At 47.9% G+C, this 126,400-nt stretch overlaps 6 protein-coding genes across 10 annotated transcripts; 2 read left to right on the plus strand and 4 right to left on the minus strand.

Annotated features, from left to right (window-relative positions):
- Positions 1-47,573: 47,573 nt before the first annotated feature.
- On the minus strand, positions 47,574-59,523 carry mvk (mevalonate kinase). The gene is made up of 10 exons (XM_061260934.1): positions 59,196-59,523; positions 58,893-59,040; positions 58,599-58,746; positions 56,463-56,618; positions 54,734-54,837; positions 54,114-54,159; positions 53,363-53,453; positions 52,417-52,533; positions 51,152-51,305; positions 47,574-48,748 (listed from the first exon to the last, which is right to left on the minus strand). Exons 1-10 carry the CDS (start codon positions 59,271-59,273, stop codon positions 48,600-48,602), a joined length of 1,191 nt encoding a protein of 396 aa, XP_061116918.1. The 5' UTR covers positions 59,274-59,523; the 3' UTR covers positions 47,574-48,599.
- A 145-nt stretch (positions 59,524-59,668) lies between these two features.
- mmab (metabolism of cobalamin associated B) lies at positions 59,669-63,670 on the plus strand. Its single transcript, XM_061261320.1, has 9 exons — positions 59,669-59,853; positions 60,320-60,384; positions 60,540-60,633; positions 60,711-60,768; positions 60,907-60,979; positions 61,154-61,251; positions 62,427-62,491; positions 62,586-62,645; positions 63,114-63,670. The coding sequence occupies exons 1-9, from the start codon at positions 59,741-59,743 to the stop codon at positions 63,196-63,198; spliced, it is 711 nt and encodes a 236-aa protein (XP_061117304.1). The 5' UTR covers positions 59,669-59,740; the 3' UTR covers positions 63,199-63,670.
- A 1,206-nt stretch (positions 63,671-64,876) lies between these two features.
- Positions 64,877-73,134, minus strand: aldh3b2 (aldehyde dehydrogenase 3 family, member B2). Its single transcript, XM_061261022.1, has 10 exons — positions 72,968-73,134; positions 71,910-72,105; positions 71,485-71,595; positions 69,908-70,028; positions 69,299-69,384; positions 68,145-68,226; positions 66,984-67,373; positions 65,841-66,007; positions 65,182-65,281; positions 64,877-65,075 (listed from the first exon to the last, which is right to left on the minus strand). Exons 1-10 carry the CDS (start codon positions 73,018-73,020, stop codon positions 64,882-64,884), a joined length of 1,500 nt encoding a protein of 499 aa, XP_061117006.1. The 5' UTR covers positions 73,021-73,134; the 3' UTR covers positions 64,877-64,881.
- A 1,104-nt stretch (positions 73,135-74,238) lies between these two features.
- Positions 74,239-95,873, minus strand: ube3b (ubiquitin protein ligase E3B). 3 transcript variants are annotated; one of them, XM_061259742.1, is made up of 28 exons: positions 95,855-95,873; positions 94,518-94,656; positions 94,073-94,242; positions 93,281-93,398; positions 92,955-93,014; positions 92,744-92,848; positions 92,175-92,271; positions 91,945-92,027; positions 91,746-91,828; positions 91,144-91,249; positions 90,670-90,790; positions 90,123-90,300; positions 89,348-89,514; positions 88,161-88,328; positions 87,685-87,856; positions 86,719-86,837; positions 86,036-86,150; positions 85,639-85,738; positions 84,772-84,891; positions 84,427-84,603; positions 84,186-84,296; positions 83,436-83,573; positions 83,274-83,339; positions 83,110-83,168; positions 79,924-80,106; positions 79,539-79,650; positions 78,122-78,214; positions 74,239-77,802 (listed from the first exon to the last, which is right to left on the minus strand). In XM_061259742.1, the coding sequence occupies exons 3-28, from the start codon at positions 94,231-94,233 to the stop codon at positions 77,611-77,613; spliced, it is 3,204 nt and encodes a 1,067-aa protein (XP_061115726.1). In that variant the 5' UTR covers positions 94,234-94,242; positions 94,518-94,656; positions 95,855-95,873; the 3' UTR covers positions 74,239-77,610. The 3 variants fall into 3 exon arrangements, with proteins under 3 accessions (XP_061115726.1, XP_061115725.1, XP_061115724.1); XM_061259741.1 differs by lacking the exon at positions 95,855-95,873 and adding an exon at positions 95,573-95,693; XM_061259740.1 differs by lacking the exon at positions 95,855-95,873 and adding an exon at positions 95,407-95,464.
- On the plus strand, positions 95,573-104,695 carry kctd10 (potassium channel tetramerization domain containing 10). Of its 3 annotated transcripts, none has more exons than XM_061259743.1 (8): positions 95,573-95,646; positions 95,944-96,027; positions 97,198-97,411; positions 99,042-99,211; positions 100,157-100,243; positions 100,338-100,390; positions 101,297-101,492; positions 102,111-104,695. In XM_061259743.1, the coding sequence occupies exons 2-8, from the start codon at positions 96,025-96,027 to the stop codon at positions 102,327-102,329; spliced, it is 942 nt and encodes a 313-aa protein (XP_061115727.1). In that variant the 5' UTR covers positions 95,573-95,646; positions 95,944-96,024; the 3' UTR covers positions 102,330-104,695. The 3 variants fall into 3 exon arrangements, with proteins under 3 accessions (XP_061115727.1, XP_061115728.1, XP_061115729.1); XM_061259744.1 differs by lacking the exon at positions 95,573-95,646 and having other exon boundaries at positions 95,883-96,027; positions 102,111-102,314; positions 102,356-104,695; XM_061259745.1 differs by lacking the exons at positions 95,573-95,646; positions 95,944-96,027 and adding an exon at positions 96,214-96,386.
- A 286-nt stretch (positions 104,696-104,981) lies between these two features.
- Positions 104,982-121,496, minus strand: myo1ha (myosin IHa). Its single transcript, XM_061260353.1, has 31 exons — positions 121,365-121,496; positions 120,394-120,509; positions 119,705-119,903; positions 119,324-119,404; positions 118,844-119,023; positions 117,664-117,762; positions 117,238-117,351; positions 117,072-117,143; positions 116,862-116,981; positions 116,333-116,400; positions 115,725-115,830; positions 114,979-115,059; positions 114,756-114,847; positions 114,263-114,357; positions 113,793-113,839; positions 113,476-113,556; positions 112,881-112,986; positions 112,662-112,779; positions 111,343-111,456; positions 110,518-110,594; positions 110,350-110,418; positions 109,023-109,107; positions 108,713-108,872; positions 108,274-108,357; positions 107,796-107,889; positions 107,632-107,687; positions 107,113-107,248; positions 106,529-106,599; positions 106,074-106,171; positions 105,631-105,730; positions 104,982-105,294 (listed from the first exon to the last, which is right to left on the minus strand). The coding sequence occupies exons 1-31, from the start codon at positions 121,488-121,490 to the stop codon at positions 105,268-105,270; spliced, it is 3,072 nt and encodes a 1,023-aa protein (XP_061116337.1). The 5' UTR covers positions 121,491-121,496; the 3' UTR covers positions 104,982-105,267.
- Between the last annotated feature and the right edge of the window lie 4,904 nt (positions 121,497-126,400).

Consider the following 126,400-nt stretch of genomic DNA (forward strand, 5'->3'; position numbering starts at 1 on the left):
GGTGAAAACATACAAAATATCAAAATGGGCCTTGTCTGGTTGTGGATATAGAGGGGGGGGGGGGGTACTTTTTTTTGAAGGAATGTCAAAAAAATAAATCAAAGAAGGGAGGAAAAAAAATTCAAGTGCCGCTTTCAGTTGAATATCAATTTCGAGTACCAAAAAAAAAAAAAACCTTCAGCTCAATTCCACAAAGGCGTGAAGATCCCGCCTTTTCATATGTTTATTGGGTCTCTCAGCCCGGGCGAAGGTTCCCCGTAAATCACTTGCCATTCCGCCATCCGAAAAATAGGTGAAAGAATCGATAGGACTCTATGGATCGGTTTAACGGACAGCTCAGGTCCTCCGAGGGGAGCCTCGGTCTCCCATTGGGCGCAAGGGGGCGGTGATTCATTTCCACTTCATAACCCCGCCGCCAAAACAAAGACACGTCCCCCCTGACTCAGCCGGGTCCCGGGGACCTGGGCCACTGGAGGTCCGTGCAACTCAGGCCCCACTTTTAAATATGAACCGGGATGGAATAGGCGTAATTGAATCGGGCTGGGTTTCGTGGATGAGGTTTCCCTCATCCCGTGGAAACTGTGTTCCTCTTCTCTCCCCAGGGCGGCCTGTAGCGTAGAGGTTAAGGTATGGGTGGGGCAGCCTGTAGCGTAGTGGTTAAGATAAATGGCTGGGACAGGCAAGGTCGGTGGTTCTAATCCCGGTCTAGCCACAATAAGATCCGCACAGCCGTCGGGCCCTTGAGCAAGGCCCTTAACCCTGCATTGCTCCAGGGGGAGGATTGCCTCCCGCTTAGTCTAATCAACTGTATGTCGACCTGGATAAGAGCGTCTGCCAAATGCCAATAATGTAATAATGTAACAATGTAATGTCCCCACACCCCCCTACTCTCCCCACCCCGGCTGAATACAGGAGTCCCAGGAGCCTGGTGTACCAAACGGGGACGTTGCATTGTGGGCTTAACTACATTACAGAGTGACCATAACGGTCATGTGTTGCACAGAAGAAGATAGAAAAAAATATTGAGGGCCAGGGCCCTGGTCAGAGCCAAAGCGTCAACAAAGGACGAGCTGCTACATCAGGGCTCTTAGCCCTGCTTCGCCTTCATTTCCCAGAATCCTCCAGGTTTTATGACTACAGAAAGGAGCACGGGAACATGGGGAAAAGTGCAATGGTTTACAAGAACAGCCGCACATTTTGGAGCTGGAGCTGAGCTCATTGTAGACGGGTTTGTGGTTTTCATATTGTTGAGTCACACAGCAACGCACTGGGCTGTGTTGAGTCCCACAGCACACCTGGGCGACATTGGCTCAGGTGGTAAGAGCAGTCGTCTGGCAGACGGAGGGTCGCCGGTTCGATCCCGCCCTGGGCGTGTCGAAGTGTCCCAGAGCAAGACACCTAACCCCCCCGAGCTGGTTGGTGCCTCGCATGGCAGCCAATTGCTGTTAAGTGTGTGTATGAATGGATGAATGGATGAATGAGAAGCAACAATTGTACAGCGCTTTCGAAAAAGGCGCTATATGAATGCCAACCATTTACCTGGAAGTGTTTGCGGTACCTGAACACTGGCAGGACAGCCCGTGAGCAGCACTCTTTCCTAGCAGCAGGCTGCGTGTTTCTCTGAAGCGATGATCTAGCCGCGGCGTACGGCAGGCTTTCCAGTGATATTTTTGCTCGTCTTACTCCCAGGTTTGCACCTGTAGACGTAGGTGCTGAAACAGATTAAAACCGCAGCGATAGCAGAGAAACAGCTCCACCGCGCTTCACGTGTTACGGGTAACAGCAACGGCAACTGAGGGGAGCCCTCTGCATTTGGTTAATTGATTGTTAGGAAACAAAGCAGACGGAAGCGTCTTTATTTATAAACTGCGAAAGCGTACCTCCAAATACACTGGTGCTAGCACCGTTTTAATGCCTCAATACGAATACACAAGTAATGTTTGATATACACTCACTGAGCACTTTATTAGGAACATTTTTACTTTATTATACCTACTTTTTCATGCGATTATCTAGTCAGCCAATTATGTGGCAGCAGTGCAGTGCATGCAATCATGTAGATACGGGTCAGGAGTTTCAGTTAATGTTCACATCAGAATGGGGAAAAATGGGATCTAAGTGACTTTGATGGTGGAATGATTGTTGGTGGCAGACAGGGTTGTTTGAGTATCTCTGAAACTGCTGATCTCCTGGGATTTTCACACACTAGAGTCTCTAGAGTTTGCAAAGTATGGTGCAAAAAAACCAAAAATAAATCCAGTGAGCAGCAGTTCTGCAGACAGAAATGCCTTGTTAATGAGAGACATCAGAGGAGAATGGCCAGATTGGTCAAAGCAGACAGGAAGGTGACAGTAACAGTGGTATGCAGAAGAGCATCTCTGAACACACAACACAAAGTGGATAGGCTACAGCAGTAGAAGTAAAGAAAATAAGTCTAATAAATACCTAAATAAAGTTGTCACTGAGAGCACAAGTAATCGCTCAATCAAGTGATTATGTAATCACGTTATGCAGACCTGAATGTTTTGAGGGCTCTTGTGATCTGAAACACAAAGCACCCTTAAGTGTGCCTGACCCCTCTGTGCGCACGGTTGACCTCCGCGACCTTGTCCAGCTGACGCCGTTCCCCGTTCTCCTGCGCTCCCCTGGCCCCTGTTTGCCCCCGAACAGCCACGCGGGGCGCAGGGTGACACCCGGATAAACGGCCCCTCGGTCCCCCTGAATAGCCACGCATCACCCAGATTAATGTCCTCTCCCCGGGGGGCGCGGTGCTGCTGAGCACAGCGCCGTCTCTCTGCGCTCCACGACACGGTGAACCGCGCCTCCGACGCGCTGCGAGAAGAACCGCGGAGCGACCGGACCGACGCAGAACCGCGGAGCGACCGGACCGACGCAGAGCCGCGGAGCAACCGGACCGACACAGAACCGCGGAGCCACCGGACCGACGCAGAACCGCGGAGCGACCGGACCGACGCAGAACCGCGGAGCCACCGGACCGACGCAGAACCGCGGAGCGACCGGACCGACGCAGAACCGCGGAGCGACCGGACCGACGCAGAACCGCGGAGCGACCGGACCGACGCAGAACCGCGGAGCCACCGGACCGACGCAGAACCGCGGAGCGACCGGACCGACGCAGAACCGCGGAGCGACCGGACCGACGCAGAACCGCGGAGCGACCGGACAGACACAGAACCGCGGAGCGACCGGACCGACACAGAACCGCGGAGCGACCGGACCGACGCAGAACCGCGGAGCGACCGGGCCGACGCAGAACCGCGCAGGAGGACACGCAAAAGGGTCGCACCCGAGTCACACTTCTGACCCCTCCCCCAGACGGGGAAGTGTGATCTGAGGCACGACCTTCCTTTCCCTTTTTCTCTTTCTTTTTGGCCCCCTCTTTGTCCTCCTCCCGTCGTTAAATATTCATGTGGGGAGGAGGTGGTGGTGGTGGAGGGGGGGGGGGCCGCTGGCAGACAGTCTTACTCAGGGCCCATTGCTTTTATTTCATTACTATCTACCAGCCCTGGGTCTGTGGGAAGGGCCCTCCCGCTCCCATTGATTGCTGTTGGCTGTGGAGACACTGAGACCACATTCACACTAGATTAGCATGGGGCGGATCAATAGGCCCCAGCACGGGAGGGGGGTGGCTACTGGAGAGGCATTCATCAAGTGGACGGGAGGGCAAAGTCAGCGTCCTACCCACAACCGCCGGGCAGACCATGAGCCCAGAGAGCCTTCCCACAATCCCCTCTGTTTTCATCATTCTCACTCTGGTGTTGTGACTCTGCCAGTTGTGATTCGTCGGTGGGGTAAATAACAGCGCCGGAACGGCAAAGTCAGGATCAGCGACCAGTTGAGCACACCGACTGCGTGACTTCAGTTCAGACTCCGGGAACTAGCAAAAAGAAAGTAAAGATTTGTCTCTAGATATAGCACAGATTACATGTAGTAACACGCACGCACGCAAACACACAAACACAACCACTGGCATGCATCACTTTAATCTGCTTTGACACAGTTATTACGTATGCGCAGATGCCGAGTGAAAAACAAGTGGTGAAGTCTGAGTGAAGACGTTCCAAAACACAAACACAAACACAAACACAAACACAAACACAAACACAAACACAAACACGAACACAAACACAAACACGAACACAAACACGAACACAAACACAAACACGAACACAAACACAAACACGAACACAAACACAAACAGGAACTGCACTCTGGGACGGCGGGGCCGGCATTTGTTTAGGAAACTCCTACGTCCTGTCGTCTCTCGTCTGCGGCGATTTGAATATCAGCGGCCGATCGAGAAAGCCCATCAGACAAGTCATTTGCAAGCACTTCCTGTGGCCCTGGGTGGATTGATAAGCCCATCTTGTAGGTAAATACGTGTGGCTGAGCGCTGCCCACACACCCGGATCCTGGTGAGCAGTACTCAAATAAGGCTCAACTCAAAGGGCCAATCAGCAACCCAGTGCCGGTCGCCGTGGCACCCAGGGGAGAGAGCCAGCTGTGCTGCTTACGTTTAAGTTCTCTACGTCAAAAAATATATATAAAGTGCAAATTTGAAAGTACCAAACCACACAGTAAATCCACTGTTCTGCCGCGAGCCGGGCCCTGAGGTCACTTTTAAACTGCGCCGCTGGTCCCGGGAGACGGTCCTCACAAAGACAAAGCAGAAACTCTTTTCTTTCTCTTCTCCCTTCTTCATTCTTTCTTCTTCTTCTTCTTCTTCTTCTCTCCTGTTCCGTTTGCTTTGTGTATTGCAGTAAGGGGCGGTTGTGTTTAGGTCGGTTTAAGGTCGGCCGAACGCTCTGTGTAATTAAGGAGGTTTGAGTTGGTGTGTAATGGATTCCCGAGGCCTGCGTTCTCCAGGTACGCGGGACAGAGGCCCCTGTTCGGCTGAGCAGGGACAGGAACTATAATGAGATGAAATCTTGGGAGAGGAGATTCATTTTCAGCTGAATTAAATGTCACGGCAAATTATTCAAAGCCCAATTTATACTTTAATGTAGATGCACAAAAAAAAGGAAGCCCACTTATTTTGCATTATGGAATAATTTGCATATTTTATCTGGGTCTAATTAGAGGAGTGTAATGGGCTCTTTTGATCAGGGGATATGTGCAAAAAATGTCTTTTTAAAAACCCCGGCATTTATTCAATTCAGCCGAAAATATCACAATGATACTTGCAGCTTTTATTTCCTTTTGTGTTTTTTTTTAAATCCGAGTTTACCATTTGGAAATAATGACTATTCAAAGAGGAGTACCTTTGATATTGCAATCAGCACATTTCTTATTTACATACAGAGCGGGAATTAAATATATTTTCTCTTTGCTCTCAGTCACTCATTGGAATACATTCCATGTATGTCTGAATTAAAATGAACTCTGCATACATTTTTAATAAGTAGTAATATTCTCGTATGCAAATGTACTCCACTGAAAATAAGTCATGCTTAAATAAACAACATTAAAAAAAAAAAAAAACGTATTTTGCATTCTAACTGTCACACAGGACCATTGAGCTATTGTTCCCTCAGAACAGAATCAAAGGGAACCGTTGAAAAACACAGTTTAAATGAACTAACAGCTTTGAACAGGAAAGACTTCTGTTCCCGAATGCAACAGAGGAGTGAATAACAGAAACCCTACACACAGGTCAGGCCCTGAGGGCATCGGCTCCTATGGAGAAATCTTCTCACCCCCAACGTCGTGACAAACGCGCAATGGTCAAATCCCATTTTATTCTTGGTTTGAAAAGTTTTTCTTCCACAATTATGTTACAATTTTATTGTATTTGTATATTTTTTACATTGCCTCTGTATGACCTTACTTAACTGTTACTCTTACTATCTGTACATTCCACTATCTTTGTGTCTGTGCTTTGTGTCTTTTTTTGTGCATAGCCTACTGTCTGGAAAAATGATGAATAAATAGTTATTTTTATACCTCTTCCAATTAATTACGATTAAGGAAGAAAGGGCAACCTCTGAAAATAATCTCTAAAGATAACAAGGGCCTGTGCTGGATTAGATTGAGAGAGATAACCTACCTCTAAATCTATACTGAAATACATTGCAATTGGCGGGCGCTTTTATCCAAAGCAATGTGCAGCCGAAGGTCATTGGAACGAACACAAACACAATTCTGCCGTCAAGTCGACAAATATCCATGCATTGCGCCTGATGGTTTTGATATAGAAAATGTAAATGTAGCTTTGCTTAAAGAGAAAGGAGTTACAATGCCCTTCGATTTCATGCCACCTCAACAATACGTACAAGGCCCAACTGGCGTTGCACACCCTGATGAGTTAAATCAATTAGCTCACAGAGCAAATCTGATCTGCGCATTTGGGATTAGAGAATGACTGACAATCTGGAATCCCTGGGGTGGGGTGGGGGTTGCTGGAACAATCAGAAGGAAACTAAAAAAGAGACTTGCACATTTCAGGTCCTGTCGTAGTGAAGTTGTGTGAAGATATATGGTAAGGTATATGGAAGTCATGCTTCTCATTCACCCATTCATACACACACTCACACACCGACGGCGATTGGCTGCCATGCAAGGCGCCGACCAGCTCGTCAGGAGCATTTAGGGGTTAGGTGTCTTGCTCAGGGCCACTTCGACACAGCCAGGGCGGGATCGAACCGACAACCCTCCGACTGCCAGATGACTGCTCTTACTGCCTGAGCCAATGTCGCCCAATATACCATTCAAAACTGAGTTTGGTGAAAATAAGAGTATTTCCCTCAAGAGAGGGTAGAAAAGAGTGCTCTCTGAATACCTGATTAGCAAAAAACACACTGTGCACCTGGCCCATTAGCAGGCTGTTTTAAGGTTGTAAACATACTGTGCACCTGGTACATTAGCAGGCTGTTTTAAGGTTGTAAACATACTGTGCACCTGGCCCATTAGCAGGCTGTTTTAAGGTTGTAAACATACTGTGCACCTGGTCCATTAGCAGGCTGTTTTAAGGGTGTAAACATACTGTGCACCTGGTCCATTAGCAGGCTGTTTTAATAGCAGAAACACGCTGTGCACCTGGCCCATTAGCAGGCTGTTTTAATAGCAGAAACACACTGTGCACCTAGCCCATTAGCAGGCTGTTTTAAGGTTGTAAACATACTGTGCACCTGGTCCATTAGCAGGCTGTTTTAAGGGTGTAAACATACTGTGCACCTGGTCCATTAGCAGGCTGTTTTAATAGCAGAAACACACTGTGCACCTGGCCCATTAGCAGGCTGTTTTAATAGCAGAAACACACTGTGCACCTAGCCCATTAGCAGGCTGTTTTAAGGTTGTAAACATACTGTGCACCTGGTCCATTAGCAGGCTGTTTTAAGGTTGTAAACATACTGTGCACCTGGTCCATTAGCAGGCTGTTTTAAGGTTGTAAACATACTGTGCACCTGGTCCATTAGCAGGCTGTTTTAAGGGAGTAAACATACTGTGCACCTGGTACATTAGCAGGCTGTTTTAAGGTTGTAAACATACTGTGCACCTGGTACATTAGCAGGCTGTTTTAAGGTTGTAAACATACTGTGCACCTGGTCCATTAGCAGGCTGTTTTAAGGGTGTAAACATACTGTGCACCTGGTCCATTAGCAGGCTGTTTTAATAGCAGAAACACACTGTGCACCTGGCCCATTAGCAGGCTGTTTTAATAGCAGAAACACACTGTGCACCTAGCCCATTAGCAGGCTGTTTTAAGGTTGTAAACATACTGTGCACCTGGTCCATTAGCAGGCTGTTTTAAGGTTGTAAACATACTGTGCACCTGGTCCATTAGCAGGCTGTTTTAAGGTTGTAAACATACTGTGCACCTGGTCCATTAGCAGGCTGTTTTAAGGGAGTAAACATACTGTGCACCTGGTACATTAGCAGGCTGTTTTAAGGTTGTAAACATACTGTGCACCTGGTACATTAGCAGGCTGTTTTAAGGTTGTAAACATACTGTGCACCTGGTCCATTAGCAGGCTGTTTTAAGGGTGTAAACATACTGTGCACCTGGTCCATTAGCAGGCTGTTTTAATAGCAGAAACACACTGTGCACCTGGCCCATTAGCAGGCTGTTTTAATAGCAGAAACACACTGTGCACCTAGCCCATTAGCAGGCTGTTTTAAGGTTGTAAACATACTGTGCACCTGGTCCATTAGCAGGCTGTTTTAAGGTTGTAAACATACTGTGCACCTGGTCCATTAGCAGGCTGTTTTAAGGTTGTAAACATACTGTGCACCTGGTCCATTAGCAGGCTGTTTTAAGGGAGTAAACATACTGTGCACCTGGTCCATTAGCAGGCTGTTTTAATAGCAGAAACACACTGTGCACCTAGCCCATTAGCAGGCTGTTTTAATAGCAGAAACACACTGTGCACCTGGCCCAATAGCAGGCTGTTTTAAGGGTGTAAACACACTGTGCACCTGGTCCATTAGCAGGCTGTTTTAAGGGTGTAAACATACTGTGCACCTGGTCCATTAGCAGGCTGTTTTAATAGCAGAAACACACTGTGCACCTGGTCCATTAGCAGGCTGTTTTAATAGCAGAAACACACTGTGCACCTGGCCCATTAGCAGGCTGTTTTAAGGGTGTAAACTGAGGTTGACTCGATGGTTTCGATTATAAAGAGATGCAGCAAGTATCAGCAAGACAGCGGTTCTCAGTTCAAAACCCAAAAACGAAGTTGGAGCCAGTACCCGTGTTCACTCCATGGTATCACCAGCTCAACACGGACGGCAGCATAGCGTCCGTTTCTAGGACACGCACCCCGTGGCCACAGACAGGATGCACAGCTTTGGTCTAAATGTCAGGCTATTCCTGTGTTCACATCGCATTCAAACAACCCCTGATGGATGTGACACAAATCCGGAAAGAACCTGGCATCGAGGGTCACAGATGAGAGGGCTGATCCCAGACAAGGCAGGATACTCTCCTCTCAGGCCAGAGAAAGGGTGACTAAAACAGAACCACCCTGAGCCCCATTTATCTACATTACTTTTCCATTAAAATGGCTTCCTTGAAATAATGTCATTTGACACAAAAACCAAGGCTTACACTGCGAATTCTCTAATACATAATCCTTGGTCACAGTCCAACCACTCTGATATACAGCTATTTTATATGGATTAAACCATGTGAAAAGTCTGTTTTTACTTTGCGTGAATATTAAAAAAAAAGGTTTCATCAGGCGATAAAACTAACAAGTCTTAACAAATGATTTCCATTTCATCAACTTCAGATATATTTTTGCCAGCGCTAGTTTGCCAACTCCTTTTATAATCAGCAGTCACTCAAGAGTGTGAAGTGCTTTTATATAGAGCATTCTCACTTGTGGAAACAGTCGATAACCTTCATAAACGCTCTGAAATCAGGGCCACCCTTTGCCTACACAGACTAAAGAAAGACTGTGTTTCTCCGGATGATACTACAAACGCTGTTAGCATTTCCTGCAGAGCGAAAGGGTTTTTTATGCGGTGCAACTTAAAATGAATTAGGAGCGCCTGAACAACAGATTTGTGATTCTTTCCCCCATTAAAGTCCCATCTAGATGAACAATGTTACACGGACCAGCTTCCTAGCAGAGTGCAAACAAACAAACAAAACCCTTCCTGAAGGAGAACACTACAGCAACTCCATCTATTCATTAACTATGGGTCGCAGCAAAGCAAGTGAGATATACACACATTTAAATAGTACACACATACACAAGAATATCATTGTAATTCAGCACTAAAGCAAACAAGCAGTAATGGCAGAGAGGGTAAATTCACTGCATTTTAGAAAATGGCTTCTCTTCTCCAGATTCCATTGAAGTAAATATATGTAATGTACCGTATATAACAGCAAATTATTCCATGGCTCATTATTAAATGATGTGTGTCACGAGTTAAATAAGTGTGCATTCTTGTGAAATTATAGCAGGATGACAAACAATTAATATATTTTATGACAGGATAGCCAATAAGCAGCTAACAAGCTAAAAAGCAACTGTCATTGGGGCGACATTGGCTCAGGCGGTAAGAGCAGTCGTCTGGCAGCCGGAGGGATAGCCTCCCTGGGTGTGTCGTAGTGTCCCTGAGCAAGACACCTAACCCCAAATGCTCCTGATGAGCTGGATGGTGCCTTGCATGGCAGCCAATTGCCACTGGTGCGTGAGTGTGTGCGAATGGGTCAATGAGAAACATCAGTCGTACAGCTCTTTGGATAAAGGCGCTATATAAATGGCAAAGAAAAAATAGCTGGTGAACATGCTTTCAGAAATGGAGGTAATGGAAGTATGTAAAAGTGAAAAAATAAACTACCTTGGCATCAGGTAATTATGTAGCTAAAACTAAAGATATTAGCTTGCCGAGTCTGACGGTATAGCATAAACTCCTATACATCACTCTGGATATGAATGTCTAAATAGTAATGCACTGTAAAAAGAAAAAAAAGCCTAAATAATCACAATGCTAATTTCTTGCTTTGGAATCATATGACACCTCTGTCTTGCCCAGTTGGGCATACTGTCATCTTCCGCTCCCAGTGATGAATAATCAGGTAAAACAGCTACAGTACCTGTCTGACCAAACAAACTATCACAAAATGGACACTAAATAACAGACCCGGGGTTATGGAAGATGAAATGATAACCGATGCAATGGAAAGCCTGTAGGTTTTGTGCGAGTCTGCAAAGTAATTGGAGTGCGTAATGACCTTCTTGACACAGCCGAGAAGAATGTATCCTTGTTTCCTCAGCAACATGGGCTTTTTATGCTAATGTGTGCTTGTCTGGACCCCGGAACCTTCCCCGACGCCGCAGACAACAGAGCTCGGAGACCGGCGACGGGAGAATTAAGCAGACGCTTGTTAAAATGTGACATGACAGAGCCGCGGCAGAGCGTTCGCAGTGTGAATGACCTCAACGCGCCCGGCTGCGGGACAAACCGAATGCATCAGCGGCACACAAACAGCGGCCGGTCAGACGCACTCAATCAATGGGGGTCGACTCTCTTCCGGCGAGGCGAAAAAGGACAATGATTCGTGTGGGAGGATGAAACCGGCGGTGAGGAGCTGAGAGGGAAAGCAGCCGAAAGAACGACGACTCGGACGAAGAGAGAGAGAGGCAGAGACGATTAGAGCTGACTGCCCTCGGCGAGGTGTAAGAAAACTAAATCCACGCTCACCCGTTCCACATGCCCCTCCTGAAACTCAAGACTTTTTGTAGCGTGTGAAAGTGAAATGTTTACAGACTAATGACAGTTAACCCGCCTCTAAACGGTGGAGCGCACAGAGCAGGCGGACGGCGTTACTGACGTCACAACTCTCCCGACACGACACGGGGCGTGCTGCTACATTCTGAGGCCGGACCCCATTAACCCGCGGCCGTGCTCTGTCGTAATTAGAGACGCTCGCTCGTGTAATTCCATTTAGATTACTCTGTTCCCACTGTACACCTGGCATACTGTACAACTAATTTGCATTAAGATGATCTTGCGCTTCATGTATTTTAATGAATTATTGAGGACAGGATTATTGTGTTTCTACCGATATGGACCAACCCGGATAGCCACATGCCCATGTTTTTTTAATTTTATTTTATTTTATTAAAATAGATCATTGCATTTCTATACTGCTTTTTTACATTGATGAGGGGGAAACTCGCCTCTGATGTGTAGCACCCACCTGTGAAATAAAAGTAAACAAACTGTTATTCAATATTCTATTCTATTGTATTCTATTCTAATCTATTCCATTCTATTCTATTCTATTCTATTCTATTCTGTGAGAGGCTGAGCCCTGAATGGGCCCGTTCGCTCGGACAGGCTGTGCGTTTTTAAACCCGTCCTCTGAGTGCTGCAGAATCGCTCTGTGCGTCCTGCGAACTGCCGTCTCCGGGGGGGGGGGGCACGGTGAAGTGCGCACGGGGAGCCCCCTGTCCGGGCGGATGTCGTCCGCGGCTCTGTCGTCGCTCGGGATGAGAGGCGACAGGTTATTCCTGGCCGTGCCGGGCGTGCGGAGCCGCGGTGCGGAGGGAGTCGATGCCCCCCTGCCCTCCGCCCGCCGGAGGAGAGCGCCCCGGTATCGACGCGTGAGGTGAGCATAAACAGAACCGACTGGCACATCAACACTCATTACTCCCCGTCCTGCCCCTGCGGGCCGGCCTACCTCACATCCGATGGGCCGCCAGTCGGGCCTTTATAAAGAACAGTCAATCTCCCACTGCCGTGTCCCGCTTTGATAAAGAACAGTCAATCTCCCTCTGCCATGTCCGGCTTTGATAAAGAACAGTCAATCTCCCTCTGCTCTCTGCTCCAAAAGAAAAGGAGAAAGACAGGTAAAGAGAGGGAAGGAGAAAGAGAGAGAGAGAGTGAGAGAGAGAGAGAGAGAGGGGGGGGGGGGGGGAACACACTAAATAAAGACCAGTTATAATCCAATTTTATGTGTTCTATATGTAAATGTACATTTCTTCTGTATGTTTATTGTAGTTATCTGTTAGGTTTGTTATGCTTGTTTTGTCAGTCAATGCTTTGGCAAACTAAGCGTAACCTTAGTTGTCATGCCAGTAAAGCTTATTTGGATTTGAGATAGATAGATAGATAGATACACAGAGAGAGAAAAACAGCAGAATATAGAAAAATGGAGGGGGGGGGGGTGGGGGGAGACATTTAAATGCTTTATTCAAACAAGGTCCTCCTAAACAGAACAGGCTACTGGTCAAACCGAGTTTTCATAACGTGTGAAAAGGAGAAATCATCTCACGATCACAAATCTCCGTTATTTTAAAATCGTCCCCGCATCTCCGCAGGAGGACCGGGGCGGCGGGAAGGGGGCGGGGCCGGCGGTATTAGAATGCCAGGCCTCCCCCGTCAGCGAACGGCACGCCGTGATTTAATGGCTGATTCTAATCACATGACAACAAAGGCCAGGCCAGCAGCGGCTATTTCAACGCATCATTCCTCACCCGATAAGAGTCAGATTAATGCATCTAATGCCACAGCCTCATACAACCAAGCAGCCAAACTTTATCATCCGCTCCTGTGCGGCTCTGAGGGACACTGATAAAACAGAGAGAGAGAGAGAGAGGGGAGAGAGAGAGAGGGGAGAGTGGAGGAGAGAGAGAGAGGGGAGAGAGGGAGCGAGAGAGAGAGGGGGGCAGAGAGAGGGAGAGGGAGGGAGAGAGGGAGAGAGAGAGAGGGAGGGAGAGAGTGAGGAAGGGAGAGAAAGGGAGGGAGAGAGAGCAAGAGAGAGATAGTGTGTGAGAGAGAGGGGAGAGAATGAGATGAGGGGAGGGAAAGTGAGAGAGAGGGAGAATTGAGAAAGTGTGGGAGAGAGAGAGAGGGTGGGGAGAAAGAGTAAGAGAGAGGGAGAAGCGAAGAAGAGAGAGATACATCTTGGAAGCAGAAAAGCCATGGAAGTGAAAAATGTGCCCTGCCACAGCGCCCCCTATGGACGCCCTTCCACTCTGCGACTGATGGGTCTGTCAGGACCCACAGGCCAGACTGCACCCCCAGCCCTGGCTCAGAGCCCTTCAAACAGATGGCTGGAACCTGAGTAAAGTTTGACCTAAATGGCGAGTGAAATCAGAAGGGTGGTCTGGGCTGGGCTGGGTTGGGTTGGTCTGGGCTGAGCTGGGTTGGGTTGGGTTGGGTTTGGGTTGGTCTGGGCTGAGCTGGGCTGAGTTGGGTTGGGCTGGGTTGGGTTTGGGGTGAGCTGGGTTGGGTTGGGCTGAGCTGAGCTGGGTTGGATTGGGTTGGGCTGAGCTGAGCTGGGTTGGGTTGGGTTGGGTTGGTCTGGGCTGGGCTGAGCTGGGTTGGGTTGGGTTGGGCTGAGCTGGGTTGGATTGGGTTGGGTTGGTCTGGGCTGGGCTGAGCTGGGTTGGGTTGGGTTGGGCTGAGCAGAGCTGAGCTGTGCTGGGTTGGGTTGGGTTTGGTTTGGTTTGGGTCGGGTTGGGTTGGGTTGTGTTACCCACAGCCTGGCCAGCACGTTTGGGAGAGATGAGCTTCTGAGCCGCATCGCAAGGTTTACAAGAAAATAAAAGGAATAAATCAGCGTTATGCCATCATCGGGATGCACAATCATGCACCGCCATTCTGCGCGTTTTTCAGCTTTAATAACTCATTAGGCATTCCCGGCACACCCAGTTCAACACCTCTCTCCCTCTCCCTCTCCCACACGCACACACGCGCACGCACGCTGTCATACGCAAACACCATCAAGTCAGGACTGATCAATTATCCAGCAGCGGTGTCACGGCAACGGAGTCACAGCTGTTTCCGCTGTTTATTTCAGTTTTTTATAACGCGACCGAAACGCACAGCCACGGTGCGGGGAAAACGGACGCCCACAGGAGCAAACCACACTGCACCAGGCTAGGGAAGGAGACTCACAGGAGCAAACAACACTGTACCAGGCTGGAGAAGGAGACCCACAGGAGCAAACCACACTGCACCAGGCTAGGGAAGGAGACTCACAGGAGCAAACCACACTGTACCAGGCTGGAGAAGGAGACTCACAGGAGCAAACCACACTGTACCAGGCTGGAGAAGGAGACTCACTGGAGCAAACCACACTGTACCAGGCTGGAGAAGGAGACTCACTGGAGCAAACCACACTGTACCAGGCTGGAGAAGGAGACTCACAGGAGCAAACAACATTGTACCAGGCTGGAGAAGGAGACTCACAGGAGCAAACAACACTGTACCAGGCTGGAGAAGGAGACTCACAGGAGCAAACAACACTGTACCAGGCTGGAGAAGGAGACTCACAGGAGCAAACAACACTGTACCAGGCTAGAGAAGGAGAGCCAGCTCCACAGGAGCAATCCACACTGTACCAGGCTGGAGAAGGAGACTCACTAGAGCTGTAGAAGCAGCAGAAGAGGACATAATCATCTCCGACACACACTCTGTCATTGTGCATTAAGCGCGTCTGGGTGCTAAGTATAGTTTTTTGGAAAGAGCTGCCACTTTGGGAATCTAATCGTGTGTAAGCTGTGGGCTACTCTCTAGGAAGGAAGTCCGTGAACACAATCCATCCCGAACGCATCTCCTGCCTCTGACTTTCATATCACTGAAGGGTTACGGTTTGCACGGTTTACTTTCACGTTTCCTACCCGGGAGATGGGAGAAGGCGGCTTTGTCACAGAAGACACAGGGGCGGAGCTAAGGTTTTCATTTTTATTGGTTCCAACAAGTAAATTATTGACAGCCTGTTTACCCATTATGGCATTTATGAAACATGACTCTCCTATCACTAGTGGACAGGGGTCAACCTTCATAAAAATACACAATGACCTGTAATAACTATGAACAGTATGTGAAAAGGGTTAACTGTGTAAGCTGCATTTCATAAGGACAGCTGGTAAGTACAAAAAAAAGAAATTATGCATTCAACCACATTTCATAAAAAAAAAAAGTTTGGAATATTATTAGTTTACTAGTTGTAACCATGCGTAACCGCTTCTGAAAAATGTGTACGCCTGGCTTTGCCCTTGAGCTTAATGTTGAGGGTGTGAAAATCCCAGCCGCAGCAAAACAGAAACAAGGCCGAAGTATGCGGAAGACACTTCCTCCCGCCCCCCCGCGCCCCCCCCGCGCGAGAGGGGGTGTGACAGCCGTGAGGAACGGTCCTGGCGGATTTGGGGGGGGGGGGGGGGTCAGGGGCGGAAACCCCGGCCGATTACACGCGGAGGCCTGAGCGGTCGTGCGGCCTGGAGCGCCTGCATTGTGCGGCTCTGAATACCAGTGCTGCTGAGGACACAAAACCGCGACACTTACACCCCCCGCAGCGACACCCCCCCCCCCCCCCCCGGCTCCCTGCCCTGCCCTACTGCTCACAGCCCTCTCCCCGACCCACCCCCCCCTCCCCCCGGCTCCCTGCCCTGCCCTACTGCTCACAGCCCTCTCCCCGCCCCCGCCCTCTTTCACACTGCCCCCATTTCACACCGCTGACGAAGGAAGAGTCCATTCCTTCACATGAAACACCGGCCTGCTCCTCACAGAGCCAGGAGAGGGGTGGGGGTCGGGCCTGTCACAGGACGTCCCGGGCGTATTGTCCTGCCCACAGCTGGTGTGAGACACTCAACAGGGGGGGGGGCAGGGGGGGGAGGGAGTGGCCCCAACGTGGGGGGACGGGGGGGGGAGGCCCCCTCATTCAGAGGTGACTGCACAAACGTTATGCCGTCACTCCAATGTGGACCGCGGTGCCGGGGCCATGAGAGGCCTCCATTCAGCAGAGTTCAGGGGGTGGGAAGGGCGGAGAGATGGAGACCGGACTGTGAAAGAGCCCCCCACAGGACCGCCCCCCCCCCCCCGGTCCCCACGGGCCCCCACGGGCCCCGCAGCTGAATGCTAACGATGTAAATTGAAATTAATGATTGACCCGGGGACTCCAGAGCTTAACAAAACCCAACAAAGGGAGAGAGGGCGAGCAGCACGGGCCTGGCCTTGCTCGTGACGGGGTTCGGGTTTTGTTCCCCCCGTCAGTGTGCTGCATCTATGATTAACTCTGCGATGGGGACCGCGATCCCCCCCCCCCTGTATGAGCACCGTAAAAGAATCTTTTCACATAACTCTAATCAGTAACCCGCGCGGTCGGCAAATCTGCGGCCGGCCGATACGACGGGCGGAATAAGCGATCTTATCGCACCCGGAGAATGAAGACACATTTTCTGCATCAGCTGATTAATTCATTCCACCCATCGCATTCCACCACGTGTACGGACCGCGCATCTCATTACAACGACGCCGAAGTCGAGCACAAAGGACTTCGGAAATAAACGTAATAAACGTTTGTCGCTATTGCCAATTCATTGTAATCCTGGGGGAAAAACAGGAAGTTCACAGTAAAATGTTAAATGTCAGTTCAACTTTAACAGACTTTATATGAGTCTACTGGCATTGACATAGTCCTCATGTTGAGAGACGACAACAGACTCCAAATGCAGATGGCACTCCTAGAATCAGGTCTAGAGTACTTTCTCGCTGTTTTATGCATGAACTAACGATGAAACTTAACACACCTGAGCAGCCAATTGTCCAGTTACTTTTGGACCCCTAAAATTTGGTGGCACTATGTATGAAAAGGGCTGTAATTCCTACACAGTTCACCAAATATGGATATTAAAAAAAAACCTCGTTGTTATTGGTTTGTTTCAACTGTGTTTTTGCCGGAGTACAAACATTAAAAATGTGTCACAGTCCAAATACTTACGGACTGCAGAGTAGATGCTGTGAGAGTTGACTGAAACACTGAACATCTGACTGTGTGTGTAATATTCACGGCTGCTGGTGGGGGAAGATGCCTTTGGAAGAGCAAACGGGAGGGCGGTGGGGGCTGGGAGCTGAGAGGGGGGGTGAGTTTGGGGCCTGCTGTTTATGAACCCCCCCCTGACCGAGTCTGCCACACAGCGGGCTCAGTTTAATTATTCTCCGACCAGCGGCAGAACTAACCGGGGCCCCTCTCCAGGAAGCGCACATCAATCCTTCTCCTCGAGGTCACTCATTGTCTCCTAATGGCCGTTTGCACATCCGCTAAAGCCGCTAAAGCCGCTGAAGCCGCTAACGGGGTTTAAGAGCGGTGCCGCGCAGAGACGCCGGCCTTCTCGTGACACTGCGCCGGGGCTCAGAGCTCAGCCACCGCTGGGGATGAAGCTCTGTACCTTCTCCCCCGCGCCTGACGTCACGGTCATTCCCCCGCGCCTGACGTCACGGTCATTCTCCCGCCCATGACGTCACGGTCATTCTCCCTGTGCCTGACGTCATGGTCATTCTCCCCCGCCTGACGTCACGGTCATTCTCCCTGTGCCTGACGTCATGGTCATTCTCCCGCCCATGACGTCACGGTCATTCTCCCTGTGCCTGACGTCATGGTCATTCTCCCCCGCCTGACGTCACGGTCATTCTCCCTGTGCCTGACGTCATGGTCATTCTCCCCCGCCTGACGTCACGGTCATTCTCCCTGTGCCTGACGTCATGGTCATTCTCCCCCGCCTGACGTCACGGTCATTCTCCCTGTGCCTGACGTCATGGTCATTCTCCCGCCCATGACGTCACGGTCATTCTCCCTGTGCCTGACGTCATGGTCATTCTCCCGCCCATGACGTCACGGTCATTCTCCCCCGCCTGACGTAACTGTCCTTCTCCCACGCCTGACGCCACGGTCGCCCTCCTGTCCTGTCCGGCTGCCATTTTGATGCTCCGTTGGGCGTGATCTTTTTGGATCTCGGCGAATCTGTTTCGGTCCCTGGGGTGATGTGTATGTGTCAAAAGGGCCTTTCCTGGCGTAAGATCATCACCTCTCATCCAATGTACAAACAACAGCATCCTAGAGCTTTTTCTTCGATGGCAGTTCCTTTGATTGGCAGATTTGTTTCTTTATTTATTCATTTTAAAGCCAGATAGGCCCTGAAACCTCATGCAAGCTAGGAGTGAGTCATGTCTAAGAGGTCATATCTGAAGGCTGCAATCACAGCAAGAACGTGAAACTAATTTAATTTTACACCACGGGTTCACTGGAGGTTTTTGGGAGACTGCCTGAACCTCAGATTTTTTCTTTCCATCTCTCACTCGATCCTTCTTCCTCTCTACCTCCCTCTCTCGCTCCTGTGCCCACCTCCGTCTCACGATGTCTCTCGTTGCCACGCAGCAGTCAGCCCTGAAAGAAAACCACAACTATCTCTCATACCTTTGTGACCTCTAACTGAAGACAAAACAAGAACTGGGCTTTTAATGTTGTGTGTTCTTTCTCCTACTTAATAACTTACGTTATGTTTTTCCGCAGAAAAAGAGACCGTTTCGTTCCGAAATTTATGAAAACATTAGTATGTTTAAGAATCCACACACGTTTTGTGTCAGAAAGTACCTTACACACATGCACTGTGTGAGGGTATGGTGTAACGCACTTATCCACAGCACCAGACGATGCGCCGGGTTGGATTTCAACCGCTCCTTCAGAGGAAGCTTAAGAAGTGGGTCACTATCGCAAGCCCTCTCACATGTGGTTGACTGTTTCAAGTGGTTATTGATTTTCTGACCAGAGCAATGAATATATTAATATCCGCATTAGTCTGCCATCTGACATCAGGGAAGGAAAATCCAATTGGACGCTAAAGTGAAGGCCCGAGGAGAAAGCAGAGCATCAAAGCAAAATGTCAAAAGTGCACCATTTCAAGTTTACATGTCCTCTTTAATCTTAATTATGTGAATACAAATATAGACAGATTTCAGTACATAACATAGATCTCCGCCAGTAACAAAAATCAGCTGTAGGCCTACACAAGGCATGCATGAACACACGCTACCATAAATGTGTCCTTTCATCGTTCAATTTCAATTAAATCCGTGAAAGACAAGACGGAAAAAAATCAACTCGCATTGGTTTAAAAATACAACAAAGAATACAACAACAGAAAAAAAAAAAGATGGTGGTTTAATCCAGGGGTGTCAGTTTAGCAAAGACAACAGGGATACTCGGAAGAAGTACTCCGGAAAAATACACAAAAAAGCAGAACAAAGCAAGACAGAGAAAGGGAGGGGGAAACCAGGATTTGAAATCTATATTAAAACTGTAAATACCTTTTCAAGATTAGCAATGGACAGAATGTGTTGACAGCGACAGGACTATTTATTGTGTGAAATAAAAACCGTCACTATCTTGTTCATGGACTCAGCTCAGCAAATTTCGAACAGCAAAAGCTTTGACGTGAAATAACTACGGCGTAAATATCAGCTACGTACAGCATATCTGAAAAGCTTGCGAAGGCTTTCCTTGAGGATTGTCTCTTTAATGAGTTGATAGAAAACAAATCAGGATTAAGAATTACATAGCGGTATCCCAGCCGTTGCTATCGCGAGTTCAAAATTTATTTTCTGGCAGGCAGTTTTACGCGTAGTGAAGTGTATTTGCGGTTATGGTGCGGGGATTGTTTACATTTGGCGCTTTCGCCTGTTCATGCAAATCCTATTGTTTGTTTGTTTAAAGCTATTTTTCCAGTTTCATAATTCAGTAAAAAAAATAAAAAAATCCATGTCACGGAAACATCCAAATTTAAATTTAATGCTTCCTTACATCTTCATTTTCGACTGCTGTGCTCATTGTGATATCATTTCATTTCTCCTTTTATGTCTTGCGTTTGTAATCACGTTGCCTTTCAGTAACGTTCCTCTCTTGTGTGTCTGCCTGGCTCAATCCCCACAGAAATAAGACGTTTACTTTCCCAGAGACAGTGGAATGAGGGTAAAACCCTCCATTTACTACAGTGCATTACAATGTGTTGGAATAGGCCACTCCAGGTGCCACCATAATTTTGTCCACCTAAAACAGTGCATTATCATCAGGGCATTTATAACTGTTGCAGCACTGGTCTCTGGGGCGACGTTGGCTCAGGTGGTAAGAGCAGTCCTCTGACAGTCGGAGGGTTGCTGCTTCGATCCCGCTCAGGGTGTCAACGTGTCCCTGAGCAAGACACCAAATTACATTACTGCCATTTGGCAGACGCTCTTATGAACAATAACAACCCTCCCCTGGAGCAATGCAGGGTTAAGGGCCTTGCTCAAGGGCCCAACGGCTGTGCGGATCTTATTGTGGCTACACCGGGATTAGAACCACCAACCTTGCGCTATATAAATGCCAACCCTTTACCATTGGAAGGAAGTAATTCTTCCCATATTCCTCAGGATGTCCTGGAACTAAACAGTCCCCGCTCTCCCTCCCCAGCCCCGAACCCCCAGCCCCCCGTCCGCCCCTGGGAGAGGTCGAGGCTCAGCTGGAAACCTGTCACTTGTCAGAAAGACTTTTTTTTTTTTTCCAAAAGTGCAACTCTCCAGGGAACCGTCGACTGCGACTCAACCTGCAAACTCGTGTCCCTAAACACCCCCTTCTCTACTCCGATATCCGCCCCCATCCTCTCCCCTTGGCAACAGAGCAGCCCCCCCCGGGGTGAAAGGTCTCTGTTGACAACATCTATTTCAATAATCCTCTGCACATCCACGCTGCTCCTCTGGCCTTCAGTATCAAGGCAGCCCAGGCTTTCTGAGCGGGGTCGTTCTGCGGGTCTCTGCGCGGCACGTATCTCACAGAGGGGACCCCCCCTGACCCCCCCCCCCCCCCCCCCGCAGGGCCACTAGCCGCAGCTGGTGCAGTCGTACAGGTGAACCGTGTGGGTCTTTCAGGAGCCAAGGTCAAACTCACAACCCCTCTCCCGGGGCCTCAAATGAGCCTCATGAATCAAACATTCATCCATCACGCCTCTCCCCCCGTGAAGCACACAGTCATCCGCGCATTAGACCGCCGCTGTGCTCGGAGCACTGTGTGGGGCGACCCCTCCAACCCCGCCCGCCGCCCCCCCCAACCCCCCCCCCACCCACACGACCAGGAATCAGTCACCGCCCGGTCCCGACGCATCGCCCCCGCCGAAGAGAGACGTTTTTCAGTGTTTGTTTTCCTAATGAACGGCCCGGCCCAGAGTGCAGCGGTAAAATGGACTGTGTACACAGCCTCTTTCTCCGACGCCACCAATCTTCATCGTCCCGACAGAGGGGTGAAATATGTGACTGTCCGCGGGCGTAAATTAGGCCGCGCGGCCCCTGTGCGGTTAGGCGTGACGGTGCCGGACACTGCACTAACTCAGCCCCCCCCCCCCCCCCCCCCCACCGCAACCCCCCCACGCCATAAATCACCGTCCGCGGGAAATAAATCGCCGGTGGTCAGCGGCCGCACCAGCTGGCACGGCCGTCACCTGAGCGGCGGGGGGGGCCCGCGGCCTGGCCGCGCTGACGGAACCAACCGGAAATCAAGAAAAATGAACCTCAGAGAAGCACCCCCCCACCCCCACTCGCCTCACTCCCAGCTGCCCGCTCTGTACGGCTCCACCATCCGTCTCCTCCGCCCCGCTCCCTCTTCAGAGAGCGACCGCCGTTCTTCCCGCTCAGATCAGAGGTTCAGCGTTCATTACGGCGCCCCTGGGCGCGGCCGGGCCCCCCCCCCCCCGGGCGGAGAGGCGCAGGCGGTGTTTAAGTTTTATTGTTGAGCGGGGAGTTTGAGCGGGCGCTAGCACGGTGGCGGCGGTGTCGTGCGCGGGCGAGATAAGGGGAAGGTAACACAATTCCCGCGGAGGTGTGTGAATACGACAGGAGCGAGACGGAACCTTCGCGAAGCTCGGAAGGAGCGCGGCTGCCGGCAGCCACCAATCACGGGCCGGCTCCGCTTCCCCGCTCCTCCGCGCGCCACACAAAGCCACGTCCTCTCCAGCGCTCGTGCGCACACGCCAGCCGAGTCGCGGGGTAATGAATCGGCCGCGGGTTCTGTCTGCGTTCATACGCCGTTCACCGGAAAATAAGTCGGTGAATAGATCTTTCTCTTTTTTTTTTTTCCTTTTCTCGATACTGCTGAGTTGCTCTGAGGGCCACTTAAACGCTGACCACGGCGTTTTCCGGGAAAACATTGTGGGCGGCAGCTTTTGGTGCACTTGTCGGGGGGAAAAAACGGAACGAAATTACATTAATAGACCAAAAGAGGACTGGCACAGAGACAACAGGAGAAGGAAAAGAAAAAAAAAAACAAACCTAATTTTTTTTGGCAGGGTTATTCCCCAGGAGCGGAAGGCCATCATCAAAATGGAAGCCTTATCTCCTACCTTGACTGGGCTAACTCCTCAGGGGTCTGAAGAGAATTTGGGCAGAATAACCTCCACAGGCAGAGGCCGGCAGACAATCAGAGGAGCCAAGCGGGGAGTAAACAGAGGAAGGAGCCGGAACGTTAAAGAACCCGCGCAGCTGCGACCAGGGCTATTGTGGAACCGGAGGAACAGTTATTCCCAGTGATAGACAAGGGCAATTATCTGCAATCCCCCAGCAGTTTTAACCTAATTTCATTACTGCAGCGCAAGTCCTCCAGAGCACCTAGTCTATCAATGTCTCGCAGAAAGGATTAGCTGGCACTTTCCTCTTCTTCAAATGAATTTTAGCTGTCGTGCCCTTGATGAATGGGACGGAGGAAGAGGAGGCAGACGCTAGGCCTGGCTTTGGGGCAAGTGGAGGGGCAGTTAGAGGGAAGAGGGGGCATTTTGGGTGGTGGGAGGGTGAGTTGGGGGTGGCGGAGCGAATGATTGGTTCCTCACTGCAGACTCAAAACCCACCTTTTCAAACTCTATCTTAGTCCTCCCTCCTGATTTCCCCTGCCCCTCCTTTCTGATATCCCTATCCTTGTCTAACCCCCCCCCAAAAAAAAAAAAAAAAAAATGCACTTCTGATGACAACTATGTTTAGAACAGCATTTCCTGTGTATTTTGCTAGTTTCTGGATGTGATGCTCTGACTTATGGTAGAACCTATGCACTTGTAAGTCGCTTTGGATTAAAAGCGTCTGCCAAATGACTAAAATGTAATGTAAAATGTCACTCTTAACCTTGAGGACCATTCAGCGTCGCCACAGTAACCGAGTCACTTCTTCTTCGCTGGTTTCTGGAGGCACAGCAACACTTCCCGACCCTGACACCAGGTCCACAGGCAGACGGAGCCGCAGCGCCGGGTTTTCACAGGGTGTCCGATTCAATCACGGCTCCTCACAGGCGCCCAGTCCGGCGCTGTTGGACCCGTTGACCACAGCGTTCAGAGAGTGTGAAATAACGCGCTAAACACAGCAATACCCATGGGCTAGCCCTGAACACAGTGATACCCTAACCCTAACCCTGAACACAGTGATACCCTAACCCTAACCCTGAACACAGTGATACCCTAACCCTGCACACAGAGATACCCTAACCCTGAACACAGAGATACCCTAACCCTGAACACAGTGATACCCTAACCCTGCACACAGAGATACCCTAACCCTAACCCTGAACACAGTGATACCCTAACCCTGCACACAGTGATACCCTAACCCTGCACACAGTGATACCCTAACCCTAACCCTGAACACAGTGATACCCTAACCCTAACCCTGAACACAGTGATACCCTAACCCTGCACACAGTGATACCCTAACCCTGAACACAGAGATACCCTAACCCTAACCCTGAACACAGTGATACCCTAACCCTGCACACAGTGATACCCTAACCCTGAACACAGAGATACCCTAACCCTGAACACAGTGATACCCTAACCCTGAACACAGAGATACCCCAACCCTGAACACAGAGATACCCTAACCCTGAACAGTGATACCCTAACCCTGAACACAGAGATACCCTAACCCTAACCCTGAACACAGTGATACCCTAACCCTGAACACAGAGATACCCTAACCCTGAACACAGAGATACCCTAACCCCGGACACAGTGATACCCTAACCCTGAACACAGAGATACTCTAACCCTTTTGCTAAATACAACAACAAAAAATGTGCCAATGAGGAAAGCCAATTTGAGCAATTTCAAGATTTGCTATGGTGGTAAGACAATTTCACTTATCAAGCCAACAGTGACTTAAAACAAGCAAATATTTTCCAGTCTTTTTAAGTCTCATTGCAGGACTAAAACACTGGTTAAGACAGAGGTTTTTGGCAGAGCGGCTTGCTTCGTTGTCACTGTAAAGAAAGAGGAACCTGAGAGCTGAGTGAAACGCTGCAGGACTACGGTGGGTGGGGGGGTGGGTGGGAGGTTTTTATATCAAATTAATTACATTTGTGGCTCACAGTAACGGTAAAGCAGCCGGAATTTGATCTGTTTTCCACGAGAGCTGCGAAGAGAGGTTTGGCTATTCCCGTCCCTCGGTTCCTGTTCCTGTTCCAGCGCGTGTCCATGTAGGTCATCCACAGCAGGCAAAACCAGCAGGACCAGGGGAGACACGGGACAAAATCATCTCCTATACGGGACAAAAACATCCCCCATATGGGGCACAGGATGTACAATATCCCATATGAGACAAACCATCTCCCATACGGGACAAACCATCTCCCATAGAAGAGAAAACCATCTCCCATACGGGACAAATCATCTCCCATATGGGGCACATGACGTACAATATCCCATACGAGACAAACCATCTCCCATAGAGGACAAACCATCTCCCATACGGCACAAACCATCTCCCATACGGGACAAACCATCTGTCATACGAGACACGGGACAAACAATATCCCATATGGGGCACAGGATGTACAATATCCCATATGAGACAAACCATCTCCCATAGAAGAGAAAACCATCTCCCATACGAGACAAATCATCTCCCATATTGGACAAAACCATCTATCATACGAGACACGGGACAAACAATATCCCATATGGGGCACAGGATGTACAATATCCCATATGAGACAAACCATCTCCCATAGAAGAGAAAACCATCTCCCATACGAGACAAATCATCTCCCATACGGGACAAAACCATCTCCCATTCGCATGTTTTGCAAATTTACAGATTTGATGGTTTCACATCAAATCACCTTTTGGATCAATCAAAAGCGTCTGCTAAATGACTAAAATGTGAAATGTAAAATTGGCTTTGGAGGATGGAGCTCGTAACCGCCGACCCGGCGAATCGGAAGATGGCGGCTGGCTGCGAGGCGGGAGCGCGTGCTGAGGCTCGTAGCGCGAACGCCGCGCCCCGCCGCGCGTTAATTGGCGGTCCCCTCCGCAGCTGTCGCTGTCGCTGAGCCCCGCTCCCCCCCCCCCCCCGCCCCCCCCCGAACCGTAATCAGGTAACGATGTAAACGCTGTGCAGTGAGGGGGCTGGTTTCCCTGCCACCTCCAGGACACCGACTCCAGCTGTCAGGGCCCCCGGTGTCCGCCGCCCGAGGGAGGCCACCGCCGCCCGCCGGATTCATCCCCGCCAATCAGGGGGAGATCTGCCGCTGTTTACCGCCAAATGAACCCCCGTACCATCTCGGCAAAGTCTATCAAAACGTTTTTTTTTAAATGTTTTCTTAATTTTTTTAATCAGCCTTCTTGTTTAGGTGGAAGTACAGGAAGGGGGGTGTGGGGGGGGTGAGGTGGAATAAGCGTTTATTTTAATTTTTTTTAACCCCCACTACGCAGGAATTTGCATCACCGCCGTATTCATAATTCATCATCTTCGATTCCTGACATCTGCTGCACATTGTGGGGCTGTGGGCTGTGGGCTGGGGGCTGGGGGCTGGGGGCTGGGGGCTGGGGGCTGGGGGCAGGGGGCTGGGGGCAGGGGGCTGGCTGGAATCAGCTGCTCCTGGGAGGGAGAGCCAGCAATGTGCCGATGGGCACGCCCAGTGGGGGGGGTCGGGGGGGTAAGGGGTGGGGGCGCGGCGGGGGCCATTCACACCGCTAATGTGTAATTAGGAAGCATTCTGGAGAGCAGCTTTACTAGAGCAAAATTAGCCGCCTTTTATTAATCAAGCAGACCAGCACAATAGCACGCCAGGTTCCCCTCTAATCTCACACAAAATGTTTTTCTTAATTACAGAGAGGGGGGGGGGGGGGGTGGGCTGGCGCAGAATCCTGATCTGTGTACCCTCCCAACTGCTGCCTGCTGAACACACACAGACAGACGGACAGACGGACCACAGGACCCCGGATTCATGCTCTCTCTCTCTCTCTCTCTCTCCCTCTCTCTCTCTCCCTGTCTCTTCACACACATGCCACCTCACAAGAGCCTTGTGTGGGTCTAATCTGGAGCCGCCAAACCCTCCTGCATGGCTACCTCCATTCTTACACCAGGAGGACTCACTCAAAGAGCAGTTTCCTGGCTCTGCATTTTAGTTCCCACTAATTTCATCCAGCCCTGCATTTCAGTTCTCATTAATGTCATCCATCCCTATATTTCAGTTCTCATTAATGTCATCCAGCCCTGCATTTCAGTTCTCATTAATGTCATCCAGCCCTGCATTTCAGTTCTCATTAATGTCATCCATCCCTATATTTCAGTTCTCATTAATGTCATCCATCCCTGCATTTCAGTGCTCATTAATGTCATCCATCCCTATATTTCAGCTCACATTCATTTCATCCAGCTCTACATTTCAGCTCACATTCATTTCATCCAGCCCTGCATTTCAGTTTTCATTAATATCATCCATCCCTGCATTTCAGTTCTCATTAATATCATCCAGCCCTGCATTTCAGTTCTCATTAATGTCATCCATCCCTATATTTCAGTTCTCATTAATGTCATCCATCCCTATATTTCAGTTCTCATTAATGTCATCCATCCCTATATTTCAGCTCACATTCATTTCATCCAGCCTACATTTCAGTGCAGATTCATTTCCCCCCATGCAGAGACGCAGGCGGTGGCAGGGGACCGATCCGGGTTTTTGATGTTGCGCGTTGATCCGGCAATCGATCCGCGCCGCGTTTGAGCGCGGGGGGCCCGGCTCCCTCGCCTTTGATATTCCCGCCGCAAACCCAAGGTGCCAACGACCTCCGTGGAGCCCTCAATCCCATCTGCCCCGGGACACAATGAGGGTCGTAAAGAGGCCGGATTCCAGGAAGGATCAAAAGCACATTCGTTCGCCCCGTTTCCCGCTGCGTCCCAGGAAGACTAACGGAGCGCGGGGGCGGCCGCCGCCACCAGGAGCCGCGTGCGTGATCTCTCAGCAAATATGAAGTTTATATTCCACATCAACGGGAAGGAACAATCTGTTCTGCCAGGATTATAAAGGTAAAAAGACAGCTAAATTATTAGAGATTCGTTTTGGATTAGGTCCAATGCTAAATGTCATGCTGTGCAGCTTTGCAAATATGTTGTTTTGTTTTTTTTGGAATCATTTTGGGCATTCATTTAAAAAAAAAAAAAATGTTGCAACAGTTACTGGCTCTTTGCCCAAGCTTAAGGGCAGCATTCTCGCTTTGAATGTTCAGCTCAGTACAGATGTTGATGCAGTCCACTGGAAAATAACATTTTAAAAATAGGTTTGAGCCGTGCACATAATTCAAATGGCATAATGGGTGCTAATCAATTCTGTTCTCGTCTGGTCTCGCTGTTCTTGTGAACTTGTGTGACATCATACTTAATGGCCCGAGTTCTGCTTCAGCAGCAAAGACGCGAAGATGCAAAAAAAAAAAGATCCCAGAAGAGGGTCTCGATTCCCGCACATATCGAGGACGTATCTGATCGCGCTTCAGGAAGCTGCCCCAGCGCACCGCGGCCAGAGGGCGCCACTGTGATGTCATCATCTTTAGAACACACGGCGTGTCACCGTGCTCCCCGCATTCTGCACCAATTAAAAGCGGGGGAGTCGGCAGCGGGGGTCCATCGACAGCCGCTCCGGGAGAAGGCATGACATCACCACGCAGTCAGCGAAACGCCCCGGGGGCTTTGAGTGACGGGGTCGCGGTCAGAGTCCGTCAAACTGAGGCCCTGCTTCACTGTGGCCACTGCAGACCACCACGGCACTGTGGAAGGGAGTATCCTCGTCAGGGTTTTCCAGGCAGTATCGTTTTTCGGGCTCACGCATCAAGGTGGATGTCCTTACAATCCCAGTCAAATTCACACCGAAGGTGGATGTCCTTACAATCCCAGTCAAATTCACACCGAAGGTGGATGTCCTTACAATCCCAGTCAAATTCACACCGAAGGTGGATTTCCATACAACGTGTCACCAATCCCTGGCATTCCCCACCCCATTGTATTCACAAGTTTTCATCACTGCAAAGAGAACCCAGCTGACCAACCAGGTCAAATTATAAAAGAGAGTAAGCCATGGAACCTACTCTAGCTCTACTCTAAATAGAGAGGCAACAGATTCTGAACAAGCACTCCCTGAATAGAACATACTTGCATTCAACTTATATACTTATAAATGCCAACACTTTTAGCTTTTTTTTTTCTGCTTTTTTTTCTTTTCAATCCAAGCGTTCTATTATGTGTTCAATTTCATGAACCAATAATGGCTGGTAGTACCAGCTCACCGGAGTGAACTGATTCTAGCATTTTGCTGTAGTGAGAAAAACATGTTGATTAGCTGAAAATAACCGTGACACGACAGGGAGGAGGTGGAGTATAACGGGTGGGAAAAGGCTGCCACTCCACCCTTCACAACGTACTTCACCTGAATTATTTCAGTTAACACCCAACCGCATAAAAGACAAGTCAACCAATTAAAAGCATGTAAGACTGTAAGCTGCATAAAGGCTCTCTTCAAAGGATCTGCTAAATGCCAAATGCCTATATATACAGTGAGCTCCATAATGTTTGGGACAAAGACATACAGTGCAGATATATAGGTATCTGGACAGAGACGTCGTTTTGGCTCTGTACTCCAGCACATTGGTTTTTGAAATGAAACGAACATGAGGTTAAAGTGTAGACTGTGAGCTTTAATTTGAGGGTATTCCATATCGCGTGAAACCAAAATGTATAAAAATACTCTTTAATAATTAAGCTCTGCATTTTAACCACATAGACTTACGGAACTCACCTTAAACACACATGGGCACACACACCAAACACACACACACACACACACACACACACACACACAGAACATAATTACGGCAGAAGTGCAGTTTTAATAACCTATTCCAGCAGATGAACGTGGGTCCCGTATTAAGTTTTCACCTTGATGAAAGGAAAGGGGGGGGCGTGGTTCCAGAAGAGCCTGAAACCATCGATAGCTCATTAAATGTTTTGCCAATACGGAGCTATTTACAGTTGATGCGGTTTCTCCGGGCAGGAGAAGGGCGGTTGGTGCAGGGGGGAAGGGGGGAAGGGGAGGGGAGGGGGAATCAGATCCGACGTCTCTCCCCTTATCAGCGGGCATCAGACAGGCGCAGATAAGCGCTCGGAGGACAGGACGTCTGAGCCACGCGCCCTCCGCTCGACAGCCCGGGGCAGAGGCAGCCGCGCTCCGCTCCTCCCGCCTCACTTCCTGTCACCTTCCACAAGAGCAGAGCTGTCAGGCAGGGGCGGCGGAGTGGCAGGCGGGGGGGGCCCCGCCGGGGGGCCCCGGGGCCTTCGCTCTCGGGGTGACGGCGGGCGGGCGGGCGGATCCGGGAGCAGCGTTACTCTAAACGCTCCCGAGTGGAGCGGAGGGCCGGCCGTGTAGACGGCGGTGGGGCGAGCAGCAGGTCTCCTGACGGAGAGGCTGAGACGAGAGGACGGCCAGCCGGCCCCGGGACCGGAGCGTAAACAAAGCGAGACGGCGCGGGCAACACCGCGGTGCAGTGGCTAGCAGTGGTAGTCAGTGGCTCGAGATTGTTCTCTCAATGAGAAGCCTGTAATACATTTGATTTATTATGATTATTATCATTATTAACACTGTTATCTCGGAAGAAAGAGGCTATGGATTTGAGTTCTGGCCGGCATTTCGCATGTTCTGCCCGTGTTTGTGTGGGTTTCCTCCCACAGCCAGAATACGCAGCCCAGGAACCGCAGAGGACAACGATCCTCCCTGGCCAAGGCTGGCGCATCCAGGGCCTGTTTCACACACGCTGATGGAGCCCAGTCCTGGAACAAATTCCATTTTTAATGGAGACTCTCCCTCCAGGACTCAGTGTAGTCCAGGACTGAGCCTAATCTGTGTCTCTGAAACGGCCCCCTAGAAATGTTATTAATGCATATTGTCACTGTGAAATAAAATAAATGAATAAAATAAAATATGATAAAAACACATCAGCTTGGCCTGACAGCCCAGACTAGCCTCAACCCGTGTGTCACTCACGCCGTAACTCGGCAACGCTGAAGTTTCCGGGCGTTTCTTTCCCCCCCTCTGCCGGCCGCTGAAGGATCTCTCTCCCCGCCCTTTTGTCTCCGGACCGGAGAGTGGCAGGATGTCCCACATCAATAAGCTCATCATTAGGTACAAAGCCAATGGCCTGCTCTGGAATCCATTAAGGAGCCTGTGAGGGAGGGATCCTGTCAGTCAAGCCGTTATCGACCCGCGTGCGGAGAGAGAGAGAGAGAGAGAGAGAGAGAGAAAGAAAAGAACAGGACGGAGAGGGGGCGAGAGAGCTCACACCTCCGTCAACTCTCTTTCTCTCTCTCTCTCTTTCTCTCTCTCTCTCTCTCTCGCCGGGCGGCATCTGTCACGCGGGACCTGTTAGGGCTGTGAGAAGATTCTGGAAAACACTGCGCTGGCTTATCAACCGTGTCAAAAACACGGACAATACGTATTAAAATCTGAGCTGGGGGGCCGGGGGGCCGGGGGGGGGCCGGGGGGGGGTGAGACTCATCATTAGGCCGGCGTGGCTCTGACACAGTGTGGGCTACCGCCGGCGTGAGATCCACCTTCACCGCCTCAATTCCTGTCCAGCCTTACAGCTCCGTGATGTTCACTGAGAACGACAGGGAAGAAAATACAGACGTTGATACAAAACAAAACAATAAAGGACTTTAATGACCGCAAGAGCGGTGTGAGAATTAGCAGTGTCGCAACCCCGTCTTGGTAAATAAGACCTCGTTCTTAACCGACCCGCCTGGTTAAATAAATAAAGGTTAAATGAAAAATAGACCTGGGGCGGCGGTGACACGCGGTGTTGATATCTGGCGGCTCTCTGACTGCTGTCCCTGTGAGTTTCCACCGAGAGCTTGTCACAGTCGGAGAGTAGCAGCCACACGGAGCCTGCAGCCTTCACGGCGTCCCTCCCCCCCCCCCCTCTCCCTCCCTCTCCCCCCAGGGACCGTGGCCGGGGCCCGGGGGGACGGCGCGGGCCTGTCGGAGCGCTGCAGCCCGAGTCTGACGGCGGAGGGCGGCTGTCAGCCGCGGGAACGCCGGCGCGGTGAGATATGGCGCTCCGCTCCTCCGCGGCGAGGCAGGACCCGCCGCGGCCGAGGAGGGGGCCATTAGACGGGGTAAACATCACAGTCACTCCGCGTCTGCGGTCACGTCGCTCCCCTGGCCTCTCCTCTCCTCTCCTCTCCTCTCCTCTCCCTGCCGCGCCCCGCTTCCAGGGGGGGGTAAAGGGGACGTGTCATGGGCTGCCACATGCACGTTAATCACACCAGCTAAACTTTAACCCGGACTGATCTGCGGACCGGTTAAACGCCGGAGGGCTGGACTGGTAACCCGAAAGGAATTTACAGAGTGGTGGCTACCGTTATATCTCCGGGGGGGGAATGGTGTGTGTGTCTGTGTGTGTGACTGTGAGTGTGAGTGTGTGTGTGTGTGTGTGTGTACGTGCGTGCGTGCGTGCGTGCATGCGTGAGTGTGTGTGTGTGTGTGTGTGTGTGTGTGAGTGTGTGTGTGTGACTGTGAGTATGTGTGTGTGTATGTGTGTGTGTGTGTGTGTGTGTCTGTGTGTGTGTGTGTGTGTGTGTGTGTGTGTGTGTGTGCGTGTGAGTGTGTGAGTGTGTGTGTGTGTGTGACTGTGAGTATGTGTGTGTGTGTGTGTGTGTGTGTGTGTGTGCATATGTGTGTGTGTGTGTGTGTGTGTGTGTGTGTGTGTGTGCGTGTGTGAGCGTGTGAGAGTGTGTGTGTGTGTGTGACTGTGAGAATGTGTGTGTGTATGTGTGTGTGTATGTGTGTGTGTGTGTGTGTGTGTGTGTATGTTTGTGTGTGTGTGTGTGTGTGTGCGTGCGGAGGGGGAGGTGGTGTCTGGGGAGATACCGTACAATGGGATGTTTTCAGATGGAGATACAGCAACAGTTAAAATGGATAATTGACAGTGTTTGATCACATCAACTTATACACATTATGCTGTAATCACACAAAAAACATATCATAACAAACAATCGCCTATTATTCTTCTCTACTCCATCCAGGACCTACCATCTTTGAGACTAGTTTATGACTAAATAAATAAATTAACCTAAACACTTCCAAATTCATTTCACTATGAATTTATTGTAGCCTGATAACATCATTTCTAATAAAGATGGTCCGCTAGCTGGGATAAATTATCTCGTAATAATTCAGCTTGTTATAACTAACCCGTAATGTTAATGGCTCATATCTCGCCTCCTATGTGGTCCATCCTGCTAAAGTGCTGGTCTTTGGTTTCATTACCACGCTCCACGGTCTCCAATAAAACCTGGCACTTCATCCTGATCAAATACCATAGAAATATTACAGTAACTGCACTCAGAGGCCAGGAATCCATTTCAACCAATCACGCTTTCCAAACGGCAGCACTAAAGAAGACGGGTTGGGATGAAACCTGTTGATTAGTGCTGCTTGCAAATGCTTAGCCTACCATTTTTATTGTCATTTTTTATGACGATTTCCCCCCAGAGACAATTTTGCTCTTTTCAAAACCTGACAGCTAGCACAAGCCACAAATCACTATGCAAACTATAAGATCAGATGTATTGTGGAAGAACTGGCAGGATTGTACTAGGTAATAGGGATATTCAGAAGACAAGGGAGTTGTCAGAAGACATAAACTTCAACAGAATTTCTTACTGAATGTTTCAGTGAAACAATTTGAATATTTGAATATTTCAGTTAAATAACTGCTAATGATAATTTACATCTTGATCAAGCCGGATAGCTAGCCAGATTACATTCAGATAGGCTTGATATCTGGTACAGGCATAGTCTCTGCATTATAATGAAAGGAAAAGACTCATCTAAATGAGCGCTGTGTAAAGTAACTGCAGCGAAGAGCGTCGTGGTTGCATATTCCGATGTTCGGATGTGCTAACGTTGCCGTGCCGCGGCGCAGGTTACCACGGTTCAGTTTACAGCAAGTACACTTCTCATCTCCTCAACCCCCACAACAACATCTGGCCCGTATATACCTTGCCAATCTCCTGTTATTTATGTAGCGATGAAACAGCAGGTGCAAATGTTTCCATTGCACTAACTACACATGAATGGTATGCAAATAGACACGTCGGGCTGAGAAGTCAAGAGGTAGATGGCAAACTGCACCTGTTTTCCACTGAGCTTGTTACAGCCATTTTCCACATAAATGTTAGAGTCGGAGCCTGTATTTTCCTGACAAAGAAATCCGTGGAGAAGCAATCGGCATATGATGTGCAGAGTCTTTAGCCCTGTGTATTTTGTACCTTAATCTTAATCAAATACTTGTAAAATTTGGATTGTAGCTTGCGACGTCGAAGATATCTCGGTATGGTCGTGACAGACTTGGCGCATCTACCTTGTGTGCTGGACACAGCCTTACGACCAATCATATGGGAATCGTACACTATCTGACATATTGGGTTGTTTGTTGTATGATACGCACGGATAAAAGCGTCTGCTCAATGTAATGCAATGAGGAGCAAGCCCTGTTCATGCTACATGTGTTTTCCGGCGGTTTTCAAACGACACAGTCAGAGCGCGACCTCAGCGACCTCCGTGGCGGGTACAGTCCTCCTCAATCCCAGAAGCCCCGATAAATCACCAGGCGTCACTGGAGACCGGCCCTTTAAGAAGGTCAGCAGCAGCCGGATGAGAGATGGAGCGGAATCACTAACCTCGCTGCTGTGAAAACCTAACCCATATTCAATTATGCTCAAAGCGTTGGAGAGCAGTCGGGAGCATTGGAGAGTGGTTGGAGCATTGGAGAGCGGTCGGGAGCATTGGAGAGCGGTTGGGAGCGTTGGAGAGCAGTCAGGAGCTTTCAAGAGTGGTCGGAAGTAGTCGGGAGCGTTGGAGAGCAGTCAGGAGCATTGGAGAGCAGTCGGGAGCGTTGGAGAGCGGTCGGGAGCGTTGGAGAGCGGTCAGGAGCGTTGGAGAGCAGTCGGGAGCGTTGGAGAGCAGTCAGGAGCGTTGGAGAGCGGTCAGGAGCAGTCAGGAGCGTTGGAGAGCAGTCGGGAGTGTTGGAGAGCAGTCAGGAGCATTGGAGAGCGGTCAGGAGCGTTGGAGAGCGGTCGGGAGCGTTGGAGAGCGGTCAGGAGAGTTGGAGAGCAGTCAGGAGCAGTCAGGAGCATTGGAGAGCAGTCGGGAGTGTTGGAGAGCAGTCAGGAGCATTCAAGAGTGGTCGGAAGTAGTCAGGAGCGTTTGAGAGCAGTCAGGAGCGGTCGGGAGCGTTGGAGAGCGGTTGGGAGCGTTGGAGAGCGGTGGGGAGCCGGTCGCAGGCAGTGTCAGATTGGGCCGAGGCGGAGGAGGACACATTCTGGCCCCGTGAGGAGGTGTCGCGGAGAGGCCGGGAGTCAGCGCTGGAGTGAGCGACAGCCCACACACTCCCCGCACCGTGACATTGCCGGGGGGGGGGAGAGAGCGTTTTATCATTCAGCGCCATCCGCTCCCGCTCCCGCTCCCTCTGTCAAACGCGCCATATGTCTCCGTCGGGTCCAGTGTGACGGGGCGCGCCAATCACACGCCGTCGCCCACCGAAACGCCCGCGGTGACGGCCCTGACAGGCAGGGGGCAGCGCGTTCAGCGGAGGTTTCAGGGGGCGGGGGGCGGGGGGGGGGGTCCTCTCAGTCAGCTGGAGCCCCTGATACAGAGCCCCTCTCAGGGCAGAGGGCTGCCATCGTCATTCACACCCATTTGGGTTCTCATCCATACGTGTCCTCTGCCACTTATTTATTAATACAGGACAGCAGAGAGCCTCTCCTCCTCTCGTTTTTTCGACAGGTGGAGAGCAGAGGGTAGCGGAGAGAGAGAGAATCACAGCGCTGTATGGGGGTGTTTTTTTTAGGGGGGGGGGGGTTTGGTTGGTTGGTTTTGGATCGAACCAAGAGACAGCTGCCAAACAGACTGCACAACACGTCCCGCCCAATCACGGGACATTTACTTATTGATTCATTTTTTTTTTACCTCCAGAAGAAATGAAATTGTCACACCACACATTCCCTTGACTCCCACATCTCCAGTGTTGACTGGCAAGCAGAGTTCTCCGGTCCTTATTTACCCCATTATTTACCCCGGTGGAGAATAACGCAGTGCCTGCTCAGGAGGGCAACAAGTGAGCAATCAAACGGAGGGGACGGGGGGATGGGGGGGGTGCAGAAGCCGCTATTGCCCCCGTGGAGGTGTGCACGGAAAAATAAATCAGGAAGGCATTTAAAAAAAATAAAAAATAATCACCTGTTCTATTGCACACATCTTTAAAAAGTGGAGAGGAAGCGTGGTCTCGAGTCTCCAGAAAAGCGCTTCTGGCACATTTTTATATGAAAGCTTTCTGGGAAGTGATTGCTAATCTATGCAAAAAAGCAATCAGCGACTCATTCATAATGCATGAGCAAAGATACCAATTTCAAACGCTTTGGGATTATTAGATGTTATCTGGAATACACAAGATGAAATATGAACACTCCTACCTGAGCCGCGGTAATTACAGCAGCGGAGGGCTGGGTGGAGGGGTGGAGGGGTGATGGGGTGGTGGGGTGGAGGGGTGGAGGGGTGGTGGGGTGATGGGGTGATGGGGTGGTGGGGTAGAGGGGTGGAGGGGTGGAGGGGTGGAGGGGTGGTGGGGTAGAGGGGTGGAGGGGTGGTGGGTGGAGGGGTGGAGGGGTGGTGGGGTGGAGGGGTAGAGGGGTGATGGGGTGATGGAGTGGTGGGGTGGTGGGGTAGTGGGGTGATGGGGTGGTGGGGTAGTGGGGTGGAGGGGTGGTGGGGTAGAGGGGTGGAGGGTTGGTGGGGTGGAGGGGTGGAGGGTTGATGGGGTAGAGGGGTGGAGGGTTGGTGGGGTGGAGGGGTGGAGGGTTGATGGGGTAGAGGGGTGGAGGGTTGGTGGGGTGGAGGGGTGGAGGGTTGGTGGGGTGGAGGGGTGGAGGGTTGGTGGGGTAGAGGGGTGGAGGCTTGGTGGGCTTGGTGGGTGGCTGGATGGCTGAGTGGCTGGGTGGAGGGATAGCTAGATGGCGGGGTGGTGGTTCGGTGCGGAGAGCCAACCCCCGGTGCCTGCTGATTTCAAAGACCGCGGTTCACCACCAAACTCTTTCTGCTTTGTCTCATTTCCACGCTGCCTTCACTTATGCTGAAATGGTGCAGCCATTACTGTACCTGATTTAGACTGGGACAGAACTGCGAGAACAAAAACACACTTCAGGAGAGGCCCCTGGAAGAATGAGCACTGATTCTAAACACACAGATATTTTCCTAAAATGTCAAACGGTTCAATTTCAAAAAATCTTTTTCTTTGGTACATCTCCCAAGGAGTTACTTGCCAGAAATATTCGCTCTGCATTCCATTATATTTTGAACGACTAAGAGGCTGTATGCTGATCAAATCTTTAGATCTATGGGTACTTGCATTTGCACAAACGGAATCAAAGGTTTTCAAACTTAATCTACTTTTTTCTCCTGCATTACATTAGAATTTATTTCTTTATATTTATTTATTTCACTTTCATTGAATTGTAGATATTTCAGGCGGTTGGATAACAGAATGGAAACAGATGCATAGTACCATTAGCGTCTTTACACTGCACGTGACGGGAACATCTCCATTTGATTTTAAATGCATGTGACCCTGCTGGCTCTGACTGTATATATATGTTTATTTGTCATGTAAACATACTCACAATGTACATACACAAGTGCTAGTGATACAAGCTTGCGTTTAATATTAGAGTTTGGGTCACTTGCACAGGATTTTGCATCGGTATTGAAATGACATTGTCTGCATCTGGTTAATAAGTTCAGTGGCAGCTGAAGAGCCCTTTGCATGTGGCAGTTTAATTTGAGGCATGTTTGCTTGATGGGTGACTGCCCCTCCCTGATGTGTGTTCTTCCGTGGGGGAAGTATCCGCTCACTGTGTCTTAGTCTCCCCTCCCAAAGCTCAGTGTATCTTAGTCTCCCCTCCCAAAGCTCAGTGTATCTCACTGTATCTCACTGTAACTCACTGTATCTCACTGTAGCTCACTGTAACGCACTGTATCTCACTGTAGCTCACTGTATCTCTGACTCTCCTTCCAAAGCTCACTGTATCTCTGACTCTCCTCCCAAAGCTCACTGCATCTCTGACTCTCCTCCCAAAGCTCACTGTATCTCTGACTCTCCTCCCAAAGCTCACTGTATCTCTGACTCTCCTCCCAAAGCTCACTGTATCTCTGACTCCCCTCCGAAACTCACTGTATCTCTGACTCTCCTCCGAAACTCACTGTATCTCTGACTCCCCTCCCAAAACTCACTGTATCTCTGACTCCCCTCCCAAAACTCACTGTATCTCTGACTCCCCTCCCAAAACTCACTGTATCTCTGACTCCCCATCGAAACTCACTGTATCTCTGACTCCCCTCCCAAAACTCACTGTATCTCTGACTCCCCTCCCAAAACTCACTGTATTTCTGACTCCCCTTCCAAAGCTCACTGTATCTCTGACTCCCCTTCCAAAGCTCACTGTATCTCTGACTCCCCTTCCAAAGCTCACTGTATCTCTGACTCCCCTTCCAAAGCTCACTGTATCTCACTGTAGCTCACTGTATCTCACTGTAGCTCACTGGAGCTCACTGTATCTCACTGTAGCTCAATGTATCTCACTGTATCTCTGACTCCCCTTCCAAAGCTCACTGTATCTCTGACTCCCCTTCCAAAGCTCACTGTAGCTCACTGTAGCTCACAGTATCTCACTGTATCTCACAGTATCTCACTGTATCTCACTGTATCTCACTGTATCTCCGCAACGTGACTCAGTGTCCCGGTTCCTTTCCCCAGATCTTCTCCAAAAGAGACTCCGCTCTTTGAAAACTGACCTTGAACATTTGGAGTGCTCACAATCTCTGAAGCAGACAGTAGGGAGGGATGAAGGGAGGGAAGGGGGGGGGATGAAAAATGAAGTTAAAAAAAGAAAAGAAAAAAGAAGCATTTTTTATTCTTTTGTTTACTTTTTTTCTTCTTCTCAGAAGCCCGGGGATAAAGAAAGGCATGATTTCAAGCATCAATGTCAAGGCATCCCAGCAGCCCCCAGAAAGCCTGGGTTCTGACAGATTTTACGCTTTACAGTACGAGAGACTTCCCCATCGGGGAGCTTTTAAAGAGCCAGAGCAGGGAACCCGGGAGGCAGTGGCCTCCAACCAGGCCTTTCAGAGCCGTCAGAAACCCGCCGCCGCTAACCTGCAATTAGAGCAGTCTCAGCGGTAAGTGACATACAGGTGTCCTCTGCATTATCCGATCGACGGCGGCCCATAATCAATGCGCAATCGTAATTGCTCGCCACGCGAACCACGGGGGGGGGGAGTAACGGCCGCCCTGTCAGCCGTGAGACCCGCGTGTGACGATCACGTGGACGGGATGTGAGACCGCACGCTGCTCAGCGCCAGCGCAGGACGCGGGCAGGAAGTGCGCCCCAGAAAGAGACGATTACCCAGAGGCGCTGAGCGGCGGCAGCTGGCTGGCTCAGCTGCTGTTTGCGCTCGGCTCTGGTGTGCCGGCGCGGCCGACAAAACCCCGTCTTAAACAGTTCAGCGGATGGGTAACCTGGATTTCTCATCTCACGTGTTCTCGCTGCACTTTGTTTTCCGACAGCGTAGACGAAGGGAAAGTTTGTCAGTCGATCCTAAGATATATAATGAAATATACAAAGACAATTACGCACAACCCCTCTCTGAGACAACACTCCTTACCAGAGATAATAAAATAAATAATACGTTATTTAGCTTTATCCAAAGCAACTCACTGTTGACTAGACTAATCACGGGACAACAGCTGGGCAGATCATATCGTGGCTACATTGGGGCTTGAACCTCCAACCTTCCAGGTCCCAGTCATGTACCTTAGCCACTGTGCTACAGGCAGCCCCAGTCATGTACCTTAGCCACTGTGCTACAGGCTGCCCCAGTCATGTACCTTAGCCACTAGACTACAGGCCGCCCCAGTCATGTACCTTAACCACTAGGCTACAGGCTGCCCCAGTCATGTACCTTAGCCACTAGGCTACAGGCCGCCCCAGTCATGTACCTTAGCCACTAGGCTACAGGCCGCCCCTGAGAGAAACTAAGGGAATAGCCTATAGTGGTCCTCAGGGCCAGGCTGTGTGAAATACTCAGTTTTACAGGACAGGATGGAGAGCAGTGCACATCTCAGCATGTCTTCCTCAGGACTTAGGCAGGGATATAAATACCTTCCAATCAATAAGCTTGATGTTGCATCACTAAATTACACAGAAACGCAGTCTCGCAATGTCACAGCGTGCTGCTCTCCGTCTTAGTGCCACTGATACAAAACCTAAAGCAAATAATACTCTGGGTATTCTAGCTGCCAACTGTGGTATGCTAGTTTGTAAGTTGATGTATTCCTCAAGGGTTTTTCCGATTGTATCTGTATGGTCACGCTAGGACTCGGAACCGCGCTGTCCTCTCGGGTCCTCTTCGCACTTGTCCCTGTGTTTGATCTGCACTTCATTGTATGGCGCTCTGGATAAGAGTGTCAGCTAAATCCCTTGTAATGTAATGTAATGTAATAATAATAATAATAATAATAATAATAATAATAAATCTATATCAAACACCAAAAAAAAAAACTTGGCCTAAATGGTGTGGAGCACACAGATCTTAAAAACGTCTCTGAAGCGGTCAAACTGAGCATGTGCAGGAAAGTTTTCCCCTTTGCTGTCAACCATGGTTACGGTCACCCATAATTCTGTGCAACCATAACATTATAACAGCAGAAAATCAGCTGCGCTAGCAAGCTGGCAAGAGGTAATTAAAGTCAAGGATCTTTACATTAGTCACATGACAGGCCTCTATAGGATAATCATAAAACAGTGAGTGAGTGCAAGTCGATGTGTGAAATAGCTCGTCGTGAAAAGAAACAAGGTACTCCGCGGGTTTTTAGAACAGACCACACTTTTACAACGGCTCTTAGTTTACGTCTAAACTAAAAAAAAACGTTGAATCTAGCCGCCCGAATATCCCGCCCGGTACATTTTCGCAACGCGAGCGAGCGTTTTTGGCGGAGTCTGGCGGCTGGAGTGCAGAGGGGCAGGTCGTCTCCAGCGGGTAGGTCAAGGTGCCAGAACACGGGAGCGTGGGAGTGAGGAGAAGGGCGCGTAGGGCCGGCACAGCCGCGATATCGCCGGGCCTTTGTGAGGAGCCGCGGCCGAGCGCAGCCTGCCGGGGAAGACTCTTCACAGGGCCGCTTTGTGCTGCGTCTCTTCCTTTGACGTCTTTAATGACAACCCTGAAATGTAATTGCTGACAAATGCCCAGGCAGCAAACGCACACCCACCCACCCCTCGCCACCTCCGAGCAGCCAGGCTCAGCGCCGTTTTATTGTCTGCTGACAAAGAGCGGCAACGCCAAGAAAAGTTCACACTGACAAAAGGATTCAAGGACAGCTTATCTGTGTCAAAACATGCATGCGCGCACACAATGCATACACACACACAAACATGCACATGCATACACACAGACATAGAAAAACATTAACATACTTACACAACACACACAAGGACACGTACACACACACACGGACACACACACAAGCAGACACACACACACACACGGACACAGAGAGAGAATATAACATTAAACCTGAGGACATTATCTTACAGCCACCCCCATCTCCAGCCACATCCACAGTCACTATGCAGTCGGTGGCTGATCCTGATTGGCCGAGCTCGTGGCCATCCATGTTGGATTTGTGACTTACAGAGGCACCGTAAGAGAGAAAACCAGCAGCCAAACGCAGACACGTTATAATAAATGAGGTTAATCTTCTTCGTCTTCCCCAACGCACGGCAGGTTAGCGGAACGCATGCGTAGCGCTAAGCGCGCTAATCCTCTGTCATTCGCACAGAGCGCCAGGCAACGTGCGAGGAACCCCAGAGATTTTGTTGCATCAAGTTTTAAAAAGGGGGGCGGGTGGAGGGGGGGGGGGGGGGGGGGGGACCAGCTGTCGGGGACAGCTCCTTCCCTCTGGTTGTCTCAGCCGATGAGGCACGGAGGAGCTATCCAATCCCCCCACCCCCAGGCACCCCCCCCCCCCCCCCCCCCCAACAGGGGGCTGATGGGAGATTCGGTGGGCGCGAGTACAGGGGCCTCCTGCCACCCTGTCACAGACTTGCTGTGATCTAATTGGTTAATGTGCTCGGCCAACCCTGTCGCCCGCGAATGTCCCGTCAACGCGGCTTGGCTCCCTGTGACAGCTCCCCTTCCACCCCCCCACCCACCCCCCAAAAAAACCCAACTCCCACTGCAAACACACGAGCAGGGAGCAGAGGGGACACTGCAGGCCTCAGACCTGATCTTCACTGGAGGAACGGGGTCAGGAGCCGGTTCTGCTGGGAGCGGGTTTAACTGCTTCAGGAGCCGCAGGGGAACGAGACGCCCCCCTCTCCCTCCCTCCCCCCCCGGCACCGCCCTCCCCGGGGAGACTCTCCGGATGCCTGTCCCTCAGGCAGAACCCCCCGGGGGACAGGGAGATCAGAGCCTGGCACTGGTGCCCAGCGGCCATGGAGCTCCCGTCAGCCCCACGCACGGTGCCAGTCCTGGCCCGGGAGCGCGAACTGAGCGCGCTCACAGCACGACACGCACACCGAAGCCACGGCAACTTCCTGCCCCGATTACGCCACCATCCCATCCACCAACGCATCCAGCTGCTGTCCGTTTCCCAGTTAAACCAGTCTCACCAAGTCGTAGCGTTCCAGTTAATCGTTAATCAACCGTTTTTTCGGTTTTGTCACTACCCGCGCACGCGATGCAAATTTTCTCAATACGCAGTGACTTTTGGTCCAAAAAACAAACAAACAAACAAACAACAAACAACAACGCCCCCCCCCCCAAAAAAAAAGAGTATCTTCATATAGCCCTCTCTGGAGAATCTCTTTCTGACATGTACAATCTCATTTTATTTCCACACGGCTGACATTTCCTCTCCATCCTTGACCCCCTTCCCTGGCTCCCTCTGTTATCTGAAATAATGTCAGGGCCTCTTTAGAATCTATTCATCAGAGCAGAAAGAAGCCGACGCTGACATTGATAAAGGAAAAAAAAATACCATCTGTGCCTCGCAGGGAGGAGAAGGAGAAGAAGAAGAAAAAGAAGAAGAAGAAGAAGAAGAAAAAAAAACCCCGCTTCAAATAAACCTCTCGCTGCCGTCTCCCGCCTGCCCCCCCCCTGCCCCCCCCCCCCGCACGTCAGTGTCATTTAAACAGAAAAGCGCAGTGGTAATTAAATTCCAGCGGGGTTAGGGGCTGCCACACTGCGCTGAAACCGGGGGCTGCCCTCCGCGGCACAAAGACGCAGCGACTCAGGGCCAGACGACGCTGCGCACGTGACCGCCGTTACCGCGCATGTGACCGCCGTTACCGCGCACGTGACCGTCGTTACCGCGCACGTGACCGACGTTACAGCGCACGTGACCGATGTTACAGCGCACGTGACCGACGTTACCGCGCACGTGACCGCCGTTACCGCGCACGTGACCGCCGTTACCGCGCACGTGACCGACGTTACAGCGCACGTGACCGCCGTTACAGCGCACGTGACCGACGTTACCGCGCACGTGACCGCCGTTACCGCGCACGTGACCGACGTTACAGCGCACGTGACCGACGTTACAGCGCACGTGACCGACGTTACAGCGCACGTGACCGACGTTACCGCGCACGTGACCGTCGTTACCGCGCACGTGACCGACGTTACCGCGCACGAGACCGCCGTTACCGCGCACGTGACCATCGTTACCACGCCAGGCTGCCGGGCCGGCCGCTCAATCCCACTGACATTTATAGGCACGGGGGGGGGAAGCCTGGTGACAAAATGGAGGAAACAGGAAGCCAATACTCTTTAAAAATATATACAAAATGTAGATATCCCGGACTGACCTTTCCCCGGGAGGGGAGGGGGGGGGGATGGTACGCAGCCATCGTGATTGGACAAGTAGAAACGAGGAAGAGTATGGGGAATTCAGTCGTATGCCACTGTTACTATGACGGTCGATTCACATTTGAACAAGTACCAATGAGGAAGAAAGAAGACTAGTACACTAGCGGAAATTAGATTAATTACCATTGTGAATTTGTCCATTGCCACAAAACCCTGCTTTTCTGAGATCTACAAATACTGCATGCGAATGCAAAAGACATGAAAACATTGAAATGAGAACGTTATTGTGAAGACGGCTGATAACATAAATTAGAATATTTTTTAAAAGAAGAAGCTCAATGTCATTCTTTGCCCTCGTTATCATTCACGACAATTCAATAGTTCTTCAAAGACTACGACAACTCTTTTAACTGAAGCCAATCAAAGAGAAAAATATAATTCTCTTTCCACATGCCCTTTTCTTTATTTCCCAAAGGCTAAAAAGGACAGCTACATTTCGGTTTTTACTGAAAAATAGCATCTAATTCTGGGGCTGAAAATAGACTGAAATTCAAGAGTCTCTTAAAATCATGAACAGATTGTGCCTTTATGAAAATGCATTAAAGAATCAGAGCAGATTTTCTGGAAGAGGGGGGAAAAGGCGGAAGAAGAGAAAAAAATCATCTTAACTTCCAGGCCACAGGCTGCAAGCCAGACTCTGAAGGGGCGGTTCTACACAAATAAACTGCGCATTTCATACCTCACCGACAGCCGAGAATCCACGCCAAAGACATTTTCATTTTTTAACTAAGCAATAAAACAATCTAAATTGAAATTCAATCATGATTTTATAACAAACTCCATGGTAGCTGAAGTGCCATACAGCTCAGAGAATGCATTTTTCAATCTCTCTCTGGGTCTCTGTGGATCGAAGAGCCATCACAACGGACTTATGAGATGTGCTCGAGGGGTGGTTGGTGGGACTTGCATTTACGGAATTATTCATGTTACTTGGTAACCGATGTTAATGATAGACCTTATCTTTCAGTGTGGACGACTCTACCACAAGCTTACTCTCACCGTGATAGACGACATGAAATGAGCTTTGGCTTCATAACGGAGACATGAGCTGTCCTTCTGGCATAGTGATTGGGGTCATCAGCACCAGTGTGCTGACCAAATTTATACACTCACTGACCACTTTATTAGGTAGGCCTGTACACCAGCTTGTTAATGCAAATATTTAATCAGCCACTCACGTGGCAGCACCTAAATGCATAAAAGCATTTAGATGTGGTCAAGGGGTCCAGCTGTTTCTTCAGACCAAAATTTAATAGAATGGGGAAGAAAGGTGATCTAAGTGACTTTGATTGTGAAGATTGTTGGTGCCAGACAGGGTGGTTTGAGTGTTTGCTGATCTCCTTGGATTTTCACACACAACAGGCTCTAGAGCAGCAGAAGACTTAATGAGTCGAAAAGGTTAGTCTAATAAATACCCAATAGCAGTGCGCTCACTGGGTATATGTAGGCTAATGTTAACTTAGTTCTTCATCTTACTACATAAATAAACTGGAACATAATGTTTTTCTTCACAAATTCAGTTTTAACAATTGCTAAATTTGTCAAAGTGCATTTGTGAGGACGGAAATTCAGAATTGTATTTACTTCCAAGTCATAGTTAAGGACAGGTGTTGACTGAATCCAGCCCATATACTCATGTCAATAACACATCAATAAGGCAATTTTAATTCTGAATGAGGAATCCAAATAAAAATGGAACGGCACATAAACTAGTCAACTATGCGGCAAGTCTGGACAATGGCCGCAGTATAAAAGCACATCTAGTACCGAGAACAACTTCTCGCCATCTACAATACCATACCCGCTAGCTAGCTCTGGCAATAAGCACATAAAATAGAACAGAAGAATGTGATCTTTTATGAATGACTGTCATTTTCAGTCCCGCCCAAGCGGCACGGGATCCGAAACATCAGGCACACCTGACACCCTACTTACCTGTGACTATCAACAGCCGGGCTGACGAGCAAGCGGAGACCATCCCATCTCGTTCGCGGTGCCTGTAATGGACAAACTTGGCCGGGACTGACGGCGTAACCGACCTTGCTATAACCTAGTAAACGAGCTGACTGTTAGTTTCAGCACAGTTCCCCTGTGAGAGGGAAACCCCCCGCAATCAATTTTGGCAGAAGGCACATCGGCCTGTCAGAGCAGAAAGCGAGGAGCAGAGCAGTGCTTCTCCGTTGATTGGCTGTCTCTGGACAGTGTCATTACGACAACATCGGGCGTCCAAACATTAACTTCCTTTTTTCAAAATAGGTCAAACTCGCCGGCAGTGTATACACTCCTCTTTGCATAATGTATCATTTCTCGGGCGGCGAGCCCCATCCACTCTATCTCCCAGGCATTTCAAGCCTCGTTTGGTTTTGAAAGTGCAACAGAGACAGCCTCCAGCACTTTTTATGAATGGCCCTTATTTCGGGTTTACTACACAACTGGATGGATTGGGGTGGGGATGCCATGTCAGCTTTTTACCACAAAAATGGCTCTTGTTCCTTGTTTGTGTATTTTTTTTTATTTATTAACTTTTATTTATACAGGGTAGGTTGACGGAGCACACATGCACTTTTTGCAGCATCGCCCTGTTAATGCCCCCCACCCCCCAAAGCAGCATAATCTGCATGTCTTTGTATTTGTATCAGATAACATAGAAGGGGCACAAACTCTCAATGTGCATGTCTCCATTGTAACTCAAATGAATGTACACTAGAACAGCATTTTTGGTCTAAGAAAAGCACACAACTGCACTGAGGGATGATAGGATTTCTTGAAAAAAAAATGACAAAAAAAAAACATGTAAATGCCGATTTGTTACAAAGAGTCAAAAATCAATTCATTTATAATTCACTGCTAGCACCGTACTGACATCAGAGGAAGTAAAAACATATGAAATGGAGAGTTTCAGGCCCGGAGATGGCTTTAGGCACTCAATTTTGATCCTCTGTAAATTGTGAGGCAAGGAACTTAACTTCTAAATGCAGTTTCACAAAACAATATTGATGTCGGGAGTGTGTAAGTTCTTATTATTCTTGTTAACCCGGCCAGTTCCCAGTCCAAATATGAAGAGGTTCCACCCAAATCCCCAAGGGGCTCTGGTTTTGGTTCAGAACATTTAGGCGAGTTTTAATAGGGGCTCAAAACAATAGTATAGCAGTCATTTTGATGGGTCGAATGGGTAACGTTAGAGTGGTGGAGAGTGCCATTAGGGATTTTGCGGTCGTTAAACTTGTGCCTCCACTCTTATGTTTTCTGATACAGGGACTGACAGGGTTAAAACTAGTTTGCACCAACTTTGATTGACAGGTGAGCAGGGAAGTCAAACTGGAATAGGGGGGGGGGGGGGGGGTCAGGGCTCTATGTGTGCAAAAACAGCGGAGGTGCCATTGTGTGTACAGCAGTGTGATTTTAATACAAAGCCCTGTCATTTCATCAGCCCGGGGTTGGGAAGTTGGGTTTCAGTGTTGGGGAAGAGGAGACCCATTTTCAGTGCCGGCTAATAGCCAGCGCGAGGCCAGCACTTCAAAAGACCGCCTTTTTTTATCATCCATCCCGCTGAAATAAATACAGAAATGGCCAATAAAAAGGGGAGGAGGATACCGCGCAGCGCTGAAGCTGGTAAATCTGCCCCACCATCGTTGTGACAAAGTGGTTTATTTCCAAATCGTGTCTGTAAATGAACTAAAACGACTCTTGGGAGAGGGCCAATGCTTCCCGGCGCCTATTTCTCGGATTAAGAATCATCGCCCGCGTTTAATCATCCCGGCAGCCTGTGACAAATGTCCGTTTGCAAATACGCGCTCGCCTCCCCCCCCCCCCCGCCCCCCCCCTTCCCGCGTCCGCTTTCATGGTTAATTCTGGATCCGCGAGTGCCCCACATTCGTGTATGGGAGGGTGACAATGATAATGATGAAATGAAAGAAAAATAATAGCCTTCTTTTTTAAGTGAAAGATTGGCTTACCATGTTTGTGAATGCGTGCAGTTGCCATATGTGACAGGAAGGAAGGCTCGTTTAAACGCAGCACTTTATTCTCAATAAAATGTATTGCAGTGTCGGCTGTTAGTTGAGACGCTGACGCAGGAGTGACTTGCACGAGGCCAGTCCTCCAGAGTTGGGCCCTTGCAGCCACTGTGACATTTTACACACTCCCAAAATGTTAATAAATTAACACAACTGAGGTTTCAGAAATGGGAAATTAACTCATTACATACATAATTGCAAATAAATCATTCCAGCAGCAAGACGTTTTGAAGTATGGACTTGAATGACATTACTGCCACCTACTGGTCATGTTAGCTCACTACAGACACCATACGTCTCTATTACATGAGTACAAAGGGTATGGGACACAGGTAGGCACTCATCTCAAAGTGATTTTCTTCAGACGTGTGCAACCTAAACCACCACCACAGCCCAAACTGGATGTACAGAGAAGCTGGCAGAAGCTCGTTGACCCCCCCCCCCGTACAGAATATCTTCCCTTAATTGACAGATTTGCCTCAGCTGTCTGCATAAAACTTGCTTCCAGAATATTCCATTTCAACCAAATGTTTTATTGCTAGTAACTGCACCGATTACGCCTGAATAGGCCTGTAATTTCGTCCTCATTTGCCATTTCCTGATTTTTATTTCCACAAAAGCTCTGATGCCGTGCGATAAGCAGGCAGCCCGCAGAGAGAGAGAGAGAGAGAGAGAGAGAGAGAGAGAGAGAGAGAGAGAGAGAGAGAGAGAGAGAGAGAGAGAGAGAGAGACGTTTGAATGATTCGGGCCAGAGTGTCTGTGCATCCCTCACTCGGAGAAGAACCGCATGAGCAGAGGGAGTGGGGGGAAAAAAGCCTTTAGTTAGCTGCCAATAGTTTGAGCAAAGACCATCAGTCTCCTAATGTCCGGGATACAAGTGCCGAGCCGGAGTCGAGTCATAAACCACCACCGACAGCCTGTCAGGGCTGGAGAAATGGAAGCGTCCGGACCCGGCTCCGGGCAGGGCCGGGGAAAATACACTCCTACACTTTCCACCGCCGGCCGGCGTCTCGCTAATGGTTTAAGAACCGCAGAACTTCCTCTTTGACGGAGGACAGAGAATGCTGCTGCACGCCGGGTGCGCCGATGCTGGTCTCCCAGCAATCGTAGCCACAGTCCTTCAGTTCCCGGGTCGCGCTGTGGATCGCTGAGGGGTCAGTGTCTGAAAGGGTAGAGATAATAAAGAGAGAAGAGAAAAACAATCATGTTTAATGTTTCGTGGAAAAACTAGAGTGCGGCCTGAAAGGCCAAGGAAACCACACTGCAATGGGGGTGGCAAGTATGCCTTAAACAAATGTACTGTGCTATCTCTGAACTACAAAGTCATCCTGGCGAATTTTAAAACAGCTGAGGCCGGTCCGTAATGGCTTGGAAACAGACATTCTCATTCCAAACATCGATACGATATATTGTCAAGCTTTGAACGAGGTCCTTCATTACAATTCTGCTTTTCGCTTGTGAAGAGGGAGGGAAAAAAGAAGAAGAAAAAAACCCCCACTGTATCCATGACAATACAGTGAATAATTCATAGAACAATTAAAGCGTACTTTTTTGAACAGGGCCGGTACGAGGGGCCAAACAGCCAGGCTTTGAGCGCGGGCGGCGTCCACGGACCGCAGGACTCAAGACGTGCGCGCATTAGAACACGTGAATCGGGCTGAGGAGGAAGTGGAGCTTCACTCAGACGCATCGCCGCCCGTTACAGAGACATTCCGCAGGCCAGCGCAGGGGGATTGTGGGTAAGTAGAACGGAACGTGGGAGAGCGGGGCGCGCGCGTAAATCACTCTAATAGGCTGCGGAGGGCGGCCGGCGGGGCCGCGCGATAATGGGGGCCACGGCAAATGGCGGGTGGAAGAATGTCACATTAGCCTGTGAATAAAAGGTCCCAAACACTTTGGGAAATGACTGCTTTAATCAGGGAGGCAATTTTCCGTAATAACTGTGGAAAACAGATCCCGCTGTGGCGGTGTTAATGATGGGTGGAGGAAAAAGGGCCGCGCGGCGGGAAGGCACTGCCGGGCGACCGGTGCTCTCTCTCTCTCTCTCTCTCTCTCTCACTCTCTCTCCCTCTCTCTCCCTCTCTCTCTCTCTCTCTCCCTCTCTCTCTCTCTCTCACACACTCTCTCTCTCTCTCTCTCTCCCTCTCTCTCTCCCTCTCCCTCTCTCTCTCCCTCTCTCTCTCTCTCTCTCTCTCCCTCTCTCTCTCTCTCACTCTCCCTCCCTCTCTCTCTCACTCTCTCACTCTCACACTCTCACACTCTCACACTCTCACACTCTCTCTCTCTCACTCTCTCTCTCGCGGCGGAGCGGAACAGGAAGTGCCAGACCGAGCCCCAGTGCTTCCTGTCTGACTGCGGAGCGCTGTGGGGGGGGGCGGGGCCAAGCGACTGCCCTTTGCACCAATTACACTGCGGCGCTAAGCACTTACCGCGTATTCCACACAGCAGCTGCAGAAATGCCCCAAGTTTCCTCGCAGGCCACAAAACGTAGCACGCTAGAAATGCATCGATTGCTGTAGAATGTATTGTGAAAATAAAAGGTGACATATTGTTACGGAAAAAGCAAAAAAAAAAAAGAATACGCACAATATGTTTCTTTGTATAAGGAGCTGGTCGCAGTGAGAAGTGAATAAAAATATGAAGGGGAAGGATGGCTCTTTTTGCCAACCTCACACGAGGAGGAATAGAAGCAGACCTCACTGTGTGAACGGCTGGGTTTAATAACACAAAGGATGTGAGTAATGCGCTTTCCGGTTGCTTCTTCGGGTTCAGGCCTCGCAGCACAGACTGCTTATTCTGGAGCACTGGCCCTATGAAATATGGCTTCTTCACTCAATTAGTGAACCACCACGGCACCTCCAGGCAGCAGCTATCCAGAGCAGTGGAACACACAGGATAAAAAGGGAGGAACTGAAGTTCCTTTACTTGGGTGCTGAATGCCCCCCAAAAAAAGTAAAACTATTTTGGGAGAAAATCTTGTTCTTATGGAAGTACCTGGTTATTACGCATTATCTTTGCATCGTGATTTCAAAAAAAGTATTTAATTATGAACAGAGGGTAACACCTTATTGTAGTCGAATTGACCTCTTTGTACACTTAAATATATTTATATCTACACTATGTAAGTTTTTGCATTTTTAACGGGAACTAATAAAGTTTTTGACTGAAAGTTCAGTATGCGGAAAAGAATGCACCATAACTTCAAAATACTTGTCCACTAATTTTCATCATCTTCATTTGAACGTACATCCATTTAATCTATAATTTACCATATCTAAGTTTTTGAATCCATCCCATTTTAGGTTGTTCTGAATTATGTGGCATTTTCAATGCTTGAAACACCATATCATGGCAGAACTCGATCCGCCACCCGTACAGAAAACAAAAGAAACGGTGGGAAGGCTTCTCCCGGCCAGTGTGTTTTTGCCCGAACCCGTCGTCACGACAACAGCTGTCGGCGGAACAGAGGCCGCGGCTAACGAGGCCGCGGCGCGCACACGAAAGGGCAGGATTAGCATGAGCGGATGGGGCGGCCGCCATCGCCGTGGAGACGGCGGGAGCTCACCTGGCCTGAGGAGCGTGAGGCCACAGCCGCCTCCGCCCGCCCCCGTCAGCTTGCTGTGGAGGCCCCGCCCCAGCGTGACGCGACAGAGCGCGGCCAGAGACGGGTGTCCCACGCCCAGGACGTCCAGGTGGTGCTGGTTGATGTCCATCAGCTCCTGCAAGCAAGTGTAACAGGTAAGAAGGTGGGATTTGAACCCCGGCCTTCTCACTTGTCGAAATTATTTGTTGAACGAACGCGTTACCAGTCGGCTAAAGACGAACTCGCCTCTAGCCGAGGGCAACAACGTTCTTTTTAAATTTGAGGGTTACGTCATCAGGGAGTGTTGTCGCGATAACCTGCTACCAGCCTTCGCTTTCACTGCACCATCCGTGCTTACTAGCGAACTAGCCGAGCCAACCACACTACACAAGCACACTGTCTGTATAGCACAGGGGTTTCCAGCCCTGGCCCCGGAGAGCTACTGGGTCTGCTGGTTTCTGTTTTCACCTTAAAAACAGGACCCTGTTCAGACCCAGGTAACCAGGTGAGGTGAGATAACTGTGTAATCATCTGCTCTAGTTGATGAATTATGTGCAGAGTAACAACAAAAACCAGCAGACCCAATAGTGATCCAGGACCAGGGTTGGAGACCACTGGTAAAGCACATTTCATACAGATCTGCAATACAATGTGCTGTACATGGAGATGAAAACAGAAAAGAAATACTGAAGAGTATTTCTAAAAACTAAAAATACAATAATCAGTAGTTAAATAAAACAAAATGATTAAGATTAAAATAAAAGTGCTCCATTTTGGGGTCCAATCCTCATTGTAGTCAAGAATGAGGTCCAACTCCAGACACAGATCCAACCTTCCCTTTGTAAGGTACGTGAGGCTGGTCTAACTACCTCAAAAATGTACGTAACTAAGAGGCACCTGAGGGAAAAGCGATCCTAAAAAGGCGTGCCTTAATATATATTTTGCCCAGAGATTTCGAGGCTGTGGGTGTTCGAGGGTTACTGGTAAATGGTAAATGGTTGGCATTTATATAGCGCCTTTATCAGAAACAATTGATGCTTCTCATTCACCCATTCATACACGAAGTCCTACGCCAACCGCGATTGGCTGCCATGCAAGGCGCCAACCAGCTCGTCAGGAGCATTTGGGGGTTAGGTGTCGTGCTCAGGGACACACACAGGGCGTGATCGAACCGGCAACCCTCCGACTGCCAGACGACTGCTCTTACTGCCTGAGCTAATGTCGCCTCATTGGAGTGACCGACTCACCTCTAGCACGCTGTAGTGTTCTGGCATGGGCTCACTGGCCATTTCATTCAGCGTCTGCTGACACATGGAGGAGATGGCGTCGATCGACTCCAGCACCGGGCTCATTACTGCGGGAAACTGCGTGAAGGAGGGGTTAAAACTAGTATTATCAAGGGGTAAGATGCACAAGAGTCGCACCTGAACAGTCTAATGCTGATGTAACCATCTCCACTGGTAGTTCAAAGCAACGGCGTTCTAGAACACCGGCTTGGAATTTTGATAAAAGCATTCCAAAACACTCACTTAACAAAGAAACTGCACCCGTGGGAGGCAAACGCACACTCTTCAGACAATATTAAACAAAAATAGTTTGAGTACGCATTATTATCTAGTCACAGCGACTGAATGCAGGAACAAAAGAGTTTAACAGTAAAGGTCGCTACCGTCGACAGCGTGAGATCAAGACGCTAACGGGGGCGAAAAAAGCTAAACGGCTGGCAGGATTTACACACCACGCAGTCGCGCTCTGTTATAGCGCGGTGCGAGCCGGTTGTTCTATAGTTACGAAGAAATATAGCCGCTTCGGTGGGGAGATAAATCCGCGCGACAGTTAATTTCAGAGACCGAAACTCCCTGAGTCACAGGCAATGCTGGCAAATCTGCTCCCGACGGAGAATCGGTCTGGCACTTTGTGTACCTCCAGCCTAAAACACTGCAGGGCTGTGCACCGCCCCCCCCCCACCCTCGTCCGCCCCCCTGCCCCCCCCTCCATCACCGTGGCTCCACGAGCACCAGAGACACCTGCTTCCGTCGCCAAGGCAACGGCACACGAGGGCGTTCGAGGAGCTCGTCGCGTTTCCAATGTTTTACGGAACCGGCCGACACGGAGCCCCGCGGAGTGCCTTTCAGACTGCGGCCGCTAGGATAATTACGGCTAGGGGGAGGCATGGGGGGGGGGGGGGGGTACCTTGTCGATTTTTTCCTTCACTCCGGCTACGAGGACCTTGGTGCTGCGAGGAACTTTGGTGTTGGTGAGGAGGATCCGCAGCATCGGGACCCTGGCAGACAAACCCAAACAAAACAAAACAAAACAAGCGCGTTGTGCGTGTTATCCACATCCGCGTGGCTTCCCCGGGCCCATTTCCCGAAAGAACTGCGCCCTTTGAAAGAGCGAGTGAACGCTGGCGCACAAACACTGTGACTAACTGTGACTCATGAGCCAACTCAGGTAGCTTCAGATATGATGTTTCTTGTTGTCAAAGAAGGGACCAGAGAGATGGAAAAACTACCCCAAAGCAATACAAAACAACAAACATAGCTGCAAGCAGTGATGTCAGGGGCCAAGCTGCAAGGGAGAGGCATAGCACACGAGGAGACGGAGAAGAAGGAAAAGAAGAACTGAACAACAATAGGGATCCTATGCACTCTTGCTGCTTGGCCCCCTAATGAACCCAGAGGACAATTTCCTCGTGTACATCAGAAGCAGATAAAGCCTCACCATCACATTCTACCGCCTTGGAGTCAACCTAATGTCCAGTTACAGGGAATCTTTCCACAGAGATCTGAGTAATTAGACTAACGGGACATAAGGTCACAAGGAAATGGCAACATACCGCTACTTTATGCCACAGAGTAATTGGAGACACACCATGTACCATTTGACAATATTACAGCCTGAAAGGAGGAAATGCACGGTATGCAGCTGTTGAATACTGTACCTGCTAAGTGGTGTAATCTTCCCAGCATGGTATCTCAGCATGCCACCTGGAGACACAACCAGACAAAGGCACTGTCAGCCTGGAAATCAGAATGCTGCCTTCATGACGGTGTACTCATCAGCCGTCATCTATTTAAAAGGGCATCTTGGCTGCAGCCAATCCTGCTCCCGTTTCCCAAAAGGAAAACAGTTTGACAATTCAGGCCGACACACACACAGGATGAATGCAATGCCAGTGAACTCCGCCAATGAGCCAGACCTAGCATCGACTAACGAGCCGATTACAGCTTTTGTATTGCGATCGCGATTACAATGGGGCGACAGGGTCACTGCATATACTGGAGGGATGCCGACCTCCACCCATCTCCATCTGGAGGGATGTAGTCTGGCCCCTGAATGAAAAAAGAGCCCCGCTGTTGGGCCCTTGAGCAAGGCCCCAAGACTGTTGCAGGGGCTTCAAGCCCAGTTCTCGCTCTCTCTTGCCCCACTTGCAGCTCCTCTCTCTGGCCTTTCTCCCAGGGCATCCTGGGTTCCCAATGGATCTCTTGCTTGCAATGATTAAGTAAAGGATAAATAAAAAAAATGGGAAATGCACGGCGTTCCCGACGTTCCCAGCCTCACCCCACGTGCTCACGGCGTTATCCACCCCCGAGGGGTTCCCGTGAATGATCTTCTCTCCCAGAAAGGCCCACGAGTTGATCAGCTCCATCTCCTCACTGCTCCACCTGTCACTCAAAACACACAAGCACACCCAACTGACATTCCTGCATGCTGCACCTTATGCTTTTATTGTTGATCTAATCATTTCGTCTTTTTTATTTTTTTACCATTTTTGTATAATTTCTAATATCCTCCTTCAACCTGGCAATTAATTTTTGTCCGCTGTTGAGGACTTGTATCTCTGGTCTTAATCTCAGGAATTGTATAGTCAATTGTAATGAAAGCTACACCACAAGAGACATTAAATAAAAATAAATTATATTTTGGTGGGATTTATATTTTTATATAAATTTAAATATATTTAAATTTATATTTCAGATGAATGATCTGAAATGGTGGGAGCACAGTTCACACAGAAAATACACATGAAGCCAGGAGAGCTGAACGATATGCTATTATAGATCCTAGCCACAAGCGTTTCTGTGTGGAAAGTGATTAAGGATCCCACTTACACACACCTGTCTTTGGAAAAGTGACAAGGTCTGTGTGGGAGCTGACGAGTGTTGGTGTGATTGGTGTGATTACTATCGCTGCTCGCAAAGTACTAACTGTATATTAGTTTAACGGCTCAGATATCTCAGTGTGTCAGAAATGTACACGCCATGATAATTGCTCTCATAAGCTGCTACTAGCACTTCAGGTCGTGTCAGTGAACAGCATTTTAATCTGAACTGCATTCAGTGGCAGGTTACCCAACCCAGCCTATCACAGGGTCTGTTGACAGCCCACAATAAACTACCACTCAACAACAACATTAGTTTCCAGCAGATCTCTGTTATTCATATTATTGCTTCCCATTCTCATGGTTATTATCTGTACTTTCCTCACTTCTGTCTGCAGAAAACAGCACAGGAAGAGCCAGACAGCCATGGGATAAAAGGGAGAAAATGGAGGAGAGAGATATATTTGTATTTAGTTATTTGTACTATGTGAATGTGTTTGTTTTAATATGTTTGCAGATAGTGCTCATACTTGTTGCATGTTGTACTGTATATGTGTCTTCCATGTTTCCTCGATATATAATATATTGTATTACATGTGTTGCTGTGGCAATATGACAGTAGTTGTCCTGCTAATGAAGCACATTGAACAGAAATTGAGAGAGCGAGAGAGAGCTCACGGTCACACTGCAAGCATGAAGGAAACACACGTCACACAGACAGAAGCAGATAAGCTTACTGAACTGAGGCCAGAACAATGTTTACCATGTACAGAGACATGCTACCGCAAGTGGAAAATATAGAGAAGGTGATTATCTACAGGATACACCATTCCTTAAAATAATAATAATAATAATAATAATAATAATAATAATAATAATTCCTTGTTTTATACAGTGCCACCACAAATGTGTGTTTAAAAAATAAATATGGAGAAACATGAGCTGTCATATGGAGAAATATGAGCTGTCATACGGAGAAATATGAGTTGTCATACGGAGAAATATGAGCTGTCATATGGAGAAATACGAGCTATCATATGGAGAAATATGAGCAGTCATACAGAGAATTATGAACAGTCATACAGAGAAATATGAGCAGTCATATGGAGAAATATGAGCAGTCATATGGAGAAATATGAGCAGTCATATGGAGAAACGGCGCTTTGTGAGCCCTGTGAGTGGCAGCACCTCGCTGTGTGCTCCAGGTCCCCCGGGGGAGGGGCGATGGCTCCCCTGGCCGACAGCAGTGCCGCAGCCAGGCACACGGAGAACGCCGCGCTGGAGCCCAAACCCGCGCCCGTGGGCAGCTCCGACCACACCGTCACAGTCAGGCCGGGCAGCTCCCTGAAACGGATCAGAACCGCGGCGTTAAAAGCGCTCAGACGGTGAGGGGCGTAGAGCAGTACGCAGGGACCACAGACTCTCGTGCCGTATCGCACTTCATCGGCTGTGCTCCCTCCTCCACCTGTCATCCTCTATGCTGCGTACCTGAATTAATAAAGTGCAAAAACATGAGTATGGGCCTGCCTACAGTCGTTACATTACATTACAAGGCATTTAGCAGACACACTTATCCAGAGCGACGTACAATGGAGTGCAGATCAAACACGAGTACAAGTGTGAAGAGGACCCGAGAGGACGGTATGGTTCCTAGTCCTCGCGTGACCATACAGATACAATGAAGTGAACGTCAAAACACTGGGTGTGCAATGTTACATAGAGTGTGAGTCCTGCAAGTGCTACTGATTAAAGAGTCGTGGCCATATCAGTCTGCATAATGATTTTCATGATGTAATTATCAACTTACAAACTAGCATACCACGGGTGGCAGTTAGAATACCCCAAGTACAACAATATAATAGCTAATACAAAACACAACAATATCTATATATAACTATATAAGTGCCATTATAGTCTATGGCATATACAAGGCTAATCATGGTGGTGAGGTAGGGAGGGAAAGGTGCAGCCTAAAGAGATGAGTCTTCAGTCTGCGTTTGAAAGAGGTCTGAGACTCTGCCGTTCTGACATTGACAGGGAGGTCATTCCACCACCGTGGGGCCAGGACAGACAGCAGTCGTGTGTGAGAAAAAAATTAAAATAATGACCGTATAAAAATCATTATGTGGACTGATCAGTATGGCCTGAGTTTTAATCTTTGTGAAACATCTTATGATATAGACATGGTGTGCAATGACACATTCTTTGTATTTTGTAATCTTGGAGAAAAAAAAAAAAGTCTGAACAGACTTTGGGCTTTACCCACAATCCCACACTGCTGCCCACAGGATTCAGAAAGGAGACAGTATGAAGACCCTATCACCTGCCACTTCCTGTATCACTGACACACAGCAATGTCAAAGGACCAATGTGGACATATGTGAGGGGATCATTGGCTTCCTGTGATGTCATTGCCTGGTGAAAGGCTTTTTTTCTGCAGACAGGAAAAAACAGAAAGCTAATTGTCCACTCATGCCCCCTGGAGACAAACACATCCAGACTTGTTAAGGCTGCAGTGTGGCGTTGTGCCAAACCCCCATTAGTACAGCCTGTCAGGGAGGATCTTCCTCTTCAAACCAGCCTGTGCGATGTCAGCCTCCGTCAGTGCAGAACACAGCATGGGGCCATTATGGGGCTCAGCATTCGCCCGGTTCAGTGCTGCCGAGAGCGTTTCTAATAACATACGTACAGGAGGGAGGAAATGGGGCCTTTTCCAGCCTGCAGTGCAGTTCATCATGTTCCCTTTGTTACTTCAAAGCCCTTGTCAGACAAGAGGCCAGAGTGTCAAGCTAACAGCTAAATTTCACTGCAAAATGCAATCTGTGAGGCACATGTTCGTAAGGATGATATTATCTTCATGAGCGCCATTAATTCCTCAAAACGGCTTAATATACGTGTGTTGCCAGTCAAAATATTACACTATGTATCACATCAACAGGTGTACAGTAAGTACAATTAAAATACAAGAAATATTAAATGATCACACTTTAAAGCTGTGCAAAGGAATGAGTGAGGTGAAAGACTGGCAATAAATATATGAATGAACAATGGTGAGAAAACTGAGCTTGTAACTCAAACGTTATGGGTTCAAATCCCGTTTGGGGCACTACCATTGCAGCCTTGTGAAAGGTATTTAATCCAAATTATTCCAGTAAAAATATCCAGCTGTATAAGCTGTATTTAAAATGTAATCCTTTGGATAAGAGCATTTGATTAATGCCTAAATTGAATGGAATGGTACATAGAAATGTTTTTTAGGAGTTGGAGGCATTGTCATAAAAGTGCACTGCATTCTAACAGTGGACACCTGTTCACTATACTCACTCGGACTCGGTAAAGACGGACATGTAGAGGTAAAGGAAGGCGAGAACAGCCATGGTACTAGTGTCTGAATTACTGTCCGTCACCCCGATGAAACCTCGCAGCCTCGCGACGAGGTCAACGTCCAGCTCCTTCGCATTCCTCGAGTCAGCTGTGAGATACAAAGACGTGGGGTATTGTTCATTACGCTTTTGCACATTGACACAACTGGTCACTGAACCTGTGAGAGGTTAAAGCGAAAGAAAAAAGAAAAAACCACAACGTGGGTTTCTCGAGAGAAGGTGACAGAAATCGCACCTGTGCGGTCGGGCAGCGGCGACTGCAGCGCAGTTGCATCAAAGGAAAGGAATGTGTTGATGTTGGGTAGATTGATGCCTATTTTACCGGTGGGATTCGCCTCCAGGCGCAGATATGTGCGCAGATTCAAGCTCACAGCCAAGGCCACCTGCCGAAGATAAACAGCACAATAATTAATTGACAGTTGTGTGTGACGACGCTGCACAACAAAAAACGTCTTAATGAATACTTTATCTGTTTAATTCTAAGTTGTCAATTTTGCAATCGAAGTCCTGCATTTCAACTTTGCTTGAAGGGACCTACCTTCCCGTGGACTACAGCATGCTCGCCGTGAAGAATTGCTTTTCCAGGTGCAGAGACTATACATTCCTTTATATGCATTGCTGCCAAGCTGTCAAACTGTAGTTAGCTAGCATTTAAAGTTAGCCGGTTTGCAGCTCACGCACGCATGCAGATCAGCTTCTGAATAACTAAGGAGCGAATGTTAGAAGCCAGCGTCGCTCTATTCCCGTAAAAGAAATCACAAATGGTAATTTTCAGACTAGATAACCGGTAAAACCAGTTTAGCTATCATTCAACTTTAGGTTATTCCTGCCACCCTCAGCATTAGTCCCATTGAGGACTGTCAACATATTAGGCGCACGCTACCGCCTACCGTGATCCAATCAGAACTGACATCAGAATATACAGATCTTCCACTGTCCAATGAGCAACCTGTTTTCCCCATCGTGTCATTGGTCGTCTGATGTCCCGATCCGCCCTCTGTCTATACGGAAGGCAAATATGGCCAAAATTATGAAACGAGGCAAAATCCACAGCACTTTTATTTATCATTACGAAATATAAAAATGACTTCTTTGATTATAAAACAAATTACTTCTCGTTGCGGTCTCAGAACTTATGAAAAATGCGTTCGTCTTTGTTGGATCAGACCTTTATGTGCAAGTACAAAAGATAGAGGGTGAGGTTTCAAGTGATTTCATATCTAGTGGGATACTTCGCTTGCTACATAGCATCAAATGCTAGCTTCCATTAGCCTGCCTGCCCACCTATGTTACCCATTACCTGTGGAGCTAGCTCTCTTGGCTCTCTATTATTAAATTGTTTATAAAACAGTATTAGCTCGATGCTTGTATTATTTTGACTGATGCAGTCCATGCCTTGACACATTCGATGTAAGCAGCAACTGCGTTACGAATGAGGCAACACTTTGACAAGGTGGTAGCTACAGGCTAATAATTAAATTCCTATTGCATAGCATACAATTAATTGGTGATCGAGCTGCTCCATTGAACTACATGAAATGTGGATTTATTATTTCTAGGGTAGAAAACTAGAATATGTTACTGTATTGCTCGTGATTTCAAGGTGAATTAGCCAATATGTAGCTGACATTCCTTTTGCTTATCCCACTTATTCTATTCAAGTGCTGCAACAAAATCAGAACGACGCAGCAATGCGCCTAAAATATATACAAAGACAGGAGACAAAGGTTGGTAAGCTCAATTACATTGCGTGCGTTTATTGCTATTACTGCAATGCAGCAAAAGTAAAACACGTCAAACAAGCTATCAATATATTTTTCTGTATTCATGTAACCCTGTTATGTTCCTAGCGTGTATGTTTTTCCTTTTCATTCATTTAAAGGTTTCTCTAGCACTTTCACGGGTGAAAGGAGGCCAAAGGAAGATGGTGTTTTCGAAGCCCTGGGTGCCACTGACGAGCTGTCCTGCGCTATAGGGTAACGCCGAATGCAATGCACAGTTGAACACTGTGTGCATTCTTCGGTTTCTTGTATTTTCCTGTAATTTCTTTCAGATTGGCCAGAGAGTTTTGCATGGACCATGGGCATGCATTCATAGAAGAGCTTGAAAAGGTGGGTTGAAAGTAAACGTATTGAGCTTGGAATAACTCTCAGTATGACAACATATTAACATATTAATTTGAAACGACCATTACCATATTTCGGTATTTAAATGTTATCTTTGTTTTTATTGCTTTTTTAACATCACAGATTCAGTGTGTGCTACAAGATGTGGGATCGAATATCGCTACACCTCGGTCATCAGCCAGGCAAAGTCACATAAGTAAATTATTCCAGCTTCACAGTCTGCTAATGTTAACTTTATATACTCTGCAGAAGCAGCTGCTTATATAGAATTATGTCTTGCCTGTTTCGGTCTTCTCTGAATCATGTTCGGCAGTTCTCTGTTCATTAATCTTTGTAATGAAATTGAATGGTTAATGTTTCTGCTTCCCAGACAAGACCATGTTCAGTGGACAGCCCATCTCTGACCTGGAATGCTGGATTGACAAATACACAGAGGAACTTCCTCCACTGACCAACTTCATTTTACCTGTGAGACCACATTTATAACAACTTAAGCACCCTGGTGCTACCCCTGTGATAACACAGTACAGACCTTTTGCAGTTGGCTGACAATAATAGGAAGAGCTGTAATCTGACATTTGGCTTAAACTGCAAAAAGCTTGGGAAGTCTGGGGCTACAGGACTGTTTTACTATTTTTCATGAAAAGCCACAGCTGTTGCTGGGAGAAAGCTGTCTCCAGGGTGCATCAGTCAGTTGATTTGCAGACAAACATTAATGAGAAATGGATTAAAACTGCACTCTGTCATTTGTTACAAATCGCATGCCCAGTACTATTAAGATTGTTAGTGTTTTTCACTTTTTTTTTTGCATCTGACTGGGCCTGCAGTTATTTACTCCAAAACTCTTCATTTTAAAAACACCTGAAGATTGATTGATTGTTGATTTACTCTAGTGACCATAGGAACTGACGAGCAGTAACCCCGTCTGTGTCTCTGCCTGTGGGTCTACCTGTCTGTCTGTCTGTACGTCTTTCTCTGCCTGTGTGTCTCCATCTGTCTGTGTCCCCGTCTGTCTGCTTGCCTGTGTGTCCCCCTGTCTGTGTCTCCATCTGTCTGTGTCCCCCTGTCTGTCTGTATCCGTGTCTGCCTGTGTGTTTCCCTGTGTGTCTCCCTGTCTGTCTGTATCCGTGTCTGTCTGTGTGTATTTGTGTCTGTGTGTCTCCCCGTCTGTGTGTATTCGTGTCTGTGTCTCCCCGTCTGTGTGTATTCGTGTCTGTGTGTCTCCCTGTCTGTGTGTCTCCCCGTCTGTGTGTATTCGTGTCTGTGTGTCTCCCCGTCTGTGTGTATTCGTGTCTGTGTGTCTCGCTGTCTGTGTGTCTCCCCGTCTGTGTGTCTCCCTGTCTGTGTGTCTCCCCGTCTGTGTGTCTCCCCGTCTGTGTGTCTCCCCGTCTGTGTGTCTCCCCGTCTGTGTGTCTCTCCGTCTGTGTGTCTCCCTGTCTGTGTGTCTCCCTGTCTGTGTGTATTCGTGTCTGTGTGTCTCCCCGTCTGTGTGTCTCCCTGTCTGTGTGTATTTGTGTCTGTGTGTCTCCCTGTCTGTCTGTATTCGTGTCTGTGTCTCCCTGTCTGTGTCTCCCTGTCTGTGTGTCTCCCTGTCTGTCTGTATTCGTGTCTGTGTCTCCCTGTCTGTGTGTTGCGCTCTGCAGTCTGGAGGGAAGAGCAGTGCAGCGCTGCATGTGGCTCGCTCAGTGTGCCGGAGGGCGGAGCGCAGGTGAGTCACTGTACCCGCCTCAAATCAGTCCACACACACAAATAACATCTATGTCAATGGCACCGTAGAAAAACCCTGCCATTCTCCGTTTCAGTGTCGCCCCTATTGTACGGTCAGGCGAAGTCGACGCAGAAGTGGCCCAGTTCCTGAACAGGTATAAAATCAATCGTTTAAGGCTGCTGGTGGCTCATCCTGGTGTTGATGGGCCCCAGGGTCTGGGATCAAATACTGTGTCAGTGGCAACTCACTGGTAGGCCTGCAGGGTGATGCAGATAGCATCTTCTAAATTGGGATTGGGAAGGTAAGCTAGGATCCAAGTTTGATTGCTCTCTAGCGACCCCCACTGGTCATTTGGCTAAAGCGCCATATGAAGTGTCTTCCCACCAATCATGCCTGTGCAAACAGCTTGTGAGCTGCAGTATGAAAAGAAGCAAGTACATGACATCACATGCTTATGAGGAGAGTGCATACTTGTCTCCGCTCTCCCACATTAGCTCTAGAGATTGCACCATGAGGGGTAACGACAAACAAAATGTGCGTTGATTCAGCCCAGCCAACTGTGGTGTACAGTACGGCAGTGCTATGCTCCAAATTAACGGACGTCATTCTTTCTCCCGACCAGGCTTAGTGATTACCTGTTCACCATAGCCAGGTATGCGGCCATGAAAGAGGGCAGTAAGGAGACCATCTACAGGAGGCCTGAATGAGGAGCTGTCGGGGTGCGGAAAGGCAAACAAAATGGAGGCGCACACAAGACTCAATCTCCACCGCACAGGAGTGCAGCTCAGCAGTGTGTCCAGGAGTAAAGCTATGGCACGTGAAACAGTCCAGCTATTTGATCACTGTAAACCACCGCGACTCAACTCCACGTCCTGCGGGCCGCAGTGTCAGCAGGGGTTCCCGTCAGCCGTACGCTAGACCACCTGATTTGACTAATTAGCTTATCTGAACCAAGCAGGTGAAATAATGAGTGAAATCTGGTGGTGTAGCGCACTGTAAGAGCGAATGCCTGCTGACACTGCGGCCCACAGGATGTGCAGTTGAGTCACGCTGCTGTAAACTTTGCTTCCATCACAAAATGTAAATTATGAAATATTGTAATATTGTATTGTTCTGAAACTATATAATTGTATTCATGCCAAATAAAGTGTTTTCACACTTTCTTTCTGTTCATATGAACTGGGGCACATTCACATTTGCCTACTCTGAAGAATGTAGGGGCGGCCTGTAGCGTAGTGGTTAAGGTACATGACTGGGACCCGCAAGGTCGGTGGCTCGATCCCCGCTGTAGCCACAAGGCCCTTAACCCTGCATTGCTCCAGGGGAGGACAGTCTCCTGCTTAGTCTAATCAACTGTACATCGCTCTGGATAAGAGCATCTGCCAAATGCCATTAATGTAATGTAATGTTTCCCATCTAGCCATACACACAACAGGCATATTGTGTAATATTTTAAGAAGCTACTGTACGGTTTGTGTTTCACAGTCATGTACAAAACAAGACAATATTCAATATGCATCTACTTCTGCACAGTTGCATGGCTTGTGTGTTTAAGAAGTTAGGAAAATTGAGCTTTAATCCTTTGTGATAACATTTATTTTAATTTTAACATTAAGATCAAGTTGTCACAAATAATTGGATTAGAGCCACTTTACATTAAATCCACTCAACATTCAGATCATTGTAACATTTCCTACAAACATGGTGTATAACAGGGCTGCCCAACTCAGCTCCTGGAGATTTACTGACCTGTAGGTTTCAGGTGTGCCAAAGGTTTAAATGAACTCTACAAAACTTGATTTCCAGGAACAGGATTGAGAAGCCTTGTTGTAAAGCTTTATTGAAGAAATAGTACATAGCTAGGTTTCATTCCCTTCTATAAAAGGAATGGGATTGAAAAATTCCAAGCACTAGGACCAAATGGCAAAAGAGCTCTTTATTTGGGGACTACATACTTGCAGTAAGACGAATCGTGTGTAGATGGTGTATAGCAAACCAGGATCAATTTATTATTTGATACACTTTAACCCCACAGACACCAGAAATGCCAGCGGATCTCTGACCGTGGAATAATTAGTTTTCACCAGCGTTCAAAACAAACTCTACGTATGATTTTATGGTCTAGTCAGTGACATTCCATTGAACATTCTCAGGCATCTGCAGCAGTGTTTAACATAATTTTTTACCAGCCTCTGCAAAGTATTTCAAATACAAATTTTGATCCAGATCTGAAGCTGCGTAGTAACCAGCCTTGGCGGGTCAGATGAACCGCAGAAGCGGAGCGCCGGACTAGCGCCGCTGGACACACCCTTTCACCTCTACATCCCCGGCGCCGTGAAGACAAAATGGCCGCCGCCTCTCGGCGATGTCAGCCGGCCACCCCCCCCGTTTCACAGGATCTGGCACCAGCCCTTGTGGGACAGGGTGCTGGCCCAGGTCATGAGCGACAGGTTGCGGTCCTCGTAGGGTGGGTAGCGCAGGTAGGTGACGCACTCGATGCGCGTGCCCCGCAGCAGGCAGGACTTCCTGTGGGAGAAGGTGTCGAAGCTGGCACGCCCGTGGTAGGAGCCCATCCCGCTGGCACCTGCCACGCCCCCAGAGCACAGGGAGGTTGGAACGGGAGCCGTGGGAAAAAACGAGGCGCCACTCGACATTTTAATCCCGCGTCCGCCCCCCCGGGGTTCACTCACCCACTCCTCCGAAGGGCAGCATCACCATCAGGCTCTGCAGAGTGCTGTCGTTGGAGCAGAAGCTCCCGCTGGATGTTTCCTCCATGAGCCGAGAGATTACCTGCGGCGAGAGAAAGGACAGAAGGGGGGGGGGGCATTCGACACGACAGGGACACGACGGAGAGACACGACAGGGAGAGATGCCACATAATCCTTTATTGAGAAAACATTTAACATTCAGGTCAAGTTTTGTCATAGTTACAAATAATTTGACTATAGCCACTTTACGTCAATTCCACTCAACATTCAGATGAATGTACCACTTCCTACAAACATGGTGTATAGCAGGGCTGCCCAACCCACTTCCTGGAGATTTACTGGCCTGTAGGTTTCCACTCCAACTGAAAACACACCTGTTGGAGTGTTCTAGTCGAGCTGTTAATTCGTAGAATCAGGTGTGCCAAACTATTGATTGAAATGAACTGTACAAGACTATATTTCCAGGAACAGGATCGAGCAGCCTTGGCGTAAAGATTCACTGAAGAAATAGCACATAGCTAGGTTATATTTCCTTCCATAAAGGGAACGGGAATGAAAAATTCCAGGGAACCTTCGACCAACAGGGACAGGACACGGCTCTGAAGCCGGCGGTTGAATTTCAAACGGCGTCTGAGGCGTACCTTGCTGTTGCTGGAGTACGCGTACACGCACAGCGGCTTCTCGCGCCGGCAGATGAAGGCGATGGCCTCGTCCACGTTGTTCACGGTCAGGATGGGCAGGACCGGGCCGAATATCTCCTGCTGCATGATGGGGTCCGTCTCCACCACGTCCGTCAGCAGGGTAGGGGCTACGCAAGGCAGTGGAGTACCGTCGTGAGGGACATTGTAATATAAAACGTTGCAGGTTCCATTCCCAAGCAGGACACTGCCGTCGTGCCCTTGAGCGTGGTACTTAACCTGAATTACTTCACTATATCTACCTGTATAAATAATGGCATGTAAATATAAAAATACTAAACTGCTGTGCAAGTCACTCTTGATAAGATAAGCTGCTAAATAAAATACTAATGTAATATACATCAGGCATTGGTGCAAGATGGTGATTATACACAAAATTAATGAATGAAACCAGTTGCTACAACCATAAGCACATGGTTTATTATTATTGCATATTAATGCATGCACTTGACTCGAGAACATGGTGATCGTGATTATCTATGGCACCTTATGCACTTTTATGTTTCAAATATTATCCATTTGTACAGGATCTTTAGTAGGCTACATTTTAAGCATGGCACCATTTTCCACCTGTGATAGGCGTCTAAAGCCTCCTCGTGACAAATTATGATTTTACACCATTACAAAGCAGCACGGCAGTAAGCAGCTGGCACTTCGGTTGGGCCTCAAAGAACCCAAAGCCTTCGGGGGACAAATTGTGATCTTAAACCACAACAAAACACCCCCCCCCCCCCCCCCCCAGTCTTCTTGGAGTCAGAGGGTTGCCGGTTCGATCCCGGCCTGGGTGTGTCAAAGTGTCCCTGAGCAAGGCATGGCAAGCCAATCCCCCGTTGGTGTGTGAGTGTGTGTGTGTGTGTGTGTGTGTGTGTGTGAAAGGGTGAATGAGAAGCATCGAATGTACAGCGCTTTGGATAAAAGGCGCTATATAAACGCAGACCAGTACATTACATTACATTACATTATTGGCATTTGGCAGACGCTCTTATCCAGAGCGACGTACAACAAAGTGCATACCCATAACCAGGGATAAGTTCGCTGAAAGGCCCTAGAGGGAAGTACAATTTCAACTGCATTAACCCCCCTTACCGATGTACTTCTCGGCCTCGTTCACCTGGCCGCCGACGGCCACCGTGCCGGACCTGCCGAGGGCGTCGCGCACGCGGGCGAAGTGCTCGGCGTTGACCAGGCGGCCGAGGCTGCAGGACTGGCGCGGGTCGGGCCCGTAGAACTGCAGCAGGGCGCAGCGCAGCGCGTGCAGCAGCTGGGCCCGGGCGTCGGCGTGGCACAGCACGTAGCCGGGCGCCACCGCGCTCTGCCCCGCGTTCTGGAAGCGCGCCCAGGCCATGCGCCGGGCGGCCGCGCCCACGTCGCAGTCCCGGTCCACGTAGCACGGGTTCTGCCCGTCCAGAACCAGGGTGACCGGCGTCAGCCAGCGCGCCGCCGCCTGCGCCACCTTGGTGCCGTCAGCGCTGTTGCCTGGGAAACGGGGTTCGGATTTTTATTTTTTTTTAAAGCTGCGTTAGGCTCCTAGTCACACGTGTGTCAAGTGAATTAATTTAGCAGCCAACTCCTAAACCAATATTAACGGGCCGCCAGACTAACTTTTTCAACTGGCAGCACTGGTGCCACAAACCTTTTCAACTGGTGGCACAAAATTTAGTGGCACAATAATTTGACAAGGCATCACACATTCAAGTTATCAGTTCACTACATTTTGCAGTATATAGCAGTGGTTCAACCTTTTTGCCTCCCCCCTCCCTTACTCCTAAGATAATATAAAAATAATATTGAATAATTGAATCAAGAGAGGGCCTGTTTTCTGAACATGTTTTCCACCAAAATTATCCAGACCCGGGATTGAAAATATGTATATTATTATTATGTTAACATGCTGAAGAAATATTTGAAGTACATGGAAAGAGAGTGGAGCAAAAACTTTTTAACTTCATTTTTCCTTCATCGTGGAAGCATGGAAAGAATATTTTTCATTCCAAAGACCTCTGAATCAGGAATATTTTTTGGCCGTGTGCAAACAGCTCTGCTCTTTTATCAACGGCTGGTCTATAGCTCCATGCACCTGCAGAATTCTCTTTAGACTGAGCGCAAAAAATCTTTCCCGTGCACTCTTCTTCAATATGATGCATTGCTCTCCAAGTACCTGTAACCTATTTGATAAGGTGTGCCGACACCTCTTTTTATTAGAACATAAATAAACAAACATTAGTCAGCACCCTGTTTTTACCTCACCTGTGAAGAATACGTGATCAAACTTGAGATCTACGATTTCAGGTAGGTCACTGGCTGACGCAACCAGCACATGGTAACATTCCTGAAGAAAGGGAAGATGCAGTGTCACCATTGACAATAACTGTGAGATAGATGAGTGTAGAGTTCTCTTTCATCTTAGCCTAGAGGTAGCCAAGCACAACACACTCGCTCAGTACTGGCTGTGGCATCTCAAAGCTCTTCTAAATGTATTCATAATATATATAATGAATATAGATCATAATTTTGCATTTTCGAGCACAACAACCATAGGGGCAAAAATGTGTCAGCAAGTGTTGATAGAAACAAATTTAGCATGTTAACGCTAATGGTAATTGCATTCTATAACTGCGACTGCACACTTGTTATTCATGAATTCGTAGGGCTCCTAATTAGATATCAACATTGCTGAGACAGACATGCTAAAGGGGAGAAAAGAGAAGGGCATTCTGTCATCTCTAAATTCATTAATTCAATTGAGTTCAACAGCCAGCAGGCTGCTGAATTATAATTTAACAAACTGTTAGCAAGCTTATGCCTTACAACTTTCATGTGGCCAAATGTGTGACATAATAGTTTTCAACATAAGAGCACACTAGCAAACTGGTCTAAAAAATTATCATTATAGCTTGCCTCAGTAGCTAGAAAGGTAGCAGGCACTGTATGTTTTATGAGTCGTAGTACAGAAAAGTAGGTTTAAATGCTACTCGAAAGCGAGTATGTTTTTTCAGTGCAATTTACCGAATGTGGTCAAATAATTTGTGCATTAAAACCAATACTGAACTGCAGTTAAATATCCTCAATATATTATGAAAATCTATGGCTTATTAGAGAATTTATCATCTTGCAACAGTGCTGGAGTTGTATTGAGAATTGCATTTGGGGAGAGATTTTTACGATCCCACAATATACCATGTTGGACATACAGTATGATTGATATGGTATGAGTGATGTGTATGAGGTAATGTGATCATTTAAGCTGATCTTACCAGACCCCATAAACATAACAATCATCACCCTGCCCTGACTAATCCTGACAGACAAATAGCAGCCTTGTCATGATTCACATGAAGACTAATTAATCAGCCAGAAAAAAAGCCACAAGCTGAGTTAATGGCCAGGGTGCCTCTGCTCACATTATCCAGGTAGGACGGAAGAAGTCTGTGCAGAAGTTCTGCTGTGTGAGAGCTGGTGTCCGAAGGACTGACGATCACACAGTTACCTGGAAAACACAGACATGAGCGACACACACACACACACACACACACACAGATACACAGATAAGTGCGTGTGTGAACACACACTACTGTGCACACACGCACTTCCAGTTAATATCCAAAACAATGAAAATAGTTGACCCAGGTCTGATTAACTATATGATTCTTTTTTTAATGGAACACCAGAGGTTACACACTGTCAATCAAGCCTGAGAAGCAAACAGGAAAAGACCCACACAGTTGTTTGTAAAGTAAATATTTAAAAATCTTAAATGGTTTACATGACTAACAATAATGTTATATACATTTTTACAGCAGGAAAAACCACTGTAATAGGGTTGTACATTTACATATACACACAACTGAGTGCACACACACACTTCCAGTTAATGCATAATAATCTGGGACTTGGTTGACCTTTCAGGAGCTTAAACTTAAATTGTTACATTGAGCTTAACTAGCTTTGGCTGCACTGTAACAGAGAGACTGTGAAACGCAGTTGGCATGTTTGCATAACCAGTATCTCACCTGCAGCAATGGCCCCCACCAGTGGCACCAGGCAGAGCTGGACTGGGCTGCACCAGGCCCCAACCACCAACACCACGCCCAAGGGCTCACTCACCACCATACACTCATCCAGAGAGGTGACCTGCAACACAGACGTCCAGTTAACCAGACGTGCGTTCAAGACGGCAAACGTTGGCTAACATTAGCTAACATTCGGCAACATATTCCAACTAACTAGCTCCAACTAGCTAACAGTTTGAAAAGGTAGTGCGCGGTGAACAAAAATCCCTGCTGATGGGGAAAATGCAGAGAGCATATTTGGCTGTTATAATACTCTGTAATCAATGTATATTAGGTCTCACCTTTAAAAATAAATCACAGGTAAGCAACAAATCACCTTGCTGGCATTGTTAGACCTAAGTCGCATCCACTTGTATTGAAAAGGCATTGGTGGTGAACTAAATGGAATGTTCAGTTAAAGGCACAATAGGTTCGATTTTTGTGTTAAAACCTTGTTACAAGACCATTGTAAATCCCTTCCAATCATTGAAAAAGGCTCACTGACTTGTTGACTCACCCTCTGCCTGTGTTCACAGTCCTTAAATTCAGGTTTCAAAATATGCAGTTGACAGGCCGGCACTCTGTACCCAAACATTGTATATTGGCGTTTCAACGTCGGCACGTTCACAGAGAAGGGGAGGGATAAACAGTGTTGTACCTTTAAAAATCATTCAACAGTAACTGTTTAATGCAAACATAGTTCACAACAAACTTTCGCTGTGTGGAAAGCACGTCAATTAACACACAACTGCGGGAGATAAGGCACTAGGACTCAATACAATCCAGACATACAGTATCTGATCCTCTTGTGCAATGGCAAGGGAAGTGGGGTCAGAGATACGCCGAGTTGGTCAACAGAAGTATCACTGAAAGTCCTCTGACCGACAACATCTCCACGTGGTACAGCATTCTTGGGTCTAAGAGCAGGAGGAAACTGTTCATGAATATGGCTGGGGAGATCACTGGGGAAAACCATGGAGATAGCGGTCTCAGACGTAACAGGCAATCCTGTGGGATTCCTCAACAGGGTTCCTGCTGGAGCTTGCACTTAGTCTAAAAGAATTACGGATGTCGCCTTGGACACCCAGGTCCGTGTCGTGTTTATATCTGATGACTGTTGTTGTTATTTCAGCTGGGGTGAAGCCAAAGAGGAATGTCCAGAAACGGATTATAAAGTGTACTATTCTGAAACTAGGTTTGTAGCGAGTGGGGGGAGGGGGGAGGGGGGAGGGGAGAGTGGGGTGGGGGTGCAGAGTGATGATAATCTTCTTTGGCGGCTGAAGCACAATGTGCTGCTTTGTGGCTGAGGGAACACAACGCACATACTTGCCCGGATGGAGACGGAGTCATCGATAATCCAGCTCATATCAGGAGACCCCAGAGTGGATTGTATTTTTTTGTTTTTTTCCCCCAACCGCACTTTCTGAAAAACAGCTACTCGGTTCTGGCGCCCGTGCGTGGTGACGTGTCATCATGCACTACGGGAGCGCACAGGAAGGCTCGATCCTGTCACTTCCTGCAGTATGGGGTGCACTCACCAGGTTCCTCTCCACGTGCTGGGGCTCCATCCACTTCGTGAGGTTGTTAATGGCGTAGAGGGCCTCGTTCTTCACCAGGAGCAGTTCGGACACCACCGTCTCAAAGCGGGGCTGTCGAAAAAAACGCCGCACAAATAACCACAGATGGATCTCAACGGTAAACATCCATTTCAAGAAATAAGGTTGACACCCTGCACCCCACTGACTTCCTCAACCCTCCCCATCCAAAATCACAACACGCCCCCCCCCCCCCCCCCCCCCCCACTCCTGGGCGGGATAAGACTGAAAGCAGGGCCTCCAATAGTTCAATAGTGAGCCGAGACCCTGGTATAGAATATATACCTCACACTAAATGTTTCCTAACAAGGCACCAGGAAGCTCTGCATTCCCTGACCGTGTGACAGCAGTCGGGGGCGGTTCCGCACCTTATGGAGGTCCCTGCCGAGCGTGTCCACGAAGTCACACTCGTGTTCGGCCAGCAAGCGGACCAGGGCCTCCAGCTGGGCCCGGCGGAAGCCCTCCTTGGCCGTGCGTCCGGCTCGGAACGCCGCCCGGGCCCTCTTCAGCTGCTCAGTGCATGCCGCTAGCCCGGCCTTCGAGCAGGGCTCCCCGACCCGGGTTCTACAAAACACACGCCAGGCAGACGTCTCTCTCACCATTCAAACTGCCACCGCCGCTGTAGCAACGGCAGACTTTCCAAATGACTCATACCCTGCTGTAGTGATGTAAAGGTGAAGGAATGTTCAGTGCCCCGTGTGCAGTGTGCCTGTTGAGGATCAATGACCGTGGATCAGTCACCGGATTATCAATAGCCGGATTGGGACCTAATTGACGCAGATACCTTGTGATGCACGCTCAGACAGGCCCTTGCTGAAAGCTAGGATCTTGGCTTTTCTTTGACACATCTCAGTCCTCGAAAATGGCAAGATGGTGAGATGGTAAATCTTGATTGGTAATCTTGAGCCCAAACGTTTACTTCAATTTACTTTCAATAATTTTACTTTAACGTCAGCACATGCAACAGAACAAGCAAACTTGCGCTGGAAACACTTCCAAAAACAACTTTATGGCAGCTAATAACCGACCACTACTTATTTTAATCAGTGTTTACTGATGACGACACTTCCCCCTTATCTCTGCAAACCTCATGAATCAATCAAAGCCAAAGCACAACCACGAAAAGTCGCGCTTTGATACAATGCGTGTTCTCATAATTGCGGTATATTAATGATCTTTAAACTATCGTGAGGAGGATAACGTGAAGCTTGTAATTCCACAACGACAAGGACTGAAGCCACTTCCGTAGTCGGCAGTTCATTAAGGCAAGCAAGGTAATATTAGTTTTTCTAATCTCATGACATGACATGAACAAATTTGCTGAACGGAGTTCATCCGCTTCTGTGCCGTGTTTTCGAGGCAGGATTCGCAAACACCAAGTGGAGTCTGTACCCGTAAAGTGAATCCTTCAACGACAAAAACTTACCTTCTCAATGCCTTGAACCATCGCGTTGGAGACGGGCTAGGTGGTTCGTTCATGCTTCGTGATTAGCATGCACAAAATCCTGACCTTCGCAGAAGGTGCGTGTTCACCTGCACCTCTGAAGAGAGGGGAGGGGGGGGGGAGAAGTTCTGCAATGTTTTGGAGTCTGCGCAGAAATCTCTTGATCCAAGGGTGAGGGGAAAAATGCGACTCCACGGCATTACATTTTCCACTGGCATATCTTAAATCACGTGCCGCTGTTTACTGCTATTGAAAAATAAGCAGCGTTACAAATCTCCCATACAAATTGCATTCAGTTTAGTTTGTGCAAAATGTATTGAGTAGCTATACAATTAGTGTAGGAATATATGTAACACACATGTACACAACATAGTTTTTAATGTAATGACTTAGAATAAAATGAAAAGTAAGACTTTCAGGGATGTAATCCTCAAGTGTCAAAACACTTTTTATATACTGGCACGTGAGTGGACCCATTCAAACCAGGGGACCCCCCTAAAGCAAGCAAACCCCTATGATTTCCAGAGGTATTGCACTTCAGTAAGCCTCTGGTGCCAAAAAGCACATTTCCCCATTGAAGTCATTCAAAGCTATGCATTACCCTGGCCAAATTATACTATTTTGCACAGTACTTTTCTTTTTTAAATTCTATAATTTCTTCACTCCGATTTACTCTCCAGAGACCTTTTTTTCTGAACCCCACATAATTATTTTTTAACTCCCATTCATCCATTTACATTTAGGTACCCAGTGCGCATGTCGTTCTGGTGCCATTAGCCCCAAAATCAAACATGATGGCTGCCTCCATGAACTGGCTTCACTGAGTAGCGCCCACAGATATCGAAGGAACTGGTGAGTGGAAGCTGTCTCCAGCTCTCATATATCTTGATGATTCAAACTGAATAGAGATAATGATTTGAGATGATGTGTGTGAACTAGAGACCTGGGTCAAATGAGTAATTGTTTTGAATTCAAATGCTTTTCTGTGATTCATCGACCTTGCCTGGTGCAATTGAGCCAACCAAGAGGACCAGAATGTGGAGTTTTGAGACCATCTCATTGGTTCCAATACACCGAGAAGCACAGTAAAACATCGGAAATTACTTGAATCCAAAACAAATAAATATTTGACCCCGGTCTGAACTATGTTTTTTTTTTTTGTTGTTTGTTTGTTTTTTTACGTAACACCAGAGATGACACACTGTCAATCAAGCCTGAGAAACAGCAAACAGGAAAAAGACAGACCCACACACTTAGTTGTAAAGTAAATATTTAAGAAAAATCAAAGGTTTACATGACTAACAATAATGTTATATATATTTTTTACAGCAGGAAAACCACTTTAATGAGGTTATACATATAGATCACTTTTTACATTGAAATATGCCTTTTAAACAATACGAATTTCACATAGTGCAACCAATTTCTTCATTTTCGAAGACACTTTTAAAAGAGAGAGCGAGACAGTACTTCAGAAGAGTGATGCGTGTCGTCTGTCTTTCCCTGGATGTTTTTTTTTTTTTTTTTTTTTCTGTATGGGAGTTCAAGGTAAGGTTCAATGACATCGTTTAACAGTGATGAGGAAACCCATCACTCGCACTTGCCCTGGCCCGTGAGGTATCTTTCCGTTTCCAGTGACTTTCCGGGGGAACATTTCACACCCACCACACATCGTGTCTACGTCCTTAACCGCCTGGAAATGAAACCTTTCAAGAGTCCGGCCTGGCTAATTTCCACACAGATGGCTGAAAAAAATAAGAAGAAGAACGCCTAAAATGGCGTCCGATCCATTTGACATCAATTAATCCGACGGCACACAGAGCCCTTGAGACCGCATCGCGGGAGGATCGTTGTGAAAACACACAAAGCCCTTCCTTATTCCAGGTTACAGACAGCCGTGAAAATCGATAAAATGCTCAGTATGCTTTGCGCTCGCGTATACTCAAAGCAGTTCCCAGCCAATCAGAAAGGCTTGACCCCTGAAAGCACACATTAAGAAAAAACCTTAGACAGCCGTTGCTCTTGAAGATCGTTTTTTTTTCTTTTCTTTTTTTTTTTCGTCTTTACACGTTTTTGACTGACAGACAAGCATTTGGATCACACCAGGGGTGGCAACAATGGTTAAGCAGGAGAACAAGTTGCAGTGAGGGGCACTGGCTAGTGGCACCCACCTATCCACACATTAGTTAGATACACTCACCAATAAACTGCGCCCCCACATTTTCAGACTGAATTCAGGTCCCCGCTAACTGTATTGAAATGGCCAACAATTTCTTAACACCACACTTTGAAAATAGAAATAAAGTTACACTGTATATTTGTTTTTTTAACATATGTGGCCAAGTTGAAGACTGCAAGAATACTCCAGCGTGAGATAAAAGGTGTGATGGGCAGAGCTCTACTTAATTGTCCACACTGTTTCCAGCAGGTCTGTTATCCCCTATACATGTGTTCTATGGCCCATACACACTTCTGATGACACACACACACACACACACACACACACACAAAGGTCAGCTTTGCATAATAATAAAAAAAAAGTTTAAAAACAGGCTGCTATTGCTTTTTTTCTTTTCTTTTCCTTTTTAAAGTCGATGTCCAGACCACAGCCTCCATGGTAGTTGAAGCAAACCCTGGTGTACAATCCAGCTATGACCAGCTTCAATGACCAATTTCAAAACATGTAGAGAACGGAGCTGGTCTGAACTGGTCAACCAGCTACCAGAGGTTTTTAAAACCTAGCTTGAGCCGGCTTTTTTTCCCAAGCAGGGAAGGCTGTTGGGACTAAACTGCACCACTGTCGTGTTTTTCTTCAGTCGTATAACCCTGTAAATGCATGTTGTGATTTGTCAAGATTCCCACATACATATAAAAAAAAAAAAAAAAAAAAAAAAAGAATCATCACCAAACGATACAACAGCAACAGTCTGGCTTTGTGGTTTAAAATGGTGGGGTGGAAGGGGGTGGTAAAGACCTCGTTTTCAGGTTCAATTGAGTTCAGTTGGTGAAAAGTCTCGGGGGGACCGGTCACCGCATGCCGTGTAGGGACAGAGAGCGGGGGGCGGGGGGCGGGGGGTGGGGCGGAGACATTAACGCACACGACAGTTTCCCCACGCTCAACCAGACGGCTAAAAACCCAGGCCGGCCCGGCGAACACACCGGTGCTCGTGGGCACAGAGGCCACGCGCAGCGCCCCCTGCTGGTGCACGCTCCCGCAGCGGCTCGGCTCCCAGGTCTCCAGACTGCAGCTCCATGCTCCCGGGGGCTGGTGGGTAATCTCTACTGGAATTCAGGCTGTCCCCAAGTTTATGGCTTGATTCCCAGAGACAAGGCGACACTTCTGACTTCACGACGCGGCACACAGCGGGGGGCTGTCTCCCACAGTAGTGTGTTTATAATAAAGCTTTCTGAAAAGTCCAGTGGAGGCCCGTTTGAGTTCTGGGTCAGCCCCTCCCGACAGTTGTTGTATGGGTTGTGTTCAAAAGCATCTTTGTGAGAACAAGTTCAGATTGGGGGGGGGGACGGGGGGGGTAAAAAGTTCAAAGTTAAGCAACTAAAACTTCAAGCATCAGTCCTCGCTCCTTAGCTTCCTGCTGTTGTTGTTGTTGTTGTTTTTTTTTGTTAGTTTACAAAATGGAGGGGGAAAGTGCAAACCGCAAACTAACATAAATCTTTAAAGTTAACCTAAAAGCATCAACAGTGGAGCTACTTCCACTGCTGAGAAGAGAGACGCTCTGCAGAGAACATTCTCAAAATTAATAAACTGGAGAAAGAATGAAAAACTACACGACTGACACAAGCCAAAGCCAAATAACTTACAAACGGGTTTTAAGGGGAAAAAAAATCGTCTCTGCAGCAGCCAATGAAAAATAAATCTGTTAAAAATCCAGGACTCAAGAGAGCGAATCAAATGAACCGTTACTGTGCAGTCACTCAGGAGTCCAGAACCTCTGCACTGATGTGCAAAAAATGGCTGTTCAATTCGATTACACAGCTCTCATAAAACAGTACTGTGGGCTGGAACAGGTCTCTGGGATTTTCAGTCAAGTTAATGTAGTGGTATATTGAACGGATTGGATTTCATACCTTATCTAATGAGGGCAATGACGTTAAGAACTCATAACATCCCCCTCCTCACATATCTCGAAGACAAACTAAATAATTTTAAAGGTGCTTTTTTATGACTTTGAACAAGGCTTTTTTTTTTTTTTTTAGAGTCTTCTTACAGATTGAACGAGTATGATTGTGTATGCCATCCGCATCTGAAATAATTCTTCGGTTCATTAAAACGTTATCAGATGAACTAATTCATGGCTTGCATCTGTATTGCTTTCCAGTTAACATTAAGCGAGAGTTGTTCCTGTGCCTGAGAAAATACTAGAGGTGAAGCCATTTTATTAGGCATTTAGTTAATTTAATTTACATATATACGTTACGGGGGGGGGGGGGGTTAACGTGGGATATATTGTCAGGGAGTGGTAGTGAGAGAGTGTGTCGTCAGTCGTCATTTAGACTGCTCCAATAGGTTGTTCTTTTTTTTTTTTAAAACGGCCTAACCAATCACTGAAATGTCTTGTGATTGGCTGGCCGCGACACCAGCGCTGCAGGCGGGCGGGCGGGCGGCGCTAGGAGAGCTCGAAGCCCGTGTTCATGCTGATGGCGTAGCGCAGTTTGTCCCGCAGTATGCTCTTCTTGCTGTAGTTGGGCAGCTTCAGCAGGTTGAAGCAGGTGGAGGAGGTGGGGAGGCGCCCCCCCGGCTCCTTCTTCCGGATCGTGAAGAAGCCCCGGAGGACACTGCCCAGGGTGTCCCCCGTGTCCTGGATGAATGGACAGACAGACAAACACACACAGAGAGACAGACAGACAAAAGTGTTAAGTCACAAAATTATCTTACATTTCTAACTACAAAGGCACTTAAAATTACAATTTACAATTTACAAAAAACCCCTCCGGGTATAAGGTCATAACTCCACATGTGGCTGCATTCAAGTGTACAAAGTTAATATTGCCAGTTTAAGATGTTGTTTAAGGAAAAAAAACAACAATTTGTTTTAAATCTGTGTGGGAAGCCTTGACAAGGACATTTTGGGCTAATGGCTGAAACCTGACTCAGTGCTCGTTTCTGCCCTGGCTCACCTGATCGTCCGACACCTCCACGCAGCGGATGGAGAAGGGGGGCTTGAGGTAGGCGAATCCCAGGAGGGGGGGCCGGGAGCAGCTGGTGACGAACTGCAGACGGGGAACAAAGTGGGGTTTAGGAACAGTGCGGGGGCGTACCTTTAGGAACAGTGTGGGGGTGTACCTGTAGGAACAGTGTGGGGGTGTACCTGTAGGAACAGTGTGGGGGTGTACCTTTAGGAACAGTGTGGGGGCGTACCTTTAGGAACAGTGTGGGGGTGTACCTTTAGGAACAGTGTGGCGGTGTACCTTTAGGAACAGTGTGGGGGCCTACCTTTAAGAACAGTGTGGGGTGTACCTTTAGGAACAGTGTGGGGGTGTACGTTTAGGAACAGTACGGGGTGTACCTTTAGGAACAGTGTGGGGGTGTACCTTTAAGAACAGTGCGGGGGCGTACCTTTAGGAACAGTGTGAGGGCCTACCTTTAAGAACAGTGTGGGGTGTACCTTTAGGAACAGTGTGGGGGCCTACCTTTAAGAACAGTGTGGGGTGTACCTTTAGGAACAGTGTGGGGGCCTACCTTTAAGAACAGTGTGGGGTGTACCTTTAGGAACAGTGTGGGGGCGTACCTTTAGGAACAGTGTGGGGGCCTACCTTTAAGAACAGTGTGGGGGCCTACCTTTAAGAACAGTGTGGGGGCGTACCTTTAGGAACAGTGTGGGGGCCTACCTTTAAGAACAGTGTGGGGGTGTACCTTTAGGAACAGTGTGGGGTGTACCTTTCGGAACAGTGTGGGGGTGTACCTTTAGGAACAGTGTGGGGTGTACCTTTCGGAACAGTGTGGGGTGTACCTTTAGGAACAGTGTGGGGTGTACCTTTCGGAACAGTGTGGGGGTGTACCTTTAGGAACAGTGTGGGGGCGTACCTTTAGGAACAGTGAGGGGGTGTACCTTTAACAGTGTGGGGTGTACCTTTAGGAACAGTACGGGGGCGTACCTTTAAGAACAGTGTGGGGGTGTACCTTTAGGAACAGTGTGGGGTGTACCTTTCGGAACAGTGTGGGGTGTACCTTTAGGAACAGTGTGGGGTGTACCTTTCGGAACAGTGTGGGGGTGTACCTTTAGGAACAGTGTGGGGGCGTACCTTTAGGAACAGTGTGGGGTGTACCTTTAAGAACAGTGTGGGGTGTACCTTTAGGAACAGTGTGGGGTGTACCTTTAGGAACAGTGTGGGGTGTACCTTTAAGAACAGTGTGGGGTGTACCTTTAGGAACAGTGTGGCGTGTACCTTTCGGAACAGTGTGGGGTGTACCTTTAGGAACAGTGTGGGGTGTACCTTTCGGAACAGTGTGGGGGTGTACCTTTAGGAACAGTGTGGGGGCGTACCTTTAGGAACAGTGAGAGGGCGTACCTTTAGGAACAGTGAGGGGGCGTACCTTTAGGAACATGGCTCGCTCCTCGGCTGTGAAGTCATTGGACAGAATGTCCCACAGCCAGATGATGACACGATGGCTGCTGTGGAAGCCTCCGTAGTACACTGTGTGCTTCCTGACGACCAGCACAAGAGAAGGGCACACATCAGTTAAACACAAAAGGGGTACACCAATTACCAATTAAATGTACAAAGTGAAAAAAAAAACAAAAAAAACAAGCACATAAGATTTAAAAAGAAAATATGAGATATGAGAAGAGGAGTGGGTGGAAGAGTGAGAAAGAAAGCAAAAGAGTGAGGGAGAGAGAATAGGGGTAAGTGGGAGAAAGGAAAGAGAGTGACAGATAGAGAGAAGAGAGACCGAGAGAGTGAGAGAGTGAGGGACCCACTTGAGGTCATCCAGGTCGATCTCGGCGTTGTCCCCGGAGACGAGCCGCTGCACCTCGGGGGTGGAGAACATGTGCAGCCACTCGGGGTTGATGATCCAGCGGAACCCGCGGATGAAGGCCGCCGTCTGGTCCTTGATCTGCGTGTGCATGCGGAAGTGCGCCATCAGGTGGATGTAGCTGATCCTGCGGGGGAGAGAGCCGCCGTCAGTACCAGCAAGACCAAAACACATCCACATCAGAGCCACCATCAGTAAGACCAAAACACACCTATATCAGAGCCGCCATCAGCAAGACCAAAACACATCCATATCAGAGCCGCCATCAGCAAGACCAAAACACATCTATATCAGAGCTGCCATCAGTACCAGCAAGACCAAAACACATCCATATCAGAGCTGCCATCAGTACCAGCAAGACCAAAACACATCCATATCAGAGCTGCCATCAGTACCAGCAAGACCAAAACACATCTATATCAGAGCCGCCATCAGCAAGACCAAAACACATCCATATCAGTCACCATCAGCAAGACCAAAACACATGCATATCTGAGCCACCATCAGTAAGACCAAAACACATATATATCAGTCACCATCAGCAAGACCAAAACACATCCATATCAGAGCCACCATCAGCAAGACCAAAACACATCTATATCAGTTACCATCAGCAAGACCAAAACACATCCATATCAGTCACCATCAGCAAGACCAAAACACATCCATATCAGTCACCATCAGCAAGACCAAAACACATCCATATCAGAGCTGCCATCAGTACCAGCAAGACCAAAACACATCCATATCAGAGCTGCCATCAGTACCAGCAAGACCAAAACACATCTATATCAGAGCCGCCATCAGCAAGACCAAAACACATCCATATCAGTCACCATCAGCAAGACCAAAACACATGCATATCTGAGCCACCATCACTAAGACCAAAACACATATATATCAGTCACCATCAGCAAGACCAAAACACATCCATATCAGTTACCATCAGCAAGACCAAAACACATCCATATCAGTCACCATCAGCAAGACCAAAACACATCCATATCAGTCACCATCAGCAAGACCAAAACACATCCATATCAGAACCACCATCAGCAAGACCAAAACACATCCATATCAGAGCCACCATCAGCAAGACCAAAACACATCCATATCAGAGCCACCATCAGTACCAGCAAGGCCAAAACACATCTATATCAGAGCCACCATCAGCAAGACCAAAACACATCTATATCAGTTACCATCAGCAAGACCAAAACACATCCATATCAGTCACCATCAGCAAGACCAAAACACATCCATATCAGAACCACCATCAGCAAGACCAAAACACATCCATATCAGAGCCACCATCAGTACCAGCAAGGCCAAAACACATCTATATCAGAGCCACCATCAGCAAGACCAAAACACATCTATATCAGAGTCACCATCAGCAAGACCAAAACACATCCATATCTGAGCCACCATCAGCAAGACCAAAACACATCCATATCAGTCACCATCAGTAAGACCAAAACACATCCATATCTGAGCCACCATCAGTAAGACCAAAACACATCCATATCAGAGCCACCATCAGCAAGACCAAAACACATCCATATCAGAGCCACCATCAGTACCAGCAAGGCCAAAACACATCTATATCAGAGCCACCATCAGCAAGACCAAAACACATCTATATCAGTTACCATCAGCAAGACCAAAACACATCCATATCAGTCACCATCAGCAAGACCAAAACACATCCATATCAGAACCACCATCAGCAAGACCAAAACACATCCATATCAGAGCCACCATCAGTACCAGCAAGGCCAAAACACATCTATATCAGAGCCACCATCAGCAAGACCAAAACACATCTATATCAGAGTCACCATCAGCAAGACCAAAACACATCCATATCTGAGCCACCATCAGCAAGACCAAAACACATCCATATCAGTCACCATCAGTAAGACCAAAACACATCCATATCTGAGCCACCATCAGTAAGACCAAAACACATCCATATCAGTCACCATCAGTAAGACCAAAACACATCCATATCAGAGCCACCATCAGCAAGACCAAAACACATCTATATCAGAGCCGCCATCAGTCCCAGCAAAACCAATACACATCCATATCACAGGTGCCAGCAATCATCTGCACAACCTATAATACAGATGTCTGGGGCAGCCTGTAACCTACTGGCTAAGGTATATGACAGGGACCCGGAAGGTTGGTGGTTGGTTGGTGGCCCCAGTGTAGACATGATAAGATCCACACGGCTGTTGGGCCCTTGCAAAAGGCCCTTAACCACACATCGCTCCAGGGGGGACTGTCCCCTGCTTAGTCTACTCAACTGTGAGTTTCTTCAGATAAAAGTGTCCGCTAAATAGCAAGTTATAGTGACAACAAAACACATACACATCCATATCAGAGGTGCCAACATTCATCTATATTACCCATAATATTCATGATGTTTATCTGGCGTAGGACACTAATCATGGTCCTGGGTGGCAACCATAGAAACTCCATACTAATTAACTGTAGCCAAATATGGTGATAAGGAGGTTTGAATGCAATGCTTAACTCCATCCATCCATCCATCCATTATCTGAACCCGCTTATCCTGATCAGGGTCGCAGGGGGGCTGGAGCCTATCCCAGCATACATTGGGCGAAAGGCAGGAATACACCCTGGACAGGTCGCCAGTCCATCGCAGGGCACACACACCATTCACTCACACACTCACACACTCATACCTACGGGCAATTTAGACTCTCCAATCAGCCTAACGTGCATGTCTTTGGACTGTGGGAGGAAATCGGAGTACCCGGAGGAAACCCACGCAGACACGGGGAGAACATGCAAACTCCGCACAGAGAGGCCCCGGCCGACGGGGATTCGAACCCAGGACCTCCTTGCTGTGAGGCGGCAGTGCTACCCACTGCACCATCCGTGCCGCCACCGCAATGCTTAACTCGATTTATGAATTTAAAAATATAGATATATATATTCCTAAAAAATAAACTCATCTGTGCTCTCTGATACCTTCAGCCCCAGACCAAATGCCTTTATGCACTTTTCACCAATTTACGAAAATATATGCAGGGGGAAAACAAATTGGATTCCTCCACACAGTTTGCCGTTTATACATCCCTTGCGAGTGTGAGCTTACTTATTCTCGTTGGTGACGGGCATAGTCTTTCCCCCAGGGATCAGCTCATGGCACACCAACTGTGAAGAGAAACGCACGCAGCGTTAGCGCCAGCGCCGCGGACGGATAAAGACTCGCTAGGGCTTAGCGGGGTTAGCGGCGTAACCACGGCAACCGGCCATTACCTGCCCCATGACGTCCTCGTCGTAGGACAAGGTCAGTCCAAGGTCGCTGACGTCCCCGTCGTAGCGCTGGGGGCGACAGAAATGGGGATCAAACGTCAGCGCGAGGGAGAGGAGGAGGGGGAAATTGAGGTTTTTGGGAAAAGGGGGAGAGGGCCTCCTGACCTTGATGGAGGTGAGGTTTTTGTAGAACTCGGAGTCCAGCGAGGGCAGCTCGTCGATGGAGCTGTAGAACATGCTGTGATGGTGGCCCAGGACTTGACTCAGGAAGAACGAGGCAAAGGGCACATCGACCACAATGCCCTTAAACATAAACATAAACAGGAAGCAGGGTGTCAGAGAGACAACACCACTGAATTCAGCTTCAGCACTGCGGCAAGTTCTCAGAATGTGACCACAGCTGGACCAACAAGCTCACTTAATTCACACACACACACACACACACACACACACACATGTACATGTCAACACACACACTGCATACGGTTAAACATCTTAAACTTTTTTTTAGGCTTGTTTTTTTACCCGGCATACATTTTCAAGATCTTAGCTTATCAGAACGTGATTGGGCCAAACAAGCTCACTTAAATACCTAAATTACATGTCAGGTGTTACTGGTTTGCATCCTTCATCTCTACAAGAGACCTGCGTCAAATACATAATTGTTTTGGATTTAAATACTTTTCTACGCTTTACTGAGCTTGTCTGGTGTATCGGAACCTATGAAATAAACCTCTTCAAGTGCAAACCCCGCCTTCTGGTTCTCTTGGTTGGCTCAATTGCACCAGGCAAGATCAGTTGAGCACAGAAAAGTATTTGAATCCAAAGCACACACACACACACACACAAACACACACAAACACACACAAACACACACACACACACACACACACACACACACACACACACACACACCTCATACATGGCCTTCCCCAGCATCTTGCCCACAAACTCAAAGAGCAGCAGGTGGTTCTCGTGGATGTAGGAAGTGGGCGACGGGTACAGCCTCTCGTTCCCGCTGGTGGTCTGGTGAGGGAGAGAGCAAACGCCCTCCGTTAGACCCAGCAGCATCTTTCGTTCTAACCCTTTCAAATTTCCTTTCATAATCCTGCTGCAAGCCAGTGTTCGGAAAAGGGAGCTGAAAATACGCCGTCACCTTGAAGAGATTGAGCCCCGGGTTGAAGACTTTCTTGATGATCTCCTCCAGGAACTCCTTGAAGACCCCATCCTGGTCGATTCCCGCCTCATCCACGCCGAGGTCGTTGACGAACTTCACGCGGATCACGCCCTTGATGGAGTTGATGGGCAGCCGCCGCAGCTGGTCGTACCCGTCCTAAAGCAGGGGGGAAGAAGAGGTGAGCACCGGCGGCCATCTTGCCCCAACAGGCCAGAGCCGCGCGAGGGCGGCCATTTTGGCTCAACAGGCCAGAGCCGCGCGAGGGCGGCCATCTTGCCCCAACAGGCCAGAGCCGCGCGAGGGCGGCCATTTTGGCTCCCGTACCTCCAGCATTCGCGAGCGACGGATGGTGATGTGCGTCACGTGGGGGGAGGCGGAGCTTGTCTCCACCAATCCCAGGGTCTCCTTCTCCTTGGTCACGATGTTGCGGAAGAGCAGGACTCTCTGGGGAAATAAACATTGAAAGCTTAGTGCACTCTGAGAGGAAAAAAAAATAAAAATAAATAAATAAATAAAAGGGTTCTTTGGCTCAAGTCGTCTCCACGGAGGAATGCTTTTCAGTTCTTTATGGCATCCTCTATCGTAAGGTGTGAACTGACAGCTCCCAGAAAAATAACAATTTTGCCTGACAAAGCTTTTAACTAGATTGGGTTTTTTGGAACCATTTTTTCTGAGAGTATACTGGGCCCTGAGAACTGGGCACTCCTCTCTTTTTCTTATTTTATTGTATTTCATTTTTTTAAAGGCCCCCACGCATATATTGTTTTTGACTTTTTCATATCATCCTGGAGCTTTTGATTTGTGTTCCACACTGATCCAAGTGAAACAATTGCAATTGCGGTAGATGTATGCATATTTTAGGGTCTAACTGCTGATTCTCAGAGCCGTTTGTAATACGTAATTTCCCCACATAATTATGGGATGACGTTGGTAAACGTCATCACAGAGAGCTGACCACAGGAGAGGGGTTAAAGACACTGCTCTTTGTGGGCCTTTTAAATACTAAAACCAGGAAGAGAACGCTGATGCATGTGGGCCTTTAATCAAATCAAAGGGACACCTCAGGCACTTGGGACAAAAGGGGCAAAAGGGGCAAAAGGGGCAAAAGGGGCAGGTCCTCGGACCCTGGGAGTACCCCCCTCTGGAGGGGCCTGGTCCCTGGAACAGCCCCACGACCGCGCGCTCACTCACGTTTTTGTGCGGGATGACGTGCGGGATGTACTGGAGCAGTAGCTGGGCCCGTCTCTTGCCTTTCTCCAGCTCTTGGAACAGAAGGCTCGGCTTCAGGTCTCTGAGCGTGGGGGGGGGGGGGGGGGGGGGGGGAGGAGGAGGGGGGTGAGAAAACAACAGCAGAGCAACTAACTGCACTGTCTGGAGGACAAATGAGCTACAGCAGCAAACCATTATAATCCCATTACGCACGTCCCACACTGTAAGGCCCGTCATAACTCCAGGCGGGGGGGGGGCCCGCTGGCGTGTGTAGCGGGGGCTGCCAGCGTGTGTACGGTGGGGGAGGGCAGCGAGGGGGGGGCAGGGGGGTGAGGGAGGGGGCAGGGCAGGGGGGTGAGGGGGGGGGGGTGTCGCTCACTTGCGCAGCCAGTGGTCGTCGGGAGAGAACCGCCGGCGACAGTCCCGCTCGTACAGAGCCATGAGCCAGCCGTGGACGCTGTGGAACAGGTCCAGCTTCTCGCCCTTAGCATTCTCTGTGGACACACACACACACACACACACACAGACACACACACACACACAGACACAGACACAGACACAGACACAGACACAGACACAGACACAGACACAGACACAGACACAGACACAGACACACACACAGACACAGACACAGACACAGACACAGACACAGACACAGACACAGACACAGACACAGACACACACACACACACACAGACACAGACACAGACACAGACACAGACACAGACACACACACACACACACACACACACACACACACACACACACACACACACACACGGCCGTTAAGGAAGGAACTTTCTGGAAACAACGCTCCTAAACTAAAGGCTTAAGTTTATTCTCATATTTAGACTTTAATTATATCGGTAAGACAACACTCTTACCAATAAGGAGAGACATTTTTTCGCATTTCAACAGGATTTGCCAATGGGATTATAGGGTAAAACTATTTCACTTGTCAAGCAAAAAGGTACTATTTTCTACTTGAATGAAAATGTATGGTATATTAAGTCTCTTTACTCAAGACTCGAACACGACGTTAAGTGCAGTGCGTGTACTCACCCAGAATCCCGTCCCAGATCATCTTGTACACAAAGGTGTTGAGGAAGGAGGAGATGGTGACGAGCTCCTCCGTTTTGAAGGAGATCTGCTCCTCGTACACCTCGATGTCATCCAGGATCCTGCCAGTAAAAAAGGTTAAAGGTCATTTTGGACTTCTAACGGTCAAGAGAGGAGCAGCAGCAAGAAACACGCTCAAACCACAACACTGTTCATCCCACCTGTTCATCCCTTCTCTGTGAACGCGCTGACGTTGAAACGCAATTGGCTGTGGCAATTATAACCAATTTTCAACCCGACATACAGCTATATGATGTTTTGGTACAGAGTCAACTGCATATTTTGAAACCCGATTTTAAGAACTATAAACAAAGCCAGAGGGTGAGTCAATAAGTCAGTGAGCCTTTTTCAATGATTGGAAGGGATTTACAATGGTCTTGTAACAATGTTTTAACACAGAAATCTTACCTACTGTACCTTAAAGTGTGTGTCCCAAACCTCCATACTGGCAACCTCGCAATTCCAAAATTATTTCAGTGCTTTACACAAGAACTCCAGCCAGAAAACTTTTTTTCTTATGCATGCAGCTTAAGAATAATTTACTGATCTCGTTTTAAATGCGTTACATAAAGTACTTCAACTAAGAACAAAGAAAATGCTCAGAATCCTTCCAAAAAAACCCAATGATTTCATCCAAGAGTCTCCATAAGACAATAAAAAAAGACATTAAAGCCTTCACTTATTTCTGAAATATTGTTATCGTGACTTCAGAGAAATACAGAGAAAACAATGGATTTGTCAGATTTGTCGATTAAAAGGGGGGGGGAGATTATATCTGAAATGGCCGCTTCAGACGGACTTAATTCAACTGCGAATAGAAAAGATAGCCAGTGATTTAGTTTGACGCATGAAGTCACGCACTATCCCGAGAGGAGAGCAGAGATAACGCGCTCCGGCCGGAGGACTCACGTGATGAGGTGGCGAGAGCAGTCGCAGAACAGCATCAGCATGGCCAGCAGCTGTTTGGACTCGTCCGTGTCGTTGTTCAGGCACTCCAGGAAGAGTTTCAGCCCCCCCTGGGGTCCCAGCTCACAGATGAACGCCCACAGTTTGGGCAGGAGGTCGTCCAGGTACGTCAAACCTGCGCAGAGGAGAGGAGGCCAATTTAAACTCCAGCTGCACTGCAAAATAATAAGAGCTTAATTCCTTTAATGTGTTAAAATCTTATTTTCTATTATGTTTGAGACAATATTTTTTCATTATAATTATTTATCAATCTCACTATGAACTTGTTTACGATGAAGTTTCTTTTTGCTTGACAAATTAAATTCTAGTCTTAAAATGTCTTAAAACCTCATTGGCAACCTCTTTGTCTTCTTGAGCAAAATGGTTTTGCGTGTGAATGCTGGGGTAGAGCTCTGAGCTGGGCGGCTGTCGGGGCTCACCGGTCAGGATCTGGAGCTTGATCTGGGTGAGCGTGGTCAGGGCCGTCTGGTACAGCACACAGACGCTGCACACCTTCTGCACCTCGGCCGAGTCCACGCGCTTCCCCCCCACCGGCTTCAGGATGTTCCGCACAGACGCCGACTTCTGGAAGGCCCGCTTGAAGAGGTCTGTGTAACACACACACACACACAACACACACACGTAACACACACAACACACACGTAACGCACACACACACACACGTAACGCACACACACACACACACACGTAACACACACAACACACACACACACGTAAAGCATACACACACACACGTAACACACACAGCGCACACAACACACACACACACACACACACACACACACAACACACACACACGTAACGCATACACACACACACACGTAACGCATACACACACACACACGTAACACACAGCACACACACACGTAACGCAGACACGTAACACACACAGCACACACACACAACACACACACATATGCGGCTCTTATTACTGATTCTGAGACATATGAGACCAGAGCCCAGATTCAAGAAGGCCTTTGTCATATAAGGTCTACAGGCCATTTCTCTGAAGGTTTTTTATTTTGTTATTTTTTTCCCAAAAGATGACGTTTCAGTTCTTTATGAAAATTATCCCAAATCACATGCAGTCATAGAACATAAGACCGTAAGGGTACATGGTGATATGAACAGGCTATTGAGAAGAGCCTATCACCACGTATCTACAGATTACAGCAGGGGGGTCCAATCCCATCCAAACATGGTCAGTGGGGGTGTAGGTTTTTGTTTTACGCCAACACGAACACACCTGTTTCAACAGGGGCCCTCAGAGACAAGTAACCAACCATAATTTACACCAGGGGACTTGAAGCCCTGGTCCAGGAGAGCCACGTGGTCTTCAATCAAGACCTTGATAAGTAGAATCAGCTGTCTTAGCCCTTTTCAGGTAAGTGTGGACACCCCGAGGCTAGTGTGTATACTAGGGGTGACATTGGCTCAGGCGGTAAGAGGGGTCCACTGGCAGTGTCCCTGAGCAAGACACCTAACCACCAAATGCTCCTGACGAGCTGGTTGGTCCCTTGCATGGCAGCCAATTGCCGTTGGTGTGTGAGTATGTGTATGAATGGGTGAATGGAGGTGGGGGGGGGCGTGTCAAAGCCGCACTCACTCTTGACTGGCAGGTTGTTCTGCGACGTGGTTGGCTGTGAGGGCGGGGGCGTGGGCTCCTGGCTCTCCAGCTTTTTGCTGAGGACATCGCTGAAGAGCGTGCGGATGACGGGCACGCCCCACAGGTACTGGAGCTGCCTGGTCACCAGCGGCATGGACTCGTTCAGACTGGAGCCCAGGGGAGGGGCAGAGAGGAGACACCTTCAGCCTCAGCCGCGCAAGGGCTTACAGCACTGTGCGGAACTCTTAGGCACCCTCGACTTTATTATATATATGTTCATTTTTTTGTGTGTGTTAGTATAAAAGAACACATTTTACAGAGACATTTTTGTATTTCATTGAAAAAAGTAACATATTACTCTAAGCAATTGACTACTTTTTACATAAAAACTTGATCAAGGCTGTCTGAGATCAGAAGCAAGGAGCCAACCAAAGTCTGCAGAAGAACTGTGGCAAGTTCTCCAACATGCTTGGAACAACCTCCCTGCTGATTGTCTTATAGAACTGCAGGACAGCGTTGGCTATCTCAGAGAAGTGATGCAGTTTTAACACCGAAGGGTGGTCACAAAAAATATTGATTTGACTGAGTTTTTAACTATTCTGCCAAATGACTCAAATGTAATCTAAATCGTACGTTTATTTAGGACCTCTCATTGAATTATTTCTGAAAGAATCTTATCTGTACAGAATGTTATACAGGTGCCTAAGACTTCTGCACAGTACTGTATAACGTCTTCCATGACCCATTCCGCCATTTTATGACCCACTCTACTGACCCGTAGTCGACCGTTTGGGAGAACCACCCCAGAACCGGGTGCCAGTGGGTGAGGTTGGACTTCTTCTGGGACACGTATCTCTGGCAGTAGGACAGCATGTCGGTCAGGTCTTTCACAAAGTGGTTGGCCTCCTCTTCCAGCACCTTCTCGTTGAGGTAGCCCAGGTGAATCAGGTTACCTGCGAACAGGAACAAAGCATCGAGATTTGTCCTCAGGAGACATACCGTGGCAAAATGGCTTCCGTAGGGCGGCCTGTAGCGTAGTGGTTAAGGTACATGACTGGGACACGCAAGGTCGGTGGTTCTAATCCCGGTGTAGCCACAATAAGATCCGCACAGCCGTTGGGCCCTTGAGCAAGGCCCTTAACCCTGCATTGCTCCAGGGGAGGATTGTCTCCTGCTTCGGCTAATCAACTGTACGTCACTCTGGATAAGAGCGTCTGCCAAATGCCAATAATGTATATTGTATAATGTATAATGTAATGAATCTGCACATTCTGCCGCGTTGGTCCAGAGGAAGAACGCGAGGCTCAGTTCTGTCGACCTACCCAGCAGACAGAGGGTGTGGCTCCCCTCCAAACAGATGCAGATGTCGGCACACTGCTCCTCCCGGCTCAGGAACAGGATGAACTTACGGAGCAGGTCGTGGGTCTGGATGGTGGCCATGCACTGCGCACACAAACAGAGACCCTCAGAGCCGAGTAACCACGGTCCCTTCAGCAACCATAATTTACAATAGGGGACTGCAACCCCGAGTGCTGGAGAGCTGTAGGGACTGGTCTACTCAGACCCAAAAAACCAGGCGAGATTACCTTGAAATTAACTTCAATTTATGAAGTACTGGGTTACAATGAAAACCAGCTAATTCGATGGCTCTCCAGTCCCGGGATTACATGAAAATGGTGCTGTTAACCAGTAAACGTTTGCCTCTTGTATGTTCTAAATGTACTTTTTGAAAATGCAATGCGACCGTTATTGCGTTTCGGTTACGGCCCCACCCCCCGTGTCCCTGGGTGATTTACCTCCGGCGTGAGGGTGTTGAGGTGGGAGACGACAGCCGGCACAGACATGATGTGGATGAGGAAGGACCTCAGGAGGTTGTCCGAGAAATGGGCAGCGACAACAGGCCTGACACAAGGGAGACAGGCAGCAAATTACAGAGCCCGGATATCAATACCCAGCTGTCAGCGCTCACAATACAGATGTAAAACGATGCTCATCTATTTAGCAATCCGGAATACGCTTTGAACCCCTCTGTGACAATGCATCCTGGGAATTCACCACCGGGGTTGGGGTTGGGGTTGGGGGGGGGGGGGGGAGAACACTGCTGCTATATAATCTCTGAAAATCAATTACAAGTCGGAAATGTAACAAAGAAAGTTATTGCCATAATGTCTCCGAGATATCTTCTGTCTGCTGCTGGGATCTGTTGCGGAGATGCAATAAGTGGCACATTCATTAAGCGGAATCTGATTAGGGCGCTGAATTTAATTACCGTAACCCTGTTAGGAGGAAGGGGAGAGGCGGCGTGCGGAGGGCCGGGGTCCCTGCGAGGCACAGCTGCCGCCCACCAGCGTGACGGAAAACCGCATTACGCCGGCGTCCAATTACCCCGGCGACTCACCTTAACGAGAGCGTGAACACTGCCGTGAGCGTGGCTTTCGTCAGGGAGGGTCGAGACCGCGCCAGGCCGTTCGTCAACAAAATCTGAAAGGGAATTATAAACGAGGAAGTCATTATCGCGTCCATTTGCGCTGTTCAAAACAAATCGTATCCCCCCCCCTCCACAAGACCAACTTGTGAAGTGTAGCTACAGTACTTACCTGCAGTACAGTGTAAAACCCCTTCTGATTGAGATGCCCCATGATGTTCTCGCAGATTCGATTCAACGCAGGCCTGAGATTCTCTGATGAAAAAAAAACTTTCATTTACACTCTTTTACTTAGAACTTGTAAAACATGGTTGTTATCAGTGTATAAGTATCCCACACACACACACACACACACACACACACACACCCCACCCCGCCCCGCCCCGTTGATTTCAAGCTTACCCTTCCCTCTCAATAACTTCCATTTCGAAGTGTCCGTGAAGTTCATCAGCATGGTAAGGTACAGAGTCACCAATTTATTGTCCTGCAATATGTCAGGCTATGACAGAGAAGCACAATATGTCAGGCTATGACAGAGAAACACAATATGTCAGGCTATGACAGAGAAGCACAATATGTCAGGCTATGACAGAGAAACACAATATGTCAGGCTATGACAGAGAAACACAATATGTCAGGCTATGACAGAGAAACACAATATGTCAGGCTATGACAGAGAAACACAATATGTCAGGCTATGACAGAGAAACACAATATGTCAGGCTATGACAGAGAAATACAATATGTCAGGCTATGACAGAGAAACACAATATGTGGAATCAGCATTTGACATACAGTGCTGGGCCACCTTCTGACATTTCGCAGAGGCGCAAACAGAAACAACACTTCTCCTCAACCTTCAAAAAGGAGGGCCTTCCTGACATTTCTCTTGCTATCAAAGCACTGCTGGTGTTGTTATTTGAGCCAGCTTTCATAAGCAAAAGGGAGCAGAGAGAAGACGCAGGGCTGACCTTTAATTTTTTCAGGAACTCGCAGGACAGCCACAGGATGTCTTTGATCTGCTTGATCCAGGGGATGGTGAGGTCTTTCGAAAGTGCCAGAGACACATACCATACCTGGAGACAAGAAGGCAAGGTGCAAAAGGGTCATAAGAACAACAGCTAAAACCAACAGATGTGCATTGAATCTTTTTATGATACAGTCAGTTATAAAAGTACTTACTTTTGGTTCGTTTTCAACCTCCATACTGGCAAGAATAAACCGACACAGCTTCTCAAACCTCTGCAAAAAAAAAAAAAGTTCTGGAAATGTTTAAAACAATTACACTTTCTACAGACACTTTTAGGCATTATTTTAAGAAACATGTTAGCATTTGAATAGCTACTTAACATTTAAAATGAAAAATAGATACCCAAGGAAGACTACATGACCAAACGTGTCAGACGAACTAAAAATATAATAATATATCAGGGCCTTAAGTTACCCGTGAAATTTTCCAACAAAATATCCCAGCAATATATTTGTTAAAAAAGGGTAAATTCACTCACCAACTTATCCTCATTCGCATATATAAACAGTAGCTTCCTTGCTATTTTAAAAATAGAAAGGGCATTTCTTTTTGCAGTTCCTGCATCACAAGCTTGAAAAAAGTCATCTACATCTTTCCTGTGCAAGAAAAAGATATGACAGACCTCTGTAAGAACATTTACTTTCCTCTCAAAAAGGTCAAAATGCTCAGACGGGAACTTGAAAGGAAAAAATCAGCAGGAATTTCAACTAAAGGAAACAGAACAGAAATGTGCTAATATGATTTCCATTCGAGATCCTATCAAGTCCCAATCCCTTATTAAATTTGGTACAATCTAATGAGATTCTGAAACGAAGCCAACACTAGTCTCAATCTGGTTAATTTGTTGTGTATATTTCTGCAGATAAAACTCACCAACCATTCAAGTATAGCAAGTTATTCTAAATTGGGCATGCACAGCAGATAGGAAAACAGGATGCAAAAAAATATACTGTAGCTGACATAGGTCACATTATTTTTTTATAGCTAAACATAATGCATAATACATCAAAGAACATACAGCGTAACATCTGGGAAGAAGTAGATGCACTGTTCTGAGGGGCAGTGGGGTGCATTAATAAAACATGCGGACTCAACGTTTGGTGAGATAACACATTTAAACGTTTTGAAGCACTGCAGTCCTCAGTGAAATTGTATCGGTTGCTGCGCTGACGGCAACCTTACATGCTGAATGCGAAAGGTCATCACGGGTGTATAGGAAAGGAAAGAGGACGCGGCAATCAAGAGTCTACTTTTTCTGGACTGCGCTTACCTAATTTGCCTTTGCAACTGCGAGCGACAGAGAAACCTCCGCACCAACGCCTGGATCTGGGTTGCGGCCCTCTCGCGTTCCTTATAGCCCTTCCTCTCCTCGCGGGCCTGCCTGGCTTTGTCCAGGAACTGAGATTTGGAGGTTTGGGTTGCGCTAAACATCTTTCACTCCTTTAATTAAAGGGAAAATGTTTAGGGCCTGTCATGGTGTTGTTGTTATTTTGTTTTTGTTTTATTTTTTTGGGGGGGGTTTCCCCCAGCAAAAATCTATGGACATATCAGCTGTAACAAATTACGAGGAACGTGAAGCAAGGCATCTATGTTAACAAAGTCAGAATTAGTTAACATTTGTGTTCACAGTAATCTATGAAGCATTTACTACTCAAAAGCAAATGTGTGAAAATATTTGTAAAAGTATCAAAAGCATGAATAACCACATCACTGACCAGACTTTTCTTTTTGTGACAGCTCACTCAAACTCAATCGAATGCTGTCATTTTCTCGAGGTCTAAAGTTGCAGGAACACTGCCAGAGGTGATAGCTGCGTTTAGGTTGGTCCAGCAACAGCTGATAAACGTGTCATCTCTGCAGAGTAAAAAGATTACTCAAATTAGCCTGCTAATTTTTTCGACATCAACGCGACTGCAACCGAGATTACAACACCAAGAAACAGATGGTAGCCACCTATACGAAACTGAAATGGACCAAATATGCTGTGATACGGATGAATTTCAACCATGTGAATTTATAGCAGTGGGAAAATAAATGTACCACGCTGACTACACCCATGACAGTTTGCAAATATGGTCTAGCTATTACAGACACAGGGAAATTAAACACATTAGGCAGTTACATGGCTAACTAACTAGCGACAGACAGCTCGCTAAATAGCAAGCCAATATATCTGGCTATAACATTCTATGCCGATGACAATCAACAGAAATGACAGATAAACTCATCATACCACTGTCAATGTTTAAACGCAAGATCGCATTTATACGGACATAAAGGACAGCGAACTATTTGTCAAGATAAAATGACAAGTTAGTCAATCTGTTAAAACAGAAGCTTCCTGAAAGAGCATCACTCATATTTGTATTTATAAACAGCGGTTGCCTGGATTAGCAAAATAGCTAGGTGGCTATCCAGCTAGCCTCTAGTTAGCAAGCTTGCTATCTTGCCAACATGTTCCTGTCGTTTATATTTATGTAATAAACAGCGATATACGAAACCAGACATTAGTGAGACGATTAGTTAAAGACCACGTTCAAAACATACTAAATAATTAAGCCATAAAAATGATTCAAAATGTAAACAATACAACCAGGTCCGTACACTATGAGCAGCCATTAATCCTCACATTGTCACACTAAAAAGGTTCCGTGAAGAAAACATTTCCCCAATGGAACCAAAAATAGTGTCATCCACAAGTTAAGCAAACATTTTATCTAGCTTGCACTAACTAGAACTTCCAATTAGTTCCCACAGAGGTAATAATTACCGCTGTAAAAACAAGTCACTAGCAACGCCCATGCATGGATGTGTGATTCAGTTGGGCGGATGAGGTTTAACTTTGTAAGTGGGAAAATGATGTCTCTTACGTCTTGAATGTGTGTGCTCACATAATACTTTAGCATTTAAAATGAGTCGATACATCTGAGTCTTACTAGCGCTTCTTTTGTTGGCTCACCCAATTACACATAACACGTGTTGGGGATGTCAAGCTGGTATTTTGAACGGTATGCCTCCCACTGAATGTTTTATGTATTAATTTCGTTATCACCTCTTAAGTGGTAAATGGGGGCGATGTAAGGGTTACAGGTAAGCACTCGAATAGCTCCAAAGCAATAACGTCATCTTTCTTAACGGAAGCTGTTCGAAGACGCACCATCGCTAGCTCGGAAGTGGGCGACTCCGACTTGACTGACTTGTTGGGGAGTGTTTCAGGATTCTATGGTAAACAGCAAAGTTTATTGTTTTACGATTTAGTCCGTTGTGTTTTGCTATTATGTTCTATTTTGGGTGCGATAGTGTGTTATTGTTATTAAGTGAGGAGGTAATTTTATAGTTAGTTTGGAATTCAGACAGTCGGTCCTAAATTTGGCGTCGCAATGGTCGCTAACTTCGTTAGCCACAAAGCTAGGCGAAGGAAATTGATGGGTAGTTCGCTAGCTGCGGTTCTCCATTTTCTTTTAATTCTTGACGTTCGCTCATTATCCGAAGTGAAAACGGTCGAATTTGAAAGTAGATGGTAAACTGATATATAAAGTAACGTTAGGCGTGTTAATCATGGCGTGTTTCGCTTGCTAGCTGAGGTTAGTCATCTGAATATTTTATGGATAGCTAGGTTAGCGGATGCTAGCTAGAATAACATTTCGCAATATTCAAATGTTGAATGTCTGATTAATTCATCCGGAACGTTAGGCACTAGACTCAATGCTTATTGATTATTTTCCATTGAGTGCTGCTATATGTACGGAAAAAGCTGGATGCAACACCCTTCACTTACATCAGTCTTTGTTAGATAGCTAACGTTAGCTAGCTGAGAGACTAATGACTGCTAGCTAATGGAATAGGATTTGACATGGGCTCGTCGGCTGACGTTAGCTAAAACCTAGCTAGATTAGCTAACTTAAATATATTTAGTAGTATCTCTTAAACTTCACTATTAGGCAGGGGCCGCAATGAATGGAAAACAACGATAGCCTACTAGTCGTAGTAGCTATAAGCATCTGTCAGATGGTGTAACAATAGTTATGTAGCTCTCTAGGAGTCATCTACCTGGTAGTTTTATAACGTAAATATTGTATTTAACTCAAAATAAACTCACGAAGAGCACATTTAGAGGTGCCTAATGTTACATAGCTTATCCAATTTAAATACTATTTCATGATGTATGATCAAATTGATCTTGGACTAATTGGAGCTAAAATCGCCCATTATTCCGGTAGGCCTGTGTATTTTTAGTGTTGTATAGTTCACAGTGTATCCATAAGTGGATCCCCCACAACTCGACATTAACATATTTTAATAAAAACACCAATTGCCGTTAATATTTGGAATTATAAAACCGGACTGTGCAAGTCACTGACACGGGTGAAAAATTCTCTCAACCTGTTGCCGCAGGAAGAGATGTCGGGAGAAAGTGTGGTGAGCTCGGCGGTGCCAGCAGCTACAACGCGGACCACCTCCTTCAAGGGTTCCAGTCCCAGCTCCAAGTATGTGAAGCTGAACGTGGGCGGTGCGCTCTACTACACCACCATGCAAACCCTCACCAAACAGGACACCATGCTGAAGGCCATGTTCAGCGGCAGGATGGAGGTGCTGACCGACAGCGAAGGTACGGCAGCCTGGCTCAGGCAGTAAGAGCAGTCGTCTGGCAGTCGGAGGGTTGCCGGTTCGATCCCCCGCCCGGGCTGGGTCGAAGTGTCCTTGAGCAAGACACCTAACCCCCAAATGCTCCTGACGAGCTGGTCGGGGCCTTGCATGGCAGCCAATCGCCGTCGGTGTGTGAGTGTGTGTATGAATGGGTGAATGGAGAAGCATCAATTGTACAGCGCTATATAAATGCCTGCCGTTTACCATTTAGACTTGATGTGTGTGTGTGTGTGTGTGTGTGTGTGTGTGTGTGTGTGTGTGTGTGTGGCTGGCGGGTGGGTCTAATTAAGTATCCATGCAACACCAGAGCAGAATACCGAACTTTAAACCTATGTGCTTTCAGTCATTAATCTCATAAATATGACTCAATTCTCATGGTTCTATCAGCGATTTTTCCGTAAGCTATGGTGCCTCCCTCAGAGAAAGAACTGTGAGCACTAGCAGTATGATGTCTGCAGAGAAAAGCACTAACTGAATTTATTGGTCTGGAGGATTTTTGTGTCTGGAGTTGTCTGTCTCACCATACTAAATTCAAATTCCCTAAATCCTTTTTCGTTTTTTTCGTTCTATCCGTTAGTCCAATTGACCGTTGCAACAATTTCCTTGCCTCATTATTTTTTGTTGCCCCCCCCCCCCCCCCCCCCTCCATCAATTGAATTTTCCATCATCGGTGTCGTCCTCTCCCCTCTGCACCTCTCCCTGTGTGCCGAGGTTGAATAGAGGAGTGTGCTGAAGGGCCCGACTGTTTGCTCCTTCTGCTGATCGTATAAGGGCTGTGAGCGAGAGCCCCCCTGGGCTGCCAGGAAGGGCCGGTCCCCGTGCATTCTGTCTGGATCTTGAGAAAGTGTCGAGGACCGTGAGCCAACTGCCCCCCATTCAAAAGGAAACCTAGCAACAGAGCGGAAACCTAGCAACGGAGAGCAGCTGGGCGAGAGGCAGGCACAGAGAACAGTGAGGGAGGTCAGCCAAGGGCTTTCGCGTCCGTCAAGAGGCAGAAGCGAGGCGTAAATAAAACAGCGCTGCCGGTTGCGGCCAATGAATATTGATTCAGCGCAAGCCTCCATAGGGTCACTGGTGAGGTTCGTCTGTCGCGGCCCGTCTATAACGGCGCAGTGACACAGCGGTTTGTCAGCTATTGAGCCAAAATGCAGGGCAGGACACTGCGTTCTACATTGTAAGCCATTTAGCCAGACACTCTGACACGCTGACTTTTATAGCTTGGGCCTACATTCGTTTCGCTTGAAGTCCATTTTATAAAGCTGGGTATGCACTGGTTTGAGCACCTTGCTGAAGGGTAAAATGGCAGTCTGGCCTAGTCTGGGAACCTGCAGTCCTGGAGTTGCAATTCCAGTTCCCCCAACGTTGGTCGAGTTTACTGCGTTTTGGGATTGAAAGGTATTAAGCAAACCGCTTCATATGAAAAGGGCCATCTGTAAAAATAAAAATGTCATTTTGACAGATTCCAGACCGCCTGCTGAGAAAATGATGTAATATGACTCACCCTCCAGTGCTCCTCAGACTCCCTGCTGATGTTGTGTTTTATTGCACCCCCCCCCCCTCCTCTCCTCACCTCACCCCGCCTCCCCCTCCAGGGTGGATCCTGATCGACCGCTGCGGGAAGCATTTCGGGACCATCCTGAACTACCTGCGGGACGGGGCCGTGCCCCTCCCGGAGAGCCGGCGGGAGATCGAGGAGCTGCTGGCCGAGGCCAAGTATTACCTGGTGCAGGGCCTGGCGGACGAGTGCCAGGCTGCGCTGCAGGTACTGCCCCCTGCAGGCCGCGCCGTGCAGACGCACCCGCACACCGACACGCCTCAGTGCTCGCCAAACCCTGGTCCTACTGGGTCTGCTGCTTTTTAAAATCAACCCTTCTGTTGAGACCCAGGTAACCAGGTGAGGTGAGTACGGCAACTACTGCCGTAGGTTGATTGATTAGGTCCAGAGTAACAATAAAAACCAGCAGACCCTGTTGCTCTCCGGGACCAGGATTGGAGACCACTGACATACTCTGCAGACCTGCGGGGCATTTGACGATGAGTTAGCTGGAGAACCCAGAAGCGTTCTGGGTATTACTTAAGCAATTATCCAGCTAATCCTGCTATGCGAAGTATAGTGCTGTATAGTGCTGCTGCCCTGTGCTGTTTAACTTTATTTTCTAAATAAATATTTTTAAATCCTTTCACCCATCTTCTCCTCAGGAGTCTCATGCAGTTCTTGCACGCTGAAACCATTTCATTCTAAACATTCTTGTATATTTTCTGTTACCAAACAGACATTTTTCATTTTGTGCAAAGACTTTGGTGCCAAAATGGAAAACTGATTGGTAAAAATGTAATTGAGCCTCTCTCCGCCTACATTTCTCTCAGCCCACGCCTGGAGCAGACACTCAACAATCAGCGGTGGAAATCGCTGTGTGGAGAATCAAATAAACACACATTGGTACAGATCCCAGTCCGGCATCTTCTCTCATTGTCTGGACAGCTGTTTCACCGTCCGTAGATTCCCATACATTCGTGGCGCGTGGCGTGTAATTAGCGGGGCGGTTAATTACAGTTCCTGTGCTGAACGGGGAGAGACTTGAGTTTGGATGTAACGCGCACCTGTGTGGCAGTTTTACAGACCGTACACTGTGAATACACGATCACAATCCCCGTCGGTCTGTTCCTGTTTCCCATTCCTTTTACCTGCCTCTCATTGTTCTTCCAGAACAAAGACACCTATGAGCCCTTCTGTAAAGTGCCCCTGGTGACATCATCCAAGGAAGAACAGCGGCTCATTGCCACCTCCAACAAGGTACGGCGCTCCACAGAAACGCAGCCTTGTAGCGCACTGTGAAATGCCGGTAAACTGAACTTTGATGGCTTTCTGCTCCTGTTCCTCTCCCCAGCCTACCGTCAAACTCCTGTACAACAGAAGCAACAACAAGTATTCATACACGAGGTGAGAAAGAAGTTCCGGCTGTGGATCTGATGCAGCTGTCGGGTAAACCTGCACATCGCTGCAGGCTGTTAAGGTTCAAGGTTTCTTTATTAGTACCCAAGGGTAAATTTGTTCTGCAGACAAGCGATTCAGCAATGCACAGTTAAAAACAAGACATCCCTGCGGTACAGATTCATAAGACATCATAACAAATAGTTCAAAACAAGTATCACTATAGTATCAAAACGGTATTGAGATATAATAATTCCTGGAACGTCCCAAACCCTCCCGTAACAGTAACTGGGAAGTACAAAATTGTTCAAAAACATGTTGATAAGCAAGTGCACATAAGGCCCTGAACTAGGGAGCAATAAGCAGAGCTTAAAATGGTACCACAGAGATTTGTTGCTGGTATTTGTTAGTGATGATGGGAGATTTACCCTTAAAGCTGTGGTGCTACTGACCGTGACTGGACAGTAGGGGGCAGTCTTCTCACCGGATCGAGTAGGAAGCCAGCACAGTGGTGAAACCAAACTAATAAGATGGTCCTCAGTGAGATTTTACACAGAGGTCCTTATCTTGCGGGGTGATGTAAAGAGTCCATGGTACACACTTCAGGGGTGTTCCTGAGACTCATGGACATGAACTTTCCAATCTGGCCACACAACATTCCCTAAATCTAAATGTGAAAACAAACCCCCAATCACGTTATCTGATGCTATGTGGTAAACCGGTAGGGTTTTACTGTGACATAGATTGTTGCGTTTCTAGATCAGTTGAGCTACCCCCCCCCCCCCCCCCCCCCCCGAAACGTTAAGGTGCTTTGAGATCATGAGGGGAGAACTGCGTTACATAAATCGGTTATTTGATCGGTTAAAGATGGCCGCCGTGACCGTTATCCTGTCCCCTCCCCTCCCCTCCCCGCAGCAACTCGGACGACAACATGCTGAAGAACATCGAGCTCTTCGACAAGCTGTCGCTGCGCTTCAACGGGCGTGTGCTCTTCATCAAGGACGTGATCGGGGACGAGATCTGCTGCTGGTCCTTCTACGGGCAGGGCCGCAAGATCGCCGAGGTGTGCTGCACCTCCATCGTGTACGCCACGGAGAAGAAGCAGACCAAGGTACCGCTGGAGCCCCGGCACTTTACTCTTACATTACTTTACACTACATTACATTAATGGCATTTGGCAGACACTCTTATCCAGAGCGACGTACAGTTGATTAGACTAAGCAGGAGACATGCTTAGACTCCCCTGGAGCAATGCGGAACTAAGGGCCTTGCTCAAGGGCCCAACGGCTGTGCGGATGTTATTGTGGCTACACCAGGATTAGAACCACCGACCTTGCATGTCCCAGTCATGTACCTTAACCACTACGCTACTGGGCGGCATATACCAAATGTATGTATTTGAACAAATTCACTTGTGATTGAACATGGAAACGTGTATCAAACTGAGAGATTTACTTGATGAAGATAGTCACTCCCTCCACATTCCTGTACGTAGGGTCGTGCATATCCCACGCAAGCTTTCACAGACTGCTGGGAAACTTGGATGCAGTTGTAATACAGTTGTAATACAGTTGGTACAGTCATGTGCCAGTTGGGCACAAGCCCAGGAATGGAAGACGATTTTCCTTTCCAAGTGGAGTAAAATGAGATGAGATTAGATTAGGTCTGGTCAGGTTGAGTCTCATTTGCGTCTCCTCGTGTTTGACTCCTCTCTGCCCCTGCCCTGCAGGTGGAGTTCCCTGAGGCCAGGATCTACGAGGAGACCCTGAACATCCTCCTGTACGAGTCCCAGGACGGCCGGGGCCCCGATAACGCCCTGCTGGAGGCCACGGGGGGCGCGGCCGGACGGTCCAACCACCTGGACGAGGACGAGGAGCGGGAGCGCATTGAGCGTGTGCGCCGTATCCACGTCAAACGCCCTGACGACCGCACGCACCACCACCAGTGATCCCCCCCCGCGCCCTGACGACCGCACACCACCACCAGTGATCCCCCCCGCGCCCTGACGACCACACACACCACCACCAGTGATCCCCACGCGCCCTGACAACCGCACACCACCACCAGTGATCCCCCCCCGCGCCCTGACGACCGCACACCACCACCAGTGATCCCCACGCGCCCTGACGACCGCACCCACCACCACCAGTGACCCCCCCCACACCCTGACGACCGCACCCACCACCACCAGTGATCCCCCCCACGCCCTGACGACCACACACACCACCACCAGTGACCCCCCCCCACACCCCGCCCCCACGCCCCGTGCCTTACACTGACCAGCGCTTCGCCTCTTGCCTTGCCCGCACATACAAACACACACACCCCACAGCCACTGGGGAAGAGAGGCACAGACTTCACCGTCTCTAACAGACTCAGTTCCAGTGCCCACCGCAGATGCAGCCATTTGCTCTTCTATACAAATGTTTTAAAAGAAACACTTTAAAAAAAAAACAAAAAACAAACAAAAAACCTCACACACCGTTTTGCAAATTTCTGTTATCGTGGGTGGGTTATGGGGGGGGGGGTGGTTTGTCTCAGTGGGGGTGAGAGGGTCGTTCCCTTTTCTCAAACAAAGTACAACAACAAAACAAAACAAAAAACAGTGTTCAATACAACAGCGGCTCAAAGGATGCAAGCGTTTGGGGAAGGCAGCAGGCTCTCCTTTCAGTAACTGCTGTTTCTACCCCCTCGAGCAGCTGTTAAAATCCAAGCAATTTTAAAAAGCTTCAAAAGGAACGGGGCGAATCCTTCCGAGACTGCAGCAGGCCCCCCGAGTGTTCCAAAAAAACGCACGGAACGCATTCCTGAGCACTCCTGTCCTGTGTGCCGTTCTGGTGATCGAATTCATTTGTGTTTGGGTTTTATTGATTCTGTGGACGAGGGGCTGTTTTGCCAGACGAAACTAATTTGAGCGGTGTCCTCGTGACGGTTGCAGCCTGTGTGGGATTAAGCAAAGATACGGAAATGTGTTCTGAAATTGGGCGGGGAGATATTTAAGGGCTTGCCTTGATTTGAGGTTCTTTCACCTTTAAATTCCTGTATTTAAAAAAAAAAAAAAAAAAAAAAAACACCAAAAAAAAACATTGAGGATCTGAATTTGTTTTTGCCCAGCAAGTTGAAAGGTCTGCATCTGGTGGTATGTTTAAAATACCATTACTATTATTATAGTACATAATAACATCCCTGTGTTATTATAATTGTGTGATTATCTGACCCAGGATAATCTGCACTCCATACTCTGAATATATCTGTGTGTAGTTGACGTGTCTGCTGATGTTTTGAGTGAATCCGTGTGCGTTGTGTGTGGCGTTGCCTTGTTTGTGCGTGACTCTGAAGTTTGTCGGACACGAGTAGCAGCTGGGCGCTCCTGGCCACAGGTGTCCAGAGGTGAAGGCATTTTAAACGGTTTTGGCTTTTATTGTGCCGTGTTTAACTGTCGTTTAACGTAACGTATCATGAATGGAATGTGTGCGCCGGAAATGTGAGAGGGAAACGGCCATTGTGCTTTGTTGTCGGGTCTCGTGTCGGAGGGTGCGGTTTAATGCAGTCTGCCGGGAAAGCAGAAGGATTAGAGGAGAACGGTGAGTTTGAGTGTCTCGGAGGTATCTTTAAGTGTCGGGTGGTTTGTGTCTGAAGCTACGTCCTCTAGGACAGCTTGTCTGCGAAGGTTGCTAAGAGACTGCAGCAAGGAGACCTGTACTACAGAGAAAGTGCTGCTGTTCAACAGCAGAGGGCAGCGTGTGAAAGGAGAAATGAAAGTGCTCCTTTTACAGTTTTGTGGACCGGATAAGCGGTCTCCCACAATCACTGTAGGAACAGGCTCGCTGTCTAATCGCGTCAGTTCTTTGGCCGCGTTTAGCTTCTCGGTTACTCTAAGCTGGGGGGCCGGAGCGGTCGGTGGCCGGCGTTTCTTTGTTCGGTTGCCTAAATTCTCGTCGGGCTCAGCGTGGAAGTTTTTAAAAGAGGAGAATTTGAGCCTTGGAGTGAGGTGTTAAATAATACCCGGCTGATTGAATAATTCCTCCTGTTTGGAAACAGGAGACCGAAGACTTAAAACGGAAACCGGACGCCGCGCTCCAGGGGCTAGGAGGGTCCGCTGTAAGTGGGAGCCATACAGTTGGAGGGGGGGGGTTTGCTTCTTTACAGTGTTCACAAAGAAATGTACGTACATTTTGTTAGATGACTGAGACGTATTTTTTACAATCATCACACGTAGAAGAAAAAAAAAATCTCTTTGTACAGATATGCACAGAGAAATGTTTTACTTATATTTATACCTACATTATCTCAATAAAGATTTATACCAGAGAATTTTGGGACTGCCTTTTATTTCAAACACCTTTTGCTGAGCGTTACATATAAAATTATGACACGTATGGCTTTGGTATCACAAAATAACGAAGGAGGACACAGTTGTTTAAAAAAACCCCAGATTCAGACATTTCAGAGAATCCAAGGGGATAAGGTGCAATATTTTGTCCTGTTACAGAAAAAAATGAATAGATCCATTTGCTTAGTAGTGATACAGTACAACCATAGACTATTGCTACAGTATATACCCAAAATGATTACTATCGGAAATGAGCTCTTAGTGTAATATATACCATGCGAGTAGACTGTTGAAGGAGTGAGTGAAGGCCAGGGATGTGCCATTTTTCACATGCAGACGCTGATCCAGGGCTGATTCACTGTCCTTCCTTATTTTAACGGATGAGAACCCCTCCCCCCGCACGTTGCAGCTTGGACCCCTCCCACAGGGTGATGTCACTGCGTTTCAGGGGGTGGTGGGTCTTTCGGCAGGTGTATCTTCTCTCTGATGAAATATTCAGGGGTCCGGAAGGATCCGTCGGGCGTATCGTGTGTCCGGGAGACCCGTCCCCCCCTCATCGGGCCCTGGCTCGCTGAGATACCTGAGGGAAGGCCAGACGGGGTGGGGGGGGTTTGACCTGGATTTAGTGATCCATGGTAAAACAGGACCAGGCTTTAGTTTAAAAATGGTTTAAAACCAATGGGGGGACAGCTGTGATCTGGCCACATAACAACATATGAAGTGCTCTTCTTACAATGTGTTCAAAGTGCACTTTGTAACAATGCAGAATAAAGACGTTGAGATTAAAATTAACATGGAGATAGAAAACATGCTACACGTGCAGTTTCACGCTATCCTCATTTAGACATCAAAATGGCTACTTTTCTCCTCTGGACGTAGAGCTCCATGTCGTACGTATCACGCCTCTTGCACTCACCACCATCAGGTGCCCGTTCTTGGCTTTGTACACCATTGGCTCCTGCCCGCTGCTGAAGTCCACAAACCCCTCTTTACCCGGCTGGATATCGAATTTGATGCTGAGGAACATAAAGAGGTCATGCTATATAGCACAGTGGTGAACAATTTTTATCCAGAAAGCTACAGCTGCAGACTGCACGTGTATCCTAATGATTTTACTGTGCTCAAGTACAGGCTTGAACCAGGGTAATTTATAGAGATGTCGGCAAATAGAAATGAAACAACAAGGCAATTGCGTGGAACAAAAACCAGTACGCCAGACCGGCCACCGAGGACCGGAGTTGTGCGCCCCTGAACTAGGGAACGCGGAGGAGAAGAGGTTAAAATCTGAAGAACCAGGAGAAGTCCCTCTCTGGCCCCCCTCCCCCAGGGCCTCTCCAGCAGGCGGCGTTCGGGCCTCACCTCCCCTGCCCCACGGTGACGAGGTTCGGCTTGTTTCCCACCACGCTCAGCTTGGTCAGCGCCTCAAACAGGTGCTCACACTCCAGCACCAGGTCCCTCTACGCACAGGACAGGGCAAACGGACGGGGTCACAGCGGCACGGACACTCAAATCTGCCCTCCCAGTCCAAATCTGGGTCCTGCTTTTCTTTAATCCCATGTTAATAACAGAACAATTAGTGCTATTGATTAACCAGACTGTTGCCACACACCAAATGTCCTCCTTTCCTTAACTTCTCTCCTTTTCGGAAGTATGGGGGGAGGAGATGAGTGGAGGAAAGGAGGATGGAGGATGGAGGAGAGGAGGATGCTTGTTTTGAGTATTGGGATGCACCCCTGCAGTTCAGTCATCGAGGCCCCCCCCCCACACACACACACACACCTGGACGAGTTTGAGAGAAGGGCTCAGACTCCTACCTTCTGTTTGGCGTCATCGCATTTGACGTGCAGGATCATAATGCTGTCCGTCAGGTTGCTGACCGACACACCTGCAATCACAGCAACATCTTTAAATGTATCGAGTTCACAAGGTTAAACCGTGACCTTGGAATGATAAGGTTCTATCTGCGTTCTGAGTGGGGTTGAGATACTGAACTTCAAATATACCACAGTGAATGGGCTCCAAGCAGATAAAAGCTTTTAGATTTTGTATTTTTTTCATGCTTATAAACAGTATTTTTGTGTAAAACATGCATGTATTTAGTGCCCTACAAACTATATTTATATATTTCAAAAATGTCGGAAACGTATAATTCTAAGGTCTTCCCTGGTGAAAAAAACCAGCCATGACCAGCTTGAAATACCAGTCACCATCAAGTTTTTCAAAACATAGCTCGAGCAGGTCAAACCATGTTGAGCTGTTTTTTCCAGCAGAATTGAAATGTAGAAACAACACTGGTTAGCCTCCGAGGTTAATGTAATGTGCGTGTGGAGGCCCAGGCCCCACGGCCCCCAGGCCCCAAGGCCCCCAGGCCCCCAGGCCCCAGGCCCCCAGTGCTCACCGGTCAGCGCCGCGTACGGGACCCTCTGTTTGATCTTGGCCTCCTCGGCCACGTAGGCTGCGGCCTGGGTGAGGATCAGCTGCCGCTGGCGCGACTTGAAGCCGTTCCTGTCGTACTTCACCACCGGGGTGCTATACTGCAGGGAGGCAGAGAAGGGAAGAGAGAGGAGGAGAGAGGAGGGAGAGAGAAAGAGGAAGAAAGATGGAAGTTTCCTCCTTTTCCTGGTGAGCTGCATAGGAAGGGCCTTAAAAGATGCATTATGGAGTTCTGACTCTAGAAAAGGAGACTAGAAAAAGATTCTAGAAAAGGAGACTCAGGTAGCCACGGCATTGCCTCACTATGTCACAGTCACTGCCCAAAGGACTTCCTGTTTGGCCTCGTAAAAATTCAGTCGTGCTGTAAACAGATATAGTAGCCTTTACTGGATTCTCTTTCTTTTCCCAGTTTCCCCCAAATCAGTGGGTACACTCTATACAGCAGTTTCAAGCTGTTTTTCTTGTTTTGTTTTGTTTTTTTTACCTTGATTCGTTCGTGGCGAATTGTCTGCATGACCCTGACGTTGATATCCTCTTCACCTAGATAAAAATAAATGCACATTAGTAGGGCAACTACTGCCATTTCGTTTAACCCACAGCAACACAGTGATGAGTGACGCTGGCTCTCAGAGCATATGCTATACTGACTGATCCTGGTGTCTACAAAGGGTCTGCAGACGCTCTGCGGGTAGCTGTCCTTCTTCCCCTTAAACATGGCGCTGGTTTTCTCCTTAAGTTGCAGCTGAGAAGACAAAATGGGATGAGTGATTAAAATATTAATGAAGAAATCCCTGCTGTAAAATCCAGATATGCCAGCTCGAAAATTGAGCTGGTCAACCAGCTAAACCGAGTTGAGCTGGCAGCTGGTCTGAACTGGTCAACCAACTAACCATGTCACGCTGGGAGCTGGTCTGAACTGGTCAACCAGCTAACCATGTCAGGCTGGGCGATGGTCTGAACTGGTCAACCAGCTGCCAACTGTTTCAAAACATAGCTTGAGCTGTTTGTTTTTTCAGCAGGGATATTTCACACAGATAGCTAAAGCCAATGTTAAGACTAACGGGATAAACAAGGCCTGTTAAGCGGGAAGGACTGAACAGGGAGAGATGGGAGCACCTGGATGTACCTGGGCTTTCCGCTGGGGGGCGAGCCCTCTCACGTACTTCCTCACCAGCGTCCGTGAGTGCAGCACACGCAGGATCTCTGAGGTCTGCAGAACACGGGAGGACCACAGCCTGAAGGGCCTATCCCACAATTCATCACCACAGAGGAGTGTTCTAGTACTTAATAGCTTCACGTGGTCAGTCAGGGAATCTGCGTGCGTCCTGCTTCCCACTTCATGGATTAGAATGATTGATGGCTTCTAATCTTTCCCCGCACTGTACTGGGTGGAAACAATACTGTCCTATAGGATCAAAATGAACAGCACCCAGATAAGAAATGCCTCTTTTTTTTTCTTTTTTTCCAATACAGTATGGAAAACAAGTAATATAAAGATGAAAATAATGTCAAACTGGTTCTGGCACTCTCGTAAGATGGCAGTTGCTGTCTCAAGCCCTCCCTACCTCCTGCACCACAGGCTGAGGGGTGATCCAGGATTTGTCCAGGACAGTTTTGGGCAGGTTCGCTGCCAGCCTTTTCAGAAAGTTGACTCTGACGAAGGCCAGGTACTCGGAGTTGTCCGAAGATGACGCCTGATGCCTGTTCATGTACCCCTTGATAAACCTGCCAAAAGGAAAAGACTTCAGAAGAATTCAGGCCCATTTCTTGTGTTGCCAGCTTGCTGAGATTCTATACGCATGCAAGCTATTAATGCAAAGTTTGGAAAAAGTACTTTTCCTCTAAGGACCAGTCGGAGGTTAGACCTCTGCTTACTTTTTGATGACCTTGACGGCCCACGCCCTCTTGTCTCTCTCTTTTCGGGCCTGGACTCCTCTCCAGCAGGTCTCGATCTTGGTGGCTGAAGGCACAGCATTAAGTCACATTCTTTCAGCAGTTAGTCACATTCTTTCAGCGTTTAGTCACATTCTTTCAGCATTTAGTCACATTCTTTCAGCGGTTAGTCACATTCTTTCAGCGGTTAGTCACATTCTTTCAGCGGCTAGTCACATTCTTTCAGCGGTTAGTCACATTCTTTCAGCGTTTAGTCACATTCTTTCAGCGGTTAGTCACATTCTTTCAGCGGTTAGTCACATTCTTTCAGCGTTTAGTCACATTCTTTCAGCGGTTAGTCACATTCTTTCAGCGTTTAGTCACATTCTTTCAGCGTTTAGTCACATTCTTTCAGTGTTTAGTCACATTCTTTCAGCGGTTAGTCACATTCTTTCAGCGTTTAGTCACATTCTTTCAGCGTTTAGTCACATTCTTTCAGCGGTTAGTCACATTCTTTCAGCGTTTAGTCACATTCTTTCAGCATTTAGTCACATTCTTTCAGCGTTTAGTCACATTCTTTCAGCGGTTAGTCACATTCTTTCAGCGGTTAGTCACATTCTTTCAGGGTTTAGTCACATTCTTTCAGCGGTTAGTCACATTCTTTCAGCGTTTAGTCACATTCTTTCAGCGGTTAGTCACATTCTTTCAGCGTTTAGTCACATTCTTTCAGCGTTTAGTCACATTCTTTCAGTGTTTAGTCACATTCTTTTTATTCACATGGGATTCAAATTCACCAAAAATATTTACAATTGCTAAAGCTCCCAGTGGCCTGCCCTGAATTTATTTGGTCAGCAGTAAGAAGCACGAAGACATTGACTCAGAGGGTGAAATATATATTTTTCACATTTTTAACAATTATGACAGCGGAATGCAGGTCAATATGGGCCCATTACAGTTGGTCTAGACCAGGCAACCCTGGTCCTGGAGAGCCGCAGGGTGTGCTGGCTTTCGTTGTTACTTGGCATTAATTGATCAATGAAAGCCGTTGATTACACGGTTAACTCGCCTCACCTGGTTTCTTGGGTCTGAATCGGTTGCTTATTTTAAGGTGGAGACGAAAGCCAGCACACCCTGCGGCTGTCCAGGACCAGGGTTGCCGACCCCTGGTCTAGACTCAGCATCATTACCATCATGTAAGTTTAACTCTGGAATGTGTCACAAGAAAATAACTTTCCTCCGGAACTTAATGAAGTAGTCACCATTCTGTTCACTGTGAAGTTTGACGCATGCATTTTATACGTCCACATTGTTAGTTCTGTCATCTGTTTACCTGCTTCTTTCTGTTTCTTGAACTCTCCTTTCGCTCTGTAGCCTTTGTACTTTGCCTGAATCCTTGACGCTGCAAGATTAAGGAGAGCAGGATAACTCGGCTGTCCAAAATGGTTGACTTTGTCTGTGTATTTTCCATTTTTCCTAATGTGACCAAATAGGCACCTACCCAGCTCATGTTTACAGCGCTCAAAGGCATCTTCTGTGGCAAAAAGTGTCCTGGCGTGACGGATGAATATCTTTGTTCTGTGCAGAGAAGGAGAATGGTTGACTTGAGATTCACAGGAGTGGGTGGCAGTGTCATGTAATGGTCAGAGAGCTGGACTTGTAGCTAAGAGAATGCAGGGTTCAGTTACAACTCACCAGATGGGACTGTACCATAGAGCAAAGTGCTACTAATTAATTCAGTTGATATTCAGCTATACAAATGCAGTGTATGTAGAAACATGGAAGCTGTATAAGTAGGCCAAGCTAAGACCTACTAAGTGCCTAAATCCGCAGTTCCCAACCATATTCCTGGAGACCTACCTACCAGCAGCTCAGTGGCATCTCTAGCTGTTGAATGAGGTGTGCTTTGTTATGGTTGGAGTGAAAACCTAAAGGATGGTAGATCTCCAGGAAGAGGGTTGGGCAGCCCTGCTCTAGCTGTTGAATGAGGTGTGCTTTGTTATGGTTGGTGTGAAAACCTACAGGACGGTAGATTTCCAGGAACAGGGTTGGGACCCAAATGTAATATGTGTTTAGAATAGAGTAGAAAGCCTTTCGAATAGAAAGCCTTTTTTTGTCATTATACAGTGTACAACGAGATTACAATGAGCTTCACCTTAAAGTGCACAACAGACAGCAACAACACTCAGTGACAAACAACATCATACGAATAAAGTATTGCAGGTATCTATAAACATAAATAGGTATTTACAGGTGAGTGAGAAGTGTCAGGTATTAGTCAATCTTGCCAGCCAGACCGGTTCTGGGACCTGGGTGGAGGTCCTACCTGCCCATTTTGTACTCATCTGGCTTGTAGCCCAGGTGTTTGACCAGTTTTTCGACGCCGTCAGCAGGCACCCCGTGCCAGTGGGGCCAGGTGTCCGGACACAAGGGCTTATACCTGCGATGAACACGGGACACCTGAGCACCTCAGCCAATCACGGTCCGCTCAGAGAGCAGACCTGGGTTCACTGTGAAACGCTGTAATCCGTTGTACAGCGCTTTGGATAAAGGCGCTATATAAATGCCAACCATAATCCAGGGATCACGCGAACTTGAGCCCTGGAGGGCTGCAGCGTCAGCTGGGTTTTGTGATTCCAATCAGCAGCTGTTCTAGGCCTTGGTAGTCATGCGTGTAAAAAACAAATGACTTAAATCACTGAAATCACTGCTGAGAAGCAGCAGATATTGCAATTCCTGGAGATTATTGACAATTCTCAGGCATTTATATTTTCACAAACATTCTAGTCTTTCATAAGGTAGCAAATTTTAATTGGTCAAATTTGTATATTTGTCAGAAGGGTTTTACAATTTTACTGGCACATGTTAAAAGTATTTCAAATACATATTTGGTCCTGGTCTGACAGAATACCCTGGCAATAGGTGGTTTCATGAATCCCATAATGATTGGAGCTGCGGGGAGCTGTTAATCTGTCTAATCAAGACTTGTAAGGACCAATCAAGAGACTTGTTTCTTTGCTGCAGAGCCAATCAAGAGACTTGTTTCCTTGCAGCAGAACAAAATGATTGGCTGAAATAATTTTAGTCATTGAGAGCCACAACATTAAAACCACCTGCTTAAACCAGTTTTTTTCATAATTAAAAATGCTTTAAACTGTATAAAAGTGTCTACAAACTGTTAATATTTAATGATATGATATGTGCACTTATATAAGCATAAGCATAATCATAATCATAAGCATAAGCATAATCATAAGTTAATTGCATTCATTCAATTTTTTTATGAAAATGGAAATCTCGTAAGCTCATTGGGAGGGGGTTGTTTTGTTGGTGCATTGTTTTGTCATTTAAATATCTTGGTACATACTGGTGTTCGTCACAATGTCTATCTTAAGGATCCTGTAGAATTTTTTATATATAAAAAAATTAAGACCACCAGCCATATTTAAAAATGCATGGCATCTAATCCTACATCAGTTTCCCTTCATTGAAATTACATGCATGTGGAGAAACCTTTCATGAAAAAACTGGTTTGAGCAGGTGGGTTTTAATGTTGTGGCTGATCGGTGTAATGGCTCCATCCGTTTTTAGTTCATGAAGCCTCACTCCTGCAGCACTAAAGCCGGGTCTCTTCCCCGGGGGTACCTCTTCAGGAAGTTCTCGTATCGCCGTCGGTACGCGAACCCCGCCCTCCTGACCCTCAGGTGCTCCATCAGGCCCAGGTACTTCACCTGGTGCCTCACCAGCGCCTCGTCAAACCGCCCTGCGGAGACACGGAGCCGGGCCAGGGAGTCACGCACAGCCTCAGGGGGGAGAGGAGGGCTCTCTGGGGGGGGGAAGGGGGGGGGGGGGGGGTACTCTCACCAGGCTCCTTGGCATCGTTGGACTTCAGGCATCGCACGTACCAGGCCTCTTTGGACATGAGGTTTTCGGTCAGTTTCGTCAGGCTGTTCTTGAACTGGGTGGCCACCTGCGGAGACACGGGCGCCTGGGCGCTTAAGCCAAACCTGCTGGTGCTGTGGCTAGACCCACCACCCCCCGCCCCCCACCGCAACCACCTCTCAGGAGCTGCTGTCGACAGTTGGCCTTCTATATGACAGCACAGGAGAGAGCCCAACAATGGTCTACGATGACCAAAACATTTACCTGCCATTTAGTTTCCTGAAATAAAATATTTATTTTGAAGTAGTTCTGTTTACCAGGGAGAACAGGGCCAAGTATTAAGCCCTACATGCCCTTGCCCTGCTTTGTCCTGTTGGCATGGAAACCAGGAGTCTTATTTCAGACCGTGTTAGGATTTTTAGCCCTCCCTAGTCTGACCGCCCAGTGGGCGCTTGGTACAGGAGAAGTGCTCTGGCCAGACACGAGGCTAGATTCGGACAATCTTCCCAGACAAGGAACACCCCCCTACCCCCCCTGTTCAGCTGAAATAAAACGAACACCGATGTGTCTTCTTTACCGTCTCCGGCCTCTTCCGGCTCTCTGGCTCCGCGGTGGTGAAGCACTGCCTGACGATGGCGTTTTTGGACTGCTGCATCACCTGCACGGGGGAGGGCACAGCACTCAGGCGCGCGCGCGTGCGACACGGACACTCACGTCCCGCCGGCCCACTTCACTGCAATCAGCTCCTCCATTATTTAGGCCAAGTCTACTGGACTATGAATAATTAAGGAACCGGGGCAGAGAAGCAGGCTTCTTTGGTCCCCCCCCCCCTCCCCTTCCCCACCTCCCCCCCGGGCCTGTGCATAATCCCTTCTCAGAGTCCCAGGCACTTACCTCTTTGATGTTCCTGTACAAAAGATCATTGTTTTTGTCAATGAATCCTGGTAGGAGAAAACAGAAAACAGCACACGAGGGGTCACGATGAGAAGGGCCTTTTGGGGCCACAGTCTAGTCGCCAAGGCTGTTCCTGCAACTGCCTGTTGCGTATGAATATGTAATATTACGTTACATTACTTTACATTACAGTCATTTAGCAGACGCCCATATCCAGTGCACATCAGAACCATATTAATAAACAAGTGTGTTCAACATTTTATAAAAATGAAGTATTCAAAATTTTCATAATTAATAATAAAAGTCTGGATATGTGATTCACAACAAAATTCACCCAGCAGTAGAGAATGCATTTATTTTGCACCAGCCAAGGCAGCCGGGTAGATTTTGATTGATGTTTGTGCCTATGTCCCGTTTTGATGAATGTTTCTCTGGAGGCTGAAGTAGAGTATTTTGGCCAGTGCTCTCACCTATGACGCAGTAGGTGACCTCGCCCGCGTAGTGCAGCAGACGGAAATCCCCCCTCTCCAGCGTCTTACGCATCTTCTGGTCAGCCAGCTTGTGTCTGTAGACAAACAAACCAATGAAGGGTTAAACAGGTGGCTCCCAATATAGAGCGGGAGGGGTGTTTAGGGTGTGTGTGTGTGTGTGTGTGTGTGTGTGTGTGTTAGGGTTCCGACTGGGTTCAACTGCATTTCATTAATTGAAATTAATTTTATGAACTGAACAAAATGGCTCAATGAGGATGAGGATTGTGACTAGATTGAATCTAAACTGAACTGCCCCCTATCCCTGCTGTGTACGTGCGTGCGTGCGTGTGAGCGTGTGTGTGTGATAGTGAGTGTGTGTGTGTGTGTGTGTGTGTGAGTGTGTGTGTGTGTGTGTGTGTGAGAGTGAGTATGTGTGTGAGTGTTGGTGTGTGTGTATGCGAGTGTGTGTGAGTGTGTGTTACATGGTACTAACGTGACAAAATGTGGGTGGTTGCCCATCTTGTCCTCCAGCTTCTGCAGGAAGGTGAGGTCTGTGGCCTCCCCGGGTCTCAGACACTCCTCATCCTGGGGGAGGGGGGGGGTGGGTTAACCACAGCTGAACCACCGCTGCTAAAGAGGATCAAGTCATTCATCACCCCCCCCCCCCCCCCCCCCTGCCAACATCTCAGCCTGTCAGTCAATGCCAGTCCCCTCACCAGCACGGAGATGATGCCCCTGTGCTTCTCCTCCACAAGGTCGCAGATGATCTTGTTGTTGAAGAACTGCACCGGCTCCCACTGGAGAGAAGAGAACAGCAGAAATATTTTGCACTCGAATCCTCCACTATACAAATTAGGCATTGGAAATAAGAGCAGCAGGCTGATTATGGGGGTGGGAATGGTTGGGACTGATATCAGACTACGCTCTGTCAGCTCTAGCACCCGAATGTATAGCAGGCACTTAAACTGTACATTTTTCAAAGCTTGGGTGAGTTCCCAAAGGTGTAAATCAGGTGAGATATGGAAGCCTATCAGCGTTTCTCCACAACAGGGATGTCCATATCAGGGACAGCGGTGGTTCCCAAAAAGAGTTTCCCACAGAACTAGGAGACTTTTGAAGATGGGAGAAGTGGAGAGAAGAGTCCTATGGGCCATAGGGATGTACTATCTAAAGTAATGAGAGAATGTGACAATTCTGTAGCAGTTGCAGTGTCATTATCTCCACCCATTGGTTCCTGCTGGGTCTCCTTGGTACCCAGAGCTGGGAGGTAAGGATGTGTGATTCTGGTATGATGTAGGGGCAGTGTGCTTCTGTTGGTAAAGGTAATGTTAACAGAATCCAGGATCTTGGTTTTGGGTTACAGCTGTGTGCGGTAAACAAAAGAAAACACAAAACCACAGCTCCATCGTTACTATTCACACATCACTACGTGCACGTATGAGTCACAGGGAGGAGCCTTTACCTCGATGCCCTCCGTTTCGTACTCCTCCTGCTCAGCTTTCAGAGTCAGCTGGATGAACAGCTGCTGCAGCTTCTCATTGCAATAGTTTATACAGAACTGTTCAAAACTGAGAAACAGAGACTGGCGTCATTGCAAGTTAGATAGATTTAAGAACGGGATTCAAATTCATCTGATACAGCATGATGTAATGCAGGTTGAGTGCACTTGGCTTCATCTTATTGGTCGGCTTGAGATGTCCTGAACCTGACCCACTGAGCAACCAATCACGTGCCAGCTTTATGCATCACATGATATGGGACGACTCAATCATGCACATCGCACATTTATATTTTGTAATTGTAATTAAAGAAGGCGAAATATTTAGGTACTGAAACTAGATTAAACATGTCCATTGCCGAGATTAACTGAGGGCACTTACTTTATGTAGGCTACTTGCAGAATATTCACTCAAGCCCATGGGACACTAATACATAATGCTAAAAATAACATCTGATTCAATTGATATTACATTTATAGCATCAGAATTTCAGAAATCACAGCATTCTTTAAAATTTTATCTTTTCACTGAACAGTGTCAGGTCAATGCAACTCAGTGGAATTCCTCCTACCTGTTCACATAGAATACTTCAAAGCCATAGATGTCCAATAACCCAATGACTGTCTTCCTAGTAGAATCCTATAGAGCAAGAAGAAAAATAAAGTTATCCATGGTGGATTCCATCTGCTTAATGGTGAATGGCAGGCATTTATATAGTGCCTTTATCCAAAGCGCTGTACAATTGATGCTTCTCCATTCACCCATTCATACACACACTCACACACCGACGGTGATTGGCTGCCATGCAAGGCCCCGACCAGCTCGTCAGGAGCATTTGGGGGTTAGGTGTCTTGCTCAGGGACACTTCGACACAGCCCGGGCAGGCGAACCGGCAACCCTCCGACTGCCAGACGACTGCTCTTACTGCCTGAGCCATGTCGCCCCCACTTATAAAAGCATTGCAGGCCTTTAATAAAGAGTTCAGCTTAGTTAAAGGCAAATGCCTCGCTCAGATATGGTTCATTTTGAGACAAATTCTTTATTCAAACCTGATTCTCTTAGTAATAAATGGCGGCTAATCATAAGAAGATGTGGCTCACCTGATTAGCTAAAGACTCATTGATCTTGTTAACGAGCCAGGTGAAGGTGCGACCGTAAATCGCTTTGGCCAACGCGTCCCTCGCGTAGATGGCATGGTCCATGGTGAAGGGGCTGAGGACCTAGGGACCAAAAGAAGAATGAAAAGTCATTATAATGACAAGCTGATACGAAAGTGGGGCGGCCATTTTGTGGCTTGAGAGCTCCTTCACCTCGTCTGTCTTGGCCTCAATCTTCCTGTAGGTGAGGACCTCCAGAAGCACCTGCACATGGACGCCCAGTAACTGGGAAGAGAACCCAAAGCTAGTCATTCATCAGCCACTCAAAACTAAGTGGAACACAAGTGTGGGGCACTGGTGCAAGGGATTCGCGCCTCACCTTCGACACCCAGCGCAATTCAACATTGCTGGGCAAAGTGGCGTAGCCCTTGTAGTCGGGTTCGAAGAAGACGTTGCCCAGGTGGAGGACGCTGGCGATAACCTCAAACAAAGGCTGCGTTGATAAGGAGAGAGATAAGCTTCCATCCATCGTGTCACAGATTAGTTCTGCTGGTCATTTTGCTTTGCTAAACACATTCATCTGTCAATTTCAGCAACTGCTAGTTCAGAAAAGTAAAATTAAAAGTAATAAAATAATTAAGTAAGAAACTAACTAATAAATAAATGGCACATATTTAAAAGTCATTTAAAAGGGACTATATACAGGGGTTGTCCTCACTGCTGGTCAGCTGGGTTAGTCTGACTGGTTATATGCAGAAACAACACTCTTAGCATTGTTTCAGATGGCAGCCGTCTGTGATCTTACCTGGATGTCACTCTCTGAGAACTCAATGACAGAGAGTGCTTTCCTCATCGTCTTCCAGTCGTTCTCGTCATAGATGGAGCTCACTTTGGCACATTCCCCCTGTTCAAGAGAGGACAGGAAGCTTGCTGTGTTCAGACAAAGTCTACACAAAGACATTACATTACATTTCATTTAGCAGATGCTTTTATTCAAAGCAACCATACAACAGTGCATGTCAAGGTCATACAACAAACAACCGAACACATCAGATAAGGTACAATTGTTATATGATTGGAATTCATATATCATATATAACTAGTCCTAGTCTTAGAGTGTAGCTGTGCCTATGGGATGGGATGTTTGTGCTAACAAATTATCTTGTCTTACAGATTTATTTACAGTTTCAGTTCAGTTCAGCTGAGCTTTCCATCTTCTCCAGGAAAACCATGCTGGGCTCTGATGTCCCATTACAATTATTGGGCTCACGGTGCAGCAGGATATAATTTCTTTCAGACGTCTAAAATAAGGTTATTTTAGACGTCAGAAAGTAGGAGAGTAGGAGGTTCTTCAGCGTTGTGTTTATATTTCGAAAATTCAACCACTGATGATTCCCAGTAATCTGCCCCATCCCTCTCTACCTCTGGCACAAGAAAACTACCAGACAACAATCGGTTATACGTAATAGTTAAGAAGATTCTGCCTTTCACTCCTGTTTCAATTTCATTTAATTCAGTTCAATACAACTTATTTACCCCCTTTGGGAAATCCAAATCAGGCCAACCACGTGAGAATCTTTTGACTTCTTTGAACAGACTAAAGGTACAATATGTATATGCAATCCAGTAGGCTCTTTCTGATTTGGTTCATCATAGTGCCACTTATTACATTAATGGCATTTGGCAGACGCTCTTATCCAGAGCAATATACAGTTGATTAGACTAAACAGTAGACAATCCTCCCCTGGAGCAATGCAGGGTTAAGGGCCTTGCTCAAGGGCCCAACGGCTGTGCGGATCTTATTGTGGCTACACTGGGATTCAAACCACCGACCTTGCGGGTCCCAGTCATGCACCTTAACCACTACGTTATGCCATCATGTACCTTGCCGCCCTTGCCCTTGTGCACCCCAAACAATGAGCAAGTGAACGAGAGCCCTCAAACTGGCAGTGAGGTTGTGGAGGAAGAGAGAGAGTTTCTCTCACCTGCACCAGGTAATTGTACTGCTGGCAGTCCCTCTCCAGGCCCAGGGAGTGAAGGAGCTCGTCATCCCCACCCTCCACCAGCTGGTAGAAGATGTGGAAGTTCCTCTCGCCGTGGTTTTGATGGACCACCCGGGACTTCTCTAGCAGGTAGCTGAGAATGTGTCCCCCGACAGCCTCTCCCTTTAAGAAGAAGACGGACGACCACGGTCAACAACCAGGGCGGTCGAGTACCAACCTTCATGAATGAGCACCAGGGTTGGGATTAGACATGGGAGGAAATATACTAACACGTATTTAGTAACAGAAATGCAGCTATAAACTACAGTCAAAATAGGGGAGGCATCGGTTGCCTATTACGCTCTTTGAGAAATTCATTCATTTGATTTTCAGTTAATTTGCTGGAGCGACTTTGAATGGAATTGGCCCTCAAGTCTGATGCACAGGCTCAAGCCCAAGCTCCACCTCCACTCTCTACTCCACCTCGCTGTCGAACTGGATGTCCATGTACTTCCCGAAGCGGCTGGAGTTGTCGTTCTTCAGCGTTTTGGCATTCCCGAAAGCCTGCGGCAGAGTAGAGTGCACCAGGGGTCAGAATTTGAATGGCAGTGTGAGTGAGTAGCACAGCATAGCGTAGCGTAGCATAGCTATTACTACTTCTTGCTATTTTCCTACTTCTTTTTTTATTTTTCTTTAAAATTTTGTTTCTCCCAATGTAGTAGCCAATTGTACCCTATCCATTCCAGTCGCCCGTGTGTTAACTGGGGATACACCTCCTACACCCGGTCCTCGGTGTGCAACTGCACCAAACTGATGCCTGCGTCGAGGTCAGTTACGACATACCACGTAAGTCCACGGCCTCACCTCCAGGACCGGGTTGGAGACCAGCATTCGGTCTCGCACACTGTTCAGGAGGCTAGTGCTCGGGCAGCTGGTGGCGTAGAACTGCAGGATCTTCTTGGAGGCCTCGGTCTTGCCCGCGCCACTCTCTCCGGAGATCAGGATGAAGTGGTTGTTCCTCTCCACCAGCATGGTGTGGTACGCGTTGTCCGCCAGGGCGTAGCTGTGGAGGAAACGCAGAGACGCGCGGCCGCAGGACCGAGGGACACGGAGGGAGAAAAGAAAAGGGGAATCTTGGAAACGGCTCCAAAGAGCAGGCGAATAAATCAGGACAGAGGCAAGACAATTATCTCAAGCCGTCTGGATCATTTCAAACATTTTGCAGATGCGTGATTCAAAATCGCTCATGGGTTGGCCCCCGTCCAATGAGTCAGTTATCCGAACAAAGAAAATAATAACAGGACAACAAGTGGCTGTGTAATGACCCCTCAGGCAGGGGAAATTTAGCCAGATGGCCTTTTCAGTGAAAGCCACTCATTTCTGGAACACGGTCCCCAATGTTGATATGTCGATTGCTGGGCAATTCTGGTGTTAACTACATGCCAAAATTAAACTGAATATGGAAACCTTGCTTTTCCACAGACATGCATATTTAAACGCACACAAACACAAACACACACACACACACACACACACACACAGAGTACACTCACATGTGGGGCGGCAGCTCAAAGAAGTTGACGCCCATGTACGTCTCCATTTGCTTTGCGTTGTAAATGTCGAGCTCTTTGTACGGATTGACGGACACCAGGAGAGTGCCAATGTAGGTCTGAAGGAGAGAAGGCAGAAGTTAAGAGTCTCTCTCTCATTTTTCAACGTCGTAGAAAAAAAACGGCGAATAGCCACCGGTTAGACCGCAACACCAGCAGGTGTGACTGTGCATTAAGTGAGGGCTTGAGGATGGCAGTGGGCCAATTGCTGGAGCAGCGCAGGACATGAATGACTGCAATCAGGAAGCCTGGGCACAGGAACACAATTTTTTTCTCTCCAGTCAGCCACCGAGTGTGACCCTCTGGTAAGTGATGAGACCGCTCACAATGACGGACCCTTTAAAACACACGCTCTGTCGCAGCAAGCAGCTGTCATGCGAGTGATGTAGATCTCTGGTGCGCATAAAGTGGCAGTCCTTAATTTTTTACAAGAAACTGCCATATGTGATACCTGGATTTGATGTGTTTGCATTCTGAAATGTCCCCTCTGTATGCTATTTTCCACCGGGGGGTGTCAGGTGCGACAATCTCGCCGAGTAATCGAATACGATGACTTGCATGGAGAATGCGAAAGGGCAAGCTTCTTTAAAATTAAGCTTGATATGTTGTTCGACATCGCTGTCAGACAAAAATGTTGGTTGTCATTTTTCTCCAAACCCCCCCCCCACCTATTGCTGGATTATCTTTAAAGAAAAATAAGCACTGGATATTCTCCTAATAATAGATTCGTTTTTGAAAGGAACTCTGGTATTTGTGTATTTCAGTGTGAAAATGAACTTTTGTGACCACCAGTCACCACAAATGTCAACCAAATCCACCAAAATTAGAAAATTAAGGATAACCACTTTAATATAATTCTGACCATGGAACCACATAGTCACTCAGATAGTAGCAGTGGATTGACATGGACTGACATAAATGAGGTTTTCACAGTAGCGTTTTCTCAGGTTGTCCAGGAAGGCGGCTTCACTGGTGTGGGGGTCCAAAAGCACAAAGTCCTGGATGCCCACGAGGTCCCGGGCTATCAGAGACCCCTCCATGTTCAGCTGATTGCTGTGGATCTTGCGTTTCTGTAACAAATCACAGGAGAGCATCACACATTCATGAGGCAAAGAACCACAAAACAACTCACTGGGAGCATAAAGGAGGAAGTGAAACAAAATGAGACTTGACAAAATTCTGGACTTCATTTCCCATCAGCCCTCCCTGAATAATCTTTGCCGAGGTAATTCATCACAGGCTTACTGAATGACAGGTCTGTTTTTATAAGCTGTCTGTCTTCAGTTGATGATTTTTTGCAGCTACAATAAGTATGAAGAAAAACGACAATAGAAAAGATGCAAATAAATTGTGTTCACACAAAACCCACGGTTTACACATATACTCTCAAAGTTGGCTGGATAATGCAACAGGACTGGCCAGTGAGCACTAATTCTCATCATAATTTATTAAAATAAAGAGGTCCGTGGTGGTCTATAGACTACAGCTGTCCACCCTCTGGAGACTAATTACAGCTCTAAATGGTAAATGGTTGTAATTTATGTCGCGCCTTTATACAAAGCGCTGTACAATTGACGCTTCTCATTCACCCATTCATACATTACATTACATTACATTACATTACACTCACACACCAACGGTGATTGGCCGCCATGCAAGGCACCAACCAGCTCATCAGGAGCATTTAGGGAGTTCACTCCAGGGGACACAAACGGCAACCCTCCAACAGCTGCTCTTACCGCCTGAGCGAATGTGGCCCTGTATCAGAGCCCTACTGCTCAGCACCTCTGCGGTAATTAGGCTATCGAGGCCACGCCCAGTTCCCTGTGCACGCCACGGGCTGGCTGAGCCGGTCAGGGCCGGTGGCCCGGATGCTTCCGGTCGGTGTCACCTTCGTCCTAAACGACGCCGACTGTCACTCTCTGGTGATGTCACAGCGGCTGGTCGTCGTCTGTAATGTCAGCCGGTCTGAAGCGTATCCCTACAGCTCATGACATATGGAGTATCTTTCGAATCTGGGACCACAAATTACTTACTTTTCATCCAAAAATAGGACTAAGATCACCCTCTTAGTATGTAGCAGACACTGGGGTTGCAGGGGTTGCACCATCCTGGTTTTTTTTTTTTCATCACTCCCGGTAGCTAACATCCAATGAGGGCAGCTCTCAGTCAGTCGTGGCGCGTGTTCACAAGAGGCTGACTGGAGAGGAGGGTTTTTCGTCGCTGTATACATACCTTACATTACATTATTGGCATTTTGGCAGACGCTCTTATCCGGGGCGATGTACAGTTAGTTAGACTAAGCAGGAGACAATCCTCCCCTGGAGCAATGCAGGGTTAAGGGCCTGCAACGGCTGTGCGGATCTTATTGTGGCTAGACCGGGAATCGACTTTGCGTGTCCAGTGACGTACCTTAACCACTGCGCTACAGACCGCCCACATTCAAAATCTTTCTTCATTCTGCTTGAGCCCAAAGATAGCCTTCCCCAGCTTTAATGCTGCCATGCGACTGGTCGCCCACTGGGCCACAAAGAGGAGTTTTAGACGTTTTTGTATCTGTTGCTAGCCATGTACCTGCACGCCACATTTTTTTGGTGAGCACTGAACACATAATTATTTTGTGTTGGGACACAACAGAAATCATCTCTGCATCTGTTCACTTTTTGATCTTTTCTGAAGATGCCCAAGGATGAAAACAGCATGACCTCTCTGTGTAATCAGATCGGCAGAGCTTTAGCTCTGTTCCCTTCATCGTGGCTGTACAGTTTATACTTCAGACCTAAGAGAGGAATTGCAGCGACAAACCCCTTCAAACCGTAACCCTTCTCTGTAAACGTGCTGACGTTGAAACGCCATTGGCTGTGGCAATTAGAACCAATTTTCAACCAATGAGCTTGAATTATTGTACAGTCGTACAATGCTTTAGTACAGAGTGTCAGGCCCTCAACTGTATATTTTGAAACCAGAATTTAAGGACTATAAACACAGGCAGAGGGTGAGTCCGCATGTCAGTGAGCCTTCTTCAATGATAGGAAGGGATTTACAATAGTCTTGTAAGAATGTTTTAACACAAAGATCTTACCTATTGTACCTTTAAAAAGGTATAAAACCCCTGGCACCATCATATTTACATTTTACATTTTAGTCATTTGGCAGACGCTTTTAATCCAAAGCGACTTACAAGTGCAATTATTTGCATATGTTGGTGCTAAGTAAACATTCATTGACACACAAGCACCCATTTTCCGCATCTTTAGAGTCCCATCTTTCATCACCAAGCCGCGTTATAATTCTGATCAAATGTACTTCTACCAGGAGACCTACAGTACATTTCAAGTCACCCATAAAAGTGTGTGTGAACTGCAGATCTTTTACCCAGGGAACAGCCCACTGGAGTGGGGAAGAAGGGGGGGACGGGGGGGGGGGGACGGTTGTTGGGGTACAATCTGCTTCTCTAAAAATCCAAAATGACAGAAGACCCAATCATGACTTATTGATCGAAACGCTCGGGCACTGGGAGGGAATTTCAGCAACCTCGACGGAGGTCTTCCGACTCCGGTCTCCCCTGGCAGCCGCTGTTGTGACAGGTTGTCTATCTCGATGGCTATCCGGTAACATGGCCGCTTCCGTGCTCATTAAATACAGTCTGGCATATTTATAGCAGGCCGCAGACTTGGCCGAGGTGGAGCGTGGTGAGTGCCAGGCACAGCGCCCTCGTTCTCACGGCACACAACGCTTTCCAACGTGCATTCCTAGGCCAGCCCACCTCGCATACAGTCAGTCATAAAGTATGTCTAGTACTTTAATAAATATATTCATTCACTTCTCTCTCTTGTCCTCTCTCTGTGTGTTGCTATAGTGAATGCATGTCTGCGTATTTCACCGTGTTATGGTCGACAGTGCTTGGGGAATTACGGCAGTGAATTATGTACAAAAAGGAGCATAGTACGGAATATTTTGTTTTAACTTGTTGAATTATTGTCCATGAGCAAGGTAATTTCATCATTCTTAAAGCATTGTGCAGTAGATTTCTCTTTTTGACACTCTGAAATGTGTTCGTTCGTGTGTTCCTGCGGGAGAAAAGGCTTTATCGTCCCAGAGATGCGCTGTGGTTATTATTTGGGACGGGGGGAACCACAGAGGATCCCATACAGACGTCTTCGTGCCGTGTCTCCTGTCCGCTCAACACGGCCATCTCTCGCTCGGCAGCCATCGCTGCTGCGGCGTGCCAACAAATTAAAATAATAATGCCCGTATTTACAGGAACTCGACATGCGTGTAATTCAGACCGGGGATCACATTTAATTGAGAAAGAATGGGGCAATGATGGGCCAGTGTATACAAACACGCACGGCCTCTCCCCAGCGGCCAGCGCAGAAAGTGTTGGAGCTTGGCACAGCGGGCCACCAATCAGGAGCCAGATTTGCATATCGCAACACAATATGCGATGTGTTCGCATGTGCATATTTTCAAATGCGTAAATAACTTATTTTAAAAACAAAAACACTGAGGACGCCACTCTGCATTCCGGGGTAGAAGATCACAGATGAAGGAGGACTATTCATCCTACAACCAATAGAGGTTTCTGGTAAGTGAGGTAACCACAACTACCCCGGAACAAACATACAACGTATCACATTCATGGCCATGACCTCAAGTAGAAATATCGTGGTATTTGCTAAACGTGTACTGCCAGAAACTGTATCTAATGTATTTAGAAATATTATTCCCTTCACCGTTGTGTATGCTGCTTCTGCAGGTATGTCATTCACAGCTGATGTGTAACATGTAATTCCAGAGCAGGTAAATGACCTGAAGGTGGTGTGATGCTCACACTCCCCAAACAAAATGGTGGAGTAACGATCAAGCAAACGTCAATACCGTCTGCAGGCACCGGTGCGGCACACGCTGAGGGCGTGTTAAACCTTCTCAAGGCATTATTTTGTAATCTTACATCTTACATATACAGGGGCAAGCATCCTTGCGCGTTTCTCAGTTGCGGATAAGAGTCACGAGACTGATTCTTAATGCCTTTGTAGGCTGAGTGAAAATGACCAGTCTAAAGGAGGAGGAGAGGTGCATGAAACAGGAATTTGGGGAAAAACTAAATGTTTTCTTTTTTTTTTGCAATCGCAGGCGACCGTGGCTTTGAAACGGAGCGCTCCGACTGCGGTGAGAACAGAGCGAGGCGCGTGATTTCGGGGAGGCAGGGGTGCTGGCGAGCGTCCTGCGGACCGGCGAGGTTCACACCGAAACCGCCGCCCCGCGCACGGGAGCCCGGGCTGGTCCCGCGACGGCCCGCTGTGGGACCGGATCCCCGGGAGGTCACGGAGGGCAAGGCTGCCAAAACAGCCCCACCTTTCAGAGGGAGCGCAGTGAGAAAAATCCCACGATTCAGGTTCTGCTTTCTCAATATCCACCCCTCATCCCCCCGTCCCCCAACCCCTACCCATCGCCTCACCCCTCCACCCCAACTCCAACCAGCAGCAAAACAGCAGAAAAAAAACCTTTTATTTATTTTACGTTTTTTCTTCTTCTTTTTTTTTATAGGGCAACAATCCTTTGATTTTCAATTTTCAATGCAGAAAGAAAACATCTAAAAAGATTAATCCATTGGATCAAATTGACACAAAGCTCTCCCCACACCTCTTGTTACTTCTATGAAAGGCGACTTTTTTTTTTTTGTCCTGTAAATACAGAGGATGAGAAAAAAACGTTTTTTAAACGTAGTCTACAATCCATTACACATATTCTCCCTGCATATCCTTTCAGTCATTATTCATTAGAAAACATTTAACGTCACAGTGAATTTCACACTGGGCAGTCCGAGCACAATAGCGGAGATTTGGCCTATTTAGTGGGGGCTGTGAGGGGGAGGGGGGGGGGGGGTGGCTGAGGATGGAGGAAAGGAGAGAGCAGTAGGGGTGGAAAGGGGGGGCAGTATTTGTCT

This window comes from Conger conger, chromosome 11, assembly GCF_963514075.1.
Source record: "Conger conger chromosome 11, fConCon1.1, whole genome shotgun sequence".
Taxonomy (NCBI): domain Eukaryota; kingdom Metazoa; phylum Chordata; class Actinopteri; order Anguilliformes; family Congridae; genus Conger; species Conger conger.

Bases quoted from the DNA above. Each gene is read 5' to 3' on its own strand.
- myo1ha (XM_061260353.1), bottom strand. From the start codon at position 121,490: ATGGAGGGGTCTCTGATAGCCCGGGACCTCGTGGGCATCCAGGACTTT. The intron at 114,358-114,755 runs GTTAGTACCATG...GTTTGTCTACAG, and splicing joins AACCACCCACATTTTGTCAC to ACACAAGCTGGCTGACCAGA. The intron at 113,840-114,262 runs GTGAGAGCACTG...TTCTCCTACCAG, and splicing joins GGTCACCTACTGCGTCATAG to GATTCATTGACAAAAACAAT.
- ube3b (XM_061259742.1), bottom strand. From the start codon at position 94,233: ATGTTTAGCGCAACCCAAACCTCCAAATCTCAGTTCCTGGACAAAGCC. The intron at 93,399-94,072 runs GTAAGCGCAGTC...TTTCTTGCACAG, and splicing joins CAGTTGCAAAGGCAAATTAG to GAAAGATGTAGATGACTTTT. The intron at 78,215-79,538 runs GTACGCCCCCTC...CCCCGTCTGCAG, and splicing joins AGCGAGCCATGTTCCTAAAG to TTCGTCACCAGCTGCTCCCG.
- kctd10 (XM_061259743.1), top strand. The intron at 99,212-100,156 runs GTACTGCCCCCT...TTGTTCTTCCAG, and splicing joins AGTGCCAGGCTGCGCTGCAG to AACAAAGACACCTATGAGCC. The intron at 100,391-101,296 runs GTGAGAAAGAAG...CCCTCCCCGCAG, and splicing joins AACAAGTATTCATACACGAG to CAACTCGGACGACAACATGC.
- mmab (XM_061261320.1), top strand. From the start codon at position 59,741: ATGACTTCTTTGATTATAAAACAAATTACTTCTCGTTGCGGTCTCAGA. The intron at 59,854-60,319 runs GTGAGGTTTCAA...ATTCTATTCAAG, and splicing joins GCAAGTACAAAAGATAGAGG to TGCTGCAACAAAATCAGAAC. The intron at 62,492-62,585 runs GTGAGTCACTGT...TCTCCGTTTCAG, and splicing joins TGCCGGAGGGCGGAGCGCAG to TGTCGCCCCTATTGTACGGT.
- aldh3b2 (XM_061261022.1), bottom strand. From the start codon at position 73,020: ATGAACGAACCACCTAGCCCGTCTCCAACGCGATGGTTCAAGGCATTG. The intron at 71,596-71,909 runs GTGCGGAACCGC...TTTTTTCGACAG, and splicing joins TCGGCAGGGACCTCCATAAG to CCCCGCTTTGAGACGGTGGT. The intron at 68,227-69,298 runs GTGAGCAGAGGC...CCCTTTCTTCAG, and splicing joins TTCCGTCCTACCTGGATAAT to GAATGTTACCATGTGCTGGT.
- mvk (XM_061260934.1), bottom strand. From the start codon at position 59,273: ATGCATATAAAGGAATGTATAGTCTCTGCACCTGGAAAAGCAATTCTT. The intron at 58,747-58,892 runs GTGCGATTTCTG...TGTATCTCACAG, and splicing joins GCCGCTGCCCGACCGCACAG to CTGACTCGAGGAATGCGAAG. The intron at 54,160-54,733 runs GTGAGGCTGGGA...TTGTGTCTCCAG, and splicing joins TAACGCCGTGAGCACGTGGG to GTGGCATGCTGAGATACCAT.